At 42.0% G+C, this 144,179-nt stretch overlaps 1 protein-coding gene across 4 annotated transcripts; it reads left to right on the top strand.

The window, feature by feature from the left end:
- Positions 1-17,013: 17,013 nt before the first annotated feature.
- On the top strand, positions 17,014-83,358 carry LOC110541750 (uncharacterized). Of its 4 annotated transcripts, none has more exons than XM_060375495.1 (17): positions 17,014-17,401; positions 18,157-18,233; positions 18,602-21,188; positions 28,551-28,684; positions 31,459-31,548; positions 34,333-34,422; positions 37,179-37,268; positions 40,051-40,140; positions 42,923-43,012; positions 45,769-45,858; positions 48,642-48,731; positions 51,488-51,577; positions 54,335-54,424; positions 57,209-57,298; positions 60,083-60,172; positions 62,948-63,037; positions 81,705-83,358. In XM_060375495.1, the coding sequence occupies exons 5-17, from the start codon at positions 31,526-31,528 to the stop codon at positions 81,715-81,717; spliced, it is 1,026 nt and encodes a 341-aa protein (XP_060231478.1). In that variant the 5' UTR covers positions 17,014-17,401; positions 18,157-18,233; positions 18,602-21,188; positions 28,551-28,684; positions 31,459-31,525; the 3' UTR covers positions 81,718-83,358. The 4 variants fall into 4 exon arrangements, with proteins under 4 accessions (XP_060231478.1, XP_060231475.1, XP_060231476.1 ...); XM_060375492.1 differs by having other exon boundaries at positions 18,157-18,217; positions 81,607-83,356; XM_060375493.1 differs by lacking the exons at positions 17,014-17,401; positions 18,157-18,233; positions 18,602-21,188 and adding an exon at positions 21,654-22,480 and having other exon boundaries at positions 81,607-83,356.
- Positions 83,359-144,179: the final 60,821 nt, after the last annotated feature.

Genomic DNA, 144,179 nt, shown 5'->3' on the forward strand with positions numbered 1-144,179 from the left:
GCATGGAATCTTATGTAAGTGGGAAATAGTAAGATCTGGAGTGGACAGGAACTCCACAAGGAGAGCAACAGAACCAGAAATTTGAACACAGGTGTCTTCCCAGAGACTCATGCTCCAACCAAGTACCAGGCATAGAGATATCCTAGAACCCCTGCACAGATGTAGCCCATGGCAGGTTAGTGTCCAAGTGGGTTACATAGTAATGGGAAGAGGGACTGCCTCTGAATAATCTGATTGGCCTGCTCTTTGATCACCTCCCCCTGAGTGGGGAGCAGCCTTACCAGACCACAGAAGACGATAATGCAGCCACTCCTGATGAGATCTGATAGACTACGATCAGAAGGAAGGAGAGGAGGACCTCCCCTATCAGTGGACTTGGGGGAGGGGCATGCGTGAAGAAGGGGATGGGAGGGTGGGATCGGGAGGGGAGGAGGGAAGGGCTTTTGGGGGAATACAAAGTGAATAAAGTGTAATAAATAAATAAATAAACAAACAAAAAGCTGTTCCTTTCTAGCAATGGATGCTAGAAGACAGAAACTTCCTTTAGAACGTAGTGATAGAAGAAGTGATAACCCAGGCTCTATTACCTACTGAAAACATCTTTCACTGATGAAGGTAAAATAAGGGTTTTCAGAAAAAGAAAAAAGTAAAAGTCCTGGGAACAACTGGAAATACACATATAAACACAATCAAATTCTTCAGGTTGAAGAAAAATGACGCCATAGTTATAATCATCTTTTGGTGTAAAATAACATCACAAAGCTTAAAAGTATATTTCCACTTTTCTTCATTAAACTACATGTAGAGGCTGGCAAGATAGCTAAGTGCCTACAAATGCTTTCTGCCAAGGATGATGATGTGAATTTGACATTCTGGATATGGTAGAAGGGAGAAAAGACTCCCTCCATATGTTTATTGTGGCACACACACACACACACAAACATGTACACACATAATAAAGGAATAAGAATAAAATTTAAAATCCATATAAATGTTTAAAAGCAAATGATGATATTTTGGGAATGTCTAATACATAGGCACGTGAATTAACTATAGTATACTATAGGATAAAGAGCATTAGAGAATATAAGGTTTTACTTTTTCTTTCAAAACATGGTTTCACTCAGTCTCCCAGACTGGTCCGGACCTCACTATGTTACTCAGCTGGCCTCTAACTCATCCAAAGCTCTTTTCTTGTACTTCTTGAGTATTAGGGTTACATGTCTTAAGCACCAGATTTAGCTAAGGATTTGCTTTCTGCATAAAATGGTAAATAGCAATACTAAGTAGACTGTAAAAAAGGTAAGGACATACAACCTCTAAGGTAATCACTAAAAAAAAATCAGAAAGGCTGACAAGAAAATATAATAGTGTTCTAATAGCTAAAACACTCCAACAATAAGAATAACAAAACTAGAGAAAAAAAATATGAGGGGCATATAAGAGTCAAATAATGAAAATTAAAACTTATCAGCAAGCTTTACTGAATCAAACACTTTGAATAAAGATCAAAGAAACTCTGAACAGATAACAAAGAAAGATCAATAAAACCTTAACTGTGAGATAAAGACTAAATTTACAAGTGTGTTTGAAAGCAAGGTCTAGAGGTGCCAGCCTTAATCCAAGTTACTGTGGAGCCTGAAGCAGAAAGAACATACATTCACGATTAGCGTGAGCTACAGAAAGAATTTAAGGGAAGCCTGACAATTAGTAAGATTCAGTTTCAAATGAAGAATGAGGAAGAGAAAGACAAAGAGGAGGAAGAAGAAAGAGAAGTGAAAAGAAAATGAGGAAATAGCTCAGTGACCAATCAACAACAAAAAGAAAGAAAAAAAAAAAAACTTGCCCAGCATATACAATACCCTAGATTCCAATGCCTAGTACTAAAAATAAGTGCACTTCAAAAAAGGCAGGCAAAAGATGGGATCTAGAAAAGATCATCCTGAGTGAGGTATCCCAGGAGCAAAAAGACACACATGGTATATACTCACTTCTAAGTGGGTACTAGACCTATAAGATAGGATAAACACACTAAAATCTGTACACCTAAAGAAGATAAACAAGAAAGAGGACCCAGGGTAAGATCATCAACCCTCACTTGGAAGGACAAATGGGGTGGACATGGGAAGTAGGAGAAAAGAGGACAGGAGCTCCACAAGGACCAAATATATCAGGGCACAGGGGTCTTTTATGAGACTGATTCTCCAACCAAGGACCATGTATGGATATAACCTAGAACCCCTGCTCGGATGTAGCCCATGGTAGCTCGGTATCCAAGTGGGTCTTCCTAGTAAGGGGAACAGGGACTATTTCTGACATGAACTCAATGGCTGGCACTTTGACCTTCCTCCCCAACCCCCCCCCCCCCCCAAGGGAAGAGCAGCCTAGCTAGGCCACAGAGGAGGACATTGCAGCCAGCCCTAGTGAGATCTGATAAACTAGGGTCAGATGGAAGGGGAGGAGGACCTCCCCTATCAGTGGACTTGGAAAGGGGCAGGGAGGAGATGAGGGAGGAAGGGTGGGATTGAGAAGGAACTAGGGAGGGGGCTATGATTGGGATACAAAGTAAATTACCTGTCATTAATATAAAAAATAAAAATTATAAAAAAGATTTTATTTTTATTAATTGTGTGTATATGTGTGTATGTGTGTGTGAGTAGGGGTACACTTGAGTAAAGTGCCTATGCCTGCCAGAAAAGGGCTATGGATCCCTGAGAACTGGAGTTACAGAAGGTTTTGAGCTACCTCATATGGGTACTATGAAATGCAGGTTTGTTGAAAAAAAAAAGGCAAAATAAAACAGAACAGGACCTGTTCTTAAGTGCTGAGCAATCTCTTTCACCCCTGGTGCTTTTTCATACGGATGAGCAGCCCAGCCTATAGATAGACCATATTGAACTTATATGCTCACCAGTTGATAGACATTGTAGTTGTTTCTGTATTTTTATTGTTATTCATGTTGCTATCAACATTTGTGTACAGTTTTAGTGTAATTAAGTTTTCATTTCCTCTTGGGTAGATACCTAATAGTAAACTAGGTCATGACATTACAGAATCTTAAATTTTTAATTAATTTATTTATTCACTTTGCATCCTGCTCAAAGTCCCCCTTTCCCTCCTCCTGGTCCCTCCACCTCACAAATCCCCCATTCTCCCCTCTCCTCCTCCGAGAAGAGGGAGGTCATCTATGGGTACCAACACACTCTGGGCACATTAAGTCGGTGCAAAATGAATCCTCTACCAGCAAGGTCAAACAAGGCAGGGGAATGCTATCCAAAGGCAGGCCTCAGAGATAGACAGGATCCCTGATCCAGTTGCTGGGGGATGCACATGAAAACCAAGCTGCACATCTGCTACATATGTGCAGGGGACTTAGGACCAGTACATGCGTGCTCTTTGGTTGGTAGTTCAGCCTCTGTCAGCCCTCATGGGCCAAGGTTAGTTGACTTTGTAGGTTTTCTTTTAGAGTCCTTGAGTCCTCCAGCTCCCTCAATAGTTCCCCCAACTCTTCTACAGTACTCCCTGAGGTCTGTCTAATGTTTGACTCTGGGTCTCTGCATCTGTTTCCATCAGCTGCTTGGGTGAAGCCTCTCAGAGGCGTTATGCTAGGCTCCTATCTACAAGCATAGCAGAATAGCATCAATAGCGTCAGGGACTGGATCTCTCCCATAGAATGGGTCTCAGCTAGGGTCATTCTTTGGTTGGCCATTCCCTCAGTCGTTGTCCCTGCACATCCTGTAGGCAGGACACATTTTGGGCTCAAAATGTGTGGGTTGGTGTCCTTATTCCTCCATTGGAAGGTGTGCTTGACTCCAGGAGGTGGCCACTGCAGGCTTCATATTGCCCTCTGCTAGTAGCCTCAGCTAGGGTGGCCCCAATAGACTTTCTGAGGCCGTTGCTATCCCAGGTCTCTGGCATGTCCCAGAGATGCTCATTTACTGTTCAGTACTTGTGCTACCAGGGTTCTGTTCAGAAACACTTTCCCTGTGCCAATGAGTTAAAGGCTATTCTCCACTTTCTCTTCTACTAGGCTCACTATACCTGGTTTTATGTTGAGGTCTTTGATCCCTTTGAAGTTGAGTTTTGTACAGGGTGATGAGTGTGGAGATATTTGGATGTTTCTTCATGCATCTATCCAATTTGACTATCTTTTTTTCCAGTGTGTATTTCTGAGCTCTTTATAAAACTCAGGTGTTCATGGGTAGTAGACTTATGTCTGGTTCTTCAATTCCATTCCATTAATAAATGTGTCTATTTGGGACACTGAACACTTAATACCAGCAGTAGGGAGGTAGAGGCAAGAAGATCTATGACTTCAAGGCCAGTATGGTCTACACACTGGGTTCCAAGCCAACCAGAGGTACATACTGAGATCTTGTCTCAGAATATTGTTTTTAAAATGAAACTATTTCTAAGAGGCAATTCTGTAAAGAAGATATAAATATGGCCATGACATCATTAGCCATGAAAGAAAAACAAACCAAAACTTTAGTGAGATGTCAACAGGACAAAATGGCAACCTAAAGCAATATTTTTTTTATTAATCAATTCATTTTACATTCCAGTTACAGCCTCCACCCTCGTTTATCCCTGTCCCACCCTCCATTTCTCTTCCCCCCATCCCTGTTCCTATTCCTCAGAAAGGTGAGCCTGCCTCCCTTATCAACTGAACCTGGATTATCAGTCCTTTTCAGGACTGCCTGCACCCTCTTCTGTGGCCTGGCAATTCTGCCATGCCCAGAGGAAGTGATCAAATAGTAGGCAACAGAGTCCATGTCAGATATAGCCCCGGAATCCCTCACTAGGGAACCCATATGGAGACTGAGCTTCCCATGGGTTACATCTGAGCAGGGGTTCTACCTCTCCATGTATAGTCCTTGGGGTTTCACCGGTATCTGCAGGGCCCCCTAAAACCAGATTTTTTGAGATCTGTTGGTCTCCTTCTGGAGCTCATGTCCTCTCTAGGTCTTTCTATCTAACCCTTCATTCATTAGGTTCCTTGTGCTCTACCCAAAGTTTGACTATGAGTCTGAGCATATGCTTCGATACCCTGCTGGGTAGAATTGTGCAGAGGACATCTATGGTAGGCTCCCATCCTGTTAATTATTTTCAACCGCTTCTGGTATATATTCTATTTGTTTTTCAGAAGGAGAATTAAGCATTCGTTTTAGGGTCCTCCTTGTTACTTAGCTCCTTTGGGTCTGTGGATTGTAGTATGGTTATCCTGTATGATATGGCTAATATCCACTTATAATTGAGTATCTACCATGTGAGTTTTTCTGGGTCTGGGTCACCTCACTCAGGATGATCTTTTCCAGATCCATTCATTTGCCTGCAAATTTAATGATTTCCTTGTTTTTTTATAATTTATTTTTATTTTTTATATTACAGTTTATTTACTTTGTATCCCAGCTGTAGCCCCCTCCCTCCCTTATCTCCTCCTTGCCCCTCTCTAAGTCCACTAATGGGAGAGGTCCTCCTCCCCTTCTACCTGACCCGAGCTTATCAGGTCTCACTAGGGCTGGCTGCAATGTCCTCCTCTGTGGCCTAAATAGGCTGCTCCTCCCACCGAGGGCTGTGGAGGCCAAAGAGCTAGCTATAGAGTTCATGCTAGAGACAGTCCCTGTTCCCCTTACTAAGGAAACCCGCTTGGATCCTGAGCTGCCACGGGCTACGTCCAAGAAGGGGTTCTAGGTTATAGACATGCATGGTTCCTAGTTGGAGAATCAGTCTCAGACAAGCCCCTGTGCCTAGATATATTTGGTCCTTGTGGAGCTCCTGTTCTCTCCAGGTCTTACTAACTCTCTCTTCTTTCATATGATTACCTGCACTTGCCCAAAGTTTGGTTATGAGTCTCAGCATCTGCTTTGATACACTGCTATGTAGAGTCTTTCAGAGGCCCTCTATGGTAGGCTCCTATCCTGCTTCTCATTTTCTCCTACTTCCAATTTCCTTGTTTTTAATAGCTGAGTAATAATCCATTTTATAAACATATAACAATTTCTTTATCCATTCTTTAGTTGAGGGACATCTGGGTTGTTTCCAGTTTCTGGCTCTTACAGCTAAAGCATCTCTGACCATAGGTGAGCATTGCATTTTCCAGCTTCATTTAAAAAAAAAAAGACGCAGAAATTGTGGTACATCTACACAATGGAGTATTACTCTGCAATGAAAAATAAGGAAATCATGAAATTTGCAGGTAAATGGTGGGACCAGGAAAGGATCATCCTGAGTGAGCTGTCCCAGAAGCAGAAAGACACACATGGGATATACTCACTCATATAGACATATAACATAGGATAAACCTACTAAAATCTGTACATCTAAAGAAACTAATCAAGAGGGAGGACTCTGACTAAAACACTCAGTTCCCATCCCAAAAGGCAAAGAGGAAGGACATCAGAAGAAGAAGAAAACAGGAAACAACCTAGGAAACTGCAACAGAGGGCTCTAAAAGGCTCTGTCCTCCAGACTATGAAAGCAGATGCTGAGACTTATGACCTACTGTTGGGCAGCGTGCATGGAATCTTATGAAAGAAGTGGGAAATAGTAAGATGTGGAGAGGACAGGAACCCCACAAGGAGAGCAACAGAACCAGAAAATTTGAACACAGGTGTCTTCCCAGAGACTCATACTCCAACCAAGTACCAGGCATGGAGATAACCTAGAACCCCTGCACAGATGTAGTCCATGGCAGTTTAGTGTCCAAGTGGGTTCCATAGTAATGGGAAGAGGGACTGCCTCTTATATAAACTGATTGGCCTTCTCTTTGATCACCTCTCCCTGAGGGGCTAACAGCCTTGCCAGGCCACAGAAAATGACAATGCAGCCACTCCTGATGTGATCTGAGAGACTAAGATCAGAAGGAAGGAGAGGAGGACCTCCCCTATCAGTGGACTTGGGAAGGGGCATTCGTGAAGAAAGGGGAGGGAGGGTAGGATCAGGAAGGGAGAAGAGAGGGGCTTATGAGGGGATACAAAGTGAATAAAGTCTAATTAATAAAATAAAATTAAAAAAAGAAAATAATCATGTTATTTGCAGCCTCAGAGACCAAGTCAAACACCATCTGTTTGTTAACGAAGGTACACTGGATAATTTTATATCAACTTGACAGAAGGTAGAGTCGTCAAAGATGAGGGAGCCTTCTTTGTGAAAATGCCTCCTTAAGATTTTGTTGTAGGCAATTCTTTAGGGCTTAATGTCTTAATTAGTGATTGATGGGGGAGGGAAAAAAGGAAAAAAAAAAACACAATAGCACTTTAACATCATTTTTTATTTAACATTTGGATTGATTGATTGATTTTGTGTGTGAAGACCCATGTGCTCCACAGCCCAAATGTGGAGGTCAGAGAAAAACTTGTGAGGGTCAGTTCTCTCTTTCTATCATATGGGTCCCAGGGGTCGAACTTTGGTTGTCAGACTTAGGCATCAGGCATCTTTATCTGTTGAGCCATCTCTCCAGGTCCTTCTCCACCTTTTATTTATTTATTTTTCGTTTTTGTTTTTCAAGACAAGGTTTCTCTGTGTAGCCTTGGCTGTCCTGGAACTCACTTTGTAGATCAGGATGGCCTCTAACTCATAGAGCTCAGCTGCTTTTTCTGCCTTCCAAGTGCTGGGCTTAAAGGGGTGTGTGCCGCCACTGCAAGAATGGCCTTCTTCTTGCTGGGTACTTTTTCCCTACTAATAACACCACCTTCTCCTTTCACGACACATGCGATCCATTATGCTCTCCCTTTCTTCCTCCCCATTCCTTAAGGTCTCTTCCTACTCTATCAAGGTCCTTTTCAATTTTCATATCCTATACATGTATATGAATACACGCATGTGCGAGCACACACACACATATGTACACATACACTTAAATCTAATGTATACATGAGAAAAACATGAGGTTTTTTTGTTCATTTAAAAAAATTATTTTTAGAGACCAGTGGATCTCTGTGAGTTCGAGACCAGCCTGGTCTACAAAGCAATTCTAGTATAGCCAAGTTTACACAGAGAAACCCTGTCTCAAAAAAATATGTTTATTTTTATTCATATGTCTTTAGCTCTGTCGGTGCACACATCACATGTGTACAGGTGTCTAGGAATCCAGAAAAATATTTTGGACTCACTGGAGCTGAAGTGACAGACACTTGTGAGCTACCTAATACATGTGCCAGAAACTGAACTCCAGTCTTCTGAACGAACAGCAAAGTGTTCTTAACTGCTGAGCCATAACTCCAGCCCTTTCTGCTCATTAAGAACATTCATCATCATCATCATCATCCGAATTAGTAGTAGTAGTGGGATGTGTATGTGTGTTTGTTGGGGAGGAGGGTGTATGGTATGCCATAGCACATGTGTAGAAGTCAGAGAACGAACAGCTTCTTTCCTTCTACCTTATTTGGAAGCAAGCTCTCTCTTGTAGTTTCTGTCGTACTGAGTTTTCCAAACTAGTTGAGCCACTGCATTTAGCCCTTTATAAAGGACTCAGAAAGACAAACATTGCATGTTCTTCTCTCTCATGTGCAGTTCCTAGCTTGAAAATTTCAGATATGAGTGTATAATCTAATGTAACTGCAGAAACCAAAAAACGTGAAAAAGGGACCACAGTGGAGGGAATCAATAGAGAGGTGAATAGCAGGGCATAAATGGTTTGAAGGAGAAAAATGGGGAAATAGGAAATTTTAAATAAGGAACAGGGAAGGAGATAAATATAATAGGACAGAGGAAAGTAAATTAAAAATTGCTATGTCTGAAGGCATAAGGATGATACTCCAGTGAAGGACCATTCATGGAGATAACCTAGAACCCCTACACAGATGTAACCCATGGCAGCTCAGTCTCCAAGTGGGTTCCCTGGTAAGGGGAACAGGAGCTGTCTCTGACATAAACTCAGTGGCTGGTATGTTGATCACCTCCCCCTGAGGGGAGGCAGCCTTACCAGGCCACAGAGGAAGACAATGCAGAGCCCTGAAGGGACCTGATAGGCTAGGGTCAGATGGAAGGGGAAGAGGACCTCCCTTATCAGTGGACTAGGGCAGGGGCATGGGAGGAGAAAAGGGAGGGAGGGCAGGATTGGGAGGAGACGAGGGTGGGGGCTACAGCTGGGATACAAAGTGAATAAATTGTAGTAAATAAAAATTTTTAAAAATTTTAAAAAGGCAGAAGGAGTCATACTATTAACTATCTACTTAATTTATATCTAATACACGTAAGTATGTACATGGTACATACATATGTATAGTTTAAATGAAAAAATTCATCTGGACTGACAAGTTTCTGCAAAAGAATCATCGATTATCTAACAAAATCACAACACCACACACGAGAAGACCCCTTTCATGTTGTACATCATGGTTGTACAAGAGACTCCCAAAACATTACATCCTGTTGCTGTTCCCTCTAGTTAACTTCTACAGGTTGAAGCTAAGTCCCTATTGCTGAAGACACCATGCACTTCAGACACAGGGCCCAGAAGCCTCTGAGTTGGTTCCAACCTGAAAGTTTCCTTCATGAGGACTAGCTCTCATGGTTACCTGAAGGCACCATGCAGGTATCTAAAGGAGGGAAGCAACCAATAGTCCTACCTTGCTATGAAGCCTATGAACACATCAATGACCAGAATGGCACAATAACCCTAAGAGTGCTGTAGTGACATACATACCACAGCATGTATGTCTAGTTAGACTTATGAATTGCTCAACAAGAGGGAAATCATGCCTGATACTGAAAACCCAGCTAACAACCCAGGGCTTGTGAAGTCATGGATCTTGTAGGAGAACCTACAACTGTGACTTTACTAAACCATATATCACTTCATGTAAATGCTGACATAATTGTCTTACTTTTAATGGCTACAGGGGGAAAAAAGCTTTTGGCAAATAATTACATAATATAAAGTCCAGTCTTCTTAGGCCCATTTAATGACATTTGAAGTGGCTTTTAAAAATTAAAGATCACCTCCCCCTCAGGGGGGAGCAGCCTTACCAGGCCACAGAAGATGACAATGCAACCACTCCTGATGTGATCTGATAGACTAAGATCAGAAGGAAGGAGAAGAGGACCACCTCTACCAGTGGACTTGGGGAGGGGCATTCGTGAAGAAGGGGGAGGGAGGGTGGGACCGGGAGGGGAGGAGGAAGGGGCTTATGGGGGGGACACAAAGTGAATAAAGTGTAATTAATAAAAAATTAAAAAAAATCAAAGAAAATGAAATATTTTTTGTTTTTTAATTTTTTATTAATTACACTTTATTCACTTTGTATCCCCCCCTGTAGCTCCCTCCCTCCTCCCCTCCCAACCTTTCCCTTCGTTCCTCCTCTGCACAAATGCCCCTCCCCAAGTCCACTAATAGGGGAGGTCTTCCTCTCCTTTCTTCTGATCCTAGTCTATCAGGTCTCATCAGGACTCACTGCATTGTCTTCCTCTGTGGCTTGGTAGGCTGCTCCCCCATCAGGGGGAGGTGATCAAAGAGCAGGCCAATCAGTTCATGTCAGAGATAGTCCCTGTTCCCATTACTATAGAACCCACTAGGAGACTGAACTGTCATGGGCTACATCTGTGCAGGGGTTCTAGGTTATCTCCATGCATGGTACTTGGTTGGAGTATGAGTCTCTGGGAAGACCCCTGTGCTCAGATTTTTTGGTTCTGTTGCTCTTCTGTCCTCTCCAGATCTTACTATTTCCTACTTCTTTCATAAGAATCCATGCACTCTGCCCGAAGGTTGGCCATAAGTCTCAGCATCTGCTTTGTAGTTTGCAGGGCAGAGCCTTTCAGAGGCCCTTTGTGGTAGGCTCCTGTCCTGTTCCCTGTTTTCTCCTTCTTCTGATGTCCATCCTTTTTGCCTTTCTGGATGGGGATTGAGCAGAAAATGAAAATTTTAAATGACAAGAAATCCTCAAATGCAAACATGATATTTGAAATTCATGCCCATAAATTTCCTGCACACAAGCAACACACAGGCGCACGCACACACACAAACACAAATGGTAGAACACCATAGACTGCAATATTGTTTGAGGTAATATGATAAATAACATCTTCTATCTTATAGTTACTCAGTTTATCATTTGATTTCTATGTGTGGATATTTTTCTTAGAAATTGGTCAACTAGTGAATTTTAGAAGGTGTAAAATAAGCCCCAAGCTGGTCATGGTGGTGCGTATACAATCTTGGGACTATGGAGCCTGACCAACAGGATCTTGATTTGAAGGAGAGCCTGGCTACAAAGAGAGAGCCTGAATATTTTTTTTAAGCTGCTGTTAGACTTCTCATGTGTGGTGTTGTGATTTTGTTAGACAATCTATGATTCTTATGCAAAACTTGTCGGCTTAGATGAATTTTTTCATTTAAGCTATACATATGTATGTACCATATACATACTTATGTGTATTAGAAATTAAGTAGTTAATAATACGACTCCTTATGTCTTTAAAATTTTTTATTACAATTTATTCACTTTGTATCCCAGCTGTAGCCCCCTCCCTCATCCTCTCCCAATCTTGCCCTCCCTCCCTTTTCTCCTCCTGTGCCCCTCCCCTAGTCCATTTATGCTGTTAGAGAGAATCCATTTTCCTGTGTTAGATAAATAAACAATTGCAAAAAACACTAACATTTGAACTGGGCCGTAACTGAAGAAAATAAATAATAATGTTGAAGGAGCTTCGGGCATCCTGTAAGCAGTTTATTGACTTGCAGGTGGTGATAGTCATTTAGTTAAACAATGTCAGTTCTCATGCAGAGCTGTACATCTTGTTTACAGCATTTGAACACATGTACCCATTAAGCTGCCAATAGTAGTTCCCCTGGGATAGGCTGATTTTAGATAAAGTGCTTCCATATGGCTTTTATAGACTTGTGTATTCTACAAGAATTTTCATAATGGTTTTATGCACGCTTCAATAACAAATCCAGAACAAATATGTGCAGAGGTAATTACTGTGCTCCCTGCATGCTAGGGGCCTAAGTATTTACATTTTTGATTATACAAAATAGGAGGCACGAAGTTGCAAGTGTATCTTACAATCTGCAAATTTCTGATAGCATTCCCATTATTTCATTCATGGTCCTTCTTTAATAAATGGATGTTGTAAAGGCTCAAGAGGATGTGTGTGGAGGAACAATCCTTATTCACAGTTGGTGGTTTTGGAAACTGGGGGGGTCACTATTGAAATCAGAGAAGAATTTTCATCACAAACTAAAGATAATATTGTATGAACCTGCTATCTATACCATTCCTGGACATACACCCACGGCAGTAAATCCTACCACAGAGATATTCTACCGCATTCATGTTTACTGCTTCAGTATTTAAAATAGCAAGGAAATGAAATCACTCTGTATAATGTTCAACAGATGACTGGATAAGAGAATTATTTTTAAAATAATTACATACGTATAAATAAGGAATGAGAATGACACTTTTAAAAAAATCTTTATTTTTCATATGACTGAGACATCAGTAATTTTTGGTTTTATTCTTTCCCCAAATTTGAAGTTTACAGTAGGTATTGTTTTAAATTTCTTAGATTAATGAAAGTCTTTCTGGTTAGAATTAAAGAGATGTCAGATAGTGATATAGATATATCATTTTCACCCCCCCTCCCTAAAGCTTAGGGACCATCACCGAAGGACCAGCAGAAAGACTGTAAGAGTCAGAAGTTTAGGAGGACTGTAGTAAAACACTCTTCCGGACATGACAGGACCACCGTACTCTTGAGCTCACAGATCAGGCAAGTCAACCTTCTAGCATGGAGTCTATAAGGGTTCATGAGTCCTCCCCCCTAGCTAAATAGCTGTTGGAAGTTGATGGCTTCTGGAAGAGGAAGGGTAAATTTCTTTACTGGTGTGGCTCTTGTTAGGTCAACGAGGCTCCACTGGATGGCCCCATACCCAAGAGTACATGGACAGCAAAAATTAGAATCAATTGATTGGGTGTCAAGTGGATCTGGGACTAATTAGGGGGTGAAGTAGGAAATGAATATGATAAAAACACAATGTATTAAATTCTCAAAGAACTAAGCAGGGCATGGTGGTGCAGGCCTTTAATCCCAGAACTTGGGAGTCTCCAAAGCAAGTTCCAGGACAGCCAAGGCTGTTACACAGAGAAGCCTTGTCTCTAAAAACAAAACAAACAAAACTAACAAAAAGTAAATTCTGAAAGAATTAATAAAGCCTCCCAAGTGCTGGGATTAAAGGAGTGCATCATCAGGTCCAGTTCAAAATTATCTTGAACATTAATTCAATTATATTTTAAGAGAAGCAAACTTTTCATTAATATATCTATAGATAAGCAAATATGTTCAAAACTGCATATAAGTTTTCAGTACTGAAAGTTGAGTCCAGGGAGTCTCACATGCTAGGCAAAGACTTTAGCCTAAAATTGTTTAATATTATAAGAAAATATTTTAATAATGAAATAGTTAAATCTTAACCTCTGTTCTTGCATATATATGTATGTTAGTTTGTGTGTACATACACATGTGTATACATGTACAGACGCATAAATGTGCAGACCTTGATATTTAGCTTTGTATGCAACAGATTAAAATCAGATTAATTCATATATGAGAGTACGGATGCTATTTTCAATTCTACCTCATTGGTAGTTTGTCATCATCATGAAAAATGTGCAAGATTTGATTCTTTGGAAGTAAACTATATAAAGAAAAACCTCGATGAAGCATTATAGGTGATGCTGTGCTGTGATGCTCTCATAGACTGTATGCCTGGCTCGCTGTTACATGGTGCACACAAGAAATGAGCTTCACTTAATTAAGGAATGCTGTCTGTTGTTATATTCCAAATAATGAAATGACAAGATTAATTTATAGACTAAAACGTCATCTAAAACCTTCTTGTGACCAGTATTGGTGGCAAAAGCCTAAAACCCCAGCATTCAAAGGTTGAGGCAGTCTAGATTAAGTAGTGAGGCCCTGTCTCAAAAACAGTTTTTGAGCTTGCAACATTTTAGTCTTTAATTTCATCAGCACAATTAAGTGTATAAAATAATAGATCTCATTGTGATATTTTTATACATGAATACAATATACTTTGATCATTTTCATACTTCCTATTTAAAACGTAGGTTAGATATAGGCTGTTTGATTTCTCTTATGAGTGGATCCTGGATCTTAATTCTTAGGTGTGTTCACAAAACCATATATGGGATAATGAGAAGTACAAAAGAGGTCTTAACGTGGGGGAGCACTAGAGAGAGGAAATATAGGGAGGAAAGTAGAGTAACAGAGTATGTGTGACTGGAATAAAAAAGACTTTTTTTTTCTTAGTGGAGGGAAATGGGGCCTAGAAGAAAGAACAACATGGCTTTGGGGGAGGCAGTGGAGGAAAAGGACCAACAAAAACAAACTATGCTTGAAGTCATTTTTATATTAGAAAAATAATATATGGAAAGCACAGAATAAAAAATTGAAGTTGAAGCATGGTTGCATATATCTGCAAGAGAATCTCAAGCTTGGGGCATATATGTATAGTCATAATTTGGTATTTGTTTTAGAGTAATACATACTATACATGTTAGCATGATAAAGATTAGAGTCTTTAAATCATATTTGTGAGTGGCATCAACGAATCACACCTCTAGATGCTATTTGAGGTTTTCTTTTATTGAGACAGGGCACCTCTTTGTTTTAGTTAGGGTTTTATTGCTATGAAGGGTCATGATGAATGTGGAAACTCTTAAAAAGGACATTTAGTTGGGGGATGGCTTACAGTTTCAGAGGTTTAGTCCATTACTGTCATGGTGGGTGCAGGCATGGCAGCGTGCAGGCAGATATGGTGCTAGAGAAGGAGCTGAGAGTTCTACGTCTTGATCTGTAGGCAGCAGGAGACTGTGTCCACACTGAGTGCAGCTTGAGACCTCAAAGCAGCCCCCACAATGACACACTTCCTCCAAGGCCACACCCACTTCAGTAAGGCCACACCTCCTAATAGTGCCACTCCCTATGGGCCAAGCATTCAAACACATGAACCTATGGGTGGGGTCATTCGTATTCAAACAACCACATTTCTGCTGGCCTCAGAGTTATCTCTTGCCTCTCCCTCCCCAGTGCTGAGAGTGAAAGTCTGTGCTACCATTCCCAACTTAAATAAGTTACATTTTTATACATATGTATTTTAAATATTATGTACATGAGTGTTTTGCTTGCATATATGTGTACCATTTGTATTTCTGGTCGGAAGATGGTGTCTGATTCTCTGGAACTGGAGTTAGACAAGTCTGTGAGCCACCATGTGGATGCTGGGAATGGAACCTGAGTCCTCTGTAAAAACAATAGGCGCTCTTAACTGCTCAGAAATCTTTCTGGCCAAGAAGTTGTTTGGGGGGAGAGGAAGGTTGGGGAGATGGTTCAGTAATTAATAGTGCAAACTGCTCTTGCAAAGGCCTTAAGATCCGTTCCCAGCACCTACCTATTACACCTAACAACTGCCTATAACTCCAGCTGCAAATGACCCAATGCCTCTGGCCTTATCCCATACTCACGTTCATGTGCCCAGACACAGATATACACTTAGATGCATATGTAAGTAAAAACAAGATAAATATTTTCATAAAAATGGAAGCTGTGTATTTCCCCCATGTATAATTACTCCAGCAACTCAGGAAGCTGAGGCAGGTAAGCATGCTGAGTTTGAGACCAGCCTGAGCTATGTAATGAGCTCCAAGCCATCCTGAGCTGTATTGTGATGCTTGTTTCAGACAAGAGCAACAACAACAAAAGAAGCTTTTGCCAGTGTTTGATTTTATTAAAAATACAGCTTACGTAAAATTTTCATAATAATGATCAGCTGTTCTGTAAACACGTAAAAATAGGAAACAAAAAAATATAACCCATTTAATCATAAACATGTAGGAAGCTTATTGTAAATGTTTTGTATTATTAATGAAGTAAATATCCAATACATTGAAACTGAGTTTGTATGTGTATGTTGAAACATCATGTAAATGTTTATCAGTAGTTTCCACCACGAACTGTGGTTTACACTCCATCAGCAGCACATGGTAATTTTCTGAATTCTTAGCAAATACTATGCCTTATAACTTAAAAGAAAATACTGAAGACTATTTCCTCAGTGATGTATACATACACAGTGAAGTCATTGACAGCCATAATAAAACCACAAGAAAGAAATGCCTCTGGTAATGAAACCACAAGGCTTCATCTGGAATCTGTCTATATTTGAGTATGTATGTTCTAAATGGGACTGTGCAAGTGGACTTTGTCTTCTAATTTTAATGAATAAAATAATTATTGAAAATCCTTTCTCTTTAATATAGAGCATACTTGTATTATACGTGCTCGTAGTGTAATAGACACATAGCTTGGAGTTGTGGATAAATAGAAATTTCTTCCCCAACATACAGGTTTGATACTCTGGCCAAAATATGTGCGGAATCCCTAAGGGAATATGGGAAGATAGCCAGAGAAAAGGTACTGGTAGCGATGCCCAGAGTGGCTGTTCAGCATCCCTTAGCTGGAAACATTTTCTTTTCCTACTCTAGTTTATCCTGGATACTCCAAGATAATTTAGTTTCATGAGAAAATGTTACCTGAAGAGGAAAAACAAACAAACAAACAAACAAACAAACAAACAAACAAGAATTGTGAAGACAGGCCAGGTAGAAACTGAATTTTTGAATTACGTAGGCCCCTCTTTGGTTTTAGGTGAAAACAAAGACAGAAATCAGGATGCTAGCAAGTCTTTTCAAACTGGGCCATGACAAGGCAGTCATCCTTTCAGATGTCTTTGTCTCTTGGTCACATCTGTGTTCGCCCAGTGTCCCTATGCGATAAAGCTCTAGGCGCGACCCCGCCACGGTGAGGGTGTTCCTGGGAAATGCCCGGTAGCTTTCCTTACTGACTTTGACCCCCACTCTAGCAGTGGCGCGATCTGGGCTGGCTTCCGTTCCCATGGTTTCCCTTCGGGGGTCCACGTGTAGGAAGCTGGCCTATGGGGGAAGTCCAGGCAGGGGCAGTCCTGGGAAACCGCGTGAGGCTCTCCCGAGAGTGGGAGGGACTAGAGAGGTCAACTGCAGACCGGCCTGGGCTTCTAAGCTGTAGGTCTTTCCTCCCCCCCGCCCCACTCAGGATACAGGGAAGACGAGCACGTGCTCTCTCCGAGCTGTAGGGACCCTTTCGGCAGCCGAGTGAGACCGCAGAGAACAGGTGGCTAGGAAGAGACCTTCACGTGCCTGCCGGAAGTCTCAGGTGCATCCATCCTCCTTGTTTTTAGAGACTTGGAGAGGAGTGAAAAAAAAAAAAATCCCGGCCACGCCCAGAGGAGTCAGGACTTCTACTAGGAAGCCGACCACATCGGACTGATGGAGACCAAAAACACGCCCGGAGGACTGAAGATGAAGCAGGCGAAAAGTCATCTGCTAGAGGCTCTTGGAGGGTATGTTTGTAAGCTGGGAGACGTGGCTGTTTCTAGAAAATAGAAAAAAACGGGGAGAATTTTTAAAGCAGCGCTATTTTAAAGATTTACTGGTATGTTTAAAGCTTTAAAGCTACCAATGAGGAATTAATGCTCAAAGTACATAAGAATTTTCCAATTAAAAAAAAATACATGTTACATGTGCGAAATGAGGTTATGAGAACATGTAGCAAGGCCGTTTTTGTTTTTTTCTTCTTCTACCAGAAAGGTACCGTTTGTTTTTACTTTTGTAATTTCTCAAAATTGAAATACTTTGCCAGCAGCGGGTAAACTTTTACAATTTCTTGGGCTAGAAAGGGCTTCTGGGGTAAAATTACAAATATTAATGATACTTCAAAACACTTAGAACTTTACAGTGATTTGCAGGGGAGCAAATGGTATGTGTTAGCACTGAGCACTTTCAAGCCATATCCAGTGTGTTTAAGGGGATGAGCATGAAGTTATATACAACTATTTCCTTGTAGACACTGTAGACATTGTTTAAAAGTTTATACTTTCAATCCTAGCCACTATTAAAGAGGACATGACTGTGCTATTCAATTTGAACGTCTCAGCCAGTGTTGTGCAGTCATATCTATATCTATATTATATTTTTATCAGAGACATAACTGAAGTCCAAAGGGTTTGGATGCACCTGCTGTCCAGTTTTTATAGATCATACATCGTTGTGACTGAATTTTGGAACTTTATCAATTCCTTTTTTTTTTTTTTTTAAGGAAACTGCCTTTAAGATGAAAACAGCTACTGAAAATTCTGTACCTCAGCCATCTAGAACAAGTATGGTGACTACTTTGTAAGCTAATAGCTTTTTTCTGTCTTTATTAAAATACGATTAACACATGAAAATTGGGTGTACTCAGGGTATACAACACGCTTATTTTTTTTTCCTGAAACCGTAAGCACAGTCAAGCTAAACACCATAAGCTACCTGTGAGAATGCTTGCAATTTATTGTGGACAATATTCAAGAGAAATACCAATGGCAAACTTTGCTTGTTAAATTCTGTATGCTCTTTTAAAGCTCTTTTTTATGCTCTTTTAAATGTCTTTTAAAGACATTTCTTGAGATGAAAATTTGTAGTCAATTCTGAAAAGTGTAGCGCTAGAGTTCTTAACTAACTTTCCTTCCTTCTCTATTTTTATTTTTATTTTTTTGAGACAGGGTTTCTCTATGTATCCCCGGCTGTCTTGGACGCGCTTTGTACACCAGGCTGGCCTCAAACTCAGAAATTCACCTGCTTCTGGAGTGCAGCAATTAAAGACGCGTGCCTTCACCGACTAGCTGAGTTCATAAATTTCTTAAACGTTTTAATGTGTAATTCCTGTTTCATTATCACATGGCAGGTTAGGTATGGATGGCCTTGATGACGAATTCCTTGAATGGTAATATTGTAGCTATTTTATGTGCTATATAGATTTTTTTAATATTAAGGGAGAAACTAGTATACTTTAATGAATATAGCCAATGAGGAAAGTCTTTGGAAATCTCTTATTTATGCAAAATACAGGCCTTTGAAATATTTCAGGATAGTTTCATCTACTCAGAATCAGAAATAACAGGGTTGGAATTTAAAATGGGATGTGTGTGTGTGTAAATCTAATTTCATTATAAATTTGTTGCAGTTTATCGCCCATAAATGCACAACTATATGTGTGTACAAAAAAAGAAAATGGGAGTAGATTTGCAAAGATTATGAATGTTTAATTGAAGAGCTTCTTCCATTGCTTTTATTCCTGAGCAAGATAGGGCGACTTTCTAAAATCTTTGCAAGCACTGTATCTTAGGAGAAAACACCGTAAGCCTAAATGAATACAAAACAACAGCAACAACAAAAAACATAGGAAGCATTAATGGTTAATGTGTGACGGGAATGTGGTTGTCCTCCAATGTCAAATGAACCTATGAGAAAAACTCACGTCCGTCTTGACTGGGATTTATAAAGTCACTCCGGGAGAGACATAATAATACGGAGTTGGGATGTGGAGTTCCCTGGACCCTCCATTTAGAATTCCTGCCATGTTGCTTTCTACCGAATATAAAAGTCCATGGTGAGAAAATGGAGGATTCCTTGGGAATCTGATCCTGAGACCAAAGTCACCTGACCTGGTGCCTAAATTTGCATTTCTCTGGGAGCTAAGTTCCAGAGTTCTCTGTTTTTTTACAATCCCTCACTGAAGCAAAGGACTTGGGTGAGAATACAGTCTTGGCTGAATAAAGGGCAGATTTGTTAAGCCTTCGTAGAGTGTCAATGGAGTACTTAAAAACAAATCATAGCAAACAAAACTAGGTGCTACAGGCCTGTCTTATGTCCCCCACCAGAAAAAAATGAGGAGGCAGCTTTCTTTCCTGGATCCTTCCTCTCACAACTCCCCCCCGCCCCCACAGCCTGTGAGTGGGAGTAGAAGGGACAGGGCTAATCAGGTTTTCCAGAATAATACTGTGACCCAAAGAAAGTTGTTTTCCAATACCCCGTGGTGTGAGTGTATCTAGCAGTGAAGGAGGGTTGGCTGTTTGGCCCTGAGCAGACCTCCTTTAATTTCAGAGTAGGAGCTTGAGACAAAGATTGAATCCAAGGAAAGATAGTAATGGGGAAGTGAGAGGGTGGTTGCAGGACTGAGGACAGATGCCAAGTAGGTCAATACTTGGAAGTCATGTGGTCCATAACCAGTGAAGTCAGGACAGACCCAAAGCACTCTGATGGTTTGGGGGAGACTCTGGGTATTTGTTTTCTAGCTCTGCTACTTGACCCATAAGGTCAAGGTCCCATAAGCTGGGACTTAGATGTAGGAGGTAAGGTTGAAGCTGTGCTGGCGCCTCAACAGATACTCAGAACTTATGCTTCATTAACACGAGTAAGAAGAGCTTAAAGATAAGAAGTGTGTGCCATTGTGCCACACCAATGAATTCCATCGGCAGGGATCAGATTTACACATTCAGAAGGCTCAGGGGCCTTTTCTAGGCCCAAGAGGTGAACAGATACAGTGGCTATGCAGCTAGTGGAAAGTGTTCTCCAAAGAGGCATACTCTAGGGCACTGCTTCTCAACCTTCCTAATGCTGCGATCCTTTAAGACAGTTCCTCATGTTGTGACGCCCAACAGGGACAGTATTTTCATTGCTGTTTCACAACTAGTTTCACTATTATGGATCATAACGTAGATAGATGTTTTCCAATGGTCTTAGGTGACTCCTGTGCAAGGGTTGTTTGATTGCCCCCCCTCCCGCCAAGGGGGTTGTGATCCACAGGTTGAGAACTCTGGAGGGACACCTTCTCACCTCAGTTTGGAAGGGTTGAGAGTCTGCTCATTTAACCCTGTTGTCATTCTAGTAATAAAAATGAAACTCATGATACGCGGGACCTGTTGATTCAGGTTAGCAGGTGCTCTCCAACTGCCCGCTTTCTTAGCATTTTCTGATGAAGATTCCCCATAGGTCTACCAAGATATCCTCGTATGGGAATTCCTAGGGGAGTTGGTCACAGCATAGTAAGAAAAACCCAGTATTTCGTGGGCTTCACTGTACATGAACATTTCCATCTCTCTGTGCCAATGTTGATAGCTGACCGCGTTCAATAGAGGAAGGAATGTTATTCTGCTATATTGCTCTAATGTTTGCTCACCTCTTGAACTCTTGCTTACCCAGCATGTTCCACCTCTGCTACTAAGTCTTCATTCATGTCTACAAGGACAAAGAAGTTACTGAGGAAAGTGATGATGGGCCTGGCTGTCCTTGAGGATGCTCTTGATTAAGGTAAGCCATGGAATGAAGAGAAAATGGAAACAGCATGTTTCTCTGGTCTTGAGTAATATATGAAAGTAATAAAGTGACCCATGCCTTCCTTTGCTTATGATAGATAAGCAGGTGGTGAGAAATGCTGTGCCCACTAGGTAAAGCTGTCTGCATTGAAGGAATAGTTTCTCCATGTGCTAGACTAAGGAGGCTGCATATATGAAGACCGTGCATTGTTTGTGAACATAGACTTGTGTACCACAGATAAGGTAGGCCAAAGCCATAGAAATCTTAAGGTGTGAGAATTTTGTAATCACATACGTTTTGGTTTACATTAAGGATTTGGGGAGGGGCATGCATGCAGAGGGTGGAGGAAGGGAGGGATTGGGATGGGAGGAGGGAGAGAACCACAGGGGGGGATATAGTGTGAATAAAGTGCAATTAATAAAGAAAAAAAAGAGACTACATCTAGCCAGAGATGACTGCAAGCCTAATGTAGTAGTACCTTCCTGGGTGCCAGGAATTCAAACATGGTACTATGACAGGATATTGCAGCTACAGCTGACTGTGATTTCTCCTCAACCATTATATTCACATCAGTTCAAAGGCTATCTTAAAATGAAAAGGTCAAAGGAAAGAAACATTGCAGGAAAGGCATAATGGACCCCTATCTTTTCCTTAGCAGAGTCTTAAATTCATCTGTACTAAAGTAAACTCCCGTAATGCCCCTCATGCTTTAAGTCAGCAAGAGAATGAGAGCAAAGCCATTGAAACAGCTTAGGTTATGTGGAGATTTACAGAAGTGCGCAAGCTCTAACCAGAAAAGCAATATTGTTGATTGATTCACCACTTCCAATGTCAATGGTTACATCAGTTAGCCTTTCTCATACACATCCTTTGTCCAAAGACTGCCTCCTGAAAGTGGTTACTCAGTCACACTCTACAGGAAAATGCAGAGGTGGGCATGAAGAGGATTGGTGAAATGCATTTTTAACAGTAGCAATGGAGCAGGGAAAGGGCCATTTACCAGGTTCTGTGTGCACCTTACTCTCCTTAAACTTTTGGAACGTTGAAAGCCACTCTCCAGATTGTCTTTAGGGGAGAGATATGTGCCTTTGGCTTAGAAATGAACAAAACAAATTGCTGGAACTTTTGGATTTTATGATAGATAAGCAGGTGGTGAGAAATGCTGTGCCCACTAGGTAAAGCTGTCTGCATTGAAGGAATAGTTTCTCCATGTGCTAGACTAAGGAGGCTGCATGTATGAAGACCGTGCATTGTTTGTGAACATAGACTTGTGTACCACAGATAAGGTAGGCAGCTATTTCGGTTAGGGAATATAAAAATTTCCCTACTTGTTACATACATATTTAAATAAGTTGATCATAGAAAAGAAACATGGATTTGAAAAAATGAATAGCTACAAAGAAAATATCTGGAAACCTTCAAACCAAAGAACTGGTTGTGTAAATGCCATTTGTTTATTTGCCTTAAAGTTTTATTATTATTAGAGGTAGTATTGCCATTATTGCTTATTTATTTTATGTGGATGGGCATTTTGTCTGCCTGTCTGTCTGTGCACTCCATACGAATGGTGCCCATACCGGCCAGAAGATGGCATCAAATCCTCTGCAAGTGGAGATGAGCCACCTTGTGGGTATTGGTAACAGAACTCAGGTCCTTTGGAAGAGCAGCAAGTATTCTTAACCACTGTGCCATCTATTCAGCCCCAGCCTTGAAGTTTTAAATTATTCTTGTATTTAGAATTAAAATGTTGAAAATAGAAAACACATCTGAAATAATTTTTAAAAAAGAAACCAATACCATTCAAAACATAATTGGAAAATAATGTCTATTTCTCTAAAAACAGTATTTCTATGCAAAATTTAAAGAGCATACTTTATTGGCATGTATTAACTGTACAAAGTAGCGGGTTTCACTTCTGCGTTTCTTTTTTGTGGGGAGGGGATCAGGGCTTGAGACTCCCAAATTCAGACTAGTCAAGAATTCATGATGTAGCACAAATTTTCCTCAAATTAGTGGCCATCCTCCTGCCAATCAAGTGCTGGAATTAAGCATGAGCCATAATTCCTGCTAGTTATGACATTTTCATTTAGATGTTTAATATACTTTAATAATATACATCCCTCCCATTACTTTGTTTCTTGCCACACACTGTCACCGTATTCCTGTTTGTTTGTTTGTTTTAGTTTTTTTTTTTTTTTTTTTTTTTCATTTTTTGAGACAGGGTTTCTCTGTGTAACAGCAGCCCTGGCTGTCCCGGACTCACTTTATAGAGCACTCTGGCCTGGAACTCATGAAGATCTGCTTGCCTCTGCCTCCTGAGTGCTGGGATTAAAGGCATGTGCCACCATGCTTGGCTAAAGGCCTCACTCCTAAAAGACCTCACTCTTAATTTTTATGCACGTGTAGTACTATCATTAATTTCTACATCTAATGACATATGACAGGGTTTGTGATATGAGACCTTAGAGCAATATCAACAACTTCTGTCAGCCTGTATACATACATGTTGTCTGATAATACAACAGCAGGATGCAATTAATCAAACAAAGATGAGATACCTATAAAGCACATAAGAGTATTTGCTCGATTTGTAGGGATATTTTGTTTGTGTGCTTGCTTGTTTGTTCGTTTTTGCCAAGATGCATGTTAGTATTGAAATACTATGAATAGTATTGAAATACTGTAAGGGAGCTGGAGAGATGGCTCAGCAGTTAAGAGCACTGGCTGCTCTTGCAGAGGACCCTGGTTCGATTCCCAGCACTCACATTGCTGCTTCCAGCCTCCTGTAACTCCAGTTCCAGGGGATCTGATGCCTTCTTCTAACTCTCATGAAATCAAGGCACACATGTGGGGAACCTGCAAGCCAAACATTCTTATAATTAAAGTAAATAAAAATAGTTTTTAAAAAGGAAATGCCTTGAGATTTACTCCCGATGCACACACACCAAAAAGTGTGCTGGTGACCTTTTCACTTTTTATCCATGACTACTTTGTAATTCTAAGGAATGTTTAATTTTAAAAACCACAGAAATTAAGGGGAAACATTAAAATATTATATATTCCTGGGCTAGGTGTGGTGACACTGACTTTAATCTCACCGCTCAGGAGTCAGAGGCAGGTGAAGTCAAGCTAGCCTGGGCTATCCACTGAGACCACTAAAGGAGAAAAAGTACATATTCCAAAGAATAGTTAGCATGATTGTAAGACCTCAAACTGTAATAACTGATGGGGAAAACCTATCTGAACACTTGATGTACAAAATAACTAGGGTTTTAGATTAAAGTGTGTGTCGTGTATGTGTGTGTGCGCTTGCTCATGATGTGTGTGATATGTGGATAGGGAAAATAAGAGAATATATAATGAAGTTATTTCTTTTCTTTCTTTTTTTTTTTGGTTTTTTGAGATAGGGTTTCTCTCTGGGCTGTCTTGGACTCTCTTTGTAGACCAAGCTGGTCTTAAACTCACAGAAATATGCCTGCCTCTATCTGCCCAGAGTGCTGGGACTAAAGGAGTGCTCCAGGCTGTTTCTTCTAATATTGATTATGGTGCCTGCCCTTTTTTTTTGGGGGGGGGGGCTTTTCAAAATGAGAACAAATTGCCAGCAATAGTGCTATTTTTTGTAGTTTGGAAGAGGATCTATTTTTAAGAAAAGATTTCCATGTCAGGAAACTACAAGAGACTGTAGAGAAAACTGCTCAGTGTGTGAGTCAAATTGTCATTAAGGTGGCAGAACTGCACATTTATATATGTATGAACATAATATATAGCACATATAAATAAATACATTAAATGAAATAAGCATTTCTTACAATGATTTTCACTAAAAATGAGAACTTGAAATTTTTATATGTATATTTGTCACACTGCTTAGGAATAAGGAGTGAAATCTATTTGTTATCTGGTGTCTTGATTCTCCCCTCCCCCCTTTTTTTCTTTCTTTTTATTTTTTAGTTATTTTGTATTATTTTAGGCACTGTCATACATTAGCTTAGCTTTGCCTGGATTTACATGTAGGCTGGCCTCAGACTTGTGCTGTTCCTTTTGCCTCAGCCTTCAGAGTATTAGGATTACCTAGCTGAATCACCGTACTTGGCTCAAGGGGTGGACCTTTCTGTGCAAACCAGAATGTAAAAACTTGTATTTTTAGTACAAACTTACTGTTATGTGTGAAAGTAAATTTTGGACTCTACATTGGAACAGGCCTCAAGGAAATAATCGAAAAGGTTATCAGTGGTCATATGAGGCTTTGTGGGAATTTTTTTTTTTTTTTAATGAATGGTTATTTTCTGAATTTTTGACTTACACTATGTGGTAGAACCTAATGGGAAAATAGTTTTAATACTTTTCTCAGGAACACAAACAATAACACCCAAACAAATCATAGGAAATCTATTTAATGACATGGCAAAATGCTGTGTTCAAATGGTAAATAAATGTGTCCATGCAACCAGGCGGTGGCACAATCCTGTAATCCCAGCACTCAGAGAGGCAGGAAGATACTATGAGTTTGAGGCCAGTGTGGTCTACAAAGCAAGTCCAGGACAGCCAAGGCTACACAGAGAAACCCTGACTAAAACAAAACAAAACAAAACAAAAAAACAAGTGCCCAGGTAGAAGCAAGGCCTGTCTTCAAAGGAAATAAGAGATGATAGTTTATTCTGGAGCCAACATGACCAGGACCCAGACACATAAATAACATGTTCCATAACCAAAGTAGTTTGGTTATAAAACAAAGTCATAAATCAAAGTATTTGTCAAATATATTGGTAGGGTTCACAAGTATGTGAATTAAACAGCCAAGGGAAGAATTCTGACTTAAGATTCAAAATAAATACCTTTCGGGTTGGTGAAAGCTAGTGGTCTACTAAGAATACATTTTAATAGTAACAAGGATGTTAGGTCAGACAAAGGTTGGCAGTGGATGGCTTTCAGAGATACTGAAAGTAGTCCAAGATAGTTTGACTCTTGCTTGCAAAACCCGTATAACCTTAAAGTTCATTCTATAGGCCTTGTAGGATCTTTAACATATGGGCAGCTTCTGTTCTTCCTTCTAGGAGCTTTCTTTAATTCATAAATGCCTAAGAAAAGACTTGAGTAACCTCTCACTGGAATACTCTCCACAGTCTTTTAAGGTCATGGCCAAAAGGCCAACAATTCAACACACAGTCTATGGCCTGTTCTTCTTTCAGAAAATGGAGAGTTACTTGGGGGATGTGAAAACAAACCAAAAAAATGGCATATGGTTTGTAACCTGGAGAGGTACTCCTGGTTCCCACATTTTTCTTTCTTCATTTTTTTTTAAAATTTCACTTAATTTTTGTTATCCTGGGATCCTTTATCAAGCTAATAGCTTGATAACTTGGAAGAACACTAGGGATGTGATGCTAAGTGGGGAGAAGAGCTGTGAGATATTTATTTCATTGTATTTTCTCCCTTGTTCTTTCCATAGAAGGGGCTGGAATTCTTAGGGTAAGGCTGTTGTCCTACGTCAGCTGAGACGACCAGTAATGTACCAAACCTGGAGGAAATAAAATTATTAATTTTTGAGACAGGATCTCTAAATGTATCACTGCCTGGACTGTAATTTACTTTGCAAATCAAGTGGGCTTAAACTTACAGAGACCTGCCTGCCTCTGCCTCCCAACTGCTGAGATTTAAAGGCAAGCACCACCATGCCCAACTTAAAAGTACTTTTTTCTTCTTTTTTTTAATGCTAATGAACATAATGATGTTCGGCTTCTGTTTGGATTTAGGGTTAGAAAAAACAGACAAGGAAGGCTTTTTTTCTGTTTACTTTTATCTTTTATTCTTTTTTAATGACCCTACTGGCTTTGCTTCCCGGATCGTTCATTTCTTGATTTTTTTTTTTTCCGTTTCTGTTGCTGTGGGCTGGAGGAGGAAAGTTTGCAGCGAGAATAGTTAGCATATACAGAGTATTTCCCATTTCCTTTGTTTTCTCTTTATCCAAGTGCCTGGTTTTATTTAAAAATTTGGTGTCTATTTTCTGGTTTGTTTGATTGTGTGGTTGTTGGTTTTTGTTTTTGTTTTTGTTTTTGTTTTTTTTTTTCAAGGCAGGAATTGGGATTCTCTATGGAGCCTTGGCTCTCTTAGACTCACACTGTAGACCTGGCTGGCTTCGAATTGGCAGATATGCCCCTGCCTGTACCACCCCAAGGGCTGGGATTACAGGGACCAACCCCAGGGCTGACCTCTTCATTAATGTGTATACAGTAAAAATGTGCTTCAAGATTTAGAAGCCAAGTAACAGGAAGTGAACCCTCAAGCTCATTGTAACTGAGGAACACAACACTTGGGTTACATGTTCTGGGCCCTCGCTTTGATCTCAGTCCAGGAAGTGGAAACTAATTCATGTCTAATAGTGTGCCTGGAAATCTCCCAGTTCTTAATATTGTGGTGGGTATTAATGGCAGTACATATTTTTTGCTTGTTTTTTTTTTTTTTTTTTACTTTCGAGATGTGGTTTCTCTGTGCAGCTATACCTGTTTTTGAACTCAGCTCTGTAGACCTGGTCCGCTCTCACCTCTATAAGTCTGACAAAAGATCTTTCTGCCTCTCCCTCCCTAGGGCTTCCACAACCACCGCCCCTGGTATATTCTATTTATAATATGACTCGGAGAGAATTTGAGGAAACAGTTGATGGGGGCAAAAATGATATATATAGCCAATTAATCTACTGAGAGATTTATATTTCTTTGCCATCAAGGGGATATCCTCATCACATCCCTCCACTAACGGCCCATGGAGTCATGCAGAGAAGGAGCTGGTAGGAGGGTAAAACCAGAGGGTAGACATTTTTGTAGGAAATTTTCTTTTCTTTATCATCTTCTTAGCCTTTTGTATGTTGTGATTTCTGATTTTCTGTTTTAGTTTTTGTGTATCTGTGTCTTATGCTTGTGTTTATTTTAATTCTGTTTTTTTAATTTATTTGCTTGCTTGCTTGCTTTCTTTCTTCTTCTCTTTCCTCTCTTTCTCTCTCTCTCTCTCTTTCTCTCCCTCCCTTTCTCTGTGTGTCTGTGTCTCTGTCTTTATCGCTCTTTCTTTTTCATGATAGGATCTCTGTAGCCCAGGCTGTACTGGAACTAACAAAGATGTACCTGTTATTTCCCCTGAATCCTGGGATCAAAGGAGTGAGTCACCCTAAGGTCTCCCGTTTGTTTTCTAAAGAGAAAGAGAAAGAAGGCCTGCATTTGAGTGGCTAGGTTGATGGGATTTGGGAAGAGACGGGCAAGGGGGAAACCATGATGAGATTGTGTTGTCTGGAAGATGACTTGTCAATTAGCAAAGCAAAGAAAAATATTTGATGAGGAATGACTATGTTTTCCCTCCGTTTCTCAGTAGAGAAGTGAAGGATGAACAAGGTGTCTCTGTCCTACTGGAAATGCAGGAACCCTCTTGCAGGGACCACAGTCACAAGAGCAGTGTCTGAGGCGACCTCCAGGTTAGCATGTGAGGACACGGACAGCAGCCAGGTATGTGGTCAGTTGGTAGCTCTGCATTTCACACAGGCTCTGCCTAGGCTGGTGGAGCAGAGAAACTCCATGTGATCTGAGATGCTGGGTGAGAGATAGGAAACACATTCCCTCAGTCCATGGGGGCTGCGACTCAACTAGGAGAAAATATCACGGGAGGAGATGGTAGGTGGAGGCCCCAGTGTGATTTTAAGGAGAATACCAGAGCCAAGGTACAGCATTTGGTCTCCACCCTGGCAAGCTGCTAAAACCCCAGCTGCCATGTTTCTTGCGGAATTTTCATCTTTATTTTTTTCTAGACGCGGAGGGCGGGAGAAGAGCGCTCAAAATGGCTCTTTGCTTGGTACATAGGGCAATACTGCCACCGTGAGGAATCAGTTTCAACTCAGACAGCGCCATGCCCGCTCCCTGCCAGCTCCCTGCACTCAGTCTCCCTACAGCTGCAGTGCTCAACCTGTGGGTATAGCCCAGGAGACATCATGCTTGTTAGCATGAAGATTGGTAACAGTAGCAGAGTTCCAGCTGCGAGGGGCAGATATCTTCCTCCAGTTTTGGGAAAGGCTGTGGTCTGGCCGTTGCTAAGGGTCCATGGTTGGACTCCTATCTCTTTTGCTTTTCCCCTCCTAGAAAATATTTCATAGCTAAGCGGGAGCAGACCCCTTCGTGAATAGCGCTGGTAGACATTTTGATGAAGGTGAGGGACTGGGGAGATACCTTAATGGTTCATCTTGCCCTTCAAGTCGCCACCCCTCCCTCCTCCCTTTATATTGGCACCCTGGAGTCAGGGCTCATTGCAGACTCCAAACAGGAAGCAGATGGGCGGGGTCTCCTATTCCTAGGCTCCCAGTATAAAAGTACTGGCTGGTGTACAGGGTCAGGAGCCAGCTGAGGGTTGTGTTGAGAGAGTACTACAGCCTGCACTTTGGATCGGGCCTGAGCACGAGTCAGGGCAGCCCAGTCAGGCACCAGCAGACACTCATGTTTCCTGTAATAGCCATCTTGCGCCAGTGCTAAGAATCATGGGAAGACTGAGCACAAAATGCTCAGTCATTTTAGAAACTCCATCCTGAGGAGTGCAGCAGAGGAAAGGGTAGGAGCTTGTGGGTGCCTGCCTCCAGCCTCTCCTGTGTGGATAAAAGAGACCTTACCAAAACAAAACAAAACAAGCAAAATATCTACCACTCAGATATACAGACACCAAGGAAGAGGGCTGCCCTGAGGTTTGCCCTTCCCTTCTTGGAATCGTTTTAATGGCATTTTAACTTTTTGTCTTATTTATCAGATGAAGCCAATCTGAGGCCTAAATTTAGTAGAGGCCATAGGACTCTTTTCCTTCCGTTATTATTTCCCAATTCCTTGGTTTTCGCCTTGTTCAAGTGCCTAGTTTTACTCAAAGATTTGGTGCCTACTTTCTTCTTCTTTTGTTTGTTTGTTTGTAATTGTTTTCAAGACATGGATCCTCTGTACAGCCTTGGGTTTCCTCCACTCACAGTGTATACCTGGCTGGCCTCTACAGCTCTAAGGAAAGATCTTTCTGCCTCTGTCTCCCTAGTGTTTGCACCACCACCAGTGCTGGTTGGGCCCTGGCAAATATTGTTTATAATATGACTGTGATGGAATTGAGATAACACTTGGTGAGGGAAAAATTAAACACACACACACACACACACACACACACACACACATATGTATATATGTAGCCAGTTAATCTGCTGAAATCCTTATATTTCTTTGTCATCCAGGAGATATGCTCTTCTAATCCCTCCCCTCTGGACCCATGGTGCTATGCAGAGGAGGAGGCAGTAGGAGTATAAGAGCTTGAGGGCATAGGTAACCCCTTGAAAGGGTATGTTGGACCCCAAACAGAGCTGACACACAGTAAAACTCCCAGAGACTGGCAGCCTGCACTGTGCCTACACAGGTTGAAACTAGACATGGTGCCAGGGCTGTTCAAGGCAGGTGGACAAAAGGCCCTCCCTCCTAAGCAATAAGCTGTCTCCTGTTGAAAGGCACTTGCAAAGGAACTGTTAGTTTTCCCTGATGGACCCCCATTGGGTATATAAACCACACAGAAGGGTAGACCTTTTTGTAGGGAATTTTTTTTTTAATCATCTTTTTGGCATTTTGTATGTCGTGGTTTCTGATGTTCTGTTTTAGTTTTTGTGTATCTGTGTCTTATGCTTCTGTTTATTTTAATTATGTTTTTTGCATTTGCCTCCTTTCTTTCTTTGTTTCATTCATTCTTTCTTTGCTTCTTTCTTCTTTCCTTTCTCTCTCTCTCTCTCTCTCTCTCTCTCTCTCTTTTTCTCACTCTTCCTTTCTCTGTGTGTGTGTGTCTCTGTCTTTGTCGATCTTTCTTTTCCATGGTATTATCTCTGTAGCCCAGGCTGTCCTGGAACTAACCAAGATGTACCTGTTTTGTCCCCTGAATCCTGGGATGAAAGGCGTGAGTCACCCTAAGGTATCTTGTTTGTTTTCTGAAGACAAAGAGAAAGAAGGCCTGCATTTGAGTGGCTAGGTTGATGGGATCTGGGATGAGATGAGCAAGGGGGAAACCATGATGAGATTGTATTGTCTGGAAGATGATTTGTCAATTAGCAGGGAAAAGAAAAATATTTGATGAGGAATGACTGTGTTTTCCCTCCGTTTCTCAGTAGAGAAGTGAAGGATGAACAAAGTGTCTCTGTCCTAGTGGAAATGTAGGGACCCTGTTGCAGGGACCACAGGTCACCAGAGCAGTGTCTGAGGGGTTACTTGTCTCTGTCTCTTGTCAGGTCTTCAGACAGAGTCGACAAGAGTTGTACATGGAGCAGGAAAACAGGAGGCGACCTCCAGGTTAGCATGTTAGGACGGACAGCAGCCAGGTATGTGGTCAGTTGGTAGCTCTGCATTTCACACAGGCTCTGCCTAGGCCGGTGGAGGAGAGAAACTCCATGTGATCTGAGATGCTGGGTGAGAGATAGGAAACACATTCCCTCAGTCCATGGGGGCTGCGACTCAACTCAGGAGAAAATATCACCGGAGGAGATGGTTGGTGGAGGCCCCAGTGTGATTTTAAGGAGAACACCAGAGCCAGGGCACAGCATTTTTGTCTCCACCCTGGCAAGCTGCTAAAACCCCAGCTGCCATGTTTCTTGCGGAGTTTTCATCTTTATTTTTTTCTAGACGCGGAGGGCGGGAGAAGAGCGCTCAAAATGGCGCTTTGTTTGGTACATAGGGCAATACTGCCACCGTGAGGAATCAGTTTCAACTCAGACAGCGCCATGCCCGCTCCCTGCCAGCTCCCTGCACTCAGTCTCCCCACAGCTGCAGTGCTCAACCTGTGGGTATAGCCCTGGAGACATCATGCTTGTTTGCATGAAGATTGGTAACAGTAGCAGAGTTCCAGTTTCGAGGGCAGATATCTTCCTCCAGTTTTGGGAAAGGCTGTGGTCAGGCCGTTGCTAACGGTCCATGGTTGGACTCCTATCTTTTTTGCTTTTCCCCTCGTGGAAAATGTTTCATAGCTAAGCGGGAGCAGACCCCTTCGTGAATAGCGCTGGTAGACATTTTGATGAAGGTGAGGGACTGGGGAGATACCTTAATGGTTCATCTTGCCCTTCACGTCGCCACCCCCCCCCTCCTCCCTTTATTTTGGCACCTTGGAGTCAGGGCTCATTGCAGACTCCAAACAGGAAGCAGATGGGCGGGGTCTCCTATTCCTGGGCTCCCAGTATAAATGTACTGGCTGGTGTACAGGGTCAGGAGCCAGCTGAGGGTTGTGTTGAGAGAGCACTACAGCCTGCACTTTGGATCGGGCCTGAGCACGAGTCAGGGCAGCCCAGCCAGGCACCAGCAGTCGCTCATGTTTCCTGTAATGGCCATCTTGCGCCAGTGCTAAGAATCATGGGAGGACTGAGCACAAAAGGCTCAGTCAGTTTAGAAACTCCATCCTGAGGAGGGCAGCAGAGGACAGGGTAGGAGCTTGTGGGTGCCAGTGTCCAGCCTCTCCTGTGTGGATAAAAGAGACCTTACCAAACCAAACCAAAACAAGCAAAATATCCACCACCCAGATATACAGGCACCAAGGAAGAGGGCTGCCCTGAGGTTTGCCCTTCCGTTCTTGGAATCGTTTTAATGGCATTTTAACTTTTTGTCTTATTTATCAGATGAAGCCAATCTGAGGCCTAAATTTAGTAGAGGCCATAGGACTCTTTTCCTTCCGTTATACAGGGTATTTCCCAATTCCTTGGTTTTCGCCTTGTTCAAGTGCCTAGTTTTACTCAAAGATTTGGTGCCTACTTTCTTCTTCCTTTGTTTGTTCGTTTGTAGTTGTTTTCAAGACAGGGATGCTCTGTACAGCCATGGGTTTCCTGCACTCACACTGTACACCTGGCTGGCCTCTACAGCTCTAAGGAAAGATCTTTCTGCCTCTGTCTCCCTAGTGTTTGCACCACCACCAGTGCTGGTTGGGCCCTGGCAAATATTGTTTATAATATGACTGGATGGAATTGAGGAAACAATTGGTGAGGGAAAAATTAAACACACACACACACAGACACACACACGCACACACACACAGACACACACACACACGTATATATGTAGCCAGTTAATCTGCTGAAATCCTTATATTTCTTTGTCATCCAGGAGATATGCTCATCTAATCCCTCCCCTCTGGACCCATGGCGCTATGCAGAGGAGCAGGCAGTAGGAGTATAAGAGCTTGAGGGCATAGGTAACCCCTTGAAAGGGTGTCTTCGACCCCAAACAGAGCTGTCACACAGTAGAACTCCCAGAGACTGGCAGCCTGCACTGTGCCTACACAGGTTGAAACTAGACATGGTGCCAGGGCTGTGCAAGGCAGATGGACAGAAGGCCCTCCCTCCTAACCAAGAAGCTGTCTCCTGTTGAAAGGCACTTGCAAAGGAACTGTTAGTTTTCTCTGATGGACCCCCTTTGGGTATATAAACCACACAGAAGGGTAGACCTTTTTGTAGGGAATTTTCTTTTTTAATCATGTTCTTAGCATTTTGTATGTTGTGGTTTCTGATGTTCTGTTTTAGTTTTTGTGTATCTGTGTCTTTTGCTTGTGTTTATTTTAATTATATTTCTTTGAATTTGCCTTCTTTCTTTGTTTCTTCTTTGTTTCTCTCTTTCTTCTTTCTTTCCTTTCTCTTTTTCTCTCTTTCTCTTTTTCTCACTCTTCCTTTCTCTGTGTGTGTGTGTGTCTCTGTCTTTGTCGATCTTTCTTTTCCATGGTATTATCTCTGTAGCCCAGGCTGTCCTGGAACTAACCAAGATGTACCTGTTTTGTCCCCTGAATCCTGGGATGAAAGGCTTGAGTCACCCTAAGGTCTCTTGTTTGTTTTCTGAAGACAGAGAGAAAGGAGGCCTGCATTTGAGTGGCTAGGTTGATGGGATCTGGGATGAGATGAGCAAGGGGGAAACCATGATGAGATTGTATTGTCTGGAAGATGATTTGTCAATTAGCAGAGAAAAGAAAAGTATTTGATGAGGAATGACTGTGTTTTCCCTCCGTTTCTCAGTAGAGAAGTGAAGGATGAACAAAGTGTCTCTGTCCTAGTGGAAATGTAGGGACCCTGTTGCAGGGACCACAGGTCACCAGAGCAGTGTCTGAGGGGTTACTTGTCTCTGTCTCTTGTCAGGTCTTCAGACAGAGTCGACAAGAGTTGTACATGGAGCAGGAAAACAGGAGGCGACCTCCAGGTTAGCATGTTAGGACGGACAGCAGCCAGGTATGTGGTCAGTTGGTAGCTCTGCATTTCACACAGGCTCTGCCTAGGCCGGTGGAGGAGAGAAACTCCATGTGATCTGAGATGCTGGGTGAGAGATAGGAAACACATTCCCTCAGTCCATGGGGGCTGCGACTCAACTCAGGAGAAAATATCACCGGAGGAGATGGTTGGTGGAGGCCCCAGTGTGATTTTAAGGAGAACACCAGAGCCAGGGCACAGCATTTTTGTCTCCACCCTGGCAAGCTGCTAAAACCCCAGCTGCCATGTTTCTTGTGGAGTTTTCATCTTTATTTTTTTCTAGACGCGGAGGGCGGGAGAAGAGCGCTCAAAATGGCGCTTTGTTTGGTACATAGGGCAATACTGCCACCGTGAGGAATCAGTTTCAACTCAGACAGCGCCATGCCCGCTCCCTGCCAGCTCCCTGCACTCAGTCTCCCCACAGCTGCAGTGCTCAACCTGTGGGTATAGCCCTGGAGACATCATGCTTGTTTGCATGAAGATTGGTAACAGTAGCAGAGTTCCAGTTTCGAGGGCAGATATCTTCCTCCAGTTTTGGGAAAGGCTGTGGTCAGGCCGTTGCTAACGGTCCATGGTTGGACTCCTATCTTTTTTGCTTTTCCCCTCGTGGAAAATGTTTCATAGCTAAGCGGGAGCAGACCCCTTCGTGAATAGCGCTGGTAGACATTTTGATGAAGGTGAGGGACTGGGGAGATACCTTAATGGTTCATCTTGCCCTTCACGTCGCCACCCCCCCTCCTCCCTTTATTTTGGCACCTTGGAGTCAGGGCTCATTGCAGACTCCAAACAGGAAGCAGATGGGCGGGGTCTCCTATTCCTGGGCTCCCAGTATAAATGTACTGGCTGGTGTACAGGGTCAGGAGCCAGCTGAGGGTTGTGTTGAGAGAGCACTACAGCCTGCACTTTGGATCGGGCCTGAGCACGAGTCAGGGCAGCCCAGCCAGGCACCAGCAGTCGCTCATGTTTCCTGTAATGGCCATCTTGCGCCAGTGCTAAGAATCATGGGAGGACTGAGCACAAAAGGCTCAGTCAGTTTAGAAACTCCATCCTGAGGAGGGCAGCAGAGGACAGGGTAGGAGCTTGTGGGTGCCAGTGTCCAGCCTCTCCTGTGTGGATAAAAGAGACCTTACCAAACCAAACCAAAACAAGCAAAATATCCACCACCCAGATATACAGGCACCAAGGAAGAGGGCTGCCCTGAGGTTTGCCCTTCCCTTCTTGGAATCGTTTTAATGGCATTTTAACTTTTTGTCTTATTTATCAGATGAAGCCAATCTGAGGCCTAAATTTAGTAGAGGCCATAGGACTCTTTTCCTTCCGTTATACAGGGTATTTCCCAATTCCTTGGTTTTCGCCTTGTTCAAGTGCCTAGTTTTACTCAAAGATTTGGTGCCTACTTTCTTCTTCCTTTGTTTGTTCGTTTGTAGTTGTTTTCAAGACAGGGATGCTCTGTACAGCCATGGGTTTCCTGCACTCACACTGTACACCTGGCTGGCCTCTACAGCTCTAAGGAAAGATCTTTCTGCCTCTGTCTCCCTAGTGTTTGCACCACCACCAGTGCTGGTTGGGCCCTGGCAAATATTGTTTATAATATGACTGGATGGAATTGAGGAAACAATTGGTGAGGGAAAAATTAAACACACACACACACAGACACACACACACGTATATATGTAGCCAGTTAATCTGCTGAAATCCTTATATTTCTTTGTCATCCAGGAGATATGCTCATCTAATCCCTCCCCTCTGGACCCATGGCGCTATGCAGAGGAGCAGGCAGTAGGAGTATAAGAGCTTGAGGGCATAGGTAACCCCTTGAAAGGGTGTCTTCGACCCCAAACAGAGCTGTCACACAGTAGAACTCCCAGAGACTGGCAGCCTGCACTGTGCCTACACAGGTTGAAACTAGACATGGTGCCAGGGCTGTGCAAGGCAGATGGACAGAAGGCCCTCCCTCCTAACCAAGAAGCTGTCTCCTGTTGAAAGGCACTTGCAAAGGAACTGTTAGTTTTCTCTGATGGACCCCCTTTGGGTATATAAACCACACAGAAGGGTAGACCTTTTTGTAGGGAATTTTCTTTTTTAATCATGTTCTTAGCATTTTGTATGTTGTGGTTGCTGATGTTCTGTTTTAGTTTTTGTGTATCTGTGTCTTTTGCTTGTGTTTATTTTAATTATATTTCTTTGAATTTGCCTTCTTTCTTTGTTTCTTCTTTGTTTCTCTCTTTCTTCTTTCTTTCCTTTCTCTTTTTCTCTCTTTCTCTTTTTCTCACTCTTCCTTTCTCTGTGTGTGTGTGTGTCTCTGTCTTTGTCGATCTTTCTTTTCCATGGTATTATCTCTGTAGCCCAGGCTGTCCTGGAACTAACCAAGATGTACCTGTTTTGTCCCCTGAATCCTGGGATGAAAGGCTTGAGTCACCCTAAGGTCTCTTGTTTGTTTTCTGAAGACAGAGAGAAAGGAGGCCTGCATTTGAGTGGCTAGGTTGATGGGATCTGGGATGAGATGAGCAAGGGGGAAACCATGATGAGATTGTATTGTCTGGAAGATGATTTGTCAATTAGCAGAGAAAAGAAAAGTATTTGATGAGGAATGACTGTGTTTTCCCTCCGTTTCTCAGTAGAGAAGTGAAGGATGAACAAAGTGTCTCTGTCCTAGTGGAAATGTAGGGACCCTGTTGCAGGGACCACAGGTCACCAGAGCAGTGTCTGAGGGGTTACTTGTCTCTGTCTCTTGTCAGGTCTTCAGACAGAGTCGACAAGAGTTGTACATGGAGCAGGAAAACAGGAGGCGACCTCCAGGTTAGCATGTTAGGACGGACAGCAGCCAGGTATGTGGTCAGTTGGTAGCTCTGCATTTCACACAGGCTCTGCCTAGGCCGGTGGAGGAGAGAAACTCCATGTGATCTGAGATGCTGGGTGAGAGATAGGAAACACATTCCCTCAGTCCATGGGGGCTGCGACTCAACTCAGGAGAAAATATCACCGGAGGAGATGGTTGGTGGAGGCCCCAGTGTGATTTTAAGGAGAACACCAGAGCCAGGGCACAGCATTTTTGTCTCCACCCTGGCAAGCTGCTAAAACCCCAGCTGCCATGTTTCTTGCGGAGTTTTCATCTTTATTTTTTTCTAGACGCGGAGGGCGGGAGAAGAGCGCTCAAAATGGCGCTTTGTTTGGTACATAGGGCAATACTGCCACCGTGAGGAATCAGTTTCAACTCAGACAGCGCCATGCCCGCTCCCTGCCAGCTCCCTGCACTCAGTCTCCCCACAGCTGCAGTGCTCAACCTGTGGGTATAGCCCTGGAGACATCATGCTTGTTTGCATGAAGATTGGTAACAGTAGCAGAGTTCCAGTTTCGAGGGCAGATATCTTCCTCCAGTTTTGGGAAAGGCTGTGGTCAGGCCGTTGCTAACGGTCCATGGTTGGACTCCTATCTTTTTTGCTTTTCCCCTCGTGGAAAATGTTTCATAGCTAAGCGGGAGCAGACCCCTTCGTGAATAGCGCTGGTAGACATTTTGATGAAGGTGAGGGACTGGGGAGATACCTTAATGGTTCATCTTGCCCTTCACGTCGCCACCCCCCCTCCTCCCTTTATTTTGGCACCTTGGAGTCAGGGCTCATTGCAGACTCCAAACAGGAAGCAGATGGGCGGGGTCTCCTATTCCTGGGCTCCCAGTATAAATGTACTGGCTGGTGTACAGGGTCAGGAGCCAGCTGAGGGTTGTGTTGAGAGAGCACTACAGCCTGCACTTTGGATCGGGCCTGAGCACGAGTCAGGGCAGCCCAGCCAGGCACCAGCAGTCGCTCATGTTTCCTGTAATGGCCATCTTGCGCCAGTGCTAAGAATCATGGGAGGACTGAGCACAAAAGGCTCAGTCAGTTTAGAAACTCCATCCTGAGGAGGGCAGCAGAGGACAGGGTAGGAGCTTGTGGGTGCCAGTGTCCAGCCTCTCCTGTGTGGATAAAAGAGACCTTACCAAACCAAACCAAAACAAGCAAAATATCCACCACCCAGATATACAGGCACCAAGGAAGAGGGCTGCCCTGAGGTTTGCCCTTCCCTTCTTGGAATCGTTTTAATGGCATTTTAACTTTTTGTCTTATTTATCAGATGAAGCCAATCTGAGGCCTAAATTTAGTAGAGGCCATAGGACTCTTTTCCTTCCGTTATACAGGGTATTTCCCAATTCCTTGGTTTTCGCCTTGTTCAAGTGCCTAGTTTTACTCAAAGATTTGGTGCCTACTTTCTTCTTCCTTTGTTTGTTCGTTTGTAGTTGTTTTCAAGACAGGGATGCTCTGTACAGCCATGGGTTTCCTGCACTCACACTGTACACCTGGCTGGCCTCTACAGCTCTAAGGAAAGATCTTTCTGCCTCTGTCTCCCTAGTGTTTGCACCACCACCAGTGCTGGTTGGGCCCTGGCAAATATTGTTTATAATATGACTGGATGGAATTGAGGAAACAATTGGTGAGGGAAAAATTAAACACACACACACACAGACACACACACGCACACACACACAGACACACACACACACGTATATATGTAGCCAGTTAATCTGCTGAAATCCTTATATTTCTTTGTCATCCAGGAGATATGCTCATCTAATCCCTCCCCTCTGGACCCATGGCGCTATGCAGAGGAGCAGGCAGTAGGAGTATAAGAGCTTGAGGGCATAGGTAACCCCTTGAAAGGGTGTCTTCGACCCCAAACAGAGCTGTCACACAGTAGAACTCCCAGAGACTGGCAGCCTGCACTGTGCCTACACAGGTTGAAACTAGACATGGTGCCAGGGCTGTGCAAGGCAGATGGACAGAAGGCCCTCCCTCCTAACCAAGAAGCTGTCTCCTGTTGAAAGGCACTTGCAAAGGAACTGTTAGTTTTCTCTGATGGACCCCCTTTGGGTATATAAACCACACAGAAGGGTAGACCTTTTTGTAGGGAATTTTCTTTTTTAATCATGTTCTTAGCATTTTGTATGTTGTGGTTTCTGATGTTCTGTTTTAGTTTTTGTGTATCTGTGTCTTTTGCTTGTGTTTATTTTAATTATATTTCTTTGAATTTGCCTTCTTTCTTTGTTTCTTCTTTGTTTCTCTCTTTCTTCTTTCTTTCCTTTCTCTTTTTCTCTCTTTCTCTTTTTCTCACTCTTCCTTTCTCTGTGTGTGTGTGTGTCTCTGTCTTTGTCGATCTTTCTTTTCCATGGTATTATCTCTGTAGCCCAGGCTGTCCTGGAACTAACCAAGATGTACCTGTTTTGTCCCCTGAATCCTGGGATGAAAGGCTTGAGTCACCCTAAGGTCTCTTGTTTGTTTTCTGAAGACAGAGAGAAAGGAGGCCTGCATTTGAGTGGCTAGGTTGATGGGATCTGGGATGAGATGAGCAAGGGGGAAACCATGATGAGATTGTATTGTCTGGAAGATGATTTGTCAATTAGCAGAGAAAAGAAAAGTATTTGATGAGGAATGACTGTGTTTTCCCTCCGTTTCTCAGTAGAGAAGTGAAGGATGAACAAAGTGTCTCTGTCCTAGTGGAAATGTAGGGACCCTGTTGCAGGGACCACAGGTCACCAGAGCAGTGTCTGAGGGGTTACTTGTCTCTGTCTCTTGTCAGGTCTTCAGACAGAGTCGACAAGAGTTGTACATGGAGCAGGAAAACAGGAGGCGACCTCCAGGTTAGCATGTTAGGACGGACAGCAGCCAGGTATGTGGTCAGTTGGTAGCTCTGCATTTCACACAGGCTCTGCCTAGGCCGGTGGAGGAGAGAAACTCCATGTGATCTGAGATGCTGGGTGAGAGATAGGAAACACATTCCCTCAGTCCATGGGGGCTGCGACTCAACTCAGGAGAAAATATCACCGGAGGAGATGGTTGGTGGAGGCCCCAGTGTGATTTTAAGGAGAACACCAGAGCCAGGGCACAGCATTTTTGTCTCCACCCTGGCAAGCTGCTAAAACCCCAGCTGCCATGTTTCTTGTGGAGTTTTCATCTTTATTTTTTTCTAGACGCGGAGGGCGGGAGAAGAGCGCTCAAAATGGCGCTTTGTTTGGTACATAGGGCAATACTGCCACCGTGAGGAATCAGTTTCAACTCAGACAGCGCCATGCCCGCTCCCTGCCAGCTCCCTGCACTCAGTCTCCCCACAGCTGCAGTGCTCAACCTGTGGGTATAGCCCTGGAGACATCATGCTTGTTTGCATGAAGATTGGTAACAGTAGCAGAGTTCCAGTTTCGAGGGCAGATATCTTCCTCCAGTTTTGGGAAAGGCTGTGGTCAGGCCGTTGCTAACGGTCCATGGTTGGACTCCTATCTTTTTTGCTTTTCCCCTCGTGGAAAATGTTTCATAGCTAAGCGGGAGCAGACCCCTTCGTGAATAGCGCTGGTAGACATTTTGATGAAGGTGAGGGACTGGGGAGATACCTTAATGGTTCATCTTGCCCTTCACGTCGCCACCCCCCCTCCTCCCTTTATTTTGGCACCTTGGAGTCAGGGCTCATTGCAGACTCCAAACAGGAAGCAGATGGGCGGGGTCTCCTATTCCTGGGCTCCCAGTATAAATGTACTGGCTGGTGTACAGGGTCAGGAGCCAGCTGAGGGTTGTGTTGAGAGAGCACTACAGCCTGCACTTTGGATCGGGCCTGAGCACGAGTCAGGGCAGCCCAGCCAGGCACCAGCAGTCGCTCATGTTTCCTGTAATGGCCATCTTGCGCCAGTGCTAAGAATCATGGGAGGACTGAGCACAAAAGGCTCAGTCAGTTTAGAAACTCCATCCTGAGGAGGGCAGCAGAGGACAGGGTAGGAGCTTGTGGGTGCCAGTGTCCAGCCTCTCCTGTGTGGATAAAAGAGACCTTACCAAACCAAACCAAAACAAGCAAAATATCCACCACCCAGATATACAGGCACCAAGGAAGAGGGCTGCCCTGAGGTTTGCCCTTCCCTTCTTGGAATCGTTTTAATGGCATTTTAACTTTTTGTCTTATTTATCAGATGAAGCCAATCTGAGGCCTAAATTTAGTAGAGGCCATAGGACTCTTTTCCTTCCGTTATACAGGGTATTTCCCAATTCCTTGGTTTTCGCCTTGTTCAAGTGCCTAGTTTTACTCAAAGATTTGGTGCCTACTTTCTTCTTCCTTTGTTTGTTCGTTTGTAGTTGTTTTCAAGACAGGGATGCTCTGTACAGCCATGGGTTTCCTGCACTCACACTGTACACCTGGCTGGCCTCTACAGCTCTAAGGAAAGATCTTTCTGCCTCTGTCTCCCTAGTGTTTGCACCACCACCAGTGCTGGTTGGGCCCTGGCAAATATTGTTTATAATATGACTGGATGGAATTGAGGAAACAATTGGTGAGGGAAAAATTAAACACACACACACACAGACACACACACGCACACACACACAGACACACACACACACGTATATATGTAGCCAGTTAATCTGCTGAAATCCTTATATTTCTTTGTCATCCAGGAGATATGCTCATCTAATCCCTCCCCTCTGGACCCATGGCGCTATGCAGAGGAGCAGGCAGTAGGAGTATAAGAGCTTGAGGGCATAGGTAACCCCTTGAAAGGGTGTCTTCGACCCCAAACAGAGCTGTCACACAGTAGAACTCCCAGAGACTGGCAGCCTGCACTGTGCCTACACAGGTTGAAACTAGACATGGTGCCAGGGCTGTGCAAGGCAGATGGACAGAAGGCCCTCCCTCCTAACCAAGAAGCTGTCTCCTGTTGAAAGGCACTTGCAAAGGAACTGTTAGTTTTCTCTGATGGACCCCCTTTGGGTATATAAACCACACAGAAGGGTAGACCTTTTTGTAGGGAATTTTCTTTTTTAATCATGTTCTTAGCATTTTGTATGTTGTGGTTTCTGATGTTCTGTTTTAGTTTTTGTGTATCTGTGTCTTTTGCTTGTGTTTATTTTAATTATATTTCTTTGAATTTGCCTTCTTTCTTTGTTTCTTCTTTGTTTCTCTCTTTCTTCTTTCTTTCCTTTCTCTTTTTCTCTCTTTCTCTTTTTCTCACTCTTCCTTTCTCTGTGTGTGTGTGTGTCTCTGTCTTTGTCGATCTTTCTTTTCCATGGTATTATCTCTGTAGCCCAGGCTGTCCTGGAACTAACCAAGATGTACCTGTTTTGTCCCCTGAATCCTGGGATGAAAGGCTTGAGTCACCCTAAGGTCTCTTGTTTGTTTTCTGAAGACAGAGAGAAAGGAGGCCTGCATTTGAGTGGCTAGGTTGATGGGATCTGGGATGAGATGAGCAAGGGGGAAACCATGATGAGATTGTATTGTCTGGAAGATGATTTGTCAATTAGCAGAGAAAAGAAAAGTATTTGATGAGGAATGACTGTGTTTTCCCTCCGTTTCTCAGTAGAGAAGTGAAGGATGAACAAAGTGTCTCTGTCCTAGTGGAAATGTAGGGACCCTGTTGCAGGGACCACAGGTCACCAGAGCAGTGTCTGAGGGGTTACTTGTCTCTGTCTCTTGTCAGGTCTTCAGACAGAGTCGACAAGAGTTGTACATGGAGCAGGAAAACAGGAGGCGACCTCCAGGTTAGCATGTTAGGACGGACAGCAGCCAGGTATGTGGTCAGTTGGTAGCTCTGCATTTCACACAGGCTCTGCCTAGGCCGGTGGAGGAGAGAAACTCCATGTGATCTGAGATGCTGGGTGAGAGATAGGAAACACATTCCCTCAGTCCATGGGGGCTGCGACTCAACTCAGGAGAAAATATCACCGGAGGAGATGGTTGGTGGAGGCCCCAGTGTGATTTTAAGGAGAACACCAGAGCCAGGGCACAGCATTTTTGTCTCCACCCTGGCAAGCTGCTAAAACCCCAGCTGCCATGTTTCTTGTGGAGTTTTCATCTTTATTTTTTTCTAGACGCGGAGGGCGGGAGAAGAGCGCTCAAAATGGCGCTTTGTTTGGTACATAGGGCAATACTGCCACCGTGAGGAATCAGTTTCAACTCAGACAGCGCCATGCCCGCTCCCTGCCAGCTCCCTGCACTCAGTCTCCCCACAGCTGCAGTGCTCAACCTGTGGGTATAGCCCTGGAGACATCATGCTTGTTTGCATGAAGATTGGTAACAGTAGCAGAGTTCCAGTTTCGAGGGCAGATATCTTCCTCCAGTTTTGGGAAAGGCTGTGGTCAGGCCGTTGCTAACGGTCCATGGTTGGACTCCTATCTTTTTTGCTTTTCCCCTCGTGGAAAATGTTTCATAGCTAAGCGGGAGCAGACCCCTTCGTGAATAGCGCTGGTAGACATTTTGATGAAGGTGAGGGACTGGGGAGATACCTTAATGGTTCATCTTGCCCTTCACGTCGCCACCCCCCCTCCTCCCTTTATTTTGGCACCTTGGAGTCAGGGCTCATTGCAGACTCCAAACAGGAAGCAGATGGGCGGGGTCTCCTATTCCTGGGCTCCCAGTATAAATGTACTGGCTGGTGTACAGGGTCAGGAGCCAGCTGAGGGTTGTGTTGAGAGAGCACTACAGCCTGCACTTTGGATCGGGCCTGAGCACGAGTCAGGGCAGCCCAGCCAGGCACCAGCAGTCGCTCATGTTTCCTGTAATGGCCATCTTGCGCCAGTGCTAAGAATCATGGGAGGACTGAGCACAAAAGGCTCAGTCAGTTTAGAAACTCCATCCTGAGGAGGGCAGCAGAGGACAGGGTAGGAGCTTGTGGGTGCCAGTGTCCAGCCTCTCCTGTGTGGATAAAAGAGACCTTACCAAACCAAACCAAAACAAGCAAAATATCCACCACCCAGATATACAGGCACCAAGGAAGAGGGCTGCCCTGAGGTTTGCCCTTCCCTTCTTGGAATCGTTTTAATGGCATTTTAACTTTTTGTCTTATTTATCAGATGAAGCCAATCTGAGGCCTAAATTTAGTAGAGGCCATAGGACTCTTTTCCTTCCGTTATACAGGGTATTTCCCAATTCCTTGGTTTTCGCCTTGTTCAAGTGCCTAGTTTTACTCAAAGATTTGGTGCCTACTTTCTTCTTCCTTTGTTTGTTCGTTTGTAGTTGTTTTCAAGACAGGGATGCTCTGTACAGCCATGGGTTTCCTGCACTCACACTGTACACCTGGCTGGCCTCTACAGCTCTAAGGAAAGATCTTTCTGCCTCTGTCTCCCTAGTGTTTGCACCACCACCAGTGCTGGTTGGGCCCTGGCAAATATTGTTTATAATATGACTGGATGGAATTGAGGAAACAATTGGTGAGGGAAAAATTAAACACACACACACACAGACACACACACACGTATATATGTAGCCAGTTAATCTGCTGAAATCCTTATATTTCTTTGTCATCCAGGAGATATGCTCATCTAATCCCTCCCCTCTGGACCCATGGCGCTATGCAGAGGAGCAGGCAGTAGGAGTATAAGAGCTTGAGGGCATAGGTAACCCCTTGAAAGGGTGTCTTCGACCCCAAACAGAGCTGTCACACAGTAGAACTCCCAGAGACTGGCAGCCTGCACTGTGCCTACACAGGTTGAAACTAGACATGGTGCCAGGGCTGTGCAAGGCAGATGGACAGAAGGCCCTCCCTCCTAACCAAGAAGCTGTCTCCTGTTGAAAGGCACTTGCAAAGGAACTGTTAGTTTTCTCTGATGGACCCCCTTTGGGTATATAAACCACACAGAAGGGTAGACCTTTTTGTAGGGAATTTTCTTTTTTAATCATGTTCTTAGCATTTTGTATGTTGTGGTTTCTGATGTTCTGTTTTAGTTTTTGTGTATCTGTGTCTTTTGCTTGTGTTTATTTTAATTATATTTCTTTGAATTTGCCTTCTTTCTTTGTTTCTTCTTTGTTTCTCTCTTTCTTCTTTCTTTCCTTTCTCTTTTTCTCTCTTTCTCTTTTTCTCACTCTTCCTTTCTCTGTGTGTGTGTGTGTCTCTGTCTTTGTCGATCTTTCTTTTCCATGGTATTATCTCTGTAGCCCAGGCTGTCCTGGAACTAACCAAGATGTACCTGTTTTGTCCCCTGAATCCTGGGATGAAAGGCTTGAGTCACCCTAAGGTCTCTTGTTTGTTTTCTGAAGACAGAGAGAAAGGAGGCCTGCATTTGAGTGGCTAGGTTGATGGGATCTGGGATGAGATGAGCAAGGGGGAAACCATGATGAGATTGTATTGTCTGGAAGATGATTTGTCAATTAGCAGAGAAAAGAAAAGTATTTGATGAGGAATGACTGTGTTTTCCCTCCGTTTCTCAGTAGAGAAGTGAAGGATGAACAAAGTGTCTCTGTCCTAGTGGAAATGTAGGGACCCTGTTGCAGGGACCACAGGTCACCAGAGCAGTGTCTGAGGGGTTACTTGTCTCTGTCTCTTGTCAGGTCTTCAGACAGAGTCGACAAGAGTTGTACATGGAGCAGGAAAACAGGAGGCGACCTCCAGGTTAGCATGTTAGGACGGACAGCAGCCAGGTATGTGGTCAGTTGGTAGCTCTGCATTTCACACAGGCTCTGCCTAGGCCGGTGGAGGAGAGAAACTCCATGTGATCTGAGATGCTGGGTGAGAGATAGGAAACACATTCCCTCAGTCCATGGGGGCTGCGACTCAACTCAGGAGAAAATATCACCGGAGGAGATGGTTGGTGGAGGCCCCAGTGTGATTTTAAGGAGAACACCAGAGCCAGGGCACAGCATTTTTGTCTCCACCCTGGCAAGCTGCTAAAACCCCAGCTGCCATGTTTCTTGCGGAGTTTTCATCTTTATTTTTTTCTAGACGCGGAGGGCGGGAGAAGAGCGCTCAAAATGGCGCTTTGTTTGGTACATAGGGCAATACTGCCACCGTGAGGAATCAGTTTCAACTCAGACAGCGCCATGCCCGCTCCCTGCCAGCTCCCTGCACTCAGTCTCCCCACAGCTGCAGTGCTCAACCTGTGGGTATAGCCCTGGAGACATCATGCTTGTTTGCATGAAGATTGGTAACAGTAGCAGAGTTCCAGTTTCGAGGGCAGATATCTTCCTCCAGTTTTGGGAAAGGCTGTGGTCAGGCCGTTGCTAACGGTCCATGGTTGGACTCCTATCTTTTTTGCTTTTCCCCTCGTGGAAAATGTTTCATAGCTAAGCGGGAGCAGACCCCTTCGTGAATAGCGCTGGTAGACATTTTGATGAAGGTGAGGGACTGGGGAGATACCTTAATGGTTCATCTTGCCCTTCACGTCGCCACCCCCCCCTCCTCCCTTTATTTTGGCACCTTGGAGTCAGGGCTCATTGCAGACTCCAAACAGGAAGCAGATGGGCGGGGTCTCCTATTCCTGGGCTCCCAGTATAAATGTACTGGCTGGTGTACAGGGTCAGGAGCCAGCTGAGGGTTGTGTTGAGAGAGCACTACAGCCTGCACTTTGGATCGGGCCTGAGCACGAGTCAGGGCAGCCCAGCCAGGCACCAGCAGTCGCTCATGTTTCCTGTAATGGCCATCTTGCGCCAGTGCTAAGAATCATGGGAGGACTGAGCACAAAAGGCTCAGTCAGTTTAGAAACTCCATCCTGAGGAGGGCAGCAGAGGACAGGGTAGGAGCTTGTGGGTGCCAGTGTCCAGCCTCTCCTGTGTGGATAAAAGAGACCTTACCAAACCAAACCAAAACAAGCAAAATATCCACCACCCAGATATACAGGCACCAAGGAAGAGGGCTGCCCTGAGGTTTGCCCTTCCCTTCTTGGAATCGTTTTAATGGCATTTTAACTTTTTGTCTTATTTATCAGATGAAGCCAATCTGAGGCCTAAATTTAGTAGAGGCCATAGGACTCTTTTCCTTCCGTTATACAGGGTATTTCCCAATTCCTTGGTTTTCGCCTTGTTCAAGTGCCTAGTTTTACTCAAAGATTTGGTGCCTACTTTCTTCTTCCTTTGTTTGTTCGTTTGTAGTTGTTTTCAAGACAGGGATGCTCTGTACAGCCATGGGTTTCCTGCACTCACACTGTACACCTGGCTGGCCTCTACAGCTCTAAGGAAAGATCTTTCTGCCTCTGTCTCCCTAGTGTTTGCACCACCACCAGTGCTGGTTGGGCCCTGGCAAATATTGTTTATAATATGACTGGATGGAATTGAGGAAACAATTGGTGAGGGAAAAATTAAACACACACACACACAGACACACACACGCACACACACACAGACACACACACACACGTATATATGTAGCCAGTTAATCTGCTGAAATCCTTATATTTCTTTGTCATCCAGGAGATATGCTCATCTAATCCCTCCCCTCTGGACCCATGGCGCTATGCAGAGGAGCAGGCAGTAGGAGTATAAGAGCTTGAGGGCATAGGTAACCCCTTGAAAGGGTGTCTTCGACCCCAAACAGAGCTGTCACACAGTAGAACTCCCAGAGACTGGCAGCCTGCACTGTGCCTACACAGGTTGAAACTAGACATGGTGCCAGGGCTGTGCAAGGCAGATGGACAGAAGGCCCTCCCTCCTAACCAAGAAGCTGTCTCCTGTTGAAAGGCACTTGCAAAGGAACTGTTAGTTTTCTCTGATGGACCCCCTTTGGGTATATAAACCACACAGAAGGGTAGACCTTTTTGTAGGGAATTTTCTTTTTTAATCATGTTCTTAGCATTTTGTATGTTGTGGTTTCTGATGTTCTGTTTTAGTTTTTGTGTATCTGTGTCTTTTGCTTGTGTTTATTTTAATTATATTTCTTTGAATTTGCCTTCTTTCTTTGTTTCTTCTTTGTTTCTCTCTTTCTTCTTTCTTTCCTTTCTCTTTTTCTCTCTTTCTCTTTTTCTCACTCTTCCTTTCTCTGTGTGTGTGTGTGTCTCTGTCTTTGTCGATCTTTCTTTTCCATGGTATTATCTCTGTAGCCCAGGCTGTCCTGGAACTAACCAAGATGTACCTGTTTTGTCCCCTGAATCCTGGGATGAAAGGCTTGAGTCACCCTAAGGTCTCTTGTTTGTTTTCTGAAGACAGAGAGAAAGGAGGCCTGCATTTGAGTGGCTAGGTTGATGGGATCTGGGATGAGATGAGCAAGGGGGAAACCATGATGAGATTGTATTGTCTGGAAGATGATTTGTCAATTAGCAGAGAAAAGAAAAGTATTTGATGAGGAATGACTGTGTTTTCCCTCCGTTTCTCAGTAGAGAAGTGAAGGATGAACAAAGTGTCTCTGTCCTAGTGGAAATGTAGGGACCCTGTTGCAGGGACCACAGGTCACCAGAGCAGTGTCTGAGGGGTTACTTGTCTCTGTCTCTTGTCAGGTCTTCAGACAGAGTCGACAAGAGTTGTACATGGAGCAGGAAAACAGGAGGCGACCTCCAGGTTAGCATGTTAGGACGGACAGCAGCCAGGTATGTGGTCAGTTGGTAGCTCTGCATTTCACACAGGCTCTGCCTAGGCCGGTGGAGGAGAGAAACTCCATGTGATCTGAGATGCTGGGTGAGAGATAGGAAACACATTCCCTCAGTCCATGGGGGCTGCGACTCAACTCAGGAGAAAATATCACCGGAGGAGATGGTTGGTGGAGGCCCCAGTGTGATTTTAAGGAGAACACCAGAGCCAGGGCACAGCATTTTTGTCTCCACCCTGGCAAGCTGCTAAAACCCCAGCTGCCATGTTTCTTGTGGAGTTTTCATCTTTATTTTTTTCTAGACGCGGAGGGCGGGAGAAGAGCGCTCAAAATGGCGCTTTGTTTGGTACATAGGGCAATACTGCCACCGTGAGGAATCAGTTTCAACTCAGACAGCGCCATGCCCGCTCCCTGCCAGCTCCCTGCACTCAGTCTCCCCACAGCTGCAGTGCTCAACCTGTGGGTATAGCCCTGGAGACATCATGCTTGTTTGCATGAAGATTGGTAACAGTAGCAGAGTTCCAGTTTCGAGGGCAGATATCTTCCTCCAGTTTTGGGAAAGGCTGTGGTCAGGCCGTTGCTAACGGTCCATGGTTGGACTCCTATCTTTTTTGCTTTTCCCCTCGTGGAAAATGTTTCATAGCTAAGCGGGAGCAGACCCCTTCGTGAATAGCGCTGGTAGACATTTTGATGAAGGTGAGGGACTGGGGAGATACCTTAATGGTTCATCTTGCCCTTCACGTCGCCACCCCCCCTCCTCCCTTTATTTTGGCACCTTGGAGTCAGGGCTCATTGCAGACTCCAAACAGGAAGCAGATGGGCGGGGTCTCCTATTCCTGGGCTCCCAGTATAAATGTACTGGCTGGTGTACAGGGTCAGGAGCCAGCTGAGGGTTGTGTTGAGAGAGCACTACAGCCTGCACTTTGGATCGGGCCTGAGCACGAGTCAGGGCAGCCCAGCCAGGCACCAGCAGTCGCTCATGTTTCCTGTAATGGCCATCTTGCGCCAGTGCTAAGAATCATGGGAGGACTGAGCACAAAAGGCTCAGTCAGTTTAGAAACTCCATCCTGAGGAGGGCAGCAGAGGACAGGGTAGGAGCTTGTGGGTGCCAGTGTCCAGCCTCTCCTGTGTGGATAAAAGAGACCTTACCAAACCAAACCAAAACAAGCAAAATATCCACCACCCAGATATACAGGCACCAAGGAAGAGGGCTGCCCTGAGGTTTGCCCTTCCCTTCTTGGAATCGTTTTAATGGCATTTTAACTTTTTGTCTTATTTATCAGATGAAGCCAATCTGAGGCCTAAATTTAGTAGAGGCCATAGGACTCTTTTCCTTCCGTTATACAGGGTATTTCCCAATTCCTTGGTTTTCGCCTTGTTCAAGTGCCTAGTTTTACTCAAAGATTTGGTGCCTACTTTCTTCTTCCTTTGTTTGTTCGTTTGTAGTTGTTTTCAAGACAGGGATGCTCTGTACAGCCATGGGTTTCCTGCACTCACACTGTACACCTGGCTGGCCTCTACAGCTCTAAGGAAAGATCTTTCTGCCTCTGTCTCCCTAGTGTTTGCACCACCACCAGTGCTGGTTGGGCCCTGGCAAATATTGTTTATAATATGACTGGATGGAATTGAGGAAACAATTGGTGAGGGAAAAATTAAACACACACACACACAGACACACACACACGTATATATGTAGCCAGTTAATCTGCTGAAATCCTTATATTTCTTTGTCATCCAGGAGATATGCTCATCTAATCCCTCCCCTCTGGACCCATGGCGCTATGCAGAGGAGCAGGCAGTAGGAGTATAAGAGCTTGAGGGCATAGGTAACCCCTTGAAAGGGTGTCTTCGACCCCAAACAGAGCTGTCACACAGTAGAACTCCCAGAGACTGGCAGCCTGCACTGTGCCTACACAGGTTGAAACTAGACATGGTGCCAGGGCTGTGCAAGGCAGATGGACAGAAGGCCCTCCCTCCTAACCAAGAAGCTGTCTCCTGTTGAAAGGCACTTGCAAAGGAACTGTTAGTTTTCTCTGATGGACCCCCTTTGGGTATATAAACCACACAGAAGGGTAGACCTTTTTGTAGGGAATTTTCTTTTTTAATCATGTTCTTAGCATTTTGTATGTTGTGGTTGCTGATGTTCTGTTTTAGTTTTTGTGTATCTGTGTCTTTTGCTTGTGTTTATTTTAATTATATTTCTTTGAATTTGCCTTCTTTCTTTGTTTCTTCTTTGTTTCTCTCTTTCTTCTTTCTTTCCTTTCTCTTTTTCTCTCTTTCTCTTTTTCTCACTCTTCCTTTCTCTGTGTGTGTGTGTGTCTCTGTCTTTGTCGATCTTTCTTTTCCATGGTATTATCTCTGTAGCCCAGGCTGTCCTGGAACTAACCAAGATGTACCTGTTTTGTCCCCTGAATCCTGGGATGAAAGGCTTGAGTCACCCTAAGGTCTCTTGTTTGTTTTCTGAAGACAGAGAGAAAGGAGGCCTGCATTTGAGTGGCTAGGTTGATGGGATCTGGGATGAGATGAGCAAGGGGGAAACCATGATGAGATTGTATTGTCTGGAAGATGATTTGTCAATTAGCAGAGAAAAGAAAAGTATTTGATGAGGAATGACTGTGTTTTCCCTCCGTTTCTCAGTAGAGAAGTGAAGGATGAACAAAGTGTCTCTGTCCTAGTGGAAATGTAGGGACCCTGTTGCAGGGACCACAGGTCACCAGAGCAGTGTCTGAGGGGTTACTTGTCTCTGTCTCTTGTCAGGTCTTCAGACAGAGTCGACAAGAGTTGTACATGGAGCAGGAAAACAGGAGGCGACCTCCAGGTTAGCATGTTAGGACGGACAGCAGCCAGGTATGTGGTCAGTTGGTAGCTCTGCATTTCACACAGGCTCTGCCTAGGCCGGTGGAGGAGAGAAACTCCATGTGATCTGAGATGCTGGGTGAGAGATAGGAAACACATTCCCTCAGTCCATGGGGGCTGCGACTCAACTCAGGAGAAAATATCACCGGAGGAGATGGTTGGTGGAGGCCCCAGTGTGATTTTAAGGAGAACACCAGAGCCAGGGCACAGCATTTTTGTCTCCACCCTGGCAAGCTGCTAAAACCCCAGCTGCCATGTTTCTTGCGGAGTTTTCATCTTTATTTTTTTCTAGACGCGGAGGGCGGGAGAAGAGCGCTCAAAATGGCGCTTTGTTTGGTACATAGGGCAATACTGCCACCGTGAGGAATCAGTTTCAACTCAGACAGCGCCATGCCCGCTCCCTGCCAGCTCCCTGCACTCAGTCTCCCCACAGCTGCAGTGCTCAACCTGTGGGTATAGCCCTGGAGACATCATGCTTGTTTGCATGAAGATTGGTAACAGTAGCAGAGTTCCAGTTTCGAGGGCAGATATCTTCCTCCAGTTTTGGGAAAGGCTGTGGTCAGGCCGTTGCTAACGGTCCATGGTTGGACTCCTATCTTTTTTGCTTTTCCCCTCGTGGAAAATGTTTCATAGCTAAGCGGGAGCAGACCCCTTCGTGAATAGCGCTGGTAGACATTTTGATGAAGGTGAGGGACTGGGGAGATACCTTAATGGTTCATCTTGCCCTTCACGTCGCCACCCCCCCCTCCTCCCTTTATTTTGGCACCTTGGAGTCAGGGCTCATTGCAGACTCCAAACAGGAAGCAGATGGGCGGGGTCTCCTATTCCTGGGCTCCCAGTATAAATGTACTGGCTGGTGTACAGGGTCAGGAGCCAGCTGAGGGTTGTGTTGAGAGAGCACTACAGCCTGCACTTTGGATCGGGCCTGAGCACGAGTCAGGGCAGCCCAGCCAGGCACCAGCAGTCGCTCATGTTTCCTGTAATGGCCATCTTGCGCCAGTGCTAAGAATCATGGGAGGACTGAGCACAAAAGGCTCAGTCAGTTTAGAAACTCCATCCTGAGGAGGGCAGCAGAGGACAGGGTAGGAGCTTGTGGGTGCCAGTGTCCAGCCTCTCCTGTGTGGATAAAAGAGACCTTACCAAACCAAACCAAAACAAGCAAAATATCCACCACCCAGATATACAGGCACCAAGGAAGAGGGCTGCCCTGAGGTTTGCCCTTCCCTTCTTGGAATCGTTTTAATGGCATTTTAACTTTTTGTCTTATTTATCAGATGAAGCCAATCTGAGGCCTAAATTTAGTAGAGGCCATAGGACTCTTTTCCTTCCGTTATACAGGGTATTTCCCAATTCCTTGGTTTTCGCCTTGTTCAAGTGCCTAGTTTTACTCAAAGATTTGGTGCCTACTTTCTTCTTCCTTTGTTTGTTCGTTTGTAGTTGTTTTCAAGACAGGGATGCTCTGTACAGCCATGGGTTTCCTGCACTCACACTGTACACCTGGCTGGCCTCTACAGCTCTAAGGAAAGATCTTTCTGCCTCTGTCTCCCTAGTGTTTGCACCACCACCAGTGCTGGTTGGGCCCTGGCAAATATTGTTTATAATATGACTGGATGGAATTGAGGAAACAATTGGTGAGGGAAAAATTAAACACACACACACACAGACACACACACACGTATATATGTAGCCAGTTAATCTGCTGAAATCCTTATATTTCTTTGTCATCCAGGAGATATGCTCATCTAATCCCTCCCCTCTGGACCCATGGCGCTATGCAGAGGAGCAGGCAGTAGGAGTATAAGAGCTTGAGGGCATAGGTAACCCCTTGAAAGGGTGTCTTCGACCCCAAACAGAGCTGTCACACAGTAGAACTCCCAGAGACTGGCAGCCTGCACTGTGCCTACACAGGTTGAAACTAGACATGGTGCCAGGGCTGTGCAAGGCAGATGGACAGAAGGCCCTCCCTCCTAACCAAGAAGCTGTCTCCTGTTGAAAGGCACTTGCAAAGGAACTGTTAGTTTTCTCTGATGGACCCCCTTTGGGTATATAAACCACACAGAAGGGTAGACCTTTTTGTAGGGAATTTTCTTTTTTAATCATGTTCTTAGCATTTTGTATGTTGTGGTTGCTGATGTTCTGTTTTAGTTTTTGTGTATCTGTGTCTTTTGCTTGTGTTTATTTTAATTATATTTCTTTGAATTTGCCTTCTTTCTTTGTTTCTTCTTTGTTTCTCTCTTTCTTCTTTCTTTCCTTTCTCTTTTTCTCTCTTTCTCTTTTTCTCACTCTTCCTTTCTCTGTGTGTGTGTGTGTCTCTGTCTTTGTCGATCTTTCTTTTCCATGGTATTATCTCTGTAGCCCAGGCTGTCCTGGAACTAACCAAGATGTACCTGTTTTGTCCCCTGAATCCTGGGATGAAAGGCTTGAGTCACCCTAAGGTCTCTTGTTTGTTTTCTGAAGACAGAGAGAAAGGAGGCCTGCATTTGAGTGGCTAGGTTGATGGGATCTGGGATGAGATGAGCAAGGGGGAAACCATGATGAGATTGTATTGTCTGGAAGATGATTTGTCAATTAGCAGAGAAAAGAAAAGTATTTGATGAGGAATGACTGTGTTTTCCCTCCGTTTCTCAGTAGAGAAGTGAAGGATGAACAAAGTGTCTCTGTCCTAGTGGAAATGTAGGGACCCTGTTGCAGGGACCACAGGTCACCAGAGCAGTGTCTGAGGGGTTACTTGTCTCTGTCTCTTGTCAGGTCTTCAGACAGAGTCGACAAGAGTTGTACATGGAGCAGGAAAACAGGAGGCGACCTCCAGGTTAGCATGTTAGGACGGACAGCAGCCAGGTATGTGGTCAGTTGGTAGCTCTGCATTTCACACAGGCTCTGCCTAGGCCGGTGGAGGAGAGAAACTCCATGTGATCTGAGATGCTGGGTGAGAGATAGGAAACACATTCCCTCAGTCCATGGGGGCTGCGACTCAACTCAGGAGAAAATATCACCGGAGGAGATGGTTGGTGGAGGCCCCAGTGTGATTTTAAGGAGAACACCAGAGCCAGGGCACAGCATTTTTGTCTCCACCCTGGCAAGCTGCTAAAACCCCAGCTGCCATGTTTCTTGCGGAGTTTTCATCTTTATTTTTTTCTAGACGCGGAGGGCGGGAGAAGAGCGCTCAAAATGGCGCTTTGTTTGGTACATAGGGCAATACTGCCACCGTGAGGAATCAGTTTCAACTCAGACAGCGCCATGCCCGCTCCCTGCCAGCTCCCTGCACTCAGTCTCCCCACAGCTGCAGTGCTCAACCTGTGGGTATAGCCCTGGAGACATCATGCTTGTTTGCATGAAGATTGGTAACAGTAGCAGAGTTCCAGTTTCGAGGGCAGATATCTTCCTCCAGTTTTGGGAAAGGCTGTGGTCAGGCCGTTGCTAACGGTCCATGGTTGGACTCCTATCTTTTTTGCTTTTCCCCTCGTGGAAAATGTTTCATAGCTAAGCGGGAGCAGACCCCTTCGTGAATAGCGCTGGTAGACATTTTGATGAAGGTGAGGGACTGGGGAGATACCTTAATGGTTCATCTTGCCCTTCACGTCGCCACCCCCCCCCTCCTCCCTTTATTTTGGCACCTTGGAGTCAGGGCTCATTGCAGACTCCAAACAGGAAGCAGATGGGCGGGGTCTCCTATTCCTGGGCTCCCAGTATAAATGTACTGGCTGGTGTACAGGGTCAGGAGCCAGCTGAGGGTTGTGTTGAGAGAGCACTACAGCCTGCACTTTGGATCGGGCCTGAGCACGAGTCAGGGCAGCCCAGCCAGGCACCAGCAGTCGCTCATGTTTCCTGTAATGGCCATCTTGCGCCAGTGCTAAGAATCATGGGAGGACTGAGCACAAAAGGCTCAGTCAGTTTAGAAACTCCATCCTGAGGAGGGCAGCAGAGGACAGGGTAGGAGCTTGTGGGTGCCAGTGTCCAGCCTCTCCTGTGTGGATAAAAGAGACCTTACCAAACCAAACCAAAACAAGCAAAATATCCACCACCCAGATATACAGGCACCAAGGAAGAGGGCTGCCCTGAGGTTTGCCCTTCCCTTCTTGGAATCGTTTTAATGGCATTTTAACTTTTTGTCTTATTTATCAGATGAAGCCAATCTGAGGCCTAAATTTAGTAGAGGCCATAGGACTCTTTTCCTTCCGTTATACAGGGTATTTCCCAATTCCTTGGTTTTCGCCTTGTTCAAGTGCCTAGTTTTACTCAAAGATTTGGTGCCTACTTTCTTCTTCCTTTGTTTGTTCGTTTGTAGTTGTTTTCAAGACAGGGATGCTCTGTACAGCCATGGGTTTCCTGCACTCACACTGTACACCTGGCTGGCCTCTACAGCTCTAAGGAAAGATCTTTCTGCCTCTGTCTCCCTAGTGTTTGCACCACCACCAGTGCTGGTTGGGCCCTGGCAAATATTGTTTATAATATGACTGGATGGAATTGAGGAAACAATTGGTGAGGGAAAAATTAAACACACACACACACAGACACACACACGCACACACACACAGACACACACACACACGTATATATGTAGCCAGTTAATCTGCTGAAATCCTTATATTTCTTTGTCATCCAGGAGATATGCTCATCTAATCCCTCCCCTCTGGACCCATGGCGCTATGCAGAGGAGCAGGCAGTAGGAGTATAAGAGCTTGAGGGCATAGGTAACCCCTTGAAAGGGTGTCTTCGACCCCAAACAGAGCTGTCACACAGTAGAACTCCCAGAGACTGGCAGCCTGCACTGTGCCTACACAGGTTGAAACTAGACATGGTGCCAGGGCTGTGCAAGGCAGATGGACAGAAGGCCCTCCCTCCTAACCAAGAAGCTGTCTCCTGTTGAAAGGCACTTGCAAAGGAACTGTTAGTTTTCTCTGATGGACCCCCTTTGGGTATATAAACCACACAGAAGGGTAGACCTTTTTGTAGGGAATTTTCTTTTTTAATCATGTTCTTAGCATTTTGTATGTTGTGGTTGCTGATGTTCTGTTTTAGTTTTTGTGTATCTGTGTCTTTTGCTTGTGTTTATTTTAATTATATTTCTTTGAATTTGCCTTCTTTCTTTGTTTCTTCTTTGTTTCTCTCTTTCTTCTTTCTTTCCTTTCTCTTTTTCTCTCTTTCTCTTTTTCTCACTCTTCCTTTCTCTGTGTGTGTGTGTGTCTCTGTCTTTGTCGATCTTTCTTTTCCATGGTATTATCTCTGTAGCCCAGGCTGTCCTGGAACTAACCAAGATGTACCTGTTTTGTCCCCTGAATCCTGGGATGAAAGGCTTGAGTCACCCTAAGGTCTCTTGTTTGTTTTCTGAAGACAGAGAGAAAGGAGGCCTGCATTTGAGTGGCTAGGTTGATGGGATCTGGGATGAGATGAGCAAGGGGGAAACCATGATGAGATTGTATTGTCTGGAAGATGATTTGTCAATTAGCAGAGAAAAGAAAAGTATTTGATGAGGAATGACTGTGTTTTCCCTCCGTTTCTCAGTAGAGAAGTGAAGGATGAACAAAGTGTCTCTGTCCTAGTGGAAATGTAGGGACCCTGTTGCAGGGACCACAGGTCACCAGAGCAGTGTCTGAGGGGTTACTTGTCTCTGTCTCTTGTCAGGTCTTCAGACAGAGTCGACAAGAGTTGTACATGGAGCAGGAAAACAGGAGGCGACCTCCAGGTTAGCATGTTAGGACGGACAGCAGCCAGGTATGTGGTCAGTTGGTAGCTCTGCATTTCACACAGGCTCTGCCTAGGCCGGTGGAGGAGAGAAACTCCATGTGATCTGAGATGCTGGGTGAGAGATAGGAAACACATTCCCTCAGTCCATGGGGGCTGCGACTCAACTCAGGAGAAAATATCACCGGAGGAGATGGTTGGTGGAGGCCCCAGTGTGATTTTAAGGAGAACACCAGAGCCAGGGCACAGCATTTTTGTCTCCACCCTGGCAAGCTGCTAAAACCCCAGCTGCCATGTTTCTTGCGGAGTTTTCATCTTTATTTTTTTCTAGACGCGGAGGGCGGGAGAAGAGCGCTCAAAATGGCGCTTTGTTTGGTACATAGGGCAATACTGCCACCGTGAGGAATCAGTTTCAACTCAGACAGCGCCATGCCCGCTCCCTGCCAGCTCCCTGCACTCAGTCTCCCCACAGCTGCAGTGCTCAACCTGTGGGTATAGCCCTGGAGACATCATGCTTGTTTGCATGAAGATTGGTAACAGTAGCAGAGTTCCAGTTTCGAGGGCAGATATCTTCCTCCAGTTTTGGGAAAGGCTGTGGTCAGGCCGTTGCTAACGGTCCATGGTTGGACTCCTATCTTTTTTGCTTTTCCCCTCGTGGAAAATGTTTCATAGCTAAGCGGGAGCAGACCCCTTCGTGAATAGCGCTGGTAGACATTTTGATGAAGGTGAGGGACTGGGGAGATACCTTAATGGTTCATCTTGCCCTTCACGTCGCCACCCCCCCCCTCCTCCCTTTATTTTGGCACCTTGGAGTCAGGGCTCATTGCAGACTCCAAACAGGAAGCAGATGGGCGGGGTCTCCTATTCCTGGGCTCCCAGTATAAATGTACTGGCTGGTGTACAGGGTCAGGAGCCAGCTGAGGGTTGTGTTGAGAGAGCACTACAGCCTGCACTTTGGATCGGGCCTGAGCACGAGTCAGGGCAGCCCAGCCAGGCACCAGCAGTCGCTCATGTTTCCTGTAATGGCCATCTTGCGCCAGTGCTAAGAATCATGGGAGGACTGAGCACAAAAGGCTCAGTCAGTTTAGAAACTCCATCCTGAGGAGGGCAGCAGAGGACAGGGTAGGAGCTTGTGGGTGCCAGTGTCCAGCCTCTCCTGTGTGGATAAAAGAGACCTTACCAAACCAAACCAAAACAAGCAAAATATCCACCACCCAGATATACAGGCACCAAGGAAGAGGGCTGCCCTGAGGTTTGCCCTTCCCTTCTTGGAATCGTTTTAATGGCATTTTAACTTTTTGTCTTATTTATCAGATGAAGCCAATCTGAGGCCTAAATTTAGTAGAGGCCATAGGACTCTTTTCCTTCCGTTATACAGGGTATTTCCCAATTCCTTGGTTTTCGCCTTGTTCAAGTGCCTAGTTTTACTCAAAGATTTGGTGCCTACTTTCTTCTTCCTTTGTTTGTTCGTTTGTAGTTGTTTTCAAGACAGGGATGCTCTGTACAGCCATGGGTTTCCTGCACTCACACTGTACACCTGGCTGGCCTCTACAGCTCTAAGGAAAGATCTTTCTGCCTCTGTCTCCCTAGTGTTTGCACCACCACCAGTGCTGGTTGGGCCCTGGCAAATATTGTTTATAATATGACTGGATGGAATTGAGGAAACAATTGGTGAGGGAAAAATTAAACACACACACACACAGACACACACACGCACACACACACAGACACACACACACACGTATATATGTAGCCAGTTAATCTGCTGAAATCCTTATATTTCTTTGTCATCCAGGAGATATGCTCATCTAATCCCTCCCCTCTGGACCCATGGCGCTATGCAGAGGAGCAGGCAGTAGGAGTATAAGAGCTTGAGGGCATAGGTAACCCCTTGAAAGGGTGTCTTCGACCCCAAACAGAGCTGTCACACAGTAGAACTCCCAGAGACTGGCAGCCTGCACTGTGCCTACACAGGTTGAAACTAGACATGGTGCCAGGGCTGTGCAAGGCAGATGGACAGAAGGCCCTCCCTCCTAACCAAGAAGCTGTCTCCTGTTGAAAGGCACTTGCAAAGGAACTGTTAGTTTTCTCTGATGGACCCCCTTTGGGTATATAAACCACACAGAAGGGTAGACCTTTTTGTAGGGAATTTTCTTTTTTAATCATGTTCTTAGCATTTTGTATGTTGTGGTTGCTGATGTTCTGTTTTAGTTTTTGTGTATCTGTGTCTTTTGCTTGTGTTTATTTTAATTATATTTCTTTGAATTTGCCTTCTTTCTTTGTTTCTTCTTTGTTTCTCTCTTTCTTCTTTCTTTCCTTTCTCTTTTTCTCTCTTTCTCTTTTTCTCACTCTTCCTTTCTCTGTGTGTGTGTGTGTCTCTGTCTTTGTCGATCTTTCTTTTCCATGGTATTATCTCTGTAGCCCAGGCTGTCCTGGAACTAACCAAGATGTACCTGTTTTGTCCCCTGAATCCTGGGATGAAAGGCTTGAGTCACCCTAAGGTCTCTTGTTTGTTTTCTGAAGACAGAGAGAAAGGAGGCCTGCATTTGAGTGGCTAGGTTGATGGGATCTGGGATGAGATGAGCAAGGGGGAAACCATGATGAGATTGTATTGTCTGGAAGATGATTTGTCAATTAGCAGAGAAAAGAAAAGTATTTGATGAGGAATGACTGTGTTTTCCCTCCGTTTCTCAGTAGAGAAGTGAAGGATGAACAAAGTGTCTCTGTCCTAGTGGAAATGTAGGGACCCTGTTGCAGGGACCACAGGTCACCAGAGCAGTGTCTGAGGGGTTACTTGTCTCTGTCTCTTGTCAGGTCTTCAGACAGAGTCGACAAGAGTTGTACATGGAGCAGGAAAACAGGAGGCGACCTCCAGGTTAGCATGTTAGGACGGACAGCAGCCAGGTATGTGGTCAGTTGGTAGCTCTGCATTTCACACAGGCTCTGCCTAGGCCGGTGGAGGAGAGAAACTCCATGTGATCTGAGATGCTGGGTGAGAGATAGGAAACACATTCCCTCAGTCCATGGGGGCTGCGACTCAACTCAGGAGAAAATATCACCGGAGGAGATGGTTGGTGGAGGCCCCAGTGTGATTTTAAGGAGAACACCAGAGCCAGGGCACAGCATTTTTGTCTCCACCCTGGCAAGCTGCTAAAACCCCAGCTGCCATGTTTCTTGCGGAGTTTTCATCTTTATTTTTTTCTAGACGCGGAGGGCGGGAGAAGAGCGCTCAAAATGGCGCTTTGTTTGGTACATAGGGCAATACTGCCACCGTGAGGAATCAGTTTCAACTCAGACAGCGCCATGCCCGCTCCCTGCCAGCTCCCTGCACTCAGTCTCCCCACAGCTGCAGTGCTCAACCTGTGGGTATAGCCCTGGAGACATCATGCTTGTTTGCATGAAGATTGGTAACAGTAGCAGAGTTCCAGTTTCGAGGGCAGATATCTTCCTCCAGTTTTGGGAAAGGCTGTGGTCAGGCCGTTGCTAACGGTCCATGGTTGGACTCCTATCTTTTTTGCTTTTCCCCTCGTGGAAAATGTTTCATAGCTAAGCGGGAGCAGACCCCTTCGTGAATAGCGCTGGTAGACATTTTGATGAAGGTGAGGGACTGGGGAGATACCTTAATGGTTCATCTTGCCCTTCACGTCGCCACCCCCCCCTCCTCCCTTTATTTTGGCACCTTGGAGTCAGGGCTCATTGCAGACTCCAAACAGGAAGCAGATGGGCGGGGTCTCCTATTCCTGGGCTCCCAGTATAAATGTACTGGCTGGTGTACAGGGTCAGGAGCCAGCTGAGGGTTGTGTTGAGAGAGCACTACAGCCTGCACTTTGGATCGGGCCTGAGCACGAGTCAGGGCAGCCCAGCCAGGCACCAGCAGTCGCTCATGTTTCCTGTAATGGCCATCTTGCGCCAGTGCTAAGAATCATGGGAGGACTGAGCACAAAAGGCTCAGTCAGTTTAGAAACTCCATCCTGAGGAGGGCAGCAGAGGACAGGGTAGGAGCTTGTGGGTGCCAGTGTCCAGCCTCTCCTGTGTGGATAAAAGAGACCTTACCAAACCAAACCAAAACAAGCAAAATATCCACCACCCAGATATACAGGCACCAAGGAAGAGGGCTGCCCTGAGGTTTGCCCTTCCCTTCTTGGAATCGTTTTAATGGCATTTTAACTTTTTGTCTTATTTATCAGATGAAGCCAATCTGAGGCCTAAATTTAGTAGAGGCCATAGGACTCTTTTCCTTCCGTTATACAGGGTATTTCCCAATTCCTTGGTTTTCGCCTTGTTCAAGTGCCTAGTTTTACTCAAAGATTTGGTGCCTACTTTCTTCTTCCTTTGTTTGTTCGTTTGTAGTTGTTTTCAAGACAGGGATGCTCTGTACAGCCATGGGTTTCCTGCACTCACACTGTACACCTGGCTGGCCTCTACAGCTCTAAGGAAAGATCTTTCTGCCTCTGTCTCCCTAGTGTTTGCACCACCACCAGTGCTGGTTGGGCCCTGGCAAATATTGTTTATAATATGACTGGATGGAATTGAGGAAACAATTGGTGAGGGAAAAATTAAACACACACACACACACGCACACACACACAGACACACACACACACGTATATATGTAGCCAGTTAATCTGCTGAAATCCTTATATTTCTTTGTCATCCAGGAGATATGCTCATCTAATCCCTCCCCTCTGGACCCATGGCGCTATGCAGAGGAGCAGGCAGTAGGAGTATAAGAGCTTGAGGGCATAGGTAACCCCTTGAAAGGGTGTCTTCGACCCCAAACAGAGCTGTCACACAGTAGAACTCCCAGAGACTGGCAGCCTGCACTGTGCCTACACAGGTTGAAACTAGACATGGTGCCAGGGCTGTGCAAGGCAGATGGACAGAAGGCCCTCCCTCCTAACCAAGAAGCTGTCTCCTGTTGAAAGGCACTTGCAAAGGAACTGTTAGTTTTCTCTGATGGACCCCCTTTGGGTATATAAACCACACAGAAGGGTAGACCTTTTTGTAGGGAATTTTCTTTTTTAATCATGTTCTTAGCATTTTGTATGTTGTGGTTTCTGATGTTCTGTTTTAGTTTTTGTGTATCTGTGTCTTTTGCTTGTGTTTATTTTAATTATATTTCTTTGAATTTGCCTTCTTTCTTTGTTTCTTCTTTGTTTCTTTCTTTCTTTCTTCTTTCTTTCCTTTCTCTTTTTCTCTCTTTCTCTTTTTCTCACTCTTCCTTTCTCTGTGTGTGTGTGTCTCTGTCTTTGTCGATCTTTCTTTTCCATGGTATTATCTCTGTAGCCCAGGCTGTCCTGGAACTAACCAAGATGTACCTGTTTTGTCCCCTGAATCCTGGGATGAAAGGCTTGAGTCACCCTAAGGTCTCTTGTTTGTTTTCTGAAGACAGAGAGAAAGGAGGCCTGCATTTGAGTGGCTAGGTTGATGGGATCTGGGATGAGATGAGCAAGGGGGAAACCATGATGAGATTGTATTGTCTGGAAGATGATTTGTCAATTAGCAGGGAAAAGAAAAATATTTGATGAGGAATGACTGTGTTTTCCCTCCGTTTCTCAGTAGAGAAGTGAAGGATGAACAAAGTGTCTCTGTCCTAGTGGAAATGCAGGGACCCTCTTGCAGGGACCACGGGTCACCAGAGCAGTGTCTGAGGGGTTACCTGTCTCTGCCTCTTGTCAGGTCTTCAGACAGAGTCGACAAGAGTTGTACATGGAGCAGGAAAACAGGAGGCGACCTCCAGGTTAGCATGTTAGGACGGACAGCAGCCAGGTATGTGGTCAGTTGGTAGCTCTGCATTTCACACAGCCTCTGCCTAGGCCGGTGGAGGAGAGAAACTCCATGTGATCTGAGATGCTGGGTGAGAGATAGGAAACACATTCCCTCAGTCCATGGGGGCTGCGACTCAACTCAGGAGAAAATATCACCGGAGGAGATGGTTGGTGGAGGCCCCAGTGTGATTTTAAGGAGAACACCAGAGCCAGGGCACAGCATTTTTGTCTCCACCCTGGCAAGCTGCTAAAACCCCAGCTGCCATGTTTCTTGCGGAGTTTTCATCTTTATTTTTTTCTAGACGCGGAGGGCGGGAGAAGAGCGCTCAAAATGGCGCTTTGTTTGGTACATAGGGCAATACTGCCACCGTGAGGAATCAGTTTCAACTCAGACAGCGCCATGCCCGCTCCCTGCCAGCTCCCTGCCAGCTCCCTGCACTCAGTCTCCCTACAGCTGCAGTGCTCAACCTGTGGGTATAGCCCAGGAGACATCATGCTTGTTTGCATGAAGATTGGTAACAGTAGCAGAGTTCCAGTTTCGAGGGCAGATATCTTCCTCCAGTTTTGGGAAAGGCTGTGGTCAGGCCGTTGCTAACGGTCCATGGTTGGACTCCTATCTTTTTTGCTTTTCCCCTCGTGGAAAATGTTTCATAGCTAAGCGGGAGCAGACCCCTTCGTGAGTAGCGCTGGTAGACATTTTGATGAAGGTGAGGGACTGGGGAGATACCTTAATGGTTCATCTTGCCCTTCAAGTCGCCACCCCTTCCTCCTCCCTTTATTTTGGCACCTTGGAGTCAGGGCTCATTGCAGACTCCAAACAGGAAGCAGATGGGCGGGGTCTCCTATTCCTGGGCTCCCAGTATAAATGTACTGGCTGGTGTACAGGGTCAGGAGCCAGCTGAGGGTTGTGTTGAGAGAGCACTACAGCCTGCACTTTGGATCGGGCCTGAGCACGAGTCAGGGCAGCCCAGCCAGGCACCAGCAGTCGCTCATGTTTCCTGTAATGGCCATCTTGCGCCAGTGCTAAGAATCATGGGAGGACTGAGCACAAAAGGCTCAGTCAGTTTAGAAACTCCATCCTGAGGAGGGCAGCAGAGGACAGGGTAGGAGCTTGTGGGTGCCAGTGTCCAGCCTCTCCTGTGTGGATAAAAGAGACCTTACCAAACCAAACCAAAACAAGCAAAATATCCACCACCCAGATATACAGGCACCAAGGAAGAGGGCTGCCCTGAGGTTTGCCCTTCCCTTCTTGGAATCGTTTTAATGGCATTTTAACTTTTTGTCTTATTTATCAGATGAAGCCAATCTGAGGCCTAAATTTAGTAGAGGCCATAGGACTCTTTTCCTTCCGTTATACAGGGTATTTCCCAATTCCTTGGTTTTCGCCTTGTTCAAGTGCCTAGTTTTACTCAAAGATTTGGTGCCTACTTTCTTCTTCCTTTGTTTGTTCGTTTGTAGTTGTTTTCAAGACAGGGATGCTCTGTACAGCCATGGGTTTCCTGCACTCACACTGTACTCCTGGCTGGCCTCTACAGCTCTAAGGAAAGATCTTTCTGCCTCTGTCTCCCTAGTGTTTGCACCACCACCAGTGTTGGTTGGGCCCTGGCAAATATTGTTTATAATATGACTGGATGGAATTGAGGAAACAATTGGTGAGGGAAAAATTAAACACACTCACACACAGACACACACACGCACACACACACAGACACACACACACGTATATATGTAGCCAGTTAATCTGCTGAAATCCTTATATTTCTTTGTCATCCAGGAGATATGCTCATCTAATCCCTCCCCTCTGGACCCATGGCGCTATGCAGAGGAGGAGGCAGTAGGAGTACAAGAGCTTGAGGGCATAGGTAACCCCTTGAAAGGGTGTCTTCGACCCCAAACAGAGCTGTCACACAGTAGAACTCCCAGAGACTGGCAGCCTGCACTGTGCCTACACAGGTTGAAACTAGACATGGTGCCAGGGCTGTGCAAGGCAGATGGACAGAAGGCCCTCCCTCCTAACCAAGAAGCTGTCTCCTGTTGAAAGGCACTTGCAAAGGAACTGTTAGTTTTCTCTGATGGACCCCCATTGGGTATATAAACCACACAGAAGGGTAGACCTTTTTGTAGGGAATTTTTTTTTTAATCATCTTTTTGGCATTTTGTATGTCGTGGTGTCTGATGTTCTGTTTTAGTTTTTGTGTTTCTGTTTCTTATGCTTGTGTTTATTTTAATCATGTTTTTTTTAATTTGCCCTCTTTCTTTCTTCGTTTTTTTTTTTTGTTTGTTTGTTTCTTTCTTCTTTCTTTCCTTTCTCTCTTTCTCTCTCTCCCTTTTTCTCACTCTTCCTTTCTCTGTGTGTGTGTATCTATGTCTTTGTCGATCTCTCTTTTTCATGGAAGGTTCTTTGTAGCCCAGGCTGTCATGGAACTAACAAAGATCTGCCCGTTTTGTCCCCTGAATCCTGGGATGAAAGGAGTGAGTCACCCTGAGGTCTCCTGTTTGTTTTCTAAAGACAAAGAGAAAGAAGGCCTGCATTTGGTGACTAGGTTGATGGGATCTGGGATGAGATGGGCAAGGGGGAAACCATGATGAGATTGTATTGTCTGGAAGATGATTTGTCAATTAGCAAAGAAAAGAAAAATATTTGATGAGGAATGACTGTGTTTTCCCTCCATTTCTCAGTAGAGAAGTGAAGGATGAACAAAGTCTCTTTGGCCTAGTGGAAATGCAGGGACCCTGTTGCAGGGACCACAGGTCACAAGAGCAGTGTCTGAGGGGTTACCTGTCTCTGCCTCTTTTCACGTCTTCAGACAGAGTCGCCAAGGGTTGTACATGGAGCAGGAAAACAGGAGGCGACCTCCAGGTTAGCATGTTAGGAGAGACAGCAGCCAGGTATGTGGTCAGTTGGTAGCTCTGCATTTCACACAGACTCTGCCTAGGCCGGTGGAGGAGAGAAACTCCATGTGATCTGAGATGCTGGGTGATAGATAGGAAACACATTCCCTCAGTCCATGGGGGCTGCGACTCAACTCAGGAGAAAATATCACCGGAGGAGATGGTTGGTGGAGGCCCCAGTGTGATTTTAAGGAGAACACCAGAGTCAGGGCACAGCATTTGGTCTCCACCTTGGCAAGCTGCTAAAACCCCAGCTGCCATGTTTCTTGCGGAGTTTTCATCTTTATTTTTTTCTAGACGCGGAGGGCGGGAGAAGAGCGCTCAAAATGGCGCTTTGCTTGGTACATAGGCCAATACTGCCACCGTGAGGAATCAGTTTCAACTCAGACAGCGCCATGCCTGCTCCCTTCCAGCTCCCTGAACTCAGTCTCCTTACAGCTGCAGTGCTCAACCTGTGGGTATAGCCCAGGAGACATCATGCTTGTTAGCATGAAGATTGGTAACTGTGGCAGAGTTCCATTTGTGTGGGCAGATATCTTCCTCCAGTTTTTGGAAAGGCTGTGGTCTGGCCGTTGCTAAAGGTCCTTGGTTCAACTCCTATCTCTTTTGCTTTTCCTCCCCGTAGAAAATATTTCATAGGCAAGCGGGAGCAGACCCCTTCGTGAATAGCGCTTGTAGACATTTTGATAAAGGTGAGGGACTGGGGAGATGCCTAAGTGGTTCATCTTGCCCTTCAAGTCTCCAGCCCCCTCCCCCTCCTTTTTATTGGCACCTTGGAGTCAGGGCTCATTGCAGACTACAAACAGGAAGCAGATGGTCTCCTATTCCTGGGTCCCAGTATAAATATACTGGCTGGTGTACTGGGTCAGGAGCCAGCTGAGGGTTTTTGATGAGAGAGCACTACAGCCTGTAATTTGGATCGGGCCTGAGCATCAGTCAGGTAAGCCCAGCCAGGCACCAGCAGTCGCTCATGTTTCCTGTAATGGCCATCTAAGAATCAGTGCTAAGAATCATGGGAGGACTGAGCGCAAATTGCTCAGTCAGTTTAGAAACTCCATCCAGAGGAGGGCAGCAGAGGACAGGGTAGGAGCTTGTGGGAGCTAGTCTCCAGCCTTTCCTGTGTGGCTAAAAGAGACCTAACCAAACCAAACTAAACCAAACTAAAACAAGCAAAATATCCACCACCCCGATACACAGGCACCAAGGAAGAGGGCTGCCCTGAGGTTTGCCCTTCTTGGAATCGTTTTAATGGCATTTTAACTGTTTGTCTCATTTATCAGATGAAGTCAATCTAAGGCCTAAATTTAGTAGAGGCCATAGGACTTTTTTCCTTCCATCATACAGGGTATTTGCCAATTCCTTGGTTTCGCCTTGTTCAAGTGTCTAGTTTTATTCAAAGATTTGGTGCCTACTTTCTTGTTCCTTTGTTTGTTTGTTTGTAGGTATTTTCAAGACAGGGATCCTCTGTACAGCCATGGGTTTTCTGCACTCACACTGTAGACCTGGCTGGCCTCTACAGCTCTAAGGAAAGATCTTTCTGCCTCTGTCTCCCTAGTGTTTGCACCACCACCAGTGCTGGTTGGGCCCTGGCATATATTTTTTATAATATGCCTGGGATGGAATTAGAGGAAACAATTGATTAGGGAAAAATTAACACACACACACTCACTCACATACACACACACACACATATGTATATATGTAGCCAGTTAATCTGCTGAAATCCTTATATTTCTTTGTCATCGAGGAGATATGCTCATCTAATCCCTCCCCTCAGGACTCATGGAGCTATGCATAGGAGGAGGCAATAGGAGTGTAAGAGACCGTGGGCATAGGTAACCCTGAGCATAGGGTGTTTTCCACTACAAGCAGTGGTGATAGACAGTAGAACTCAGAGATTTTGGCATCCTGCATGGATTTTCAGTGGGTATATAAACCAGGCATAAGCATAGATCTTCTTCAGGGAATTTTTTTTGTGTATCATTTTGTTGGACTTTTGTATATTGTGGTTTTTGATTTTCTGTTTTATTTTTTGTGAAACTATGACTAGTACTTTTGTTTTTTTTTCATTCTTTTTTATTTTGTACCTTTCTTTCCTTCTTAATTTCTTTTTTTTTTCCTCTGTCTCACTCTCTTTGTCTCTCTCTGTCTCTTTCCTTTTTTTTTTTTTTTTCATGGTAGGATCTTTTTAGTCCACCCTGGCCTCAAACTAACAAATATCTGCCTGTTTTGTCTCTTGAATGCTGGCATTAATGGAGTGAGTCAACATACAGGCTCCTGTTTGTTTTCTAATGAGAAAGAGAAAGTAGGCCTGGAGCTGGGTGACTGGGCCACAGAGTGGATGTACATACCTGTGGCCTGTGGTAGTGTTGGGGCCAGTGCTGGCAGTCCCTGGGCAGAAGAGGAGGCCTATAAGTTGGGAGAGGAAAAATCTTATCCTCTCTTGTGCCATAGTGTAAGATAGGATAGAGGGGGCCAGAAGGCTTAGGGGGAGTCTTATTCCTCAAGTCCAGTGTGGTTGCGGGACCTGAAATTCCATCTCTAGTCGAAGGAGTCTCTGTAAAAGGAAGATTTTTAGCAGGGAGAAGAAAAGCCTAATCCAGGGTAGGGGGAGGTTCATCACCCAATCCTTCCAGACCACTATACAAGAAACCTGGTCAGGGTTTCCCTGTGACTTTAGAAATATGTTATCCTCTATGGTCAGAATGGTGGGAAGATGGAAAGTCCCCTCTGGTGGCCATATGACATTAAAGGTCAATCATTCAGAGCTGCAGTAAGTATTCATTTTCCCCTCTTTTAAATATACCAAGAGAATGCGAACTCTTGCTTTAACCTCTTTGAAGTGGTTGAGAACCCAGTCAAGGGGACAGAAGTCGTCTGTCCCATAATGTCTATCACTGTCCAGTAAACACAAAGACTCACAAATACAAGAAACACAGTAAAAAAAACGAAAAACAGATAAAAAATCTTCTCTGAGTCTGAAAACAGGTAACCGTGCACTCAGCACCCACTTATGACGGGAAATGTGAAAACAGCAGGGGGAGTCAAAAATTCCTCCAGAACGGTTCTGGTGTCCCTTCCTGGGGGAGGTGCTGAATCCACCCTGAAATATTTCTCATAGAATAGACCTTCAGATTCCCTAGCTGTAGGTGGCTTAGGAACACTTCCAGAAATTGAGGAATTTGGGAGATGCCTCTCCCACTTCAGCGACTGTGATTTTTTATACATCTATTTAATCACTAGCAGCCCATTACAGATACCCTGAGGCAGAACAGAATATAGGCGCCAACATACACGAAGACAGAGACAAAGATCAGGGCACAGGCACTTACTGGCCAATATAAGAGGCCTGGAACCCTTTGGGCCTCCAGAATCCCAGTGGGACCTCCGAGACATAATAACCAGATCACGAGTTCCCAAATGACCAACAGGATTTGAGACCGATGAAAAACACAAGAAGGTCTTTTATTAAAAACTCGAGCTGGGGGACTGCCCTTTACAACGACAAAGGGGCAAGCAACCTCCAACTCCAGGAGAACAAAAGGTTGTAAAGGGACAAAATGCAAGCTGGGTAGTGCAAGTCTTGGCATTACAGGATTGGGTAGGAGAGTCTCAAGGGGAGGTGACCTTTAAAATGATTGGTCTGTTTTTAGGTACCAAGACTGCAGATGGTCAGGCCTGGCTACTAAGGGACACCTGACCTCTAGTACTGCCCTGTTACGTGCAGGTTAGGCTGTAGCAAGGTGTGTGTATGGGGGGGGGGGTGCCACATTCCCTGGTGTTTCTAACGGGCTACGTGACTCCAGTCACACCTTAAGGTTTATCTTGGTATAGGACTGCTGCTGGACTTTTGTTCTGAAAGGATTGTGATCTGGTGATTTTTTTCCCCAGTCCCAGGAATTAACTCTTAAGTTTTTGAACCTCTCAATAGCAAAGGAATGTGTTTTCCGTCTGTTTTCAGTAGAGAAGTAAAGGATGAGCAAGGTCTCTGTCTCCTAGTGGAAATTTCATACCTTCTTTCAGTGACCCTGGGTCACAAAAGCAGTGTCGAGGTGACCTGTCTCTGCCTCTTGTCAGGGCTTCAGACAGAGTTCTAAGAGTTCAACAGGGAAAAGGAAAAAAGGAGGCGAACTCCAGGGTAGCCTGTGAGGACAGTGGCTAGGTATGTGGTCAGTTGGTAGTTCTTCATTTCACACAAGATCTGCTTAGGCAGGTGGATCAGAGAAGTTCCAGTTTACCCAGCTCTAGGATTTTCATAGTCGAGCATGAGGAGGAGATACTGTGCACGTAGAGGGAAAAAAAAATCTCTCCTAGGAGAAAGAGGAAGTCCTAAATGGAGGTCAGCAAAAGGGGTCAACCGTAGCCAGTGAAAACTGTTGTTGGGGGGGATTGGGTCCCACAGTCTCAAAAGATAGTAGGAATTTGCCTGATGCTGAACGGTCAAGCTTCCCCTAACAAGAGAGGCATTTTATGCTGATAAATTAGGTGAACTCAGCTAATCCAGTGGCTGGCCAATGAGGGAAACTCACCATTCCAGCCAGTGTTGCCTATAGAAGGTAGAAATCATGTAGCCAGGAAAGGGAAGTCCCAAAACCAGGGAAAGGGGAGGAATCCCACCCTCTGAGATAGGCAATAAGTACAGTATTTATCTGTAGTCCAGTTGACCTGAGAGGTAGATTCAGGTTGATTTCGTGCAGCTTACAAGAATTACTTTAAGTTTTACGAAGGATATAAAACTTCAGACATGTTAGCATCACAGTTGTAGTCTGCACTTAAATATACATTGTAGTAAAGGCAGTGGACATACACATTTGTATTAAGAGCATAAGCATTCTTTAAGGAGAGCTTTGAAAAGGCAGAAGCCTTTCATGAAGTACAAGGGACAAAAGTTCACTTGATCTTAACCTTTAGTGTAAGTACACGTTATGGAGATTTAAAATTTTGAGCTTAGAACCATCATAGTGGGTGGTATAGTGGGATGCTTTTGTATTTGAGTTAGATTAATAAATCAGAGCTCTACTGATAAAGGTCAAAGCTCTGGACAGTCAATATAACTGTAGCATAGCAACAGGAGGAACTATTAAGCCTTTTTACCTATTTAGGATACCTTAAATTAACTTACATCTTGCAACCTTTATAACTTGCATTTACCAACCTTAAAACATTTTTTTAGAACTTGAAACATTTATAACTTGCATTTATCAACCTTAAGATGCTATCTTAGGCCATTAAATAACATTTTTTAGGCGTTTGTATCTAGTTATTTACTATGAGACACAGGTGAGACTGCTATGAACATTTATTGTCCTTTAACTAAATAAAGGGATGGTGAAAGGTTTCATTTAGGCCTGTTTCTTGAGTCTGGCAACAAGGCATACTGTGTCTTGGCCTGACAATATCAACTTTATGACTGAGGCTTAAGGCCTGGTCTGCATATGAAGAGAACTGAGAAGACATCTAGAGTCTCCCAAAACAGAAGTTGGCAACATATCCACGGAGCCCCAGTGACGCCAAGAGAGACCTGCAATGTTACCCTGGGCTGGGAGAGGGTGGTGGAGGTCCCTGAATCAAGGATCCATTTTTCCTCCACCAGGCCAAGGAGCTGGAAGGGTGGAAGTATCTATCTATGGTTCTTGTGCTGTTAAGCCTCCATGGCTGGGCACAAAGGACAAACCTGCACTGGAGCATTTTGACCTCCAGAGGCCAGTCTGCTGGCAGGCAGCCATGGCTTTTTGAGGCAGCTGTGGAACCAGCATCACTTTAGCTGCATTTGAATCACTCACCTGGCGCAATTGACTTTTGGCTATACCCTGGCAAGATGGGGCATTGCAGACCTCTTGTTTTCAGTGCCGGAATGCCAACAGACTCAGAGCAGCAACCAAGGTCTGGAGCATAGTTTTTGCTGAAGACGAGCCTGTCAGCAAGGCTCCTCTCCTGTTATTTTTACCAACTCCTGTATGGTGACTCAAGGACCATCCTCAGCTGTTTATTAAAGATGGCAGTGAGACCATGTTGGCATCTGTAGAGCTGTAAATATATTTTTGGACATATTAGAGAACTTGATTATCTGTGAGGTGACTATTAACTAACTTGTATTTGTTAACCATTAAATTAAGACTTTAGGTTTTGTCTCTGTTAAGTTAGAGCCTTAAAAGTCATAAATATAGTCCATTAAAGTGAGAGCACAATAGTTTTTTGTATGATTTGGTATATAAAAAGTTTTTAGCTTATAAAAATCTAAGACTATACTATAGATTAATAATAATACCGTTTTAGAAAATAAGACCAAGCATATTTTAACTCTTTGATAGTAAAGATACAGTACAACGACCAAGTTTTAACATAAATAAATAAATCCTCTAAACTTAGTAGATCTTAATTTAGAATATTGGTAAAAACCTGTACATAGTAACCCCTGAGTTATGAGTTTTAAAACCAACAATATAGTAGAACAGTATAAAGCAATTTTAAAATTAAATTTGAATTTATTATTGTAAACCTATTAGCCAGAAAGCCTAGTGGCAAATTTGGATCCTAGGCAGCTCATGTCAGGAGAAACAGCATATATTAATTTAGAAATTGAAAAAGACATAGGCAGTTATATGTACATTTTAAATTAACTTAATTTGAATAGATATTTATAGCATTGAAATTTTATTATTATTGACCCAGGGTTGAATTATATATATTGCAAAACATAGCTTTGAATTTTTATGAAAATCCATACCAATTTAAAATGAGGCTTGTCCAAAGGACATCGTCATCAAAACAAAACGACTGCCTACAGATTGGGAAAGAATCTTCACCAACCCTCTATCTGACAGAGGGCTAATATCCAGTATATATAAAGAACTAAAGAAGATGAAAAGCAGCAAAACAAGTAATCCACTTAAAAAATGGGGAACAGAGCTAAACAGAAAATTCTCTGTAGAGGAATATAGAATGGCAGAGAGACACTTAAAGAAATGCTCAACCTCATTAGCCATTAGGGAAATGCAAATCAAAACGACCCTAAGATTTCACCTTACACCCATCAGAATGGCCAAGATGAAAAACAGAAATGACAACACATGTTGGAGAGGTTGTGGAGAAAGAGGAACCCTCCTCCATTGCTGGTGGGAATGTAATCTGGTACAACCACTTTGGAAGTCAATCTGGCGCTTTCTCAGACAATTAGGAATAGCGCTTCCTCAAGACCCAGCTATACCACTGTTAGGCATATACCCAAAATTTGCTCAAGTACACAATAAGGACATTTGCTCAACCATGTTTGTAACAGCTTTATTTGTAATAGCCAGAACCTGGAAACAACCCAGATGTCCATCAACGGAGGAATGGATACAGAAATTGTGGTATTTCTACACAATGGAATACTACTCAGCAATCAAAAAGGAGGAAATCACGAAATTTGCAGGCAAATGGTGGGATCTAGGAAAGATCATTCTGAGTGAAGTATCCCAGAAGGAGAAAGACAAACATGGAATATACTCGCTTATATAGACCTAAAAGATAGGATAAACAAAATGAAATCTATACACCTAAAGAAGATAATCAAGAAAGCAGACATGGGGTATGATGATCTATCCTCATTTAGAAAGCCAAATGGGATATGCATTGAACGTATGACAGGAGTCTACCGCAGAAAGCATCTGAAAGACTCTACCTAGCAGTGCTCCAAAATAGATACTAAGACTCACAACCAAACCTTCGGCAGAGTGCAGGGAATCATATGAAAGAAGGGGAATTTGAAGTGGAAAGGATAGGAGCTCCACAAGGACCAAACGTATCTGGGCACAGGGTCTTTTCTGAGATGGACACTCAACCAAAGTCCATGAGAGGATAAAACCTAGAACCTCTGCTCGGATGTGACCCGTGATAGCTCAGTAATCAATTGGTTTCCCATAGTAAGGGAAACAAGGACTATTTCTAACAGGAACTCAATGACTGGCTCTTTGACCTCCCCACCTCCCAAGGGAGGAGCAGTACTGTTAGGCCACAGAGGAGGACTTTGCAGCCAGTCCGGAAAATACTTGACAAAAGCGAGTCATATGAAAGGGGAGGAGGTCCTCCCCTATTAGTGGACTTGGAAAGGGGCAGGGAGGAGATGAGGGAGGGAGGGTGGGATTGGGGAGGGAATGAGGGATACAGCTGGGATACAGAATTAACAAAATGTAACTAATGAGAAAAATAAAATTATGGAAAAAAATAAAAATAATAAATAAATAAATAAATAAATAAATAAAATGAGGCTTGTCGCTGTGCTAGTCTAAAAGGAGATAAAATAGAGAATTAATTATGATTAAAATTGTTTAGTTTAAGATTTTTTTTTTTGAGAATATAAAAAGAAACCAGAGAGTATATTTAGTGGGTTGGCAGACAGAGAGGAATAGACAAGACTTTGCTTCATGGATTGCTGTTAGTGTTACTGGCTATTAAATATTTGAGTAGGGCAAATATAGGTGTAGAAGCCAGAGGTTTCCATAAGAGGAGAGATATGAGGAAGCTGTTCCTTTGACTGAGGAAGGGGAAATGGGAATGGACCATGTAGCTAGTGGTTGGTCAACCAAGTAGCAGGTCGTGAGCTTAATCTGGCTAAGCCCGAGAACCTAGGTGCCTGGTATCAGGGCTTTTTCAGCAGTAAGGCTGACTTCTCACAGAGGGACTCTCATCCTCAGGAAAGGATAGGGGCAGATAGGCAGCTTTAGAATGAAGGTAGGAAGTGGCACAATGGCCTTTTAGGGCCTATAAGAGACTGCAGTTTTGCAGCTTGAAAAACAGTGGGACAGAAACGAAGTAAAAGCAGGCAGTGAAGGAAACCATAGCCTTTGTTTTATAACCAAGATGGCAGCCAATCATGTGACTGTCCTTAATTGCCCTAAGTTAAGGTGGCTGTGAAACCATGTGGAGATGGCAGTGAAGCCATGGCTCCACCCTCCTTTTTCCAAAAGCAACATGGCACTGGCCATGTGCGTAGTGAGACCAGGTACTTGCTCTTCATATGGCTGTCTAGGCCTGCTTTAAAACCCTCTGTGTTTGGCATTGAAGTCTGTAACTGCAAACGCTTCTCTGCAACCCAGCCTCTAGCAGAAGGCATTCCTCGGGAACTTTAAAATCTCGTCCCTGGAGCCAGAGGTTACAGTACAATTTAAAGCAATCCGTGTGTGCACAAGGTCCCCAGTACTTGATTACTTGTCTGTCTGAAGCTGTGCACAAGCTGTTTTAGTCTCCTCAGGCCAATTTTGGCTCAGCTGTGTCCATTGTGTCCATTGTGTCCCTGGTGCTCAGAGCCTCTGAGCATCTGCAAGCAGAGGGACAGATGTGTGCCAGCAGGACAGTTGAGAGAAAGTAAAGATTTTCAGGGATAGGTGGTTAGGGGTAGATAGAGCAGAAAAAAATCAGTTGCAGCAGTCCATGGTCCAAAGCATCCATAGTCCAATTTAAAGGGGTCCTGGCAATACCAGGCGTTCCTTTCCTGGCCAACGCACCAAGTGTTAGGACCAATTAAGACAATGATGAGGTGCACAGCACATTTTATATGAAAGAGTTTTATTAGATGGAAATAGAGAGTGAAGAGAGGGATACAAATGGGCGGAAGGGGAGGGGAGTGCCCTGACAGAGAACGGGGAGAGGGCAAGAGCCAGGAGAACCAAGAGAGCAAAAGGGCAGGAGAGAGAATCTGAGTGTGTTGATCCTTTTAAGGAGCAACATAACCATACCTGGCAGCAACAAATGATTACATCATACCTTGCTAGGCAACCCAGAAGCAGGTGCCTAAATACCTATAAGCACATGAGATATCACACATATTAACATTATGATTGGTAACAGTAGCAGAGTTTCAGTTAAGAGTACAGAACTCTTCCTCCAAGCTGGCCTTACAAGTTTTGAGAAAGGCTGTGGTCTGGCCATTATTAACGGTCCATGTTTGGACTGCTACCCCTTTTCCTTTTCCCCATAGAAAATGTTATAGCTAAGCAGGAACAAACCCCTATGTGAATAATGCTTCTAGACATTTTGAAGAAGGTGAGGGACTGGGGGATTCCTAAATGGTTCATCTTGCCCTTCACTGAGCCACCCCCCTCACCTTTTATTGGCACCCTAGAGTTGGGGCTCATTGCAGATGCCAACAGGAAAGAGAGGGGCAGGGAAGGGTAAATCTGTGGGACTCCAGGGGCCGTATCTGGAAGACCTTCAGGCATCTGGGAAAAGAAACTAGCTAAATGCAGTCTTTCCCTGCCCACTATTTACACAGTTGCTGGCAACCCGGCCCATTTGACCAGGCCAGAACTGTTTGTAGTCTTGGAGCCTAAAGTCGACCAATCATTTCAAAAGTCGATTTTCCTTACCCAATTATGTAACACCAAAGCATGTAAGTCCCTGCATGCAGTTTTGCCCTATAAAAACCTTATTCCCGTAGACAGGGGCGGAGGGCATTCTTTCCCTGCTTCCACAGGAAATTTTTGTCCTGTGTTCGAATGAGTATACAATTAAAAAACCTCATGTATTTACAGTGGAGTCTATTCCTGGTCTTTTGGGCCTCGTGAACTGGGTACACCATTTTGGGGTCTTGTCCCAGGACCCCAAGCCTCCAGGAACCTGACCCGGAGGTTTTTATGGCTGTGGTGTCGTGTCTATGTGTCTCTGTGCAGTGTCCCTGTGTGCATGTATTTTCTGTCCTCTAAAATTCCTTGGGGTATCCGTGTCTGGGCTGCTTGTGTGATTAAGGCAGCTGAATTGCTGTAGAATCACAGCTGCCGAAGTCAGAGTTTCTGGCTTCATCAGTATGCTTGGGAGCTTTTGTGGAACATCTTTCAGGTCATTCCCGTTGGAGGAATTTTTCTCCACGCTTGCTCCCCTGCTTGTGGGCTGGTGGCACTCGGCAGTATTGGCTATTCCTCCAACTGTCCTGAGGGGCCAGCCCTCGGGCTGCCTATGTGCTGTTGAGCAGCAGGAATTCGGTGGCCATCTGGGCGCTATTTGAGGTGGGAAAAGCTGCCTTGATCTCTCTGCAACCAGTGGCACTAGCTGTGTTCTGTCTAGACCTAGAGGGGACATGTGAAGCTGCAGCCATGCAGCCCTACAGCAGCTTGTGCACCCACTACCCGGTGGGCACGCCAGCCCCATGGCCACCATGCCACCTGCCACAGCCATAGCCGTCAAGATCTCCTTGCAGTCAGCTGGCACCACTGTCGCTATCCTGGAACTGGACACTGGAGAGCGCCCACCCTCCGTTGGCACTGAGCCCCAGCAAAGCTGCCACTGAGTTTAAAAAAAAAGTGCTTGAAATTACAGTTGGATCCAATATGAAAAGTTTTGTCTGTCTGTTTAAATGTATAGCCATTATATGTTTGTTTTTGACTGATCTTAAATGGTTAATACGTTCTGTATGTCTTGGTTGTAAATTAAGAATTATTCGTGTGTTTAAGGATTAAATTTAAACTTGTTTAGAACATGTATGTGTGCCTAGGTGTTTGTAAGTTCTAAGGAAGCATAAATGTTTTTAAATAGCAACAATGTGGCTTACCATGCCACGTGATGTGACTCTGCCATCTTTTGATTGCCTCATGGTGTGGGGCAGGGAAAGAATAAAAGATTACAGAACCTCTTAGTCGTAATGAATTTTGTTTAACATTCTATTTCCTTTCAGACTAAGACAAGTCTCATTTTAAATTGGTATTGGTTTTAGAGACTGGCTTGTTTGCAGTGGTAATTTGATTTTGACTTTTAAAAATTATGGTTATTCGTTGTGATTTCACTCCTAAAGAGGGTATTTTATTTTGATATTGCCTAAACAGGTTTTGGAGAATGTTTAAATGTTTCAGGCTATGAAACGTTTTAAGGTTTATCAGGCATTTTAAATAATGACTTTGGGCAGTCTAACAAAGAACTTGGAATAGTTTCTCAACCCTTTGGGGAAGGACACTGCTTTGTTATTTATTTAAAAAAAATTGTTTTCACCTTGGTCTTTAAAACCTGATCCAAGTTCCTTAAAGCTTGTTTGTATGACCTTGGACCATATCTGCTACAGGGAAGTAATTTTAGAAAAGAGATTTGGCAGTTCCACGAACTTTTTGTATTGATATGACTTGTTTTTGCTTTGCCTATTTAAAAAAAAAAAAAAAAAAAAAAAGAATCATGGAATAAACCCACGCTGGGTTCCGGCAGTATCATGTCAGGACGGAAAGGATTTTGATGGAAGTTTTTTATGTAGTCTGAAAAGCAAGAGAATGGAATATATGCCAGACCGCCAGTTCCTGACTTGAGTGGATTAATACTGTTTCTTTCTGGCCAATAGGTTTGGTATGGCCAGAAGAGTTCGTACAGTTTAAAATTGTTCTATACTGTTCTGTTATGTAGTTGGTTCTAAATCTTATTTAATTACAATGTTAGAACTTTTGGTTATGGGGCATTGTGGATGTTCCACAGTGCATGCAATACTGTGGGAGGTAACAATACCATCAGCGACACCTGATGGCTGTATTTTGAAATGCTGGCCTCTGCCCCTCTAGTGCTGAGATGAAAGTGCTGTGCTCTCCTTTCCCCCACTGTGCCCGGCCCCAGTCACCTTCTTAAACTTAGGTTGGTCTTGAGGCTTCTGCCCCATGGTGGATCTCACAGAAGGGACCCAGCTCCTCTCTTTGGTCTCCTTTATTTCACCTACTTGGAGTCAACCCCACTGAGGCTGGTCATTCAGGCCAGTGGTGTCCTGAAAGACTTGGTTTTAGCCTGAAATTTCTCAGCATCTTTTGGCTTTAACTTTTTATATGCTGTTCAATGTTTCATCTGGAGAAAAGAATATTGTAACTGGTTCCTTGGCTGAGTTATGTGTTCATTTTGACTGAGGAGGGTCTCCCTTCTAGATCTGATTTTGGTTAAGCATTGTGATAGCCAAATTCACCATGGCTAATGTATTCCTCCACTCATCCTCGAGGTATCTTAGTTCTATCTACACTGTCCAGTCTTTTTGGCTGACTGTAAACTGAACTGAACACAACGTTTTCATGGCAATGTTTTCCTAACAGAAACACTTGCTAAGGGGCTGCCAAAACGGAATGGGATGTTGAAACCATTAAAGGACCATGAACTTTAACCCCAGTATTCCAGATCCTTAGGGGACCCACCTACAAGGTTCATACAGCACTATGGTCTCATTTCTTCCCAACCAGAAGGGCAGTTTTGATTGCCCAGCAGGTCCACAAATACCCTTTTCTCAGCATATGGAAACCCCTGGCTTTCTCTCACAGAGAACTAGGAAGTCAATCTCTCTCTGGGCTGGGTTCAGTTGCTTAGTAAGTCAAAAGATTTGGTTCTTTGTGTTTATTTATTCACCATTGGTTTTGCTTTGCTTTATATTTTTATTATTGGTGCCATGGGCTTTTTGTTACATTCTGTGAAATGAAGAAGGAATGCTACATCCCTGAAAGTTCAGGACTAGCTCCAGTCATCTGTCTTGTCTCTCTGTCTGTCTCTCCCTCCTCCCCCAGTTCCCTACCTCCTTTCTCAGAGAGGATGGAACCATAGCTTTGCTGCCATCTTTGTTTAGTGCTACTAGCTATGTTCAGTTACCTGATTAGTGCTAAGTGCAACTTTTGTCCTTAAAGCTTTTTGATGTTCAGTTTTAATGCAATAAGGTAGGATCAACAAGATTTGCTAGCCTCTTTATGAACTGTATCTGATTAAAAGTTTTGCTTTGATTTTAGTTCAGAAAGAGCAGATTTAAAGTTATGCTAAGGACTGCAGTTGAGTACAAGATAGAGCTTAACCTAGTCTGTTTGTTTAGTTTTTTTTTTGTTTGTTTGTTTTTTTAAGGTTAAGCCTAGGATGGGTAACTATGAAGTTTGCCTATGTAGATCTACTTGAAATATTGTCCTAAAACATGCATCTAAGGAATATGCCAGAATTAGAGATTATAGCATTCTGTTTTATAGGATGCAGTTTAGAGCAGATGAGAAAGACAGACAAAGAGCAACTCAGGTATGCTGGCCCTCAAGCTTGTCAGAGATCTGATGAATATGGCATTTTAACATATGTAAGCTTATTATCACAGAGAGTCCGAAAATCCTGGCAGTAGCTCCCCCAAGGTCTCGGAGAAGATTTGGGCACAATGACAGAGGACTGCAACTCTGGATTGTGGTATACTAACCACTGGGCAAGACTGCCCCAACTGGGCCACTGCTAGGGCCCAGCCTAAACTGTGGACACCTGGAGAGTAATTGTTTCACATTGTTTGAGGCAAGGTGAAGTCAATCTCTCGTGTTCCTCTTTCCACAGAAGCAGCTTCTTATCCTCTGTGCCTGATGGCTGGACCGCCTCTGCTTAGGATGCTATGAGACCATAGGAGCCAGGGACAGTGCCTAGGTGATGGACTAACTAGTCATCTCTGTCATTTTGTTTGGTACATGGATTGTTACATTTATTTAGCTTGTAATTTATCTTTCTCAGGTCTCTGATCACATTGACGGCTAGGCTAAGCTTATGGTAACTTTGCAGGTAAAGAGCAGACAATTAGATTCACTGTTAGCTCATTGGTCAGTTCGTTAGCTAGTTAGAACTACAAGGTACTAGATCCGTTATTTAGAAAGGCAAACAGGTTTGCCTTGCTCATGGGCTTCATGTTAGTTGCCTGTGTTTTATGGTGAATAGCTGGATAGAAAGATAAAGAGTTTATGTAGGGTCTGAGGATACAGGAGTTTAGGTTATGAGAATCTAGAGAGTGTTGTTTGATGGTCTGGGAAAATGTTTCCAAGTTGGTAAATGCAAAAAAGATCGGATGGTCTAATTAGGTGTTTAAAGGTATGTGAATGTGAGTTGTATATAGATATAGAAAAATTATTTAAGGCATATTAAAAATGGGAGATAGTGTAGACTTCTCCCCTGTCATTGCTATTGTTGTGCTTATGTTGTTATAAAAATTCACAAGTTCAGAGTTTTGACATGGATCAATAGAGTTCTGATAAGTTGATGGAACACTGACTGCTTATTAACCAGTCACAAGCTTGCTTTTTGATTGTCTTCTGGAAATAGATTTAAAGCTGCTTCTAGTCATGCTATAAACGTCTGTTTAATGTGTATATCTGGCTCAGAAGCCATAGCTTTTACTGTGGTATTCCTAATATCTGCCATTTCTGAGGTAGACACTTTGACACAGGAATATCTTAAACCTATTCCTCCTAGTTGCTTTGTTAAGGAAAGTCCAAGCATCCGGGAGTTAACACTAAAGCCATTAAGGTATTTCTGCCTAACTTTGCAGTGTGACATGGAGATAGGGCCTAAAAGTATATGCTGAGTGAACAAAAAGTAGCCGAGCTCCTTTGGTGGCTGATTACCAACAGCTGTACCCACAGTTAAAGTGTTAGAGTTTCAGACTGTGGACACACTTAAATTGTTTATAAAGATTACAAAACAAACAGCTAAGAAGAACTGATGCTCATTCCATTGGATGTAGTTTTACCCATTACTCACAGAATGTTGTTGTTGTTTATATTAGATTTTCTGTATGTAACTTTCCTGACTTATTTTAATATATATATTTCCCTTTGTGTACTAAAAATTCATGTGAGTTCCAGGGAACCAAAAAGTCATGAGACCTGGATCTGGCATAACTCCAACAGACCCCAGATGAGTTTTTCCCCTGGTCTTGGGATTTCTTCTGTTTCTAGTCTGAATTTGTCTCAGCAGATTTTCACCTGGTTGACTCTATTCTGGGTTCAGCTATGGACTGCGAGCTGAAATCTGGACTTGCTGGAAGCTGACATGATTGCTCCCTGTCTCTTCAGTTGGATCAACTAACCAGATGCTTCTGAGGACTGCTCCATTGCCCAGCCTTTGATTGGCATTCCAGCCTTCCTAGCCCCTGATGACAATATCCCTGCGGTCAGCAATGAAGCATATTCAGAGTAAGAGCTCTTCAACCCCATATCCCACCTAACAGGCTAAAATACTAAGTCAAAAGGGGCTACCTGACATTGGCTATTATCTTGGGGATCTGCTTAGCTGGAATAGGAGCTAGTATTGCAGCAACTGGACTAAAAAGCCTGGAGAGATCCTAAAAAGAAATATTCCAGAGGATGGTTAAAATCCTGATTTAATAGTTCTCCTTGACGCCTGGAACCCCTACACAGAGGTAGCCTGTGGCAGTTCAGTGTCCAAGTGGCCTCCATAGTAATGGGAACAGGGACTGTCTCTGACATGAACTGATAGGCCTGCTCTTTGATCACCTCCCCCTGAGTGGGGGAGCAAGCAGCCTTACCAGGAAGACAGTTCAGCCACTCCTGAACTGAGACCTGATAGGCTAGGATCAGATGGAAGGGGAGGAGGCCCTCCCTTATCAGTGGACTGGGAGAGGGACACGGGTCAGGGAGAGGGAGGGTGAGATTGGGAGGGAGGTACAGGGGGGATACGAAGTGAATAAACTGTAATTAATAAAAATAAAAATAATTTAAAAATTAGTCCTTGACTTACTAGCCTTATATCCACTCTGAAGGGACCCTACTCATTTTGGTTTTTATCCTTGGGCCTTGTATTTTAAGTTGCTTGATGGCTTTCATTAAGGAATGTTTGGGAGCAATACAGTAATGGTACTCAGATCCCATTGTGGAAAGGTAAATCTGTAGGACTCCAGGGGCCACATCTGGTAGACCCAAGTTTGGGTCTTCAACTGATCATGGGAAGGGGGAATGAGAGACCAAAAAGTTTAAAGCCCCAGCCACCTGGGAAAAGAAACTAGCTTAATGCAATCTTTCCAGGCCCACTAGTTTTAAAGTTGCTAGGAAACCGGTCCATATGATCAGGCCAGAACTCTCTTTTGTAGTCTTGGCTCCAAAAGTGGACCAATCATTTTAGAAGTCAATCTCCCTTACCCAATCATGTAACGCCAAAGCATGTAAGTCCCTGCTTGTAGTTTTGCCCTATAAAAACCTTGTTTCCCTAGACCTGGGGTCCGCATTCCTCTCCTGTTTCCACAGGAAGTTTGTGTCCTGTGTTTGAACGAGTATACAATTAAAACACCTCATGTATTTACAGTGGAGTCTATTCCTGGTCTTTGGGGGCTCATGAACTGGGCACAGCAGGAATAGTTTTGATGGTATTTTTACTTTTTGTCTTGTTTATCAGATGAAGCCAAACTGAGGCCTAAATTTAGTAGAGGCCATAGGACTCCTTACCTTCTGTTATACAGGGTATTTCCCAATTCCTTGGTTTTCACTTTGTCCAAGTGCCTGGTTTTATTTAAAGATTTGGTGCGTTTCTTTGGTGATGTTGTTGTTTTCAAGACAGGGATTCTCTGTGCAGCCTTGACTGTGTTGTACTCACACTGTAGATCAGGCTGACCTCAAATTTGCAGAGATCCGCCTGCCTGTGCCACCGCAAGTGCTGGGATTACAGGAGGCAACACCGGGCCTGGCCTCTTCTTTACTTTGTATACAAGAAAAATGTGCACAAGATTTAGAAGCAAAGTAACACGAAGTGAACTCTCATGTTCATTGTAACTGAGGAACACAACACTTGGGTTACATGCCCTAGGCCCCTCGTTTTGATTCTCCTGGAAGTGGAAGCTAATTCATGTCTAAGTTGTGTACCTAGGAATCTCCCAATCCTTAATATTGTGATAGGTATCAGTGGCAGTACATCTTTTTTTGTTTGCTTTGTTCTTTTGAGATGGGGTTTCTCTGTAACTGCCTGTCTTTGAACTCAGCTCTGTAGACTTGGCTCTGCTCTAACTCTATAAATCTAACAAAAGATCTTTCTGCCTCTGCCTTCATAGTGCTTCCACCACCACCGACAGTGGGCCTCTTAGTAAATCTTATTTAGAATATGACTGGGATGGAATTTGAGGACTTAATTGATGAGGTTAATAATGATATATATAGCCAGATAATCTGCTGAGATCTTTTTTTTCTGAGGACTTAATTGATGAGGTTAATAATAATATATATAACCAGATAATCTGCTGAGATCTTTTTATTTCTTTGTCATCAAGGAGATATGCTCATCTAATCCCTCCCTTCAGGACCCATGGAGCTATGCAGAGGAGGAGGCAGTAGGAGTATAACAGCCTGAGGGCATAGGTAACCCCGAGGAAAGAGTGTCTTCCACCCCAAACAGAGCTCACACACAGTAGAACTCCCAGAGACTGGCAGCCTGCATGGGGCCTACACAGGTTGAAGCTAGACATGGTGCCAGGGCTGTGCAAGGCAGGTGGACAGAAGGCCCTCCCTCCTAACCAAGAAGTTGTCTCCTGTTGAAAGGCACTTGCAAAGGAACTTTTAGTTTTCTCTGATGGACCCCCACTGGGTATATAAACCACACATAAGGGTAGACCTTTATGTAGGGAAGTATTTTTAATCATCTCACTGGCCTTTTGTATGTTATGGTTTCTGATTTCCTATTTCAGTTTTTTTGTATCTGTGCCTAATACTTGTGCTTTTTCTTTTTTAATTCTGTTTTTTTTTTTCGTATTTATTTGCCTTTCTTGCTTTCTCTCTCTTCCTCTCATTCTGTGCTTCATTCTTTCTTTGTCATGGCAGGATGTCTCTAGTCCAGGCTGTCCTGGAACTAACAAAGACCTGCCTGTTCTGTCTCCTGAATGGGATTAAAGGAGTGAGTCACAATACAGGCTTCTGTTTGTTTCCTAAACAGAAAGTGAGAGAAAGCTGGGAGGTTCATGCCTGGGTGGAACATCATGTATGTCAGTGTGTTACAATTGTATTATACTTGCTGGATTCTAGGTTGCAGCTCTGTAAGACCAGAGAGGTCAAGCCAGTTCCTGGTGGAAATGTGTGGTTACAAAAGTCCTAAGGTGTACTGAATGATTTGAGGACCCAAAACACAGGGCAAAGAATTATGCCTTCTTATCAGAGAGCAAACTATATATACACATATATGTGGGAGACCAAGGTGAAAAGTGGTCGAGGGAGAGAGGAGAATAGTTTCAGTATGATCCTTAAAATTCCAATGAACACCTTTTTATAGAAATAGAATAATACTAATCTTCTTGGAATTTGTAGACTAGTAATTAGTACTGTAATGAATTTCATATAAGAAACAGAGTGGTTAGCCCCATACTTTTAATTTTATCATCTCTTAAATGTCTTCTCAAGTAAAATGCAAAGGTCCATAAATTCAAAGTATGTTACTATGTATATATGCTCACATTTTTAAGTGATGGTTAAGGTTCTGTGTAAAACTGTGACTTTATGATGTCTGTCTATGTCTCAGATAATTTGTTTGAATGTATTTCTGGGTATCATGTATATCTATTGCATGTTTTAAGAACTAAACAGATGTTAATGAAAACTTGAGCGTAAGAGAATGGAGTAGATATATGCCTAAAAGCTCTCTGGGCACACAGCTGGGTGACTGAATTTGAGGTGCCAGTTTTAAACATGTGTTGAGTATGTTTTTATGGGTTCTAATGATATGGTTTCCCTTTTATATTTGGAATAGTCACACTATATGTTACATGTATGCTGGCCTCTAACTGGCATTTCTATCTCAGCCTGGCATTTTAGATGTATATAGAGTTATGAATTAAAGAACAATAGCAGAAACTCTCAAAGAACAAATAAACAAACAAAAAAAAGTTACTCCTAGTGAAATAATCTTCAGTTTCCCCAATATAAATTGGTTTATATGTATTATGTATGAAATAAGTTTAAGTATTTACGTATGTAGATAAATAACTGTAATAAAAATCTCTTAACACTTTGTCATAAATAAGCTAAAAGATTTATAATATGCTAGCGAGATGGCTTAGCAAATGAGAGTTCTGGCTGCTCTTACAGAGAATCCTGGTTCAATTTCCAGCACCCACATGGTAGTTTACCCCCTCCCCCACAACTCCATTTTCCAGGGATCCAGTGCCCTCCTCTAACCAAGCATGAATGTGGTATATGTGCATACATACGTAAGTACATACATCATTGCAAAGCACTCACACAAAGGTAAAAAAATGTATAGATCTAATTTAAAAAATAGACTTGTGTATGAGCAAAAATTCCTGAAAAGAACTTTTGTCTGCCTGTGAACAAAAAAAATTCTAGAAGGAGCCTCTGTCTGTGAGCATGATATTAGTATTGTAGAGAGATTGGAATTTTGCAGATTAGAAGCTAATTCCTTTATCTTGGGCTAGTTTTAGCCATCTGGAATACTCTGTGTCTGAATTAACAGTTCATGATAATGAATAAGAACTCCTTAGAAGCTATTAACATACCAGAATACACAACTTCCACCAACTCAAATGCCAAGAATGTCATCAATTAGTATCTTGGGCCTATAGAATAACTTCTCCCATCTTGTTGCATCTGCCTCTCAGATGTATCCACCAATGTACTTTAAAGTTGTCCTGATTTATAATTTTATTTGTTGTGTAAAACCATAAAACACTCTGAAACTGTTTCTATGATGAAACATGGAGTTTGCAGTAACCTAAATCTCTGTTCCTGGGCCTTGATCACTCAAAATAACTCCAGAATAAACTATTCTTTATTCCCTTCAAGATGACACATGTCATACGTCAACATGTGAATGCTTTATTTTCTGCATTCCAGACCTTGCCATTATTTAAAAGTATCAAAAACTTCCCAGAAAGTAGTACCTGTTAGAAGTAAAATGTAATGCCATTGTGTTTTTAAAGTAATGTTGCCCTGATCCCTGGGCGTCCTACCTAGGCAGAATATGGAGAACACTTGGAAGTGAATCTGGATGAGAACCAAGACTTGTTCTTCTCTAGTCATGATGCTTAAGCATTTTCTTTCCTCTCTTAAGTCTGGATCCCCTAGGTTTGTCACCAGGACCTCCAGAAAGAAGGGAAGAAATCAGAAGACTTGGTCATGTGGATACTGACTTCTTCAAAAAGATGCCTCCTGATAGATGATCATAGATGCCTTAGAGTTCACGTCTCTTTTAACATGTTTTTGGTGGTGGGAGAAAATTCTGGGCCTTCTTAATATGTATACTATTGATAGCATAGGGAAGCCAAAATTTTCCATATAAGTTCTTATATAGGCTCAATCTTCATCAGTTTCATTAAAAAAATGGCTGAAGACTGGTTTTTTTTGTTGGCAATGTTTTTTTTTTTTATTTTTTTATTTTCTATTCGGTTTGGAAAGGTTGGAACAGAACAGGATTCTTTATGGTTATGGGCCAGTACTACCATCTTGCAGGATGATTTTCACAAAACTCCAGTGTACAGATCATTTCTTCTGCAATTCCCTAGAAGTCCCTAGGAAGGCTAGGCCTCTGGGAGATTAAATGGTCTCAGACCCTGCTCAGCATTACAGTAGTTCCCTCTGTGTGTAGCCTGCAGCCATGCTCAAGTGTAGTCTTGACGAATAACTTAGTGAAAAAGTGACCAGAACCTAGTGCTCAGTTGTCCTGACATACAGGAAGAGGAAGCAGAGGGGTGGAGTTCAGGTTTTATTTTTAAGATTTAAAAAATTAATTTTTTATATTTTTTACTGTTTTTATTATTTAATTATGTGTACACATCTATGTGATGTTAAGTGTCTGCCATTCCACTTGGTTGTTAGGAGTAAACTCAGGCCCTCCACAAGAGCAGTACATAATTAATACTGAGCCATTCCTCTGGCCGCAGCATGGATTCTCAATAAAAATTAATTCCTATGAATAGTGTTGGAAAGACCCTGCTGTTTGAGGTTTCAGTCTTCCTGTCCTAATAGCCATTCTGAGATCAGCATTAAGGTGCAGGACTCTCTCTCCCCATCAGGGCCTCTTGCTCTCTGCCTGACTTCATCTGGAGAGTGTCTCTAGACATAGATGCCCCTAACCATATTTGATATATGGCCTTTGACACAGCTTCTTGCTAGCTCTCCCCTTCTTTGCTTCTCTTCATATGATAGTATCATGCTGTTTAATGCAAATCAAACATCCTTGAAGTGCCTGCTTCCAGTCAGTTATGTACACCTATCTTTGGAGAAACCCCCAACTCCCCAAGGGGTATATAGTCTTTGTTCTCTGGAATTAAAATTGAACTAGTTCCCTGAATTGGTTCTCAGAGTGTTGATTTCTTTACAGTGCTTTCCGTTCTTGCTCCTTGTCTCATGCCCCTCCTGACTTCATGGGCTGGTAGGGGACAGTCCTCAAGGCAGGAGGAAAACCACAAAGAGTGTCTTAGCAAGCTCATCTATGACCATTGAGTTTCCATTAGAAATGACTGGCTGATTTGTTAGGACAGAAGATATGAGGAACACAGAACTCAAAAAGCATAGTAATTCTATGATAAAGCTCAAAAAACTACTGCTTCATGGGAGCTGAGTAGTAAACAAAGGCCCCAAGACCACCTGTTTATCTCTGGGAGGGGCTCTAGGGGCTTTCCAAACACACGTGTTCCTAATGCGTTCCTGCACCCAGTATCTTTGACAGAGGCTAATCTATTCATGCTACTCCTTGAGAGTCTGGAGCAGTGGTTTTCAACCTTACTAATGCCCTTTGCTATAGTTCCTCATGTTGTGACCACCAACCATAAATTGTTTTTATTTCTACTTTGTAACTAATTTTGCTGCTGTTATGAATTTTAATATAAATATTTTTTGAGATAAAGCTTTGCCAAAAGAATCACAACCCACAGGTTGAGAACCACTGGACCAGACTGAAGCATCATTAGTTTCTAGACCTCTTCCAAATCATTTGAAAATGTCATGTTGGCCCAGCTTAAAGCCTAATTAATTTCCAGCACCTGCAAGGCCAGTCCTTTCCTTTCAGATAAGCTCCATGGAAAAGAACTTAGTGTTTTCACAGTACTGCCTCAGTCCTCAGTATAGATTTAGATCACCACTGAGTCAGTATTTTAAAAGTTCTTCTTGTGTTCAGTATAGGTTTCGATCATTCCTGAATCAACTGATAGGCTAGGGTCAGATGGAAGGGGAGGAGGTCCTCCCTTATCAGTGGGCGTAGAGAGGGGCAGGGAGGAGATGAGGGAGGAAGGGAAGGATTGGGAGGGAATAAGGGAGGGGGTACAGCGGGGATACAAAGTAAAATAAAGTGTAAGTAATATACAAAAAATAAAATTTTAATTAAAAAAATAAAATGACACCTAACCCAAAACAAAACAAAACAAAAAACATCTTGAGCATTCTTCCCCACCCTTCCTTGACCAGAGAAAAGGAATATTTACTATCCCTTTGGCCTTGTTGATGTGATTTACTTTAGTCAGTGTTATCAGTCAACTAGTTTACTAGAATAACATTTTGTCTCCATAGATTGATTTGTTGAATAAACAAGAAAGTGTTTGAAGCCCAGAGGACACCTGTGTTTTTTGTTTTTGCTTTGAGAGACAAGATCTAGCTGTGTCCCAGAGGAGCATTGCCTCAGCCTCAGGCTTTGGTGGTTTGTCAGTGTTTCAAGACATACTAGCAAAAAACTTACAAATCTAAATGTTCCTTTTGGTTACTGTTTGATACCAAGATTCTTCCTTCATCTGCTGTTGTCAAACTCTGTTTACCCATGAGTAGCTTTCCCACACATCTGCAACTAGAAGAAACACAGTTTTTGCTAAACTCTCCAGATGCTTGGGCATGCCTGAGGCCTTCCCAAACACACCTTCTCCTGCCATATGACGTCTGGAACTGACCTGTGCTTGCTCTTTCTGCACACTTGCAGTGACCGAGCCATTTGTCTTAGCATGGAGATGTTAGCTAAAAGCCTGCTAACTCAGGCTCCAAGGGGCTGGAATAGGAAAGAATTGCCCACCCAAGCCTGAATTTCTCTTTCCTTGGGCTTTTGTTATCCTCAAAGTGAGTGGAACCAAGGCCCCTCTTTAGGCTCTGCACACCTTCATTTTCCACACCGAGGTACAGCTGGCATCCAGGCCTCTCTTAGGACATGGAGGAGAACGCATGGGGCCGTGATGTTACGATTTTCAGGTTTGTATTTCCCCAGCTGCAGGCACTGATTGTGGGTACAGGCTTACAAGTGTTTGTTCACTCCAGACTCTAAGGAGGGCTCTCAACTTAGACAAGGCTAGAGGCAAGTACTTATGTTGGTGTGATCTACCTTGAGCATGGGTGTGGGCTGCTACACACTATACAAGATTTTAAAATACCAGAGAGTGAACCTTCAAAACCAAGTGTTCTCTGATATCATCTAAAGAAAAAGATGATTTGTCTCTTCTCAATCTCCATTCCCAAAGCAGAACTCAACAGATGGTCAAGAGTCACCAGACAAATCAGTACCAGTTCTGAGGACAGGTGCTTTGGGTTCAGCCTGTAATCAGTGGCCTCAACAGCAGGTTTTTGTTTTTGTTTTTTTTTCTTTTTCCCACCATAACACCAGTGGATTCCTTCTCTGATTCTTTAGAAAATGCAGCCATTTGTGGTATTCAGTTTTACAGGAGAACAAATAAATGTCTTTTGTGTATACATTATATTGGTATATCATAGTACTCTGTTTGAGCTCACAGAGAAGCTGGCTCTGGAGGTGGGACTTGGCCTTTCTACTTGATACCCAAGCATGATTGAAAGTGCACTCCTAAAACTGTTCTTGTTAGTCTAAACCCCTGGTTCAGGGAAAGGAGAATAATAAAGCAGCCCAAGAGGAAAGGTGCTATGCCCTTAGGAACAGCTCAAGGTAAATTGATTTGCAACAAAGGTTTCTATTGTTCTCTAACAGGAAGATGCCTTAATGAACACAGTTAATAGGATATTCATCCACAGAATAGACTTCATCTGGAAAATCCTCTCCCAGTAACAGTTTTAACAGGGCTTCTTTTTATTTGTGCAGCATTCTGTGAACATCAATTTGATGATGGTTTGCTATCTGTTAGTTTTCTTTATACTGTACTCATAGAAAACTGAAGGCACAGGTATGGTAGATCATTCTGGACCATATGGAATATAAAAAGATCTTTAGATATCTCGTGTTTTCTATGAGATTTGCCTAGGAATTTACAAAGCCTTATTGTTATCACTATGTGTGCAGGTAATTTTCATTTATTACACTAAGCTATACATATCGTTTGGATTCAGTTATTAAATAAGATGTTATTGTTACTGTGATTGTAAGGAAGGAAACAAAAAGGAACTCATAAGTATAAGGCAGAAAATGTTTATTAAAAGGATATAGAAACTGTCCTAAGTGAAGATCATTAAATGTTTTAAATCAATAGCATTCTCTTAACTTAAAGATCTACTTGTGGTAATGTTTATAAGGACTGACTTAAAGGATCAAAACTGTCTAATAGAGACAGTTTGCTTTTGGCAAACTTTATGTCAATGTTATACAAAAGTTAAAGATACTAGATTGGTATAACTGACCTTCTGGGTGTTTAATAAGCATTCTTAGAGGCCTACTAATGTGGTCAGAGGAAGTAAATGACATTAATTATGGCTCTTGCCCTTAAGAGTCCTGCAGCTCCATCAAGCCACCTGTTTTCCTGATCAGAGAAGCTATGGATCTCAAGGGCATACTCTAACCAGTGCATTTTAACGTTTTTATGTTCTCCAAACAGAGGCATCAACACAAAAGAAAATGCACTCAACGGTTCAAAAGGATGTGGGCAGCAATGTCTTGTGACTCATGTGCATCAGATGGCATAGTGAGAAGAAGAAGAAAAAGAAAAAAAAAAAAGGAACAAGTAGCTAAAGGAGTCAGAGGGTCCTCCCAAACCCAAATGATCCCCAAGAACCAAACACTCAACTGACCTTGACAGTTAAGAAAAAAAAAATAACAATAGTTTGAGCCACCTGCATGGTCTTAAGGGGGCAAAAAAGTGTAATCAAAGATTCAAAATTATAAATTTTAACCTGTGTGTATGTATATTTATATCTAATATATATGAATCATAACAAACATTAGGCTTAAGTCCATGTGAGATGGGTTTCAGAAAAGCATTTCTGACTAATTTTTTTTCTTCATAAGGGAAATGCTTCAAATCTTACAACATTCAACATGGGAACCTATTCATATGCTAGTTAAATATCATCTCTTCCATCCTAGAAGCCAGATGAAGGGGGTCCTCACATGAGGATCTGAGCCATTTCAAAAACTATGAAAGTATCTGGTAGCAGATCCTGGATTGGAGATCCCTGAGTTGGGGAGGACCTGAGGAGCCCAAAGGATGGGTGTTCTTGAGAGCTTATGGAGTGATTCTCATGGACTTTGATTTGAACATTTTAATTTTTAGTTTTACACAATGTCCTTTGTTCTGGCTTCTGGTGTTCTGTGGCTTGTAATGCTTAACTGTTACAGAAATCCATGCCTGACCCTGCTGGAAGCGAATCTTTCCTCTGCTCAGAGGGCTCTAGTTTCCCTTCTTTGTGACTCCATTTTGAAAGTTAAATTTTATGTATTTTTATTTGTGCATGGGTGCTTTCTCTGTGTGTATATCTGATGCTTGCAGAAACTAGAAGAAGGTATCAGATCCCCTGAGAATGGAGTTACACACAATTATGAACTACCATGTGGGTGCTGGGAGTCAAATCTAGAAGAGTAGCCAGTGCTCTTAACCACTAAGCCATTTCTCCATCTGCGCTCCCCACTACTCTTCTTTTTTTTCTTCAAAATTTTACTATTTTAATTGTAAAAATTAAATTTTAAGGAATTTTTTTAACCTGGTGACATTTATGTGAAACCTAAAACAAGATGGCAGCAGTTTTGTTATAGCTAGCAGTAAAGTACACCATCTATTATTTTCAAAATCACAAATTAGACTATACATCATCTTTACTGGTTTCTAGACATTCAGTGCTGAACACGAGGAAGGAAATCAAAGGTTTCAAAACTGGAGAGGCAGTCATGCCACATTTGCAACCTGAGCATGGCAAGCAACTATTAAAACAGTGTCAAACTATTAAAACAGTAAGGGAATCCAGGAAGGCTGTGGTAAAAATTTGAATTATAAGGTGATACTTCATTTGTAATGATCAACAAAAAATAATTTACACCATGAGAAAAACATATCAATAAAAGGGGAAGTATGGAGAAACATAGCTAAAATCAAAAGCTTCAACATAAAGAATGCTGAATGACCAATAGAAAATCAGCAAATATGACAGTAAGTGCACATCTCAGTCATGTTCTTGGATGAAGAGAGTAGATGATATGAGAATGGCAGTACTCAAATTGCTCTACCTTTTTACAAAGTATTTTCAAAAGCAAATTGATTATGTTTCTACATTTTAAATTACTTAATAGCATTCAACAGCACAACAGTTTTTCTACCTGGCTGTTATTTTTTGTGTTCTTCTTTTTTCCTTAATTATTTTTTTAAATTTTTTATTTATTACAGTTTATTCACTTTGCATCTCGGCTATGGCCTTCTCCCTCTTCTCCCCCACGCCACTTCCTTAGTCCACTGAAAGGGAAAGACCTCCTCCCTTCTATCTGACCCTAACCTACAGGCCCATTACTCTTCTTTTGCCTTTACTTCCTGTCTCTTAGCTCCTGTGGAGAACTTCTTCATGATACCTGGCTAATATACAAATGAATTTTATTGATGGTTTTTTGAGATCCCTTATGTAGATAGGCCTATGTTAAGGGTAACACACTCAAGGCTCCCAAAATGATGTCAAACTTTTTTAATTTTCAGAGTTATCTCTTAGAAAGGAGAAATGGTGAGACTAGGAGATAGGAGTTGCCTAGACAGATTAGAAGCAAGGACCTTGAAAGCAACACTTCAGGAATGTCTTTAGTTCCCCATGGAGAAATGCCTCATGACATCCCCTATATGAGTACTATTCCCTAGAGGAGGTTACATGAGAGGGTCAGGTAGTAATCTCTTGTGGAGAACAACTTTAGAATTGACCTCTAGATTTTCATATAGTGAGTTGTATCAATTCCCCAATTTTAGCCCATCTCCTAAATGATGTTAGAATTACCACTTTATTGAGGTAGAGTGCTTTTCCTTCCTAGAAAGCCCATCCCTGGTGTAGTAGCTTTTGGACCCACACCCATACCAGGGTCTGACTGCTTGACTCAGCAAAACATAGCTCTCACTCTGTTCTCTCACCATCCCTTACATATTTTCTCATAAGTGGCATGGTTTTCTCTCTTTCTCTTTAAGAGAAGACCCCCAATTTTCCTAGAAGGGCTCCCAAGTTTCCCATAACAGAAAGACATGCACAAGAAAAAGTCAAAAGGTGACGTTTATTTTTTTTCAATGATTGATGTGTGTGTGTGTGTGTCCACAAATACAAGAGAATATTATTGTCTCCCCCCTAATAAAGATGATCATAAAAATATAGCTTGGAAAATGTGTACATGCATATAGATGCATGAGTCAACACATGTTTCTTGCGAAAAATAATTGCATACATTTGTCATTTTATATAGTATTTAGCAGCACTTTATACAGCTGGCATACTTTCAATGAGTGTATGAGATTTTACACGTTATTTCTCAAGACGCTTAAGAAAATGTTAAAGTGTGTGGTAGGTGATGCCTAGTAAGAAGAAATACTACTTTAAAACATCATGTATCATAACCTCTTTCTTATACACATGTATTTCATTTTTATGAACCCCTTCTTACTTTCAGTTGGAAAATATGTATCATTCATTTTGATGCAGTTCTAAATAGAATTGTGTTTCTCCACCCAATTCCTGACAAGGACTCACTATGTATCCACGATTGGCTGTGAAGTCACAATCTTTTTCTTCAAACCACAGAATGCTAGGATGATAGGTAAGGGCACAATCTGGCTTTTGGCACTAGTTCTTATACACATCTACTCAGTGGTGATTCCCTGCAGACTTCACAGCAGGCAGGAAAATGTGATCCACTATGAGACAATTCAACTCAGCTTCATTTTATTTTAACTGGCTCTGGACCAAAACTTCTAATGTCTGGCCCAGATAATTTTTCTTTAGCCATATTTAAGTACCACACAATTTTGGAAAACGTATTCAGATAACAACTCAGTCCTGAGTGCACAACAATTTAAGAAGTGCTTCCATTGAGATTCTTTACACAGTCCATCTGCTTCTTTCACAAGAATGGGCATTTGTGGACTCAGAGTGTCCAAAGTTTAGAGTTTAGGGAGCTTGACAGAGGTGAACTGAGGAAAACGGCCTGTGGGTGTCAGGACTGGCCTGCCCCTAGGATAACATAGAAGTCACCCAGGCTGTTGTAAAGCACAAGTGACATCACTCATAAGAATACGTTTGTGCTTAAAAGCAGTGCTCTAGAGTTAGGGGAAAGGGTCTGGGACAAGTAAAACCAATTGTGGAAGATAAGGGCAGAACCTGTTGCATCAGACAGGATCACAGGGTTGTAAACCTGCATCATTCCTGGCATACCAGGAAGAACAGCTAAGCACATCATTCAACTGAATAGGTGAGCTGTGTGTTTAACTTTCCTGGAGTCTCCAGTGCTGTGTACACAAGGCCTTTTTACCCCTTCACACTACTCTACTAGAAGTAGGCATAAACAGACTCCAGACCTTTAGGTGTACTTGAGATTCCAGACACACTTGCTTCTGCCTTATGACTCTAGTAACCAACCTGTACTGCTGCTTCACTGTTGAAAGGAGGGTTTCTTAGATACAGTGACATTACATTAAAGACCTTCTAACTCTTGCTGCATGGGGCAGTAGCAGGAGAAAACTACTCTCAAGGACCTGCACTTATCTGAGTGTGTCCTTCAGATCATGCTTATACTGGTACAAATAATAGCCAAGAGTCAAGACTTCCAGTATTGTTATGTCCTAGCCCACAAGGGTCCACTCTAAGTAATTCTTTCTTAAGCTGATATTCTAGGATAAAATCAAATGTTTAGATGAAATTAAAGCTAAAAGAAAACACACGGGTTTGTAGGTGGGTTGGTGTCTTTTTCCCTTCTAATAGAAGTTCTGCCTGGCTATAGGAGGTGGTCACTTCAGGCTCTCTGTGCCTCCCCTTCAGGGGTCTCAGCTAGGGTGACCCCCATAGACTTCCTTGGGCTTCCTCTATCCCTGGTCTCTGGCAAATCCCAGAGATGTCTCCCACCTCTAATTTTTGTTCTGGCACCCAGCCCTTTCTTTCTGATCTCCTTACTCCTAATTCAAATGCAGAGACCTACAGCCAAACATTAGACAGAGCTCAGGGACTACTATAGACGAGTTGGAGGAACTATTGAGGGAGCTGGAGGAGTCAAGGACTCCAAAAGAAGACCAACGCAGTCCACTAACCTGGGCCCATGGGTGCTCACAGAGACTGAATCACCAACCAAAGAGCATGCATGCACTGGTCCTAGGCCCCATACACATATATAGCAGATGTACATCTTGGTCTTCATGTGGATTCCCCAACAAGTGGAGCAGGGGCCCTGTTTGACTCTGTTGTCTCCCTTTGGATCCCATTCCCTTAACAGGGCTGCCTTGTCTGGCCTCAGTGGGAGAGGATGCACTTAGTTCTGCAGTGACTTAATGTGCCAGGGCTGGCTGGTACCCATGGGGGACCTCCCCCTTCTCTGAAGTGAAGAAGAGGGGATATTGAGGGTAGGGGTGTGTAAGGAAATAGACCGGGAGGAGAGGAAGAGGGGCTGCAATCAAGATGTAAAGTGAATAAATAAATAATTTTTAAAAAGAAAAATAGAAAAAGAATTCTCAACAGAGGAATATAGAATGGCTGAGAATCACAAAAAAGAAATGCTCAGTGTTCTTAGTCATCAGAGAAATACAAATCAAAATGACTCTAAGACTCCATCTTACACCCATCAGAAGGATAAGATAAAAAAACTATGCTCACAGCAGCTTTATTTGCAATAGCCAGAAACTGGAAATAACCTAGATGTCAAGAATGGATAAAGGAACTATGGTACATCTACACAATGGAAATACCACTCAGCTATTAAAAACAAGGACATCAGGCAATTTGCAGGCAAGTGAATGGAACTAGAATAGCTCATCATGAATGAGGTAACCCAGACCCAGAAAGATAGTATATACTCACTCATAAACAGATATTAGCCATATAATACAGGATAACAATACTACAATTCACAGAACTAAAGAAGCTAAATCTTCCCAGGGCCCTCTGTGCTCCACTTCTTCTGCATGCCCTGTGCCCCAGTTCCTCTTCCTGTGCCATTCCCTGGGACTCACCCTGATCCGAGGCATTGGACACAAATTGGGATTGGGGAGCAGCAGGAAAACCAGAGAACTGAGGCCATCTGGGACCATGAGCTCTACCTATATCCCCAGAGACCTATTACCATCAGAGACCACCAGGCCTACTAATAACAGGGTCAACCAAATGCCTAGAGATCAGTGCAAGAACACCACCAAAACCCAGGGCCATATGACACCACCAAAACCCAGCTATCCTACCATAGCAAACACTGAGGATCCTATGACATCAGAAGAACAAGAAAACAATCTTAAATAGGAACATATAAAAATGATAGAGGCCCTAGAGGAAAAAAAAAATACCTTAAAGAACTAAAGAAAAATAGAACAGGTGAAGGAATTGAATTATCTCTTAAACAAGGAAAATACAATCAAACAGGTGAAGAAACTGAGTAAATCCCTTAAAGAAATGCAGGAAAATACAACCATACAGGAGAAGCAAATGAATAAAGGACATAAAATTGGAAACAGAAAACACAATACGAGGCAATCATGAAGGTTAAAAACCTAGGGAAGAGTCCAGAAACTACAGACACAAGCATCAATAACAGAATACAAGAGATGGAAGAGAGAATCTCAGGTGTAAAAGATAGGATTGAAGAAATCAACACATCATGTTAAAGAAAATGTTAAATCTAAAAAGTTCCTGATACAAAACATTCAATAAATCTGGGACAATATGAAAAGGCCAAACATAAGAATATAGGAATAGAAGAAAAAGACTCCAAACTCTGATGCTCAGAAAATACTTTCAACAAAATCATAGAAAACTTCCCCAACATAAAAGAAAGAAATGCCTAAAAAAATAAAGAAGCCTACGGAATACCAAATAGATTAGACCAGAAAAAAAAAATCTTCTTGCCACGTATTATTCAAAACACTAAATGTACAGAATAAAGGAATAATATTAAAAGCTGCAAAGGAAAAAGGCCAAGTCACATGTAAAGGCAAAACTATCAGAATTACACCTGACTTCTCAACAGAGACTATGAAAGCCAGGAGAGCCTTGAGCGATGTCACGCAGACACTTAAGAGCACATATATCAACACAGACTACCATACCCAGGAAAACTTTCAATCACCATACATGGAGGAAACAAGATATTCCATGACAAAACCAAATTTAATCAGTACCTACCCACACATCCAGCCCTACAGAGGATACTAGAAGGAAGAATCCAACCCAAGGAGTCTGACTATACTCAGGAAAGCACAGGGAACAACACCACAGCCACAAAACCAAAAGAAAAGAAACACACACACACACACACACACACACACACACTACTGCCACCAAAATCAAAATAGCAAGAAGTAACAGTAACTGGTCATTAATAATTGTCAACAACAATGGCCTCAACTCCCAATAAGAAGACACAGGCTAACAGAATGTAATTGTAATCAGGACCCATCATTCTGTTACATGCAAGAAACACACCTCAGCAATAATGAAAACATTATTTCAGAAGAAAGGGCTGGAAAAATGTTTTCCAAGCAAACGGACACAAGACACAAGCTGGAGTAGCTATTGTAATGTCTAATAAAATAGACCTTCAACCAGAATTAATCAAAAGAGATAGGGAAGGGCACTTCCTACTCCTCAAAGGAAAAATTGACCAAGATAACATCCCAATTCTGAACATATATGCCCCAAATGCAAAGGCACCCACATTTGTAAAAGAAACATTACTAAAGCCTAAATCAAACATAGAACCCCACACATTGATAGTAGGCGACTTCAACACACCTCTCTCACAATGGGCAGATGGAAACTAAATGAGAGATAACAAAACTAACCGACATTATGAATGAATTGGACCTAACAGATATCTACAGAACATTCCATCCAAACACAAAAGAATATACCTTCTTCTCAGCATCTCATGGAACCTTCTCCAAAATTGACCACATACATGGACACAAAGCAAGCCTCAACAAATACAATAAAAGTGAAATAACAGCTTGTGTTTTATCAGCCCATCATGGATTAAAGCTAGACTTCAAAAACAACAGAAAAATTAGAATGCCTATAAACTCATGGCAACTGAACAACTCTCTACTTAATGACTACTATGTCAGGGAGGAAATCTCTTTTGTTTGTTTGTTTGTTGTTTTCTCTTTTTTAATTTTTATTTTATTATTAGTTATATTTTATTAACTCTGTATCCCACTCCCTCATTCCCTCCCAATCCCACCCTCCCTCCCTCATCTCCTCCCTGCCCCTTTCCAAGTCCACTGATTGAGGAGAACCTCTCCCCTTTCATCTGACCCTGTTTTATCAGGTATCTTCAGGACTGGCTGCAAAGTCCTCCTCTGTGGCCTAACAGGACTGCTCCTCCCTTGGCGGGTGGGGAGGTCAAAGAGCCTGCCTTTGAGTTCCTGTTAGAAATAGTCCCTGTTTCCCTTACTAGGGGAAATCAATTGGTTACTGAGCTACCATGGGCTACATCCGAGCAGAGGTTCTAGGTTATATCCATACATGGTCCTTGGAATATCGGTCTTAGAAAAGACCCCTGTGCCCAGATATATTTGGTCCTTGTGGAGCTCCTATCCTTTCCATGTCATACTAACTTCCCCTTCTTTCATATGATTCCCTGCACTCTGCCGAAGGTTTGGTTATGAGTCTCAGTATCTGCTTTGATACACTGCTAGGTAGAGTCTTTCAGAAGCCCTCTGGGGTAGGCTCCTTTCCTGTTACTTGTTTTCTCCTACATCCAATGTCCATCCCATTTGTCTTTCTAAGTGAGGATTGATCATCTTACCCTGGGTCCTCTTTGTTGTTTATCTTCTTTAGGTGTATAGATTTCATTATGTTTATCATATCTTATAGGTCTATATAAGCAAGTATATTCTGTGTTTGTCTTTCTCCTTCTGGGATACCTCACTCAGAATGATCGTTTCTAGATCCCACCATTTGCCCGCAAATTTCATGATTTCCTCATTTTTGATTGCTGAGTAGTATTCCATTGTGTAAAAATACTACAATTTCTGTATCCATTCCTCTGTTGATGGACATCTGGGTTGTTTCCAGATTCTGGCTATTACAAATAAAGCTACTACAATCATAGTTGAGCAAATGTCCTTGAGCAAATTTTGGGTATATGCCTAGGAGTGGTAGAGCTGGGTCTTGAGGAAGCACTATTCCTAATTGTCTGAGAAAGCAGCAGATTGACTTCCAAAGTGGTTGTACCAGTTTACATTCCCACCAGCAATGTAGAAGGGTTTCCCTTTCTCCACAACCTCTCCAGCATGTGTTGTCATTTGAGGTTTTGATTTTAGCCATTTTGATGGGTGTAAGGTGAAATCTCAGGGTCGTTTTGATTTGTATCTCAGGGAGGAAATCTTAAATGTTCTATTTTACCAATAAAGACTCAGGACCCAGATGCTAGGGTGAAAACCTGCTAGCTCAGAGAGACAAAGAAAGCACCCAGTTGACTTTCCTTCTCAGCTCAGGTCCAGATGGAAAAAACAAAACAAAACAAAACAAAAGTCTCAGTAGCCTTGCTGACAAACAAGGAGGAAAAAACAAACCAACAAACCCCCCAAAAAACAAAACTCAAACCAAACCAAACCAAACCAAACCAAACCAAACCAAACCAAACCAAACCAAACCAAGTCAAAAAATCCCTTAAAGCCAAAGATTGCTATCCCAGAGCCCCAAAACCCCCCAAACCAGAGAGCTAGAAAGCTAAAGTCTCAGCTAAAGCCAAAGAGCTAAAGCCCTTCTCTTCTACATTCTGTCTTAAACACTCTTCAATTCAAAGTTCCTCCTACTCTTTAATCCCCCTGTCATCTGGTTTCTTGTTCTGCCTCTTGACCTAGGGTTAACTTCATTAAATCCTGTGTACAGAAAGCTTTAGGATTAAAGGTGAATACCAGGGCTCGGTGAAGCACACCATAATCACCTGTTTATAATAAACAGAAAGTTCTTGGATTAAAGATGTGTGTTAGGATTCAACCACAGCAAACAAGACAGAGTGTTACAGTTCAAAATTTTGGGTTTCCAATGGTGTCATATATCTTGCAACAGGATACTGTATCTCTGCCTTTTAGTTAGTTTGGCTAAGGGTTTGTCTTTCTTGTTGATTTTCTCAAAGATCCAGCTCTTCGTTTCATTGATTTGTATTGCTATCTTTGTTTCTAATTTATTGATTTCAGCCCTGAGAGTTTGATTATTTTCTGCCATCTACTCCTCTTGGGTGTGTTTGCTTCTTTTTCTTTTAAAGCATTCAGGTGTTCTTTTAAATTGCTAGTATTAGATAGACCCTTCCATTTTATTTTTATGAAGTCACTTAGTGCTATGAACTTTTCTCTTAGCACTATTTTCATTTTTGCCCTGTAAGTTTGGATATATTATACCTTCATTTTCATTGAATTCTAGGAAGACTTCAATTTCTTTATTTCCTCCCTGACCCAGTGGTCAATGAGTAGAGAATTGTTCAGTTTTGATGAGTTTGTAGGCTTTCTTTTGTTTCTGTTGTTGTTGAAGTCCAGCTTTAATCCTGCTGGACTGATAGCATACAAGGTGTTATTTCAGTTTTCTTGTGTTTGTTGAGGCTTTCTTCGTGACAAAGTATCTGGTCAGTTTTTTAGAAAGTTCTGTTAGGTGCTAAGAAAAAGGTATGTTATTTTGTGCTCGGGTAGAATGTTCTGTAAGTATCTATTAGATCTGTTTGATTCTTGACATCTGTTAGTTTCAATATTTCTTTGTTTAATTTCTGTCTTGATGACCTGTCCATTGGTGAGAGAAGAATGTTGAACTCACCTATTCCTGTGTATGGTTTGATGTGTGATTTAATATTTAATAATGTTTATTTTTATTTTTATTATTTTTATTAATTATAGTTTATTTACTTTGTATCTCCCCTGTACCTCCCTCTCTCATCCCCTCCCAATCCCACCCTCTTCCCCACTCATACCCCTCCCCCAGTCTACTGATATGGGAGGTCCTCCTCCCCTTCCCTCTGATCTTAGTCTATCAGGTCTCATCTGAAGTTGCTGCATTATCTTCCTCTGTGGCCTGGTAAGGCCGCTGCCCCCTCAGGGAGAGGTGATCAAAGAGCTGGCCAATCAGTTCCTGTCAGAGACAGTCCCTGTCCCCATTACTATGGAACCTACTTGGACACTGTACTGCCATGGGCTACCTCTGTGCAGGAGTTCCAGGCCGTCTCCATGAGTGGTCCTTGGCTGAAGTATAAGTCTCAGAAAAGACCCCTGTGCCCAGACATTTTGGCTCTGTTGCTCTCCTTGTGGAGCTACTATCCTCTCCAGGTCGTACTATCTCCCACTTCCGTCATAAGATTCCCTGTACTCTGCCCAAAGTTTGGCTATAAGTCTCAGCATATGCCTCGATACCCTGAAGGGTAGAGCCTTTCAGAGACCCTCTGTGGTAGGCTCCTGTCCTGTTCCCTGTTTTCGCCCTCCTCCGATGTCCCATCCTCTTTGCCTTTCCGAATGGAGATTGAGCATCTTAGCCAGAGTTCTCCTTCTTGATTAGCTTCCATAGGTGGACAGATTTTAGTAGATTTATCCTATACTATATTTCTAATACAATACTTATGAGTGAGTATATACCCTCTGTGTCTTTCTGCTTCTGGGATACCTCACTCAGGATGATCTTATCCAGTTCCCACCATTTACTTGCAAATTTCATGATTTCCTGTTGTTGTTTTTTTTAATCACTGAATAATGTTTCTTTTATGAATATGGGTGCCCTTTCAGTTGGGGCATTGATGTTCAGAATTAATACGCCACCTTAGTGGATTTTTCTTTTGATGAACGTGAAGTATCCTTTCTCATCTCTGTTGACTAATTTTTGTTGAAAGTCTATTTTATTAGATATTATAATGGCTACTCCAGATTGCTTCTTGGGTCCTTTTGCTTGGAAAACCCTTTTCCAACCCTGTACTCTGATGTAATGTCTATCTTTGTTGATGAGGTGTGTTTCTTGGATGCAGTAGAATGATGGATCCTGTTTTCAAATCCATTCACTTAGCCTGTGTGTTATTATTGGGGAACTGATTCCATTGATGTTGATAGATATCACTAGCCAATAATTGTTAGTTCCTGTTATTGTGATAGTGGTGGTTGTGGTCGTGGTGGTTGTGGTGGTTGTGGTGGTGGTTGTGGTGGTAGTGATGGTGGTTGTGGTGGTGTGTATGATTCCATTCTTTTGTTTTAGCTGTTGTGGAATTGTTTATTTACTGTGTTTTCTTGGATGTACTTAACATCCTTGGGTTGTAGTTTTCCTTTTACTGTTTTCTGTATGACTGGATCTCCGGATAGATATTGTTTAAATTTGTTTTTTTCTTAGAATATCTTGTTTTCTCCGTCTACTGTGATTGAAAGTTTTGCTGGGTATAGTAGTCTAGATTGGCATTTGTGCTCCCTTAGAGGTTGCAAGACATATGCCCATATGCTTTTAGAGTATCTGTTGAGAAGCTGTGTGTAATTCTGATAGGTCTGCTTTTTGAAGTTACTTGACCTTTTTCCCTCACAGCTTTTAATAATCTTTCTTGGTTCTGTGGATTTAGTGTTTTGAGTATTATGTGGTGGGAGAATTTTCTTTCCATGTCCAATGTAATTGGTGTTCTGTATGCTTCTTTTATGTTTATAGGCATCTTCTTCTTTATGTTAGGGGAATTTTCTTCTATGATTTTGTTGAAAATATTTTCTGGTTCTTGGAATTGTTACTCTTCATCTTCTTCTATTCCTATTATTCTTAGGTTAGGTCTTATCATACTATCCCAGAGTTCCTGTATGTTTTGTGTCAAGGTTTTTTAGATTTAGCATTTTCTTTGACAGTTTTTATCAGTGTCTTCTACCATATTGTTTACATCTCAGAGTCACTCTTCCATCACTTGAATTGGTGATTCTTGTGTCTGTTGTTCTTGTTCTCTTCCCTAGGTTTTCCATCTCCAGGATTCCCTCAGATTGTGTTTTCTTTATTGCTTCTACTTCTGTTTTCTGGTCTTGAACAGTTTTATTCATTTCCTGCACCTGTTCAATTGTGTTTTCCTGTATTTCTTTATGGGAATTATTTGATTCCTCTTTAAAGGTCTCTGCCTGTCTGTTTTTTATTTTCCTGTGTTTCCTTAAGGGATTTATTAAGGTTGGATTTAAAATAATTTTCTTATGCATGTTGGGATTTCCAGGGCTTGCTGTAGAAGGATAGCTGGGCTCTGGTGGTATAGTCATATTGCCCTGGCTTTTGTTGTTTGTGTTCTTATGTTGGCCTTTAGCCATCTAGCTATTCTTTGTGTTGGCCAAATGTTCTTAATATAGTACTCCTCACAGAGTCAGGCAGAGCCTTGAGTTGGACAATGGAGCATATGGAAGAGCCCCCTGCTCATCTCTGGTCATTTTGCTTCTGGTGATCCTGAATGTTCCTGGGGTCCTGCAAGCCTCTGCTAGTTATGTACCAGGTGGATCAAGCCAATAGGGCATAGGAAGAGGGCATTCTACATTGAATGTTGCAAGGTGCAAGGGTACCCACAGGCCTCCAAGAGATGGCAGGAGATGGGGGTCTGTGGCGATAGGAGTTGGGGATGATGTGCAACTCCTTCTGCTGGCTCTGCTTGCTGTGCCCCAGGTGGATCTCTGCTGGATATGCTTGCTGTTCCTCAGGCCAAACCACTCTCTTTTTTTTTAAAAAAAAATATATGATTATCTCTCTCTCTCTCTCTCTCTCTCTCTATATATATATATATATATATATATCCTTCTTTGTATCTATTTAACTTTATATCTTGACCACAGTTTTCATTTTACCCCACTTTTACCCCACTTCTACTCAAACTACACTTAGGGGCAGGCCACATAGAAATACAAACCACTGTTTTTATATGATTATTTACTATTATTATTAATTTATTTAAATTTATATCCGACCACAGTTTCCCCTCCTTTCTCTCCTCAAGCCACTCTTTTTTTTTTTTTTTTTTTTTTTTTTTGGTGGGGATGGTTACTTTAATCTTTGACTGATTGCTTTTCTTTCTTTTTTTTTCTTTTTATTTTTTTATCAGTTACATTTTATTAACTCTGTATCCCAGCCGTGTCCCGATCCCTCATTCCCTCCCAGTCCCTCCCTCCCTCATCTCCCCCGTGCCCCTTTCCAAGTCCACTGATAGGGGGGACCTCCTCCCCATTCATCTGATCCTGTTTTATCAGGTATCTTCAGGACTGGCTGCAAAGCCCTCCTCTGTGGCCTAACAGGACTGCTCCTCCCTTCGAGGGTGGGGAGACCAAAGAGCCAGTCATTGAGTTCCTGTTAGAAATAGTCCCTGTTCCCCTCACTTTGGGAAAACAATTGGTTACTGAGCTACCACAGGCTACATCTGAGTGGAGGTTCTAGGTTATATCCATCCATGGTCCTTGGTTGAATGTCAGTCTCAGAAAAGACCCTGTGCCCAGATATATTTGGTCCTTGTCAAGCCACTCTTTTTAAAATTTATTTATTTATTCACTGTACATCTTAATTTCAACAGCCTCTCGAAGTCCCCCTTTGCATATCCCTCCTTCTATTCTCCCCTCTCCTCCTCGGAGAAGGGGGAGGGCCCCATGGGTACCAACCCATCCTGGCAAATTTATTTGCTACAGAATTTGGTGCATCCTCTCCCTCTGAAGTCATACAAGGCAGCCCTGTTAGGGGAATGGAATCCAAAGAGAGACATCAGAGTCAAACAAGGCCCCTGCTCCAAATATTGGAGAATCCACATGAAGGCCACGCTTTATATGGCTACATATGTGTATAGAGCCTAGGTCCAGTCCATGCATTCTCTTTTATTGGTGATTCAGTCTCTGTCAAACCCCATGGGCCCAGGTTAGTTGACTTTGTAGGTTTTCCTTTGGAGTCCTTGAGCCCTCCAGCTCCCTCAATAGTTCCCCCAACTCTTCTATAGTACTCTCTGAGCTCTTTCTAATGTTTGGCTCTGGGTCTCTGTTTTGATAAGCTGCTGGGTGAGCCTCTCAGAAGAGTTATGCTAAGCTCCTGTCTATTAGCATAGCAGGGCAACATTAACAGTGTCAGGGATTGGTTTTCTCTCATGAAATGGGTCTCAAGTAGGGCCCATCTTTGGTTAGCCATTCCCTCAATCTTTTCTCTTTTTTTGTCCCTGAACTTCTTATAGGCTGGGCAAATTTTGGGTCAAAGGGTTTGTGGGTGTGTTGGTGTCCTTACCCCTCCACTGCAACCACTCTTAAGGGCAGCCCCATGCCCAGCGGAAGATAGCCAACAGCAAATGAATGCAATGGTATTTTTTGAGGGCTTTCTGTCTCATAATTGTTGGGGGTTGTTCTGCTGCCTTATTTTTATGCTAATTACTGGCCCTCAAGATCTGCTTACACATATTCTTGTTTTGTAAACCTGCCTAAGACATTTTACCTAACTGGTTGATTAAAGGCCCATACCTTGGCAGGACAGAATGGAGTAGGTATAGCTAAGGTTCCTGGGCTTTTGAGTTCAAAAGAATCACAGAAACAGACAGACAGGAAGAGAGGAGGAAGGAGGACACCATGATGGGTTAGGTGGAGTAGTATCCATGTGGTCAAGGAGGAAGAGCTCTGAGGATGGCATGCATGGTGAAAATATAAGCAAGTATTATAAGATTATGTATGGAAGGAAGCCCAGATGAGGATAGTTAAAGTGGATGGCATTGGATGGGGGCTAGGAGGTAAATGGTGAGGATATTGAGATGCTGTAGGTGAAATATCTGCCCAGCCCAAGGTAAATAAGACAATTATAAAATCTAACAACTGTCTATGTATTATTATTTGTGATAGCAGGCTAGATAACACCACTGTGATAATCTTGGCACTAATAATATACATTATATACCCCAACACTCATTTATTTTTATTTCCTACAACATATGATGCTTAGTCTGGGTATTATTTTTTTACCCTTCCTTCCGTCCTTCTTTCCTTCTTTCTTTCCTTCCTTTCTTCCTTCCTTCCTTCCTTTTTTATTATTTTTTATTTTTTTATCAGTTACATTTTATTAACTCTGTATCCCAGCCGTGTCCCGATCCCTCATTCCCTCCCAGTCCCTCCCTCCCTCCCTCATCTCCACCGTGCCCCTTTCCAAGTCCATTGATAGGGGGGACCTCCTCCCCATTCATCTGATCCTGTTTTATCAGGTATCTTCAGGACTGGCTGCAAAGCCCTCCTCTGTGGCCTAACAGGACTGCTCCTCCCTTCGGGAGTGGGGAGACCAAGGACCAGTCATTGAGTTCCTGTTAGAAATAGTCCCTGTTCCCCTCACTTTGGGAAAACAATTGGTTACTGAGCTACCACAGGCTACATCTGAGTGGAGGTTCTAGGTTATATCCATCCATGGTCCTTGGTTGAATGTCAGTCTCAGAAAAGACCCTGTGCCCAGATATATTTGGTCCTTGTGGAGCTCCTATCCTTTCCCCATCAGACTAACTCCCCTTCTTTCTTATGATTCCCTGTACTCTGCCAAAGGTTTAGTCATGAGTCTTTGCTTTGAAAACACTGCTAGTTAGAGTCTTTCAGATGCGCTCAGTAGACTCCTGTCATACGTTCAATGCACATCCCATCTGTCTTTCTAAATGAGGATTGATCATCTTACCCCATGTCTGCTCAATTGATTATCTTTTTTAGGTGTATAGATTTCATTATGTTTATCATATCTTATAGGTCTATATAAGTGAGTATATCCCATGTTTGTCTTTCTCCTTCTGGGATATTTCACTCAGAATAATCTTTTCTAGATCCCACCATTTGCCTGCAAATTTCATGATTTCCTCCTTTTTGATGGCTGAGTAGTATTCCATTGTATAAAAATACCACAATTTCTGAACCCATTCCACCGTTGATGGACATCTGGGTTGTTTCCAGGTTCTGGCTATTACAAATAGAGCTGCTATAAACATGGTTGAGCAAGTGTCCTTTTTGTGTACTTGAACAAACTTTGGGTATATACCTAGCAGTGGTATAGCTGGGTCTGGAGGAAGCACTATTCCTATTTATCTTAGAAAGCGCCAGATAGCTTTCCAGAGTGGTTGTACCAGTTTACATTCCCACCAGCAGTGGAGGAGGGTTCCCCTTTCTCCACAACCTCTCCAGCATGTGTTATCGCTTGAGTTTTTCATCTTGGCCATTCTGATGGGTGTAAGGTGAAATCTCAGGGTCGTTTTGATTTGCATTTCCCTGATGGCTAATGAGGATGAGCATTTCTTTAAGTGTTTTTCTGCCATTCGATATTCCTGTGTCGAGAATTCTCTGTTTAGCTTTGTTCCCCAATTTTAATTGGATTACTTGGATTGCTGCTTTTCAGCTTCTTTAGTTCTTTGTATATACTGGATATTAGTCCTCTGTCAGATAAAGGGTTAGTGAAGATTCTTTCCCAATCTGTAGGCAGTCGTTTTGTTTTGATGACGGTGTCCTATGCTTTACAGAAACTTTTCAGTTTCATGAGGTCCCATTTATTGATTGTTGTTCTTAGAGCCTGTGCTGTTGGTGTTCTGTTCAGGAAGTTGTCTCCTGTGCCAATGAGTTCTAGGCTGTTCCCCACTTTTTTTTCCAATTGATTTAGGGTATCTGGTTTTATGTTGAGGTCCTTGATCCACTTTGACTTTAGTTTTGTGCAGGGTGATAAATATGGATCTATTTTCATTTTTCTGCATGTAGACATCCAGTTGGTCCAGCACCATTTGTTGAAGATGCTGTCTTTTTTCCATTGAATGGAATTGGCTTCTTTGTCGAATATCGAGTATTCATAGGTGTGTGGATTTATTTCTGGGTCTTCTATGCGGTTCCATTGATTCTCCTTTCTGTTTCTATGCCAATACCATGCAGTTTTTATTACTGTTGCCCTGTAGTTCAGTTTGAGATCAGGAATGGAGATACCTCCAGATGATCTGTTGTCGTACAGGATCGTTTTGGAGATTCTGGTTTTTTTGTTTCTCCATATGAAGCTGAGAATCTTTTTTTCAAGGTCTGTAAAGAATTGAGTTGGTATTTTGACGGGAATTGCATTGAATCTGTAGATTGCTTTTGGCAGTATGGCCATTTTCACAATGTTAATCCTACCAATCCATGAGCACGGGAGATCTTTCCATCTTCTGATATCTTCTTCGATTTCTTTCTTCAGAGACTTGAAGTTTTTCTCAAACAGGTCTTTCACTTGCTTAGTTAGAGTCACACCAAGGTACTTTATGTGATTAGTGGCTATTGTGAAGGGTGTTGTTTCCCTAATTTCTTTCTCAGCCTTTTTGTCTTTGGTATATAGGAGGGCTTCTGATTTTTTTGAGTTGATTTTGTATCCTGCCACTTTGCTGAAGGTGTTTATCAGCTGAAGGAGTTCTCTGGTTGAATTTTTGGGGTCGCTCATGTATACTATCATATCATCTGCAAATAGTGACACTTTGACCTCTTCCTTTCCGATTTGTATCCCCTTGATCTCCTTTAGTTGTCTTATTGCTCTGGCTAGGACTTCAAGTACTATGTTGAAGAGATATGGGGACAATGGACAGCCTTGTTTTGTCCCTGATTTCAGTGGGATTGATTTAAGTTTCTCTCCATTGAGTTTGATGTTAGCTATAGACTTGCTATATATTGCCTTTACTATGTTTAGGTATGTGCCTTGTATCCCTGATCTCTCAAGACTTTAAACATGAATGGGTGTTGGACTTTGTCAAATGCTTTTTCGGCATCTAAGGAGATGATCATGTGGTTTTTCTCCTTCAGTTTGTTTATGTAGTGGATTACATTGATGGATTTCCATATGTTGAACCACCCTTGCATGCCTGGGATGAAGCCTACTTGGTCATGGTGGATGATATCTTTGATGTGTTCTTGTATTCGGTTTGCAAGTATTTTATTGAGTATTTTTGCGTCAATGTTCATAAGAGAGATAGGCCTAAAGTTCTCTTTTTTTGTTGGGTCTTTGTGTGGTTTAGGTATTAAGGTGACTGTGGCTTCATAGAATGAGTTTGGTAGTGTTCCTTCTGTTTCTATTTTGTGGACTAGCTTGAGGAGAATTGGAGTTAGCACTTCTTTGAAGGTCTTGTAGAATTCTGCGCTGAAGCCATCTGGTCCAGGGCTTTTTTTGGAGGGGAGACTGTTAATGACTGCTTCGATTTCCTTGGGAGATATAGGGCTATTCAGTCTTTCTACCTGATCTTGACTTAGTTTTGGTAGATGGAATCTTTCAAGAAAATTATCCATTTCATTTAGATTCTCAAATTTTGTGGCATATAGGCTTTTGTAGTATGACCTAATAATTGTTTGGATTTCCTCAATGTCTGTGGTTATGTCCCCATTTTCATTTCTGATTTTGCTGATCTGGATAGTTTCTCTCTGCTTTTTAGTTAGTTTGGCTAAGGGTTTGTCTATCTTGTTGATTTTCTCAAAGAACCAGCTTTTTGTTTCATTGATTCTTTGGATAGTTTTATTTGTTTCTAGTTGATTGATTTCAGCCCTTAGTTTGATTATTTCCAGCCGTCTGCTCCTCTTGGGTGTATCTGCTTCTTTTTTTTCTAGGGTTTTCAGTTGGGCCATTAAGTTGTTTGTATGTGATGTTAAGAATTTCTTCTTGCAGGCACTTAGTGCTATAAGTTTTCCTCTGAGCACTGCTTTCAATGTGTCCCATAAATTTGGGTATGTTGTGCCTTCCTTTTCATTGAATTCTAGGAAGTCTTTAATTTCTTTCTTTATTTCTTCCTCAACCCAGCTGTCATTGTGTAGTAAGTTGTTCAGTTTCCATGTGCGTGTCGGCTTTTTGTTGTTTCTGTTGTTGTTGAGGTCGAGCTTAAGTCCATGGTGGTCAGATAGTATACAAGGGATTATTTCAATCCTTTTGTATCTGTTGAGGCTTGCTTTGTGGCCCACTATATGGTCTATTTTGGAAAAGGTTCCATGCGGTGCTGAAAAGAAGGTGTACTCTTTTGAGTTTGGGTGAAATGATCTGTAGACGTCTATTAGGTCCATTTGATTTAGGGATTCTGTGAGTGCTTTTATTTCCCTATTTGGTGTCTGTCCAGTTGATCTATCCCTTGGTGAGAGTGGAGTGTTGAAGTCTCCCACTATTAAGGTATTAGGATCAATGTATGATTTAAGCTTTAATAATGTTTCATTTACGAATGTCGGTGCTCTTGTATTTGGGGCATAGATATTCAAGATTGTGATGTCCTCTTGGTGGATTTTTCCTTTGATGAGAATATAGTGGCCCTCCTTATCTTTTTTGATTAACTTGGGTTGAAAGTCTATTTTATTAGATATTAGGATGGCTACTCCAGCTTGTTTTCTGGAACCATTTGCTTGAAAAACAGTTTTCCAGCCCTTTACTCTGAGGTAGTGTTTGTCCTTGTTGCATAGGTGAGTTTCTTGGATGCAACAGAATGTTGGATCCTGTTTCCTTAACCATTCTGTTAGCCTGTGTCTTTTTATTGGTGAGTTGAGTCCATTGATATTGATAGATAATAGTGACCAATGCATGTTAGTTCCTTTTGTAATGGAGTCGATGATCTAACCCTGCTTCATTGCTTGTTTTCGTTTCATTTTTGTTGGGATATTATCTGTATGCCCTGTTTTCTTGGGTGAATTTGTTTTCCTTGGATTGGAGTTTTCCTTCCAGTATCTTCTGTAGGGATGGTTTGCTGTGTAGATATTGTGTAAATTTAGTTTTGTCATGGAATATTTTGTTTTCTCCATCTATGTTGATTGAAAGCTTTGCAGGGTATAGTAGTCTGGGTTGACATTTGTGATCTCTTAGAGTCTCCATGATACTTGCCCAGGCCCTTCTGGTTTCATAGTTTCTGATGAGAAGTCCGGTGTGATTCTGATAGGTCTACCTTCATATGTTACTTGGCCTTTTTCCCTTGCTGCTTTTAATATCTTTTCTTTGTTCTGTAGTTTTAGTGTTTTGACTATGATGTGATGTGATGTGTTTCTTTTCTGGTCTAGTCTATTTGGAGTTCTGTAGGCCTCTTGTATATTTATGGACATCTCTTTCTTTAAGTTGGGAAAATTTTCTTCTATGATTTTCTTGAAAATATTTTCTGGACCTTGGAGTCTGGAGTCTTCTTTTTCGTGAATTCCTATTATTCTTAGATTTTGTCTTTTCATAGCATCCTTGATTTCTTGGATATTTTGTGATTGGAACTTTTCTGATTTTACTTTTTCTTTGAGAGAAGTATCCATTTCTGCAAGTGTGTCTTCAGCTCCAGAGATTCTCTCTTCCATCTCTTGTATTCTGTTGGTGATGCTTAATTTTGTGGTTCCTGATCTTTTCTCCAAGTTCTCCAGCTCAAGGGTTTTCTCATTTTGTGTTTTCTTTATTGATTCTAATTCTGTTTTCATGCCTTGCACCATTTCTTTCATGTGTTTGAATTTGGATTCCTGTCTCTCTACGATGGCCTCTATTTCTTTTTTCATTTCCTTCCTATATGCCACTAATTTTTCCTCTACTTGTATATCTATTTGTTTGGCTATGTTTGCCTGTGTTTCTTTAAGGATATTGTCTATTTCTTCTTTCTTTGCCTCCAATTGACTGGCCATCTCTTTGAAAGACTTGTTCATTTCCTCCTTATGAGCCTCAAATAATTGGGCAAGCATGGCTTTAAAATCATTTTCCTGTGCTTCTGCTGAATTGGTGTATCCATCGATTTTGGGGTTTGCTGGTAAAGTCATGATGTCCTGATTTATGTTGGAAGTGTTCTTTTGCCTACCCCTGGCCATTGGCTTATCTGAAACCTTCCCTGTTTGTTTTTGGATTCTGCAGATCAGACTGGTGCTGTCTCTCTCTGGTGTCTGGAGAGTTCTTCAGGAAGCTGAGCACTCTCAGCGTGTGCTGAGGACTAGCTGTACCTGTGGGAGGAAAGTACGCAGGCGCAAACGGGGCAAATGCAAGCGTGTGTGTGCGCGCGTGCGCGCGTGTGTCTGTGTGTGTAAGTGTGCGTGGATGAGTTTCTCGAGGGACAGAGTGATGGCTAATGTTGAACCCTTGAGTGTGTGGGAGGGGCTCTGCACTGTATATGTTGCAGGCGCTAATGATGATCGCAGTGCAATTTCTGGCATTAACTGTCTTAGCTCCTCAGTCAGGCCCACAGGGCAGGAACTTCAATGTCCCTAGTGCCCCTCTGTTTCCCATATGGGTATGTGGGTGGGAGGGGGGTTCGATGCCTGGCTTCTGATTTAGAAGGACCCAGGATCTGGGGAACTGCAGATTCTCAAGGGTGCACTCACTTACAGGCAGGTCTCTTGGTATCCGGGGCTCTCTGCTCTCTGGTTTGGCCCTGCTTCTTTGATGTGTTCCGCTAGTTCTGTGCTGCTGTCACTGCCAGGTTCTGAGGTCTTGCTGCAGCTGGAGATTTCAGGGTGGTCACTTCAGCAGGGATGGGGTAACCAGGCTCTCTGTTCTCTGGTTTGGCCCTGGTTAGTCTTAAACTGGAGGGCTGTGGTGCCCCGCCAGTTCAGTGCTGCTCCGCTGCCATGTCCCGCTGTAACTGGAGACTGGGTTGCTAGTCCCAATGCTTTCTGGGAAGTCCTGGGATCTCTTCGTTGTGCTCTCCAAGCTTAGGAGGCCCAGCACCTGGTGTGTCCAGGTTGTATGACGTTTCTGCCTGGTTTTGGTGAGTATATAGCGTATTCTCTGTCACTGTGGGATTGGGCGGGCCGTACCGTCAGTGATGGTGATCCTGCGGAGCTAGTATGGTGTCTAGCAGATTCGCGCCCTGGGAGGATGGTGCAGACGCTGCGCGAATCTGGGACTCCGGGGCACGTACTGCTGGCTTTTGTCTGCCGCTAAAGTGCTTGGGGCTCCATCTCAGCGGCTGTATACCCCAGGCAGTTAGGTCTGCGCTGAGAAAGATGAGTCCGCTGTGCCGCTGTGCAGAGGAGGAAGGAGGTCTGGGGGAAGGGAGTGCGGCAAGAACAAAGGATCTTTCTCTCCTTCCCCAAGCAAGTCTCCGGGTGACCGGAGGCCAAAGTTTTCACCTCCTGCGATGTTCTCTGGTGTTCAGAAAGCCTCGCTTTGGTTTTCCTGGGTTGGGGGTCCTTCCATTCTCCAACTCAGAAGATCAGGTATCCCACCGCTCAGAAACTGTGTGTGCTAGTCGCCATCTTGGCTCCGCCCCCCTTTTCTCCTTCCTTCCTTCTTCTTTCCTTCCTTCCATTTTTCTTAAAGGTTCTTTGAATGTATTTTGTTTCCTAATGTTTTTAATGACATTTTTCTGTATGGGACCGTGTGTGTGTGTGTGTGTGTGTGTGTGTGTGTGTGTGTCTTCATATATGTGTGTTTCTTGTGCTTTTTCTTTGGCTCCTTTTCTCTTGGTAGCTTGTTTTATCCTATGCCAAGTTGTTTTATTTTTATTATTATTTTAGATGCCTATTTGTATTCTTTTTAAATATTAATTACAGGTTATTTACTTTGTATCCCAGCTGTAGCCCCCTCCCTCATTCCCTCCCTATCCCACCTTCTCTCCCTCATCTCCTCCCTGTCCCTCTCTAAGTCCATTGATAGGGGAGATCTTCCTCCCCTTCCATCTGACCCTAGTTTATCAGGTCCCATCAGGACTGGTTGCAACGTCCTCCTCTGTGGCCTAGCAAGGCTGCTCCTCTCTCAGTGGGGGGCAGATCAAAAAGCCCACCACTGAGTTCATGTCAGAGACAGTCCCTGTTCCTCTTACTAGGGAAACCCACTTGGATGTTGAACTGCCATGGACTACATCTGAGCAGGGGTTCTAAGTTATATCCATGCATGGTCCTTGGCTGGAGATCCAGTCTCAGAAGCCTATTTGTATTCTAATGAGAGGAGGAGATTTGGGTGGTTGAGGAGTGAGGGATGATCTAGAAAGAGTTATGAGAGGGGAAAACATAATCACAATATATGTATGAAAAAAATCTCTTTCCAATAAAAAACAAAAGGAAAGAAAAGAATGCTCTGTAAAACAATGACAATAACCACCACAACAGCAAAGAGTTGTAGCTTTCTGAATATCATTCTTGTCTTTGTAGTTTGAATGTGACATGTACCTTGAAAAGTTCAGTTATTTAAACATTAGGCCCTATTTGGTGGTGTTATTTTTGAATACTCTGCAATTTTCAGGAGGTAGAGGCTTGATGGAAACAATGGATCACTGCAGGTTATGATAACTGGGTCCTTTTGAACAATTAACTCATCCTTCTGCCTCCATGGTTTACCAACAAGATAGACTGTGACTTTAGACTGTAAGGTCAATGTCCATTTTTTAAGCTGATTTTGTCATTTATTTGATCATAGCAACAAGAAATATAGCTTTCCTTCATACATTACTTCTTCTCAGGTACTTGGTCAAAGAAGACTAATGCAATGTCATCATAAGCAATATGAGAATTTGTTCTTGCTCTCTGTTCTTTGTCTTTTTACCAATAGAAGGTGGGACAATGACAGACACAAGACCAGGGATACTTTGATCTTGAATTTCCCAGCATTCAAAACTGTGGGAAATAATATTTGTTGTTTAAGTCATCTAGTCTATGGTGATATCTTTTTTTTTTTCAATGCAGTTTATTCAGGAACCTTGAACAATCATCGGACCCTGGGGAAAGCCAGCCCACAGCTTAAATAGCCTCTGGGTAGCCAACCCCAGCGTGCCACGTGGGCAATGCAGATAGGCTATGGTGATATCTTATAGCATCCAAACCACACTGACTTAAACAATAAATCGTTTATGCTTTTGCTATCTTGCATTTGTAACACATACTTTATAGCTTATATAGGTGGTTTCTGGATTCTTTGTTTTCATTTATGTTATTTTTTTCTGTTTAATGTTGGGTAATTTCATATATGCAGCCACTATGGAAATCTATGTGGATGTTGGAAAATAGTGTAAAAGCTCCCCCAAAATTCCTGTGAGCTGTGTGGTGGTGGAGCATACCTTTAACGCCAGCACTCAGGAAGCAGAGTCCATCATAGTTTGAGGCCAGCTTCATCTATAGATCGAGTTCCAGAATTACACAGAGAAGCCCTGTCTTGAAAAACCGAGGGAGAGAGAGAGAGAGAGAGAGAGAGAGAGAGAGAGAGAGAGAAATAAAAAAGCAAACTATGTGGCTCTAACACACCTGGCAATAGGATGCAGTTCTTTTTTTTAATTACTATTGCTTTGTAGTACAACTTTTAGGCAACCCCTCTTTTTAAATTAATTTTTTTATTTTTTATATTAATTATAGTTTATTCACTTTGTATCCCAGCTGTAGACCCCTCCATCACTCTCTCTCATTTCCACCCTCTTTCCCTCATCTCCTCCTATGCCACTCTCCAAGTCCACTGATAGGGGAGGTACTCCTCCCCTTCCATCTGACCCTAGCTTATCAGGTCTTATCAGGACTGGTTGCATTGTCCTCCTCTGTGGCCTGGCAAGGCTGCTCCCCTCTTGGGAGGGGAGAGGTAGACTGAGTTCATGTCAGAGACAGTCCCTGTTCCCGTTACTAGGGAACCCACTTGGATACTGAGCTATTCAACCCAGTTTATTTCCAATCCTTCTTTCTTTTCTTCCTTCTGTCTTCTTCTTTGAAATGGGATTTTACTGTATAGCCCTGGTTGGCCTGGAACTTACTATGTAGAGTTTAGGCTAGCCTTAAACCCACAGAAATCCACCAGTCTCTGCCTCCTCAGTGCTGTAATTAAGTGTATAAACCAACAGGTCCAGGTTCCCCACTCCACTTTAACCACTGCTAATCACAAGTCTGTTTTCCATTTCTATATAATTTAAAACATGTTACATAAATGGAATTATATTGCATGTTAATGTTTAGGGAATAGTTTTTCTATACATCATAAGCCATTGCATTACCTGGTACATTCAACCATTCATGGAAATATGAGTTGTTTCCCAGTTCTTGTCTACATGAATAAAGTTGCTGCAAATACTGGAGAGAGAAGAGAGAGGTTTGTGGAGTGCCATTCTCTGGGTATGATACGGCCAATGATGTCTTGAAATTAGAACAATTTTATTGTATATAGAAGACCATCACAAGATTGTGTCCACTAACATCCCCTCTTAAAGGAGGATCATGAGGTGCATAAAAGGCTCAGCAGGTAGCACAAGAGGTACAATATGCCCTTCCCTTAACGTTTAAGTGGTTAAGTATTTCTATGTGTATGAGAAGAAGAAGAAGAAGAAGAAGAAGAAGAAGAAGAAGAGGAGGAGGAGGAGGAGGAGGAGGAGGAGGAGGAGGAGGAGGAGGAGGAGGAGGAGGAGGAGGAGGAGGAGGAGGAAGAAGAAGAAAGGACAGAAAGAAAAAAGAAAAGAGAGAAGGACTGGAAATAAAAGGGACTGGGTAAAAGTTGTACTGCAAAGCAATAGTAATTTTTTCAAAAGCCACCCATACCTTGCCCTTGATCTTGTAGGTAACCCCTTATGTACATTCTTAGGAATAACCTCAAACTCATTGGTTCACTGAGCTAGACTTAGGTGCAATTGTTTCTTTTGACTTTTGTAAAAGTAACTTTTATTCACCTGATTCAATTATTGTCTGAGAGGCTTACTGCCTCAGTTTGCTAATTTAGGCCTGGTCTTGGAAGCTTCTAGCCTCTGTACAATCTAACATAGGCCTAGAATCTTTTCAGCTTCTCAGACTCAATGCTAAATAAGCTCACCCTTTCTAGCTCTTTCTGAACTCATAGCTCATCAGTTATTCGGGCTCAAACTCCTCTCCCAGCTCACTTATTCAATATGGCTTTTGTCTCAGCTTCTGAATTGCTCTGCTTGGCCTCAAACTAACTCCAGTAATCTTTTCTAATCTTCTGGATCCTGCTCATTCTCTGGATCATTCTGTGTCTAGTTTGTTCTCTCATTCAACCTCTTTCTGTAAAATTCTCCAGGTAAAACTGCCTCCTCTCTCACTGCATTGCCCCTTAAGTAGCTACCTTTTCCTCTCTTCTTGTGAGAGTTGGACATATCCTAGTCTGTCAAATCTCTGATTCATCACTGCTTCTTCCACTCAATTAGACATCACTTTCAAACATGGGTGCTTCCTTCTACAAACCTTAACCTTCATTTTTTTAGATTAAAGGCATGCACCACCACCCCTGAAGCTAAGCTATTATTTACCTGAAAATTGCTCTATACCAAGGTGACCTTGAGCTCAGAGATCTCCTTGGCTCTGTCTCTTGGGGTTAAAGGCATATCTATATTTCTGCCAGATCACACAGACCTAGAAGGTCTTTGGATGTGATCTCTTGCCAGAGCAGCCACGTTCTGAATTAAAATTCCTCTACAGGATGTCATTGGTGCCCTGTCTGAGGTAAAAACTTCATTTACTTCTTAGAGTTAATGTAACAACAAGGCTTCATTTCTCTGAAATAAATTACCTGAAGAGCAATTAACACGCTGTTTGATTTTCTAATTTGTTAATTTTGAACATTTTCATACTTGTATCCAGTGCATTGTGATCATACTCACCCTTAGTACCCTGTCCACACATTTCTATTCATGCCCCTTAATTAATAATGCCTTCCCAATTAATCTCTTTCTTATCCTTATGCCTTTGCTTTTCTTTTTTCCCTTCTTACCTTCCTTCCTGCCTTCCTTCCTGTGTGTATGTGTGTGTGCATTTCTTGTGCAGGTGGTCACAGTTGCTCTGTGTTTGTGACTGCACTGGCTTAAAGCATCCAGAGGACAATGCTTTACTTCTCCTGACCCCCTCTGTCCTTCCATCCTGCCTTCCTCGATGTTCCTTGGGGCTAAGGCAAAGTAAAACAAATCACCTGTTTAGAGCTGAGCACTTAGTGGTCACATATCCCCAGCGATGTGCCTACTTGTAAGTAAGTTCCTGCTTTGACTGTCTTCCAGTGTTGAAGGAGGCCTTTCTTTTCTTCCTTCCTTTCTTCCTTCCTTCCTTCCTTCCTTCCTTCCTTCCTTCCTTCCTTCCTTCCTTCCTTCCTTCCTTTCTTTCTTTCTTTCTTTCTTTCTTTCTTTCTTTCTTTCTTTCTTTCTTTCCTTCCTTCCTTCCTTCCTTCCTTCCTTCCTTCCTTCTTTCCTTCCTCCTTCCTTCCTTCCTTCCTTCCTTCCTTCCTTCCTTCCTTCTTTCTGTTCTTCTTTCTTTTTTCCTCCCCTCCTCCTCCTTCTCCTTCCTCTCCTCCTCCTACTCTTCCTCCTCCTTCTTCTTTAAAGAGATCTTTCTTACCAAGGCTGGGAGCTGTACTCGTCTATGGGCATAAACATCTGTCTTTATAAGGCAGTTTGACCACATATTCATTTAGCAAAACGTCAGTAGTTTTTTCAGTTCCATAAAGGGTCTTGTGACCTTCCTAGACATATGCTTTTGGCTAAGTCTACAGTTCCAGACATGTATTCCCTTCCAAGAAGAGTGTCTCAAATTCAATCAGGAAGTAGTTGGTTATCCCCAGAGCATTCGTGTTACTGTTGTACAAATGAGTAGATGTTTTCAGGCAGCTCAGACCCTGTAGCATACAGGATCTACAGCTGTGTGTGAATATTGATGTATTTTCTTCCTCAATTGGTTGTGTAATACTTTCTGATATTATGATTAGTATAAGCAAGGAGAAATGAAGTTTCCAGATAAGTTCCAGCTTGATTTCTCTGTGCCCTGCATCTGAAGTATGCTGTATTTCCAGCAACATGGTCTTAACATTTAGGTTTTGTTTAAAAGCATTAATATTGTAAAAATGACCATCTTAACAGAAGTAATATCGAGTTTCAGTGCAGTCTCGATCTACATGCCAATGCCACTTTTCACAGAATAGCTTAAAATTCACATGGTAGCAGAAAAGACCCCAGATAATCTGAGAAATCCTAAGCAACAGGGCCAATGCTGAAGATATTTTACCACCTTTCAAGTTAGGTTACAAAGCTGTGGTAATAAAAACAGTACGGTACTGGCACAAAATGAGACATGGGATCAATGGAACAGAATGGAGGACTCAGATAGAAGTTGACACAGAAGTTGTCACCTGAATTTGACAATGATGTCAAAGTGCTTATTGGAGAAGAGACAGTATCTTCAACAAATAGAACTGAGAAAACTGGATATGTACATGTAGATAATTGAAACTAGATCCTCATCCCCATCCTGCACAAAAGTCAGCTTCAAATGGATCAAAGATCTCACTGTTGGACCTGAAATTCTGCAACTACTAGAGGAAAAAGCAGCGACTACACTTCAAAATATAGGCAATATGTAAGCGATTTCTGAACAAGACTCATCTTGCTTATGAAGAAATGCAAATCAAAACAACCCTGAGATTTCACCTCACATCCATCAGAATGGCTAAGATAAAAAACTCAAGAGACAACACATGCTGGAGAGGATCCAGAGAAAGAGGACCCCTCCTCCATTGCTAGTGTGAATGTAAACTTGTTCAACCTCTTTGGAAATCAATCAGCTGCTTTCTCAGAAAAATTGGGAAAAAAATTACCTCAAGCTGCAGCTCTAGCACTCCTAGGCATATATCAAAAATATGCTCAAGTATACAACAAGGACATTGGCTCAGCCATGTTCATAGTAGCTTTGTTCATAATAGCCAGAAGCTGGAAACAACCTAGATATCCCTCAGTTGAGGAACGGATACGGAAATTTTGGTACATTTACACAGTGGACTACTACTCAGCAATTAAAAACAAGGAAATCATGAAATTTGCAGGCAAATGGTGGGGACTAGAAAAGATCATCTTGAATGAGGTAACCCAGAAGCAGAAAGAAACACATGTTATATAATCACTCATAAGTGGATATTAGCCATATAATATAGGATAAACATACTAAAATCTGTACTACTAAAGAAGCTAAACAACAAGAAAGACCTTAGGGAAGATGCTCAATCCTCATTCTTAAGGACAAATCTGATAGACATTGGAAGCAGGAGAAGACAGGGAACAGGACAGGAGCCTATCACAGAGGGCCTCTGAAAGACTCTCCTGATCAAGGTTTCGAAGCAGAGGCTGAGACTCATAGCCAAACTTGGGGCAGAGTGCGGGGAATCTTATGAAAGAAGAGGGAGATAAAAAGACCTGGAAGGGACAGGAGTTCTAAAAGAAGACCAACAGAGCCAATAACACTGAGTCCCGAGGGCCCTGCAAGGTCTGATAACCCAACCAGGGACAATGCATGGAAAGGACCTAAAAGTCCCAGCTCAGATGAAGGCCATAGACTCAGTCTACAAATAGGTTCCCTAGTAAGGAGAGCGGGGGCTTTCTCTGGCATGAACTCAGTGACAGGCTCTCTGATCACCTTCCTCGGCGGGGGATGGTGGTGGTGGTGGTGGTGGTGGTGCAGTCTTGAAAGGCCACAGAGGAAGTGTGCAACCAGTCCTGCTGAGACCTGATAGGCTTAGGTCAAATTGAAGGGGAGGAAGACCTCACCAATCAGTGGACTAGGGGAGGGGCATAGGGAGAGAAAAGGGAGTGAGGACAGGATTGGGAGGGAGGGGGACACAGTTGGGCTACAAATTGAATAAATTGAAATAAATGATAATAATAAGAAATAAAAAGAAAGGCCTATAATTGACAAGTGAGTCTTTATGAGCTGTATTTCACTCTTAAAAATATATTAAGGTTCTGTTTAAGGCTGACTCTACCATATTGTATCCCCTGGTTATGTAAGTATGATAAATCTGCTTTTTTTCTACATAGTTGTTGGCTTTGGTAATGGAATTATTTTTTATTCTGTGTGTTTTGCGTGTGCTAATGGTTTCTCATTCAGGTTTTGAGGTGTGTGTCCTTAATGTTTTTCCATCCTTTCATGGACTCACTTGCCTTTGTTTGCCCTCTTGCAAGACCTGTATGCTCAGGGGTGTCACCTGTCTTCTAATCAGACAGTGTATATTTTTGGATTATATATTTCTTTTTACTACTGAGTTTATAAGTTTGTTTTATACTATAGTTGCTAAATTTTGGTCAGATAACTAACTTACAGATATTTTCTCCCTCTATGAACTAACTGTATTTCCACCCTTTTAGTGGACTCTTTCACAAAGCAAATCTGAGAATTCTTTATGTAACCCTATATCCTGAATATTTTCCTTATACATTTCCCCTCATTATAATATTTTATGAATGTGTTCTTGATGTGCTTTGAGTGCATGTGTGTATGAAGTGTCAGTCTTTGGTAAAAATTCATTTTTTTTTGTTTTGTGAATTTCCAATTCTTCTATTTTTGAAAGTGGTATCTTTTATCCTCTAAATTGTTTTTGCACCTTTGCTCCCGCTCCCCTCCCAAATCAATGGGCAGATTTGTGTGTGTCTATTTCTGGGTTTTGTGTTATGCTCTATTGATCCATGGGTCTATCACTCTGCCAATATCACACACTTCTGATTACTGTACTGTAGTTATATAATACAACTTAAAATTAAGTAGATTGATTCTTCTTACTTTATACTTTTCCAAACTGTTTGTAGGTCTTCTATTTCCTTGAACTTGTCACATAAATTTTCAACATCTGAGTACAATATTTCTATATCATACTTATAGCTTTTAAAAATCTACCTATATTATATATATTTAATTGTATCTATTTGGTAGTACAGATATAAAGTGCATATAATATGTACAATATAATATATAGTATATAATATATATATATCACATATATATATATATATATATGTGGGTGGTATATTGTTTCCTTGAGTTACCAAAGATATTTCCTCTTCTGGCTATTAGTTTCTTGCATGCTATTATATTGGAGGATTTCCTGGTACTGAAAACCTAGCAAAATCCTCATTTTGTTTTATTGTATAGATATTGTATTAAGTATGTATATTTATTCAAAAAGGCTTACCATCTTTACTATTGAGAATTCAACATTTTCTCAAATTTACTGCTAACACATTCACAAACATCCTATGCCACTGCATTTATTTAGGTGCTTTTTATTTCTGTCACCAACATTATGCAGTTTTAAGTACTTTGTTAGGCTTATAATTAAATCCTTTACAAAACATTTTTTTAAACATAAAAAGGGTGCTTATGTGTGTTGGTGTGAGAATAAAATGCAGGAATCATCCCTCTTCTTCCATCCACCATATGGGGTTAGGGATTGAGCAAAGGCTTTCAGGCTTTGTGCCAAGCTCCTTTACTAGAGGAGCCATCTTCCTAGGCTAAGACCTTCATTTTAAAGCAATTATAAATTTTATAATATTATTGAGTTTTGGTGTATTCTTGCAAGTATATAAAAATGTATTTTTTGCCCTTACGTGTTGATATTTTTTCTTGCAACTTGTATCTCACATCAGTTTTATTATATTATCTGAAACTATGTTTTTTATTTCTTTCTAATATTACACATATATTTCTTTTCAAATCCTGCCTTATGAGGCTAGCTAAAATTTGTAAGACGGTGTTGAAAAAAATGGCAAGAATGGATGTCCTTGCTTTGCTCTCATTTTTAGAAGTAAAGTATCCCATATTTCAATTTTAAGAAAAATAATAATAACATTTGTTGTTATTGTTGTTATGATACTATTTATCAAGCTAAGGTAATTTTTTTCTATTACTGTTTCAATGACTAAAAGGTTTCAAATATAATCTTGATTTTTCTGAAGGAGGCTTCTTATCTGAGAGAATGTTTATGTTGGAGCCAATTCCTTGAAATGGGTTGAACTATGATTGAGAATGCAGAATACAGAGAACATTAGAAATATTCCTCAAAATATTGCTTGCACTCTGCTCACTAATGAACACAAGGCATGGTTATAGATGTCCTTGAATTTTACTCTTCAATGTTCATATCATATCAGAGACAGCAAAGACCACAGGAAAAAAACATAGCTCTCTTATTTAAATATAATGATGAACAGAATGATTGAAAATTAAGATGCAAAAAGAATTATAGTGCCCCCATGTTGAAATTTTGGATGAACAAGGAAGCAAGATGAGGTCAGTTCTACTACTAAAGACAGAGACACATGCAGTGGCTGTGGGTGGTATATTGTTTCCTTGAGTTACCAAAGATATTTCCTCTTCTGGCTATTAGTTTCCTGCATGCTATTATATTGGAGGATTTCCTGGTACTGAAAACCTAGCAAAATCCTCATGGACAGTGAAGCCATGGATCCTGGAGAACCTACAACCAACCGCTACTTAACTAAACCAGTGTAATCCCTACCTACATTCTAAATATTTGTCCTTATACCCACAGATAAGTGTAATCCTCACCCTCATCAAGGAAATGTCTCTTTGCAACATATGGAGACTGTTACAGAAAACTACAACCAATCAAAAAATGCAGAGTTGTGAAACATGGTGCCGATGGATAAATGTACAAAACACTTCTCCATCTAAGACTGATGAAACATTTTGGAATAGGGAGTGGAAAGATTATAAGAGCCAGAAGAATGGGAAGTCTGCTATGAGACTGTATTTCCCAGTAATGTCAGAAGTTACACCCATAAAACTTCATCAACATGACTGCCTAAATGTGAACTGAATAAGGATACCATCAGTAGACATGACAAAGATGGCCAGGGGAAAGTCCAGGAGGCCTCAACCCTACTTAAAGAACTACAGGTCACTATGGAATGCTGAGAGTGGGGGAAATAGTCTTCTGCAGGGAAGAGACCATTAATTGATTACTTAATCCAATGGTCATCTGCGAAGACATACATGTGAGTAACATTATACAGATTGAACAGGTTATATATAGAAACATATACTATATGCATGTAACAACAATTCATGAAGATAGAGGCCATGAATTTAAAAGAAAACAAAGAGGGGTATATCAGAGGGTTTGGAAGGAGGAAAGGGGAGTGAGAAATTATCTAATTATCTGAAGAAAAAAATTTAAAACTTTAGTCAGAATTCTGGATAGTAACAGAGTACAAATATATCTTTGCACAGGTACATTAGCTGAAGGCAACATGGTTTTCAGTGATGGTGGGCAATGTGGCTATCCTTACTTTAGTTAGAAACGAGTGGCTGACTCTCTTTCTCTCATTTGGCATACACACTGCATAGCTTAGAGGTTGTTATTTGTACAATAAAAGAATCTAATCCACCTAACTTTTCACTTCTCCATGAGGCTTCTTGAGAACCCAGACCACAGGGCTTTGTCAATGAATGATATCACAGGCTATCCCATAACAGGCCGAGATGTTAAAAGTTATATATGAATATACACACGTTATTTATGCATTATATACAATTATATGTATGGGTTTTTACGTATATGGATATATTCAGTGTAGGCATTATCTGATATTCTCATGATGGACACCAGATGGCACCCTTATACCGTTTGAAATTGATTTTTTTTTAAAAGAAAGCACAAACCAAAGTAATTATAAAATACAGAGAATTTTGCCTCATCTCTGGAGGGATCTTTTTATTTTCTTATATATATATATATATATACACATTTATTTGCTTCTGGTGTCAGGGCTGTGATAGGGAACATTAGAAAGAAGACTACTCAGTATGTATTCAGCCTATAGAGGCCTAGCAGAAGGCACTGAGCCACAAATACAAGAGGAACTATTAAAGGAACAACCAACATAGAGGTCTATCTCAAGTACTATCTGCATGGAGACACCAATATCTAAATTTCTACATTTCCTTTTGATCCACATATGTATATCCACCTGGCTAGTAGTTGAATATCTAAACAAAATCAAAAGTTTTCAATATAGAACTAATATTTCTTTTAAAAGACATGAAAGCTAGAGGGAGCCTTTATAGAAGGTAGAGGGGATTCAATGGGATGAAGAAAAGATAAGAGAAAATAATGGGGGAAGAAGTGAACAAAGTAAAATTGTGTTTGTGAAATTATTAAAGAATAAATAAAAAACCCTAATATCCTTCTTTTATTCCTTTCTATACACATCCTTCCCAAGTTCATCCCTTGGACAAACCCTCTGATGATATACATTCTTTGCCAAATGGGATTGCTCCTTTTCAGGCATTCCCCAATCTCAGTAAAGAATTTCTCCTTGTTCAAGTCTTTAACTCCTTGTTCAAGTAGTACCATCTTTGATATATCCTTCTTTCTTTTATTTTCTTTCTCATTGAATTATGCTGCCCTATTTCTTCTGTTTCCCAAGTGTCTCCTGAATTCACCAAATTAAACATAATTTCTCACTCCAGGCCACCACCTTGTCCAGCCTAGAGTAGCTACAATACCCCTAATAGATATCCTTTCTATGTAAAATGCTGACTCTTCCCATTTATTTCTCACCTGACATTCAGACTCTAGCTACCTCTAAATATGTCAGTTCTTTGTGTGAAACTTTTTAAGGAATTCCCTTGCTTTCAGAATGATTTTTCAAATAACTTATTATGGGATTTGTTTATTGTCCTTTTAGGGTATCTGCTTCTGTGTAAAGTGTCACTTTAGAGAAATTGGGGATGAGCCTAAAAATGAAACATATATTCTATGCTTTCATGAAACTTAGCCTCTAGGGTCAGAGTATGCAGTATAGCATCGCAAAGGGCCTTTCCAAGTATACTTCCTGTTTACTGTTAGCTTGTGCATCTCTACTCTCTTTCCTCCTTCTCTGTTTCTCACTGCTCTCTTAGATTAGAACTCAGCCAAGTAGAGATACTTCAACTTTGTATGTATTTCTCCTTTTTCATACCTTCGCACTTTGGTCAGGCTTTTTTTCTGTCCATGTGCAATTCCAGGTACAACTTAACTATCAAGGAAAATTCCATTCACCTTTCAAAATTCATTTCAGATGTTGTCCTTTCTAGGAAGTGTTCCCTTCTTTTCTTTATCCTCTATGCCTAGACAATGTGCAAATACAGTATCATGGAGTCTTGTCTTCTTCTCTTGCAGCATTTCCCATGTAGCATTATGGTTGTTCATGACTTCGTTTCAACCTGTTTTGTGAGAAATTATCACACAGAGACCTTTATCCCCCTGTGTAAGTAGAAGGCCATCCTAAGCTTCTTATGTTTTGTGTCTCATACTATCTTTGTTCCCCACCATCACCTGGACCCATTTGACGCAAGGTCGTTAGTGCAATTGTAACTTGTGACCCCTTGCTCAGCATCTTTCTTCTTAGCTATTTCCTCCAGGACTGTTTTCAGAAAGCAAAGGATATATGAACAACAGACTGCAAGTAGTTGTTTGTCTTTCTCTATTCTACGCTGGTGTGCTTTGTCCACTTGGTAGAGACTGAACAATGATAAGGTAGGACAAATATGTGGACTTTTCTCATAGCTAGGTCCAAGAGACTGAGTTATTCTCCAGTTTACTCAAAAGACTAGAGGCAAAAACAGACTTTACCATTTCAGCCACACACACTTTGGTTTGTTAAGGCTTCAAGATATTTTTCAGTTCTCCTCAAATGATATTTTATCTGAGCTTGTGGAAGTGGAGTAGAGCTATATTTGAGGAGATGTTTCTTCAATGCCTCATGTACATCTTTAGTCCACGTTCTATGCTAGTTTATTCCATCTAGTTTGATTATGACAGCAACCAGTATCATTATTGCCATTAGAAAGGACTGCTGCTATTCAAGGATTTCTCTGTGACTTTCACTCTTGATCATAGTTAAGCCTTCTTGATAATTGGGTATAGTCTTCATTAATCAGGAACGTTCATATAAAAAGGATTAAAAATCCAGAATGTATGTGGGAATGAAGGGCTTGTATTGAGGGGAAGAATTAAAAATACCTGTTAGGTAAGAAAAAAAAAGACTGATGGAAAATAATAAACTTGTAAAGGCCACAAGAAAAAGCTGGGGGTGGGGGGGTAAAGGTAGTGGTTTACTGAAAAAAAAAAAAAAAAGGGTGCTGTGTAGAACATTTGCAAAGCAAGAAGGGAGGGGATCCCACTTGGACACTGAACTGCCATGGGCTACATCTGTGCAGGGGTTCTAGGTTATCTCCATGCATGGTACTTGGTTGGAGTATCAGTCTCAGAAAAGACCTCTGTGCCCAGATTTTTTGGTTTTGTTGCTCTCTTTGTGGGCCTCCTGTCCTCTCCAGATCTTACTATTTCCCACTTTTTTCATAAGATTCCCTGCATTTTGCCCAAAGTTTGGCCCTAAGTCTCAGCATCTGCTTTGATAGTCTGCAGGGCAGAGCCTTTCAGTGTCCAAGTGGGTTCCATAGTAATGAGGACATTACTGTGTTCTTCTGACATGAACTGATTGACCTGCTCTTTGATCACCTCCCCCTGAGGGGGGAGCAGCCTTACCAGGCCACAGAGGAAGACAATGCAGCCACTCCTGATGAGACCTAACAGACTAGGATCAGAAGGAAGAAAAAGAAACCCTCCCCTAGGAGGTTCTCCCCTATCAGTGGACTTGGAAAGGGGCAGGGAGGAGATGAGTGTGGAAAGGTGGGACTGGGAGGGAGAGAGGGAGCGGGATACAGCAGGGATACAAAATTAACAAACTGTAACTAATATTAAAAAAATAAAAAAATTTGTGAAGAAAAAAATTAAAATTAAAAAAAAGAAAAAAAAACTTTCCCCTACCAGTGGACTTGGGGAGGGTCATGCGTGGAGAAGGGGGAGGAATGGAGGGGTTGGGCGGGGAGGAGGGAAGGAACTAGAGAGGGGAATACAAAGTAAATAAAGAGCAATAAAAATAAAATAAAATAAAATAAAATAAAAAGAAGGGAGGGGATGAGATACACATAAGACAGTACCAAGGTGTCCTGCAGATGGAGCCCTAGTCACAGAATTAGGAGGAATAGAGATACAGATAACAGAAATTTAGACTGATCAGAGAGGAAGAGAAGAGGAAGAAATGTATCCCTTCTTTTGTTTCAAAATTGACAGCAGCAAAAGTGTGGTTAGCTAATTTCACCACTTCCTAATTTGTCAAGAGTTCACTGAAAAAGAGCATTCTATGCTTCCAATTTGACCTGGTGTTTTCAAGTCCCTCTGACATTCCCTTCTCTCATTTTCTTCTTTTCTTCCTTTCCTGCCCCACTACATCCCTTTCTAATGTAAATATACATTTTCTACTTGTCCCAATGTTTACAACCATACAGAAGAGCCTCTAATCTTAAAAGCTACTGTTCCTCAATCCCGGTGAATTCCCCCCTTTCATCACCAAACTTCACTAAAAAAAGAGTGTATGCCGTTGCCTTTTCTTTCTCCCTTCCTACTTTCAACCTTCAGCTTCAACAATTTACCATAACATCTTGTTTGGAAGTTTCTATGGAGCAAACTAAATGTTTTTCAGAAGCCATTCTCTTCCATATATCTGACATAGCCTTTAAATTATCTCTTCCTTTGGCTTCAATACTATTTTAACCTCTATATTCTACTACAGTCCCTAGAAATGTTTTCCCATATAACCTGTTCATTTCTTTTCCTACTACTCAAATGTGGGTCTTCTGGATGAATCTTCTTTCTGTTTTTTTTTTTTCTTTTAAAACTTCCAATGGCCTAATATCCTTCAATTAGCAAAGTACTTTACAATATGTTCTAACCATACCTATCTTAAAGAAACATTCCACATATTCCTTACCCATGTAGACTGCATCTATTTCTTCTACATCAACACACAGAGTTTCTTGCTTATAATCACACTTGTCAATTGTCCACATTTAGTGACTGGGCTTCAGGTACTTATTATTAAAGAAGAGGATGACACTTCAAAAGAGATACGGAGTCTGGGCAGTAACATTATCATGCATGAATGGCAGGAGATTTGAAATGGAAGACATACTCAAGGATGCCAGTTAGGGAGGAGAATAGCTTGGCTTTCTAAATTAAAAATGCAATGCCCATTTATTGATTGTTGATCTTAGAGCCTGTGCTTTTGGTGTTCTGTTCAAGAAGTTGCTTTCTGTGCTAATGAGTTCAAGGCTCTTCCCCAATTTTTCTTCTAACAGGTTTAGTATGTCTGGTTTTATGTTGAGGTCTTTGATCCATTTGGACTTTAGTTTTGTGCAGGGTGATAAGTATGGATCTATTTGCATTTTTCTTTATGTAGACATCCAGTTAGACCAGCACCATTTGTTGAAGATGCTGTCTTTTTTTCCATTGTATGGTTTTGGCTTCTTTGTAAAAAATCGACTACCCATAGGTGTGTGGGTTATTTTTGGGTCTTCTATTTGATTTCATTGATCCACCATTCTGTTTCTATGCCAGTACCATGCATTTTTTTTTATTACTTTTGCTTTGTAGTTCAGCTAGAGAACAAGGATGGCGATACCTCCAGAAATCTGTTGTTGTATAGGATCATTTTGGAAATTCTAGTTTTTTGTTTTTGTTTTTGTTGTTTTTCCATATGAAATCAAAGCAGATGGTGAGACTTATCACCAAACTTTGGGCTAAGTGCAGGGAATCTTATGAAGGAAGGAGGAGATAGAAAGACCTGGAGGGAGTAGGGACTCCACAAGGACAGGAACAGAACCAAAAATCTGCACAAAGGGGTCTGTTCTAAAACTGGCACTCCAATCAAGGACCATTTAAGGATATAACCTAGAACCCCTGCACAGATGTAACCCATGGCAACTCAGCCTCCAAGTGGGTTTCCTAGTAATGTAAACAGGGACTTTCTCTGACATTAACTCAGTTGCTGTCTCTTTTATTTCCTCCCCCTGAGGGGGGAGAAGCCTTACCAAGCCATAGAGGAAGACATTGCACCCAGTCCTGATGAGAGCTAATAGGCTAGGGTCAGAGGGAAAGGGATGATGACCTCCCCTCTCAGCGGGCTTGGGGAAGGGCATGGGAGGAGATGAGAGAGGGAGGGTGAGTTTGGGATGGCTTGAGGGAAGGGACTACATCTTGGATTCAAGGTGATTAAACTGTAATTAATAAAAAGAAATATATTATATAATGGAATACTCTTTCTACATTCTTCATAAAAAAAGAAAATAGTCCTGGAGCAAAGGGGCATTTCAATTACATTTCAGAAAAGGAAGCAGAACAAGAGATCACTGAAAAGTGACCAGCAGAGCTGAATATTTAGAAAATAGTGTTCAGAAATGTACATTTGAAGGAAGGTTATTTGTATGCTTTTGCTGACACTTTGCAATATCCTTACATAAAAAAGAAGTGATCCAGTAGCACTGACAGGATTTATATGCAAGAGACCGGAGAGGCTCAGCATATGAAATGAAAGCTAGCACTTTTACTGGCCATGAAATGGTAATAGCTGAAATTAATTTCTTAAGAGCTTGGAAATTTGGCAGAAGTAACCAGAGGATGAGCAAATTCTTATAAGAGAATGGACTGAAAACAATGAGAAATGGTCAAGGGGGAAGAAGTGCAACTTTCATTTTAAACTGTCAGAGTATTGGTACAGATGAAAAAATAAAGAGAGCTCTCAAGGAAAGAAATGAAGTCACATGCTTTGATGAGAAGAAATAGATATTTTCCATTGTAGAACCAATTAATGAGAAACACAGGAAAAGAATAAAGAAATTAGAATAGAAATAAAGAAACAATCAAAGGGCAAATGACAAATGACTCTAATAGCTTGAGTCAGGCTAATATGAGGAAGCAGCAAAGGCAAATGACACCGTCTCCTACACAGGAAGAGAGGAGGGGTGTTGTGTGCTTGAGAGAGAATAGGCATGTAGGCTGTAGTCACTTTAAGTCACTTAGGAGAGTTCTCCATGAATCTATGAGACAGGGAAGGATTCAAACTAGTACAAGATACATCAGATCAGACAGAAAACTGATAGTGACTCAGCAACAGGCTTCGCAGCTCAGAACGGGAGAGAATGTTAAGAGCAAGGTGTTGATGAAAAGATCTGGATCTGTGTTCTTAGTGGCCACAGTACAGTGGCAAATCTCCCAACTTTAGGGCCCAACTAGGATTTAGTCTTCCCTGTTCTCTCAAACCAGCCATGAAATTGTGGGCTGACCATTCCAGTCTCTGGATCCTTGGATTTCTCATCTGTAAAGTGAGGTTTACATTTCTGTGAGATTCAAATGAGAATACATTCATGAAATGCCTTAAACAAAACGTAGATATTATTACTCTCAGACTTCTTGGGGAAGTGCCAAGCGAATGCTTATCTGCTCTTTATTTGTTCTAATATAGAAACTGACTTCACTGTTATTTCTGAGCAATATTTTTTATACATCTTCCTGTTAGGTCTCATGATAGTATGATTCATGGTGTATGAGATACATCTGAAGGCTGTCAAAAGGAGTATCAGGTGATCGGTGAACCTCAGTGGTTAGGCAAGAAGGCAAAGGATACTTAGCATCTTTAAAGAAAAGCATTTTGCTTGAATGAAATGCTATTTCATGTACCACCAATTTCTATTCTAGTCAGAGACAGACCTGTGGTATATGAATGGAAGACAAAGATGAACTCTTGAAAATGTTCCTCTCTGTGTTTGTCTTTGGTCATCAAATGTTAGAAAGAAATGAATGATGTTGAATGCAAGATCTTTTAATCCTCTGGACCACCTATTCATATCTGAGATAAAGATTCTGCTTCTGAGAACCTATATCTTAAATTCGAGTGAACCTGCATTGTAAAAAAATCAAAAGAGGAACAAACAAACAAGGAAGGAAGGAAGGAAGGAAGGAAGGAAGGAAAAAAAGATAGAAGGAAATATCCAGAATGTTGCCATTCTGGTCTTTACCAATTCCTTACTGCTGTAGTGGTAGAGTCCAGTTCAAGTCCACAGGAGCTCTCAGATTATTGAAGGGGCCTCCTAATGGATATGGTGTCAAACTGTAGTCACTCCCAACTAATTCTTCATTTTTGTTTGTAAAAGTGATCTTTTTAAAAGAAGATGACAAATGTCTTGTTTATACCTTTAGTGGTGACCTATAGAAACCACATAGTAGCTTAGACATTTTAGGACAGGTTAAATTGTTACAGAGTGTTTCTTGGCTCTTTTTATTTACTGCTTAAAAGTTTGACAAACATTTGTAGCTTGTGGGCTGTATATGCTAAGGGCTAGATTTTGTGTTTCTGGTTATAGTGTGCTGACCTAAGAATAAACGAATGCAAGTTCCTTACTACAGTGTAACAGACTCTGGCTTGATGGTGCTTTTCAAGACTTACAGACTACCAAAGTAACTTCCCACAGCTTTTACTACAGTTGTGCTGAGTTGGTGGCAAGTATCTAGAAGACCACCAAACAGGTTTTTGTACTTTTACATGTTTAGAACACATCACTAAAACTGCCTTCTTTATTCAATTTATAATGAAATTGTTAACATACAGTAGCTCTTTAACAAAAGTTTAAGATGTAAATAATCTCAAATACAGAGTTATCAAATTGTGCCAGGCATAGTGGTACATGCCTTTAACTCTAGCACTCAGGAAGTATACACTGATGGATATCTATGAGTTCAAGACCACTGTGGTCTTCAAACAGAGTTTCAGAACAACAACAACAACAACAACAAAACCAAGTTATCAAATCATTCAACATCAGCAATAATAGAAATAATCATCAGCAGTCTGCTGAATTGCCATTGCAAGTAACCAGTGTTCAGAAGGAAGATTTTGTCTCTGTTTTTAGTTTTGTGACAACATTTCACTTGATAACTCAGGCTGACCAGGTGTGTGCCACCACACCTGCCCCCAAGGAAGTTATTATTTTAGTCTGAAGAGAAGTTATTTGACGTTCACTCTGATACTTTGTGATTTTTCTGTATAAGGCTCACTAACATGTATAAAGAGTGGGACAGACCCTCCAGGCAGCTTAGCATACTATATGAGGACTGTTTGAAATATCTGTTCAGTTGAAAATGCAAACCTGGATACTCATTATGACTCTATGTTTAGCTAGCTTTATGGTACTGGATGATTTTCTCACTTGCAAATGAGACATTTTATAGCAAGTAAAATACATCAGACTCTGAAAAGTAAATATCATGCTTTCTGTCATTTTAACATATTAGATTTTATACAAGTTTGTGAACTCTCATCTGTATGAAGGCCATGAAGAATAAAAGCAAGACTATTTGGGAGAATGAATGGCTATAACGGGAGGGGGAGCAGAGCAATTTGTATATTTGTATGAAGTTGATTTTATTTAGCCATTGCTATGTATAATAGACATTATTATTTTTTAAGATAGTATCTTGCTATGTTGCCATACTTAGTCTGGAATTCACTATGAAGAGTTGGCTGGCCTTGAACTTTGAATCTTGCCTCAGCCTCCTGAAGACTAGGATTACAGTCTTGAGCTACCATGCTCAACGATGCATTTAATTTTTACATTTTTGGAAGAGTAATCTCATCTAAGTTCTCTTGTTAGCATCCTAAATTGGAACATAAAATCTATCTTTCAATAAATATACTTTAAGGAAAGTTTGTAGGGTCTTAGTTTTGTTAGTGAAAGGCTGATGGTTTTAATAAGTGTGGGTGAACTGCCCTTGGAATGTAACTGTCTCATCACACTGGGAAAATGTGCTCTAAGTTCCATGCTGATGACTTATGAGTTAGCTTTTGGATATAACTCATTCCTAACTTTGATGCTGCCTCTACTTAAAATACATCAAGCATAGGTCAGAGGTACTGGAATAGGAGTCAAACAGACTAAGAGCAAAGCCATAAAAATGAGGGCCAAAAGGAAATATGATATTACCGTGTTCTAAAATTAGAGAAGAGGACAGCAAGTCTTCTCACTGTACAGTCTGGAGTGGAAGATGCATAAAAAAATAGCCTCAGAAAATAAAGAATAGCAATATTTGGAGGCTTTCAGCAAAAGAGCAATAGTGCTTAATATTGATTAAAAACTTACTACGTGTCAGAACTATCAAAGCAATTCATATTACAGACTGTCAATGTAATGAGACCAGCTTTACCATGAAAAAAGTGCCATTGTCTTTATTTCACTAGTGATGAAAACATCACACAGAGCAATGAACTAATTTGCCTAAGATGCCATAGCCAAGAAATGCAGTGCATGAATTTGAGCCTACCTCCTCTGATTTCACTATCCACCTTCCAATAGCTTTGGTTTAATATGTAGTGCTTCCAACAATGTATAATTTAAAAGTGTCAGGGACATGTTACTGACCACTTAGTATCTGCACAAATTGGTTCAAAGGAAAACTGGTTGGACCAATGGATCACTTTCTAGTGGTTTCACCCCATCATTTTTGAGCAGCATGTATTCAGATAGCAGATGTCCCACCCACTTGCTTAAGGTGGTGGCAAAAGTACTTATACTCTACAGCCTTCTTTTACCCACTGCCCTTGGTTTCTTGAGACAGACTCGTGCTGTGTAGTTGATTCTGAACGTAATATAACTACAGAGCTTGGAATGGATTTTAAGTCGTGATTCCTCTGCCTTATACTCCCAAGTATTAGGGTTATAGGTGTTTGTGTTTTTTCATGACTTTGTTATCTTAATCTCAGGAGTTATCTATTTTTGGAAAGTAAATAAAAAACTAAGGCAGAAAATGTTGAGACCAAAAAGTCATCTGCCCCCTACCCCCAAATGCTGAGTCAAGAGGGGAATTTTAAAAGCAAGACCTGTCTGCCTCTTGAATGTGTTGTGACAAGAAGAATTCTGCAGTTGTTCAAAGTTAAGACAAGAAAAACTGTGAGGTTTTATGATAAAAAGTGTTTAATAAATGTGGGTTCTGAACAATTGAGCATGCATATTGCATCTTATTAAATATGGAAAAAAGGAGAAAAATAATTTTAATCTTGGCCACGAAGACTCTTGGGAAGAGCAGAATTGCTAAAACTAATAAATGTACATAAAATAAGAGTTGAAATGGCCAGAGGGCTGCTTACGCACATCATGGAAGAGAAGGAAGAGAAACATAAGAAGGCAATGGCATAGCATTTCAGGTTTAGATATTTTTATAAGAAATTGATATGATGGTAATTTAATATTTGTCACAACAACATTGGTTTTAGAACATTCATTAATATTTATAATATGAAAAGTACTTTAAGATAAGAAATTCTAATATACACGACAGTAATTTATTTAAAAACACTTATCAAAAGAGAAATTGCTTTACATACAGTAGATACTCCTTAGCATCAGATATATCACTTAAAGATGAGAATTCAGTGGCTCTTTCTCCTTTAGGCTCAAATTGGATTAGGTGTCTATAAAATATTATCTAAGGAACAAATGCTACTGTGTATACACACCATCTTGCATATAAAATTTTTCTACCTGGTGTGGAAAGTTCAAAGATATCTAATTATAAATACATCATTCCTTTAAAAGCCTATGGATTATCTTTCACCCTGACAGCATAAGTAGACACAGAGGGCTTAAGAAAAAAGAGTACATAAAGTTGGGAGTGAAAAGTAATGGTGGTACAGGGTTATGACTGAGGAGGAGTGGGGGATAGGTTAGATTAAAACTTATTATATTATGTCTGAAATTCTCAAACACTAAATTAAAAAAAATATCTGAAGGAACATTTTAAAACCACTGAGAGACATATAAAAATATCCAAATGTCAAGAATCAGAGTAGTGCAATCTTTGAAGAAAAATAAAAAAGACAAGACATTCTTTCTGATGGGTTATTATGAGTATGGATATGTTGTCCGCTTTCATAACCTACCACTGTTCTTCTTTTTGCAAACTATTTTGGCTACATTTATGGCTTTAGAGCACAATGTGCCTTAAAACAACATTAATATCCAAGGTTAAGCTCTTAACGTATGCCTTGTGGTGACCATAAAGTGAATATTCACTAACACTTTTTATGGTATTTACTTAAAAAATATATTGTGGGATAAAGTGATGGCTCAGTGGATAAGAGTACTTGCTGCTCTTACGAAGGACCTGTATTCAGTTCTCAGAACCCACATCACAGCTCAAAAGCATCTATACCTCCATGTACAAGGAACCTGATTCCCCCTCCTTTTTTTTTTGCCTTCAAGGACATGACATGCATGTAGTATGCATCTATATATATGTAAAACCTGTATATATGTAAAATAAATACAAATCTTTAAACAATATATTGAACTAATGGGTTATGTTTTTGCTTTTTTCCTGTTCTCTGGAAGTCTTAGAGAAGAACAATTAGGATTGTGTTCATTTCCATTGCCTAACTGCTTACGTTCAAATTTCACATGCTTATCTTTCAGGCGATAAGTCGGGGGATTTAACTTGGAAATAAATAATTCACAATGTTGAGAAATCTTGTTTTTTTCTGAGATTCCTTTGATCGATGTTTCTAGTCCACGTGACTGGGTGTCCAGGGGTAGGTGGGTTTCATAAGTGGAGAAAGCTTCGAGCCTGGCCTGCACACAGCAGATTCTCAGCATATAACAAGCACAATGTGGAAGCAGGAAATGAGAGTGAAGGTGAAGAGCAGAGACAAGGTGAACATGCTGAGAAAGAGACTCACAATCACACTGACAGTGACTTCTGAGATGACAAGTGTCATGTAGTGCAGGCAATTCAACTGACCTTCCCTTAGGGACCTTCAGGGTCCTGACAATATCTTGTGTCAGTACCTACGTTCTATGGCATCATCTGGGCCAGGTACATAGTGACCTGTTGGCTACTTCCCCCTTACTCTCTTGCTCTTCCCTTCTCTTGTTTGTGCCCCCCCCATGTCTCTATCTCTCCCTCCCTCTTCATCAGTACCTCAGTCCCTCCCTTCCTCCCCCCCCTCATCTCCATCGAATAAATCTCACTGGATTTAAGATTAGGTGCATGGCATTTTTATCTAAATACTAACAACAAGCAGTGCCTGTAATTCACAGGTAGGATGACTATGGCACCATGCTTGCAAATGCAAAGCTGGGCAGGAACTCAGTGATTATTGTACTTGCTACTTGGAAGGTACTGGTCAACATTCCTAAGGCCAATGTATATGAAGACGTGATTATTCACAGTGGCTGTGGAACATGGGGAACTAGAGATCTGCCATTAGCCACACAATCAAGGAGGAGATGTTCATCCCTTATGAAGAGGAATGTGGTTATCTGGGCACAGCAGCTGTTAGGGGTGATGTGGGAAAGTCCCTGAAACATTGGGTCAGTACAAAGTAGTCCCAGCTGGACAACAAAACTCAAAGAAAGATACATTACTGAGAAAACCAATGGATGAGCCTGTGAAGAACCCCATCTCACTGCAATAACAATAAGGCTGTTGCCTAACTATTGTGACCAGGAAGAAAAAAAAATGCAGTCACAAAGAAGAAAGCTTTAATTCAAGGTTGTTGGGGAAATGAATTATTTCACCTATGAGGCATTGTCTCTTAAACTTCCCAATTACCCACGTGCTGAGGAAAGGAGACAAAACAAAATGTGATCTATAGAGGGATAAAGAAGGGCATTTTAATAAGTTGTTGCAATTCATGTTCTGGATCTCTAATTATTTTGTGTGATTTATTTACTAGGTTAGGCTCAGCTGTTGAAATGATCAGTGGTAGAGATATATCTTTCTTTTGCTTTTCTTGTCTTATAAAACCTTAAGTGACTATGGATAACTGATTACATTGTTTGCTCTGTTAGAGCCCAAATATAGGCACTTACATATGAGCAAGTAAGGCAGTCATTACTATTGATTCATACAATACAATTGATTCATTCATCCTGATAAATGGGCATAGCTAGATGGTTGCCAGCTATATTATGTCTCCCTCCCAAAAATGCATTTGCTACCTTTACTTAAGTTGACTCACAATTTTTCAAAAAAAAAAACATTGACACTTAAACTCCCTATTAATGCTCAAACTTCTCTATTTCACCATTTAGCTATTGTTGTGCTTATATGTTGTATTAAAATGACCTATGTTTCTAAATTAGAAAATTCCTATGTCGGTAAAGCAACCATTTAATTTAATGTGAAAACTGTGTACCCAGTTACATGATAGAAAACAAACAATTGGTGGATTTTTTGAAATCTTACTCTTTGTTCAATTACTTTAGTATTTATATTTAATTGATCCTAGTATAGTATCTTCACATCCTACTATCACCATATGATTCAAACAATGGGAAAATACAATGAGACAATGGCTGCCAGACATTGTGATGAGGTCCAAGTCAAAATTTAAACACAAATTTCCAAAGGTGTTAAAAAAGAAAAGACAACATCAGTTTTATATGAAAGAAATGATCAGTGGAGGTCTATTTTGGCTTTATGATTTTCTTATGTAGGCACAGCATCAATTTTCTTAATCTGTGTAGTTACGTTAGTGCTATATATAACTGGGTAGTACTATATAACCAAGACAGAATATCGAAAAACAGAGATCAAGCCAGGGAGCTATCTAGATCTAAGCCTAAATGCTTTCAGCCAATAAGAAATTGTGTAATTTTGAAAAAGTTACTACTTTACTATGTGAAATGTGAATATGACTTAGACCCTATTACTACTGTTCTGAGAGTGGTATAATTTCCATAAGACAGTCCATCACAAAAAAGAAACCATGTTGATATCCTGTGACATTATTAATTAATTATTTTGAATCTTCAATTTGTTTGGTAAAGGAGCTCAGGAGAGTACCTTGCATTTTCCTGGCCACCCAAGATGTGTTCACTCCCTTCCTGCTTTTAATCCCCATTTATGGATTTCTTTCAGCTTGTATCTTCTTCTTGTAAACGTGTGTCCAAATGTCATTTGGTTTTATCTTTCTCAGTGAGTTTATCAGTTTTCAGAAACAATACCATCTGAAGTTTTAGGTTTGAGTAACAACTAAAGAAAGTTTGACTGCGTAAGTCATTAACATTTGTTCCTGCTGGTAGGCAGGAAAGACACACAAAGAAATGAAAATTACTCACTGACTTGGGGCCTAAGGACAGCACCAGAGAAACATACCTCATTAATAACTAACATTTTGCAGTTGGCAACACCCCCACAAATGACTAATCTCCAGAAAGAAATTTGATTCCTCCAACTACAAGGTAAAGAAGTTTAATGCAGGCAGCTGTGGTGATAAATCTTCCCATCAGTTGTGGTTATGAAGCTGGAAAATCTTTAGTTAACTGTGCTAGTGAATCATGCATATTTATTTTTATGTGTTTGAATACCTTTTTCTTTCATTTACACAGAGGTGGCTTGTAATAAGGCTATCACAAATGGTTGGTCTCCAAAAAACAAGAAAATAATTTGCTAGCATACATAATAATAGTATAAATGCCAGCTCAGGACATGTTTTTCTTTGTCTCAGTAAATATTAAATGATATTTCTTCTTGGACTATCCAAGAATTGTTAGTTTGTTCACAGCCACATAAAAATTAGTGATGTCTTTTTCCATATACATTAAGAATCTTTTAAAATACTGGTGTTTGCCCAAATACAGTCTACTTATAGATCACACATATTTCAGTAGAGTTATGAGAAGCCATAATTCAAATGTAATAGTGAGCTTTGGAAATGTGGATACTCTTTTAGTGGTTTAAGAATTTATTATTGTGGACCTGGAGCAATGGTTCAGTGATTAAGAGCTTGTTGCTCTTGCAGAGGACCCAGGTTTGATTTCCAGAAACCACATGATGGCTTACAGCCATCCTTAACTCCAATTCCAGGGGATCTGCCCCCTTCCTATGACTTCCTGTCAGTACCAGGCATACATATGGCTCACACATAATTATGCAGGCAAAACATTTGCCCACATAAAACAATTATATATATTTTTTCTTATTAACTAATTTATTTAATTTTATTTTATGTACATTAGTGTGAAAATGTTGTGCCAGATTCACGAGTCCCCAACAGACTACCAGGAGTCGAGACTGTTACAAAACACATGAAGATCTTTTTATTACAAACTATAGCTCAGGCTCATACCCTCACCGCTGGAGCAGTTGAGAGAAAAGACCCTAGTGCTAAGGTTAGATGGTTGATTTAAAGAGTCCAGTCCCTCCCAGCTAGCCCAAAGCAGGGGATTCATCCCTGGCAAGTGTCTATTGGTTGAAACACAAAAGGAGATGTTCCATTTTCCATTGATTGGCTATAGGAAGGCCCCCAAAGCATTAGTGGTCTGGCTTCCCTTGTTTGGCTGTTCTAGGGGAGGGGGCAATCTGGGCTGGTTTCCTAGCAACTGTATCTCTAATGGCAGGAAAAGAATGCAGTAAGGCTGGACATGTCTCCACCTGTCTGGTCTTTGTTCAGGCTTGTGCTTTAAACTTTAATTCAATAACCTTAGAATGAGGCTCTTGGCCATGTGGGTGCTAGGAATTGAACCCAGGTCTTTTCGAAGAGCAGAAAGTGCTCTTTTTTTTTTATTTTTTTTATTTTTTTTTACTTTTTTTTTTTATTTTATTTTATTTTTTTTTATCAGTTACATTTTATTAACTCTGTATCCCAGCCGTGTCCCGATCCCTCATTCCCTCCCAGTCCCTCCCTCCCTCCCTTCCTCATCTCCACCGTGCCCCTTTCCAAGTCCACTGATGGGGGGGACCTCCTCCCCATTCATCTGATCCTGTTTTATCAGGTATCTTCAGGACTGTCTGCAAAGCCCTCCTCTGTGGCCTAACAGGACTGCTCAGAAAGTGCTCTTAACCACTGAGCCAACTCTCCACCTCCTATAAAAATTTTTTTATTAAAGGATCACCTTAAAGAGAGAATTGATAACCTTAATTTTGAAAAAAAAATCATTTAAAGACTTATGGAATGTCTATACTTTGCAGTTAACTGGGAGAAAGAAATCCTGCTTTGTTTACCTCATTCAATAAATTTCTTTTGTGTTCTAACACAGCTAATGAGAACTTCTACAACCGTTTCTTAGAGTGATGATTCTGGTCTGTGTAATGGTTGTGTGGAATGAGAGGTGCTCTTTATCGAAAAGATATTTTCTTCTGTCTGCTCATCTCTTTGTTGGTTCACCTTCTATTTTAACAAGGTAACTAACTTGTTAAAATGAATAATTAAAATAATTTCAGAGGCCAAGTTTCACATCACATATTATTGCAAAAGCAACTTGTGTGTCAGCATCACCAGATGTTCTGGGTGTTGGGCTATGCTGATCAATCAGGCTGTCTCCCAAGTATGAATGAATTCAACAGATTGCAGGAAGATTTATTGACATTCACTTTGAAGGACTTTAGGCCTCATGTAAAAGAAAGAATGCTCTGGAATTCTACACCAAATTTGAGTTTTTCTTATTTTATCTGGCTTGAATCATAAAACTTTGAACCATGGAAACTTTCCAAATATGGATGAGGCTGTCATTTACTGAATTACTTGTCAGTGGCTATCCCACTGAAGAAAATGACGTTCCTCCCCCAAATCAATATTAATTATGAATGGCCCCTCATGGGTTCCCCTCTACTCATGATGAAATATTGATGGTCTTAATCTTGGGCAGGTTTCGTGTGACATATTTTTTTTTCATTAATTTAAAAACTATGTTTTCTTCATTCAAAAAGAATGCTTCAAAAAGACTATATTCATCTGGGCCATAGTCACTTTACACCGCAGCTCTGAGGTTCACTTCTACATACCCCTTGCAATAGATTTTGGTTCTATCTCTTCTCAAGTGGTAGGTTCACAATAGCTTAAAATCCCATTGAAATTATCAAAATATGAAAGTAAATAAAGCAGCGAACATTGGCAGAGGCATGGGGATTTGGAGAAATTGCAGTGACATACTGCTGAGAGGACATGTTTGATGTTTTTCATGCTTCCCTAATGAAGACGGCAGAACTGGCCGAAAGGCCAGGTATTGTAGAGATGAAAGGCTCCTGCTCTTCAGGCACATAATGGAAGTCTCCTTCTGCTAAAAGCCAGGATGGAATCTTGGGAGAAAAATAACTGTATTATTTAGTAGTTCCTAATAGAAGGAAACTCTGTGGCCAATCTTTGTGAAAGGGAATTGGCTGTGAACTATGAGGTCATACACTTTTTTCTGTTTTCTCATTTCCTTTTAATTAATTAATTAATTATTTAAAAAATCAGGGTGAAGCTTCCCCTTCCTTCTCTCCACCCAGTCCCTTCCTTTTGCCTCAACGCCCTGCTATTGCTATCCTCCTCTTTCTCCTAGGAAGAGGCTTAAGAAAAAGGGAGGCCTCCCATGGATATCAACCTATCTTGGCATATCAAGTTGTAGTAGGACTAAGAACATCTTCTCTTATTGTGGCTAGGCAAGGCAGCCTAGCACTCCTGAGTCAGAGGCAGGCAGATTTCTCTGAGTTTGAAGCCAGCCTGATGTATCGAATGAGTTCCAGGACAGCCAAGGCTACACAGAGAAACCCTTTCTCAAAAACAAAACAAAACAAAACAAAACAAAACAAAACAAAACAGAACAGAACAGAACAGAACAAAACAAAACAAAAAAACCAAAAACACAAAAGAAAACAAAACAAAGCAAATAATAAAAACAAAAAGAAAGAAAGAAAGAAAGACATAAATAGCTGCACAAACAAGACAGGAACATTGACAATATCAGTGCACAAATAACATGGAAGGTTATTTTGTGGTTTTCACTACTAGACAAAGAGCTGTAGACAACTAATGACTGTTGGGAGAAGGAGAATAAGTCTCCTCCAGAGATGAGTCCTCTCATTGGCTATCAAATGCAGAGTGGTCAGCCCTGAAATCATATTCACAAAGAAAAAAATGGACTCAGCAGCTTGTATTTATGAATTTATGTATTATACATATGTATGTGCATGTTTGTAACAATAATAATAAAGAAAAATAAGCTAGCAACTTGTGTGGAGGACGTGGGAGGTGTCTATGTAAGGTGTCTATGTACCTGGTAGGGCCTAAAGGGAGGATAGTGATGGGAGAAAGTTAATGTAATTCCATTTCAGTTACAAACATACCTTAAAACAAAACAAAAAATACTCCTATATATCGAGTTCTAGTGTAGTTGGTAAGGATGTAGCAATAAATAACAAAAGGAGAATATGCAAATAGCAACAAGTATCATGATATTTTGATATTAATGACTCATACAAATAAAATAAAATAAAACAGGGTCTTAAAAAGAGAAAGCGACAGACAAAATTGTTAACATTTGGGCCATGGTTTCCAAGAAGGAGACACTTGAAGTGTGACCAAAGGATGCAAAGAAAACAGCCATACTAAAGTACAAGGAAAGAATCCTAGCAGAGTAAGCAGTTACTACTGAGACTTGACAACACAGGAAGCTCAAATCCTTGTTGATTAAATGGGACATAATTGGCTGAAATGTAAAGCTCTGTGTCTAATCCTTGTGGTCTGTCTAGAAAATTTTCTCATTTTAGCACATGAAATCTTATGTTCTGGAAACCTCTAAATCACTTTGTGGGATTAGGGATTACCACAGAAACTCATTATAGCATAAACTTCATAGTCAGAATATCTTCTTGTGCGTTAAGCATGCTGTGGTCTTTCTGACTTGTCTCAGATGGTAGAATGGTAAGGTATCTCAACCACAAATCCATATCAACTCCTGAGATGGACTGTGGCAGTATTCCTGT

This window comes from Meriones unguiculatus, chromosome X, assembly GCF_030254825.1.
Source record: "Meriones unguiculatus strain TT.TT164.6M chromosome X, Bangor_MerUng_6.1, whole genome shotgun sequence".
NCBI classification, from domain to species: Eukaryota; Metazoa; Chordata; class Mammalia; order Rodentia; family Muridae; genus Meriones; species Meriones unguiculatus.

Coding starts and splice junctions, on each gene's coding strand:
- LOC110541750 (XM_060375492.1), top strand. CDS start 31,526: ATGTTAGGACGGACAGCAGCCAG. Junction 40,141..42,922: donor TTAGGACGGACAGCAGCCAG/GTATGTGGTCAG, acceptor GTCTCTTGTCAG/GTCTTCAGACAGAGTCGACA. Junction 54,425..57,208: donor TTAGGACGGACAGCAGCCAG/GTATGTGGTCAG, acceptor GTCTCTTGTCAG/GTCTTCAGACAGAGTCGACA.